This window comes from Rhinoderma darwinii, chromosome 2 (assembly GCF_050947455.1).
Source record: "Rhinoderma darwinii isolate aRhiDar2 chromosome 2, aRhiDar2.hap1, whole genome shotgun sequence".
Taxonomy (NCBI): Eukaryota; Metazoa; Chordata; class Amphibia; order Anura; family Rhinodermatidae; genus Rhinoderma; species Rhinoderma darwinii.
In genome coordinates this window covers 263,206,774-263,350,952 of record NC_134688.1, presented here as the reverse complement: position 1 = coordinate 263,350,952, position 144,179 = coordinate 263,206,774, and the positions used below count along the sequence as shown (strand labels likewise).

General features: G+C 42.5%; 1 protein-coding gene across 1 annotated transcript; it reads right to left on the bottom strand.

The window, feature by feature from the left end:
* Positions 1–31,812: 31,812 nt before the first annotated feature.
* On the bottom strand, positions 31,813–129,144 carry LOC142742956 (mannosyl-oligosaccharide 1,2-alpha-mannosidase IA-like). The gene is made up of 13 exons (XM_075853232.1): positions 128,629–129,144; positions 93,252–93,942; positions 90,351–90,447; positions 75,362–75,477; positions 73,951–74,031; positions 71,041–71,135; positions 59,095–59,218; positions 58,829–58,922; positions 52,770–52,885; positions 46,856–47,075; positions 40,335–40,507; positions 37,756–37,871; positions 31,813–32,771 (listed from the first exon to the last, which is right to left on the bottom strand). Exons 2-13 carry the CDS (start codon positions 93,816–93,818, stop codon positions 32,666–32,668), a joined length of 1,905 nt encoding a protein of 634 aa, XP_075709347.1. The 5' UTR covers positions 93,819–93,942; positions 128,629–129,144; the 3' UTR covers positions 31,813–32,665.
* Between the last annotated feature and the right edge of the window lie 15,035 nt (positions 129,145–144,179).

Genomic DNA, 144,179 nt, shown 5'->3' with positions numbered 1-144,179 from the left:
CTACATGCAATCCCAGACCCCAGGCCTACAGTAGAAAATATCTACACAAGCTAAGATATACTCAAATACACCACATTTAGGTAGCTGAATATAGGCTATCTGAAGTCCTTAAAGGGAACCTGTCACCAGAATTTCACCAATTAAACCAGCAATACCTGGTGGAAGTCGGTGAAAAATCATTTCAATGTAACCTATAATCATCTTCTGAGCTGGCTCTGTACATTTAGTATTCAGTTTTTTGTCATATCTTCATTCCTCAAGCCTTTCGGAGTTAACCCCGCCTCCTTACTTTTGATTGACAGCTTCTCACCTCCCCCCAGCACACACGAAATCCCGCGCTTGCGCATCAATGTCCCATTGTGGTGCGTGCGCACAACGAGACACCATAGCGGCACATCTGCAGTAACTAGCATTGAGGCCCTGACATAGCAGGGAAGGGTGTTGGACCATACATGACATGCGCGCTATCTCAGGTGAGATTTTGGCATTCAGGGCGGACCAGTTTTCAGCGGTGAACGGGAATATGAAGAGGAACGAACAAGACCGACAGATTATTACCATAAAAGGCGCAAAATGTTTGCACACCGTTATTTACGGCCGAAGGAGAAGTTTAGAAGATGGGATAACGGTAATGAACTATTGATAGCACCGGCCAACAAAGGGTGAGTAGAGTTCAATAGGTGAAATTCTGGTGACAGGTTCCCTTTAAACGTGTAGTACAGTGTCTCATCTGTACCTTATTAATTTTGCATGAATTGTGTTTGACATAGATATTGCCTTTCTTGCACCAATCTGTTGCAAATTGTAGAAAACCTGATGCAAACCAAAATTTATTAACAATAGCAACCATCTCTCCTTTTGAAAACATGAGATGGGAGATGAGATACATTTGCTAAAAGAGGATATAGAGCCAGGGAGCACACAATCAACCAGCATTATGTTTCCAAACCCCATTTTCTGGTTTGCAACCTGTGTTCCTCCATTTGCTGTGTGTTTGGGGACCGCCATGTTTCTGCAAGGATATTAGAGTGCCAATTGTCGGGTTTTGCTGTAGCCGGCCTTCTCTGACGCCACTTTCTTCCTGTCCCTCTTGCTGCTGCCTCTTTCTCTTCTGAAAGGGCCAGCACGTGCCAAATTCCACCCTGCTTTCCTAAGTATAAAAAGGTACGTCTCACTTTGCTCCATACCTGAGCAATTAGATTATATACTTTAGCTTGCTATTTGTATTCTCCTAATATTTGTATTTGGATTATCTGTTACCAACCCTGCCTGAACTTGACCTCATTTACCTGCTTCTTGTCTTGACCATTTGCCTGTTTACCATGTCGAACGTCTGCCGTGGGCCCTGACCCCTGGATTTGCTAACTGTGAGTAAAAGCCTGCCACCTGCCGTGACCTACGCTATGCCGGACCCGGCATCTTGCCTGCTATTATTGTACCACGCCTGTCCACGGCAGCCATGGCCAACGTAGACTACTCTGGGCTTTACCGACCTGGGGATTGTAGCAGCCAATTCCACATCTTCGTACAGAATTTAACCGGTTCCCGACCGCTGGCTGTGTATTTAAAGAGGCTCTGTCACCACATTATAAGTGGCCTATTTTGTACATGATGTGATCGGCACTCTAACGTAGATTACAGCAGTGTTTTTTATTTAGAAAAATGATAATTTTTGACGGAGTTATGACCTATATTAGCTTTATGCTAATGAGTTTCTCAATGGACAAGTGGGCGTATTTTACTATATGACCAAGTGGGTGTTGCACAGAGGAGTGTATGATGCTGACCAATCAGAGTCATACACTTCTCTCCATTCATTTACACTGCAGATCGCGATATAGCTATATCGCTATGTGCAGTCACATAAACACACTATAACGCTGCTCATGTGTCATGACAATGAATGTATTCATTCTCCAGACCACTTCTGTAGCGTCTCTGTGATTTACAGCACAGCGAGATCTCGCTGTGAATGACAGTTTACAGCGTAATCTCGTGAGACTACGCCTGCTATGCTGTAACTCACAGACGCTACAGAAGTGGTCAGGATTCTGAATACACATCACGTCCTGGCTGGAGGTAATGTATATTCAATGTCATGACACATGAGTAGCGTTATAGTGTGTTCATGTGACTGTTGGAGTGCTGCAGGATTTCTTCGTAAATATTTTATAATCCTTGGATCAGGATTACCTGCTGTGCACCTGTTACTACGCTTTGAATCCTTTTTGAGCACCGCTATTCTCTGCTTGTGTGTGTGTGTGTGTGTGTGTGTATATATATATATATATATATATATATATATATATATATATATATTCATATCCAGGAGGAATAACAGAGGAACGTCACAACACAGAGTTCTAAGTAAGAATGCTCCTGATTTGCTATCTCATGGGTAATACCAGGATATACCATAACAGACATGATATAAGTTATATAAATAAATAAATAAATAAGAGTGCACATGTAATGACGGGGGGTAGGGAAACGGACAAGCGAGCCATAGTCTACCCGCCACTCTGTCCCTGCCTACTTGCAACGACCCGCCCTAGGCGACGGGGTACAACTGGGCGGCGGTCCCTGCGCTCAGTAAGTGCACGACAAACACGACAAACATACAAGAGAATACAAGCAAGGGAAAGGGGCAGTTGCCCACGGCAACACCGTGAGCAACCAGAGTGGTGAACGAGCCGAGTCAAGCCAGGAGTGTGCGAGGTACCAAACGAAGAGCAGAAGAGTAGTCAGTAAGCCAGGGTCTGTATGGAGCAGGATCAAAATAGAAGGAGCTGTAGCTGGGCCAGGAAACCACACGAAAAGAATCACAAGCACCGAGGGACAGGAAGGGCAGGCTTAAATAGACCGAGGGCGGGAGCTAGCTGAGTCTGGCCAGGTTGCGATAAGATCTCCCACTCCTAAGTCTGCCAGCCTGAGTGGTGGAAGCTGGAGTCAGTCTCAGGGATGTAGATTCAGGTGTTGACTGATTAATTATGGGAGTTAACCCCGAAGCTGTGCCTGGCAGATCCTTTACAGTACCCCCCCCTTTTATGAGGGGCCACCGGACCCTTTCCAAGTGGACCTGGCTTACTGGGGAAACGCAGGTGGAACCTCCTGACCAATACCCCAGCGTGAACATCCCGGGCGGGTACCCAAGTCCTCTCCTCGGGCCCGTATCCTCTCCAATGGACCAGGTACTGGAGGGAGCCTTGGACCATCTTGCTGTCCACAATCTTGGCTACCTCGAATTCCACCCCCTCAGGGGTGAGGACGGGAACAGGAGGTCTCCTCGAGGGAGCCAAGGACGGGGAGCAGCGTTTAAGGAGAGAGGCATGAAACACGTCGTGTATACGAAAAGACGGGGGTAACTCCAGCCGGAAGGAGACAGGATTGAGGACCTCAATGACCTTATACGGCCCAATAAACCGGGGAGCAAACTTCTTGGACGGAACCTTGAGACGCAAGTTCCTAGACGACAACCACACCAGATCCCCGACCATAAACAGGGGGTTAGCAGAACGTTTTCTATCAGCCTGAGTTTTTTGTACGCTCTGGGACGCCTCTAGGTTCTTCTGAACCTGGGCCCAGACTGTGCACAGTTCCCAATGAACGACCTCTACCTCGGGATTGTTGGAACTACCAGGTGAAACGGAGGAGAACCGTGGATTAAACCCAAAATTACAGAAAAAGGGGGAGACCCCTGACGAGTTACTGACCCGGTTATTAAGGGAAAATTCGGCGAGGGGAATGAATGAGACCCAATCATATTGACAGTCCGAGACAAAACACCTTAAATATTGTTCTAGAGATTGATTAGTCCTCTCAGTTTGGCCATTGGTTTCAGGATGGAAGGCAGAGGAGAAGAACAGATCAATCTCCAACTTCATACAGAAGGCTCTCCAAAACAATGAAACAAATTGTACCCCTCTGTCCGAAACAATATTAACAGGGACCCCATGGAGACGCAGGATGTGTTTGACAAACAAGGTAGCCAACGTCTTGGCGTTGGGTAGTTTCTTGAGGGGCACAAAGTGGCACATCTTACTGAAGCGGTCTATTACCACCCACACCACCGACTTGCCTTGGGATGGAGGCAAATCGGTGATAAAATCCATGGAGATATGTGTCCAAGGTCTCTGGGGAATGGGCAACGAACGCAGTAAGCCCGCTGGTCGGGACCTGGGAGTCTTGGACCTAGCACAAACCTCACAAGCGGCAACGTAGGCCTTAACGTCTTTAGGCAACCCAGGCCACCAATAGTTTCTAGTAATGAGGTGTTTGGTACCCAGGATGCCTGGATGAGCAGATAGTGCAGAGTCATGATTTTCCCTAAGTACCCTTAGCCGGAATTGCAGGGGAACAAACAGCTTGTTCTCAGGAAGGTTCCTGGGAGCTGAACCTTGATCAGCAGCAATTTCAGAGACTAAATCAGAATCGATCGAGGAAATGATTATACCTGGAGGCAAAATACAAGCAGGATCTTCCTCCGAAGGAGGGCTGGCCATGAAGCTACGCGACAGTGCATCAGCCTTAATATTTTTAGACCCAGCTGTAAAGGATCTGCCAGGCACAGCTTCGGGGTTAACTCCCTTAATTAATCAGTCAGCACCTGAATCTACATCCCTGAGACTGACTCCAGCTTCCACCACTCAGGCTGGCAGGCTTAGGAGTGGGAGAGCCTATCGCTGCCTGGCCAGACTCAGCTAGCTCCCGCCCTCTGTCTATTTATACCTGCATTTCCTGTTCCTCCTTGCTTGTTATTCTTTTTCGTGTGGTTTCCTGGCCCAGCTACAGCTCCTTCTATTTTGTTCCTGCTCCATACAGACCCTGGCTTACTGACTACTCTTCTGCTCTTCGTTTGGTACCTCGCACACTCCCGGCTTGACTCGGCTCGTTCACCACTCTGGTTGCTCACGGTGTTGCCGTGGGCAACTGCCCCTTTCCCTTGCTTGTATTGCCTTGTATGTTTGTCGTGTTTGTCGTGCACTTACTGAGTGCAGGGACCGCCGCCCAGTTGTACCCCGTCGCCTAGGGCGGGTCGTTGCAAGTAGGCAGGGACAGAGTGGCGGGTAGATTAGGGCTCACTTGTCCGTTTCCCTACCCCCCGGTCATTACATAATAACAAGCCCATACCTAGTCTACCCTGGTCCCTGACACCACTATGGACCCCCGTGAGACCCTGGCTCAGCAAATGCAGGGTCTCTCCCTACAGGTCCAGGCCCTGGCTCAGAGGGTCAACCAGCCTGATGCTACCTTGGTAGTTCCCCTCACCGCACCTCTTGAACCCCACCTCAAGTTGCCCGACCGGTTCTCAGGGGACCGGAGGGCTTTTCTCTCCTTTCGGGAGAGTTGTAGGCTTTACTTTCGTTTAAAGCCTCATTCCTCAGGTTCTGAGAGCCAGCGGGTGGGTATAATTATGTCCCGGCTCCAGGAAGGGCCCCAAGAGTGGGCCTTCTCCTTGGCTCCTGACGCCCCTGAACTTTCCTCCGTTGATTGTTTCTTTTCTGCTCTCGGACTTATTTATGACGAGACTGACAGGACTACCTTTGCCGAGAGTCAGCTGGTGACCTTACGTCAGGGTAAGAGACCTGTTGAGGAGTATTGCTCTGACTTTAGGAAGTGGTGCGTAGCTTCTCGGTGGAATGACCCTGCCTTAAGGTGCCAGTTTAGGTTGGGTCTGTCGAATGCCCTGAAAGACCTGCTAGTTAGCTATCCCTCTTCTGACTCCCTAGACCAGGCTATGGCTTTAGCGGTACGACTTGACCGACGTCTCAGGGAACGACAACATGAACGTTTATGTGTTTTCTCCTCCGACTCCCCCATGATGCCTCCCGAAGTTCCGTTGCTTCGTTCCTCCCCGAAAGACTCAGAGATACCTATGCAACTCGGGGCCTCCGTGTCCCCCCAACAACGTAGAGAATTCCGCAGGAAGAATGGTTTCTGCTTCTACTGTGGGGATGACAAGCATCAAGTGAACAACTGTCCTAAGCGTAAGAATGCAGCCAGAGAACTTCCGCGCCTAAGTGATCATCGGGGAGGTCACTTGGGCGCACAGGTATTTCCAGTAAATAGGAAACGTACTAAGATCTTGCTTCCCTTTCAGGTCTCTTTTGGTGGTAGGTCTGCTACCGGCAGTGCCTTCGTGGATTCAGGGTCCTCTACTAATATTATGTCTGTGGAATTTGCTATGTCTCTTGCTATGCCTCTGATTGATTTGCCTAAACTTGTCCCGGTAGTGGGTATCGACTCCACTCCTCTTGCTAATGGTTATTTTACACAGCATACCCCTGTTTTTGAACTCCTTGTTGGCTCCATGCATTTGGAGCAATGCTCTGTACTGTTGATGCAGGGATTATCGTACGATTTGGTTCTAGGCCTTCCCTGGTTGCAGTTGCATAATCCCACGTTTGACTGGAATACTGGGGAGCTAACCAAATGGGGTAATGAATGTTGTACGTCATGTTTTTCTGTTAATTCTATTTCTCCCCCTGAGGAGGTGAATACGCTACCCGAGTTTGTTCAGGACTTCGCTGATGTTTTCTCTAGGGAGGCCTCCGAAGTGTTACCTCCTCATAGAGAATACGATTGCGCTATCGAATTGGTACCAGGAGCTAAGCTTCCTAAGGGTAGGATATTTAATCTTTCTTGTCCCGAACGTGAAGCCATGAGAGAGTATATCCAGGAATCCCTGGCCAAGGGTTACATTCGTCCCTCTTCTTCTCCGGTAGGTGCTGGCTTCTTCTTCGTGGGGAAGAAGGATGGTGGTCTTAGGCCATGCATTGACTACCGTAGCCTGAATAAGGTCACGGTAAGGAACCAGTATCCCCTTCCTTTGATTCCTGATCTCTTTAATCAGGTTCAGGGGGCCCAATGGTTCTCTAAATTGGATCTACGGGGGGCGTATAACCTTATTCGCATCAAAGAGGGGGATGAGTGGAAGACTGTGTTTAACACGTCCGAAGGCCATTTCGAATACCTCGTCATGCCCTTTGGGTTGTGTAATGCCCCTGCGGTCTTCCAGAATTTCATAAATGAGATTTTGAGAAATTACCTGGGGATATTTCTTGTAGTGTACCTTGATGACATACTGGTGTTTTCCAAGGACTGGTCCTCCCACATTGAGCATGTCAGGAAGGTGCTCCAGGTCCTTCGGGAAAACAAACTGTTTGCGAAGACCGAAAAATGTGTGTTTGGGGTACAGGAGATACCATTTTTGGGTCAAATCCTCACTCCTCATGAATTCCGCATGGACCCCGCCAAGGTTCAGGCTGTGGCGGAATGGGTCCAACCTGCCTCCCTGAAGGCGTTACAGTGTTTTTTGTGGTTCGCAAATTATTACAGGAGATTTATTGCTAACTTCTCGGTCATCGCTAAGCCTCTTACGGACCTCACTCGCAAAGGTGCTGATCTCCTCCACTGGCCTCCTGAGGCTGTCCAGGCTTTTGAGGTCCTTAAGAAGTGCTTTATCTCGGCCCCGGTGCTGGTTCAGCCCAACCAAATGGAGCCATTTATCGTGGAAGTTGACGCATCTGAGGTGGGAGTGGGGGCTGTCTTGTCCCAGGGTACCAAGTCCCTCACCCATCTCCGCCCCTGTGCCTACTTCTCCAGGAAGTTTTCGTCAACTGAGAGTAACTATGATATTGGCAACCGCGAACTCTTAGCCATTAAATGGGCATTTGAAGAGTGGCGCCACTTCCTGGAGGGGGCTAGACACCAGGTAACGGTCCTTACCGACCACAAGAATCTGGTTTTCCTAGAATCTGCCCAGAGGCTAAACCAGAGACAAGCTCGATGGGCGTTATATTTTACCAGATTCAATTTTTTGGTTACCTATAGGGCTGGGTCTAAAAATATTAAGGCTGATGCACTGTCGCGTAGCTTCATGGCCAGCCCTCCTTCGGAGGAAGATCCTGCTTGTATTTTGCCTCCAGGTATAATCATTTCCTCGATCGATTCTGATTTAGTCTCTGAAATTGCTGCTGATCAAGGTTCAGCTCCCGGGAACCTTCCTGAGAACAAGCTGTTTGTTCCCCTGCAATTCTGGCTAAGGGTACTTAGGGAAAATCATGACTCCGCACTATCTGGTCATCCAGGCATCCTGGGTACCAAACACCTCATTACCAGAAATTATTGGTGGCCTGGGTTGCCTAAAGACGTTAAGGCCTACGTCGCCGCTTGTGAGGTTTGTGCTAGGTCCAAGACTCCCAGGTCCCGACCAGCGGGCTTACTGCGTTCGTTGCCCATTCCCCAGAGACCTTGGACACATATCTCCATGGATTTTATCACCGATTTGCCTCCATCCCAAGGCAAGTCGGTGGTGTGGGTGGTGGTAGACCGCTTCAGTAAGATGTGCCAATTTGTGCCCCTCAAGAAACTACCCAACGCCAAGACGTTGGCTACCTTGTTTGTCAAACACATCCTGCGTCTCCATGGGGTCCCTGTCAATATTGTTTCGGACAGAGGGGTACAATTTGTTTCATTGTTTTGCAGAGCCTTCTGTATGAAGTTGGGGATTGATCTGTCCTTCTCCTCTGCCTTCCATCCTGAAACCAATGGTCAAACGGAGAGGACTAATCAATCTCTAGAACAATACTTAAGGTGTTTTGTCTCTGACTGTCAATATGATTGGGTCTCATTCATTCCCCTCGCCGAATTTTCCCTTAATAACCGGGTCAGTAACTCGTCAGGGGTCTCTCCCTTTTTCTGTAATTTTGGGTTTAATCCACGGTTCTCCTCCGTTTCACCTGGTAGTTCCAACAATCCCGAGGTAGAGGTCGTTCATCGGGAACTGTGCACAGTCTGGGCCCAGATTCAGAAGAACCTAGAGGCGTCCCAGAGCGTACAAAAAACTCAGGCTGATAGAAAACGTTCTGCTAACCCCCTGTTTATGGTCGGGGATCTGGTGTGGTTGTCGTCTAGGAACTTGCGTCTCAAGGTCCCGTCCAAGAAGTTTGCTCCCCGGTTTATTGGGCCGTATAAGGTCATTGAGGTCCTCAATCCTGTCTCCTTCCGGCTGGAGTTACCCCCGTCTTTTCGTATACACGACGTGTTTCATGCCTCCCTCCTTAAACGCTGCTCCCCGTCCTTGGCTCCCTCGAGGAGACCTCCTGTTCCCGTCCTCACCCCTGAGGGGGTGGAATTCGAGGTGGCCAGGATTGTGGACAGCAAGATGGTCCAAGGCTCCCTCCAGTACCTGGTCCATTGGAGAGGTTACGGGCCCGAGGAGAGGACTTGGGTACCCGCCCGGGATGTTCGCGCTGGGGTATTGGTCAGGAGGTTCCACCTGCGTTTCCCCAGTAAGCCAGGTCCACTTAGAAAGGGTCCGGTGGCCCCTCATAAAAGGGGGGGTACTGTAAAGGATCTGCCAGGCACAGCTTCGGGGTTAACTCCCTTAATTAATCAGTCAGCACCTGAATCTACATCCCTGAGACTGACTCCAGCTTCCACCACTCAGGCTGGCAGGCTTAGGAGTGGGAGAGCCTATCGCAGCCTGGCCAGACTCAGCTAGCTTCCGCCCTCTGTCTATTTATACCTGCATTTCCTGTTCCTCCTTGCTTGTTGTTCTTTTTCGTGTGGTTTCCTGGCCCAGCTACAGCTCCTTCTATTTTGTTCCTGCTCCATACAGACCCTGGCTTACTGACTACTCTTCTGCTCTTCGTTTGGTACCTCGCACACTCCCGGCTTGACTCGGCTCGTTCACCACTCTGGTTGCTCACGGTGTTGCCGTGGGCAACTGCCCCTTTCCCTTGCTTGTATTCCCTTGTATGTTTGTCGTGTTTGTCGTGCACTTACTGAGTGCAGGGACCGCCGCCCAGTTGTACCCCGTCGCCTAGGACGGGTCATTGCAAGTAGGCAGGGACAGAGTGGCGGGTAGATTAGGGCTCACTTGTCCGTTTCCCTACCCCCCGGTCACTACACCAGCCCTATAGGTAACCAAAAAATTGAATCTGGTAAAAAATAACGCCCATCGAGCTTGTCTCGGGCTTAGCCTCCGGGAAGATTCTAGGAAAACCAGATTCTTGTGGTCGGTAAGGACCGTTACCTGGTGCCTAGCCCCCTCCAGGAAGTGGCGCCACTCTTCAAATGCCCATTTAATGGCTAAGAGTTCGCGGTTGCCAATATCATAGTTACTCTCAGTTGGCGAAAACTTCCTGGAGAAGTAGGCACAGGGGCGGAGATGGGTGAGGGACCTGGTACCCTGGGAAAAGACAGCCCCCACTCCCACCTCAGATGCGTCAACTTCCACGATAAATGGCTCCATTTGGTTGGGCTGAACCAGCACCGGGGCCGAGATAAAGCACTTCTTAAGGACCTCAAAAGCCTGGACAGCCTCAGGAGGCCAGTGGAGGAGATCAGCTCCTTTGCGAGTGAGGTCCGTAAGAGGCTTAGCGATGACCGAGAAGTTAGCAATAAATCTCCTGTAATAATTAGCGAACTCCAAAAAACACTGTAACGCCTTCAGGGAGGCAGGTTGGACCCATTCCGCCACAGCCTGAACCTTGGCGGGGTCCATGCGGAATTCATGAGGAGTGAGGATTTGACCCAAAAATGGTATTTCCTGTACCCCAAACACACATTTTTCGGTTTTGGCACACAGTTTGTTTTCCCGAAGGACCTGGAGCACCTTCCTGACATGCTCAATGTGGGAGGACCAGTCCTTGGAAAACACAAGTGTGTCATCAAGGTACACTACAAGAAATATCCCCAGATAATTTCTCAAAATCTCATTTATGAAATTCTGGAAGACCGCAGGGGCATTACAGAACCCAAAGGGCATGACGAGGTATTCGAAATGGCCTTCGGGCGTGTTAAACGCAGTCTTCCACTCATCCCCCTCTTTGATGCGGATAAGGTTATACGCCCCCCGTAGGTCCAACTTAGAGAACCATTGGGCCCCCTGAACCTGATTGAAGAGATCAGGAATCAAAGGAAGGGGATACTGGTTCCTTACCGTGACCTTATTAAGGCTACGGTAGTCAATGCATGGCCTAAGACCACCATCCTTCTTCCCTACGAAGAAGAAGCCAGCACCTACCGGAGAAGTAGAGGGACGAATGTAACCCTTGGCCAGGCATTCCTGGATATACTCTCTCATGGCTTCACGTTCGGGACAAGAAAGATTAAATATCCTACCCTTAGGAAGCTTAGCTCCTGGTACCAATTCGATAGCACAATCGTATTCTCTATGAGGAGGTAACACTTCGGAGGCCTCCTTAGAGAAAACATCAGCGAAGTCCTGAACAAACTCGGGTAGCGTGTTCGCCTCCTCAGGGGTTGAAATAGAATTAACAGAAAAACATGACGTAAAACATTCATTACCCCATTTGGTTAGCTCCCCAGTATTCCAGTCAAACGTGGGATTATGCAACTGCAACCAGGGAAGGCCTAGAACCAAATCGTACGATAATCACTGCATCAACAGTACAGAGCACTGCTCCAAATGCATGGAGCCAACAAGGAGTTCAAAAACAGGGGTATGCTGTGTAAAATAACCATTAGCAAGAGGAGTGGAGTCGATACCCACTACCGGGACAGGTTTAGGCAAATCAATCAGAGGCATAGCAAGAGACATAGCAAATTCCACAGACATGATATTAGTAGAGGACCCTGAATCCACGTAGGCACTGCCGGGAGCAGACCTACCACCAAAAGAGACCTGAAAGGGAAGCAAGATCTTAGTACGTTTCCTATTTACGGGAAATACCTGTGCGCCCAAGTGACCTCCCCGATGATCACTTAGGCGCGGAAGTTCTCTGGCTGCATTCTTACGCTTAGGACAGTTGTTCACTTGATGCTTGTCATCCCCACAGTAGAAGCAGAGACCATTCTTCCTGCGGAATTCTCTACGTTGTTGGGGGGACACGGAGGCCCCGAGTTGCATAGGTATCTCTGAGTCTTTCGGGGAGGAACGAAGCAACGGAACTTCGGGAGGCATCATGGGGGAGTCGGAGGAGAAAACACATAAACGTTCACGTTGTCGTTCCCTGAGACGTCGGTCAAGTCGTACCGCTAAAGCCATAACCTGGTCTAGGGAGTCAGAAGAGGGATAGCTAACTAGCAGGTCTTTCAGGGCATTCGACAGACCCAACCTAAACTGGCACCTTAAGGCAGGGTCATTCCACCGAGAAGCTACGCACCACTTCCTAAAGTCAGAACAATACTCCTCAACAGGTCTCTTACCCTGACGTAAGGTCACCAGCTGACTCTCGGCAAAGGCAGTCCTGTCAGTCTCGTCATAAATAAGTCCGAGAGCAGAAAAGAAACAATCAACGGAGGAAAGTTCAGGGGCGTCCGGAGCCAAGGAGAAGGCCCACTCTTGGGGCCCTTCCTGGAGCCGGGACATAATTATACCCACCCGCTGGCTCTCAGAACCTGATGAATGAGGCTTTAAACGAAAGTAAAGCCTACAACTCTCCTGAAAGGAGAGAAAAGCCCTCCGGTCCCCTGAGAACCGGTCGGGCAACTTGAGGTGGGGTTCAAGAGGTGAGGTGAGGGGAACTACCAAGGTAGCATCAGGCTGGTTGACCCTCTGAGCCAGGGCCTGGACCTGTAGGGAGAGACCCTGCATTTGCTGAGCCAGGGTCTCACGGGGGTCCATAGTGGTGTCAGGGACCAGGGTAGACTAGGTATGGGCTTGTGATTATGTAATGACGGGGGGTAGGGAAACGGACAAGTGAGCCCTAGTCTACCCGCCACTCTGTCCCTGCCTACTTGCAACGACCCGCCCTAGGCGACGGGGTACAACTGGGCGGCGGTCCCTGCGCTCAGTAAGTGCACGACAAACACGACAAACATACAAGGGAATACAAGCAAGGGAAAGGGGCAGCTGCCCACGGCAACACCGTGAGCAACCAGAGTGGTGAACGATCCGAGTCAAGCCAGGAGTGTGCGAGGTACCAAACGAAGAGCAGAAGAGTAGTCAGTAAGCCAGGGTCTGTATGGAGCAGGATCAAAATAGAAGGAGCTGTAGCTGGGCCAGGAAACCACACGAAAAGAATCACAAGCACCGAGGGACAGGAAGGGCAGGCTTAAATAGACCGAGGGCGGGAGCTAGCTGAGTCTGGCCAGGTTGTGATAGGCTCTCCCACTCCTAAGCCTGCCAGCCTGAGTGGGGGAAGCTGGAGTCAGTCTCAGGGATGTAGATTCAGGTGCTGACTGATTAATTATGGGAGTTAACCGCGAAGCTGTGCCTGGCAGATCCTTTACAGCACAGCACAGTAAAAGTGTCATCCTTTATAGCCCACACAGTAATCAAGATTTTCTCAGTGCCCCCAGGCAGTAATAGTGCCCTATTTGGGCACCAAACAGTCATAGTGCTCATTTTAGTGCCACTTTCTTCTCCCACGCAGCAATAATAACCCTTTGTTTACCGTTGTGCCCTCAAGAAAGTAATGATGCCCCTTTGTGCCTTCTAGACAGTAATAACGACCCCTTTCTGCCACAACACAGTAAAAATATACACGTATAAAGTAATAATGTCACATGTGCCCTCTAGAAATGAATGTACCCTAGAATGTAATAATGCCCCCTAAAAGGTAATAATGCCCCCGGTGTTCCTTTTGTGCCTTTCTAAAAAGTAATGACCCCTGCGCCCCTAAAAAGTAATGTGTGCCCCACCCCCAACTAACCGGCCAACCTGGAATCTGGGCAGATTTCCAGTATGGACCTGAGTGCAAGGAGGCCAGACACGCTGAAGGTTCTGCTCTGATTTCCACTATAAAGATATCTTGGGCAATTTGTTGCTTATTAAAATATGCAACAATCCATCTACTTTCTCATTTTTGGCTTACCATCTTTATGGAAACAAGCATAATGGGCCAGCTCAATTATTTCTTCCTTGACCCAGATCCATTCCCCTAGTCAGCTTACTCCATTTTTAACAAGTGCTTGCTGACTCATATGTCATACCTCAAATTCATCTCCTCCTGCTCGTAGAGGAGCCTGGAGATGTCCACTACTCTAATCTGATCATCAGCCAGATCACCATTTGCCGTAATAGCTTCAACTATAATTGGCGACACTACTACCCACAGTGATGGAGGGGACTCGTATTCTTCTCATGCAGGCTCCCACAGCACTAATCTATAGCTCTTGGTTGTTAGGGAAGGTCCCACTCTAGGTATCCTTGCCTTTTGATCCTTCTAAATTTTTCAAATGATAGACAGCAAAGAGAGAATCCCAAAAACAAATTTACCTTCTTGTATTCTACACTTGCAGTATGATTTTTCATGTAGGGAGAGAGACAAGCCTGCTGCAGCTGCGGGACGCGTCCTTCAGTGTACAATGTTTAACTGATAAACTTTCACTTTTATCTTTCACCATGCAGGCTGCTTAAACGGAATGTGTCGCTAGAAATAATTATTTTTTTTTTAGTTAAACAATCATTATTTGAGTGATTACACATTGTCTTAATTTTTAATCGACACATACAGAGATGAAAAAAAAATGGCAGCCCCCATAGAGAAATAAAAGTAAGGGGGGATTCACACGAGCGTGTATTCGGTCCGTGCGGGCCGCGTGGTTTTCACGCGGCACGCATGGACCAATACAAGTCTATGGGGCAGTACAGACAGTCCGTGCTTTTTGCGCAGCGTTTGTCTGCTGCGCAAAAAGCGCGACAGGTTCAATAACTCTGCGTATTTCGCGCATCACGCACCCATTGCAGTTAATCGGTGCGTGAAAACCACGCAGGTTGCATGGAAGCACTTCCGTGTGAACCGACTTAAACAGCGCACCAGCTGTCAAAAGGATGAATGTAAACAGAAAAGCACCACGTGCTTTTCTGTTTCCGAACATCCAAACGGAGTGTCTTTGCGATGAGCGAAGCCGGACAAGCGAACCGAACTTCACCCAAAAAATTATCGGTACGCGACGTCAGGAGATAGTCACTGTCCATGGTGCTGAAAGAGTTAAACTGTTTCAGCACCATGGACAGTGACTTCCGATCCCAATATACATGAACCTGTAGGAAAAAAAACGAAGTTCTGACTTACCGAGAACTCCCTGCTTCTTCCTCCAGTCTGACCTCCCGGGATGACAATTCAGTCCAAGTGACAGCTCCAGCCAATCACAGGCCAAGCACAGGCTGCAGCGGTCACATGGACTGGCGCGTCATCCAGGGAGGTGGGGCCCGATGTCGAGAAGCGCGTCACCAAGGACGCGTCACCAAGGCAACGGCCGGGAAGTTCTCGGTAAGTACGAACTGTTTCTTTTTTTTCAACAGGGTTTTCGATATTGTGTTTGGCATTCACTGTCGAGGGTGCTGAAAGAGTTAGCTCTTTCAGCACCTTGGACAGTGACGGGCATCGACTAGCCTCATCTCTATGATGGCGGCTGCGTGAAAATCACGCAGCCGCGCATCATACACGGATGACACACGCAGCTGTCAAATGGTTTTTGCGCGCGCAAAACGCCGCGTTGTTTGCGCGCGCAAAAACGCAACGTCCGTCTGTATCTCCCCTAAGAAAAAAGTAAAAAGTAGAACACAAGAACACAAATAAATAAAATTTATTTTAATATCACACTAAAAGCAATATTATAAAAAAAAAATTAAAAAAAATCATCACACCTTCTCTTTAAGACAAGACAAACTTGGACAATAGAGGCACTCGTTTCTGAGGATAGGGTCCCGTTTACTTATTAATACACTGCCCCCACTGTGCTTTCTTCATGGAAGCGCATATTGAGGCAGTACAATCACTCAGCCATAAAGGACCTCTTCCTCCCTGATGTGGTGGTTTATGCACAAACATCCCCATTCACTCACACACACATACATGATATTATATTAGTAACATAGTTGCCAACAGTCCCGAATTTTGCCGGGACTGTCCTGAATTTACAGAGACAGCCCCGGCAAATTACTGTCCCGGACATGTCCTGGCAACTGCCTTATTCAGTTGCATCTGCGTCCTCAGAGCAGAGCAGAAAGCTATCCGCTCCCTGCTCTGTCATTCACCCCTCCAGGAGTTGAATCCCTGTCCAGAGAGTTGCCTACGCTCTGGCCCGGGGATTCTGCTCCTAGAGGTAGGCCTTGACGTCACTGTCCATATATGGACAGTGACATCAGGGGCAGTGGCGGATTAAGTAGACCATAGGCCCTGGGCTGCTCCACAAACTTGCACTTGTCGTGTCTATATTGAACACCCCCTTTTTGTGCGAGCATTGACAAATGGGTGTTACGAATCCTTTTGTCAAAGGGCTGTGTCCCTACATACTGACAATCTCCAACCATCACTGACAGTATGACACTGTTTAGGGACACATCCTCTTGACAATGGGAATGGTAACACGCATTGGTGTATTAGTCCTGGGTACACAAAGACATTATGTGGAATACAAGGATCTCCTACAATAGACAGGTCAGAAGAAGGACACATCCTCTATAGATTCAGTGACTCACAAGTGACGTCTTCTCTGATGGGAGTCGTTCTCGTTTCTTCTCCATCTGACACAGACCGGTATGGCGACTTCTCCTGATGAGACTTCTTTGATCCTCACTTCTGCAGCCATTTCCAGCCTCTATAGAAACACAAAAATTCAGACACCAAGGCCCAGGACCATACATTAAAAAGGGGTTGTCCGGGCACGGACCGGTTTTTCATACTGATGTCCTATCGATGTTCCCGGACAACCCCTTTTACTCAGTCTTATAAATTAGAATGCATACGTACCCCAGACTTCTAAACTATTGCCATCCCCAGACCAGACCCCCCCCCCAAAGCAAATACAGACCACAGAAGAAGCACTCTAAACAAATACAGACCCCAGAATAAGCACCCTAAATACAGACCTCGGAGCAGACCCCTAAATACAGACCCCAGACCTGACCCCCTAAACTAATATTGACCCCAGACAGACCCCAGACCAGGCCCCCTAAATACAAACCCCATACCAGACCCCTAAATACAGACCCCATAAACTAATATAGACCCCAGACCTGACCCCATAAACTAATACAGACCCCAGACCAGCCTCCCTAAACTAATACATACCCCAGACCATACCCCCTAAACTAATACAGACCCCATAAACAAATACAGACCACATACCTGACTCTCTAAATTAATACAGAACCCAGACCCCCTAAATACAGACCCTATAAACTAATACAGAGCCCAGACCAGACCCCCTAAATATACAGACCTCAGACCAGACCTCGTAAATATACAGAAACCAGACCTCCTAAATACAGACCCCAGACCAGACCACCTAAATACAGACCCCAGACCACCTAAATGCAGACCCACTAAACACAGACCCAGATACCTTAAACAAATCCATGATCCCCTTATACTTACCTAGCAGCTCACCTCACCTAACGGTCTTCTCTCTTGCTGCTGTTGTAGGACCTGCTGTCATGTGACCAGCAGGTCTCTAATCAGTAACAAGTACTGCAGATATATGGCCATGTGACCTTTATGTCTGTAGGTCCTTTACAGGAAATACACAATGCCGTTTTACCGCAGTTTCTGCAGCAATTCGTGGCAAAATCGAGGCAAAAACGCATTGTACTTGGGGTGGCCATGGGTCCCCGGGAGTCTCAGGCCCCGGGCGGCCACCCAAAATGCCCAATTATGATCCGCCATTGTTCAGGGGTTCCTCCAGAAGAGGAATCCCCAGCCAGTTTATCAGCAATGCTCTGGCTGGGGATTCCACTCCTAGAGGAGCTCCTGTCTAGGAGCAGAATCCCCGGCCAGAGCGTTGCCGATGCACTGGCCAGGGATTCCTCTTCTGGAGGAGCCCCTGACCTCACTGTCCATATATGGAGGGAGTGTGGCGCTATCTACAGGGGGAGGGTTATAGCGCTATATACAGGGGGGGTGCTATCTACAGGGTGTGTGTGTGGTGATATCGACAGGTGTGTGTGGCACTATCTACAGGAGTGTGTGTTTGGCACTATCTACATGGGGGGGGTGTGGCACTATCTACAAAACACAAATTTTATTTTTAACAATCAGTTTCTTCCTTGTAACAGTAGACAAACATTGTTTCCCAATACATTATATGGTCCAATAAATGGTGTTGTGAAAAACTTCTACTCGTGCCGCAAAAAACAAGCTCTCCTATGGCTTTATCGACGGAAAAATAAGAGCTCAAGGCTTTCGGAAGTTGGGGAGGAAAAAATTTAAATGAAAATCCAAAAATGGCTGGGACGGGAACAGGCACAGTCCGGTCTCCTGTCTTCAGTTCTCATCCTGGTTCCGTTCCAGCGGGTTTTAGCACCAAATTGTTGTGGATAAAATAACAGTGAAACATTTGTTATAAATTTATATTATTTGAATATTTATTGCTTAGGCAAGAAAAAAGCTGCACTATGGTGACATGAATTGTATCACTTGCATGTAGCATATATGAAGCACTTCTAAATAATCCGATAACAAGGAGTATTTATAGAGAATAAGGCTGGGTTCACACGAGCACATTACGTCCGTAATGGACGGAACGTATTTTGGCCGCAAGTCCCGGACCAAACACACTGCAGGGAGCCGGGCTCCTAGGATCATAGTTATGTACGACGCTAGGAGTCCCTGTCTCGCTGCAGGACAACTGTCCCGTACTGTAATCATGTTTTCCGTACGGGACAGTAGTTCCACGGAGAGGCAGGGACTCCTAGCGTCGTACAGAACTATGATCCTAGGAGCCCGGCTCCCTGCAGTGTGTTCGGTCCGGGACTTGCGGCCAAAATACGTTCCGTCCATTACGGACGTAATGTGCTCGTGTGAACCCAGCCTAAGACTGAACTCCTGTAACAAACAATTCTGTATGTAGAACTCCTTTCCCAGCTGAAGCCAGTGCATGGACATTGTAGTCAGTATCAGTTCTCATGGCCTTGGTGCAGCTGGGCGTGAAGGGGGAGATCTTGAGGCGCTGCTTTAAAGTTTCTTTTTCAAGGCGGAATAGAATACCATAGAATGATGTAACAGGCCCTATTTGTGGTGATAGAAAAGTATTTCTTTAAACACAAGAAAATATGTTTCTTTAAGCATCTAAATGATGTTGAAGACAAAATGAAGTATAGGGTAAGATAGTGGAATTAATTTCATAAATATGGGGCATCTTGGTGTATAGTGTGACATGCTTCAGGGGTGAAAAATTTGACTCTATTTATACTTTATATGTTTATGTACAGTGCAAACATGCATCAATTATTTTGGTTGTTCAAACTTGTAGTGCAATGTTGTGCATTGAATTTTTTTTTGCATTTCATTTTTCCTCCACTAGATGGCGATTTTATCTTATCATCTTGAGTTAGGTGAAGTTATGTTGTTGTTGTTGTTAAAATAAATACAGTAACTAACCATACTATAATTTTTTTAGAATTTTTATGGTCCTGTATTTAGTGCCAATATATTCTGCAGAGCTTTGCAATCAGGTAACACAAGGTGCGTTCAAAATGTCACACTATGAGAAACTAGGGAAAGAACCCCAATCAGAAATTAGGGTTGTTATACAATAGATAGAAGTGCTTGTTTGTACAGTGGACAAGTCCCATATAAATACAACAAGGATTACAAATAGTTCTAAATGTGCCAGTAGCCCCTACTGACCTAACATGAGTGCACTGAGGAGAGGAATATGGGTTTTACATTGTAATTGGCATTTAATAGGTAGACGGTACAGTAACTAAGATAGAATAGATTAATTAGTGTATTAGACGGAATTATCAATATGGCTGCTGGATTCAAGATGAGGAGGAATCAGTGTAATGGACAGCGTCAGTACAGCACGCTAATAAACTGTGTCACTATTGGAGTTGACTTAGGGCCGAGTCTAAGGTATTGTTTTATCTTTAGCTTAAAGGGGTTTTCCAGCCAGTAAAAATTTCTGGCCTATCCTCAGGATAGGCCATCAGTAGCTGATGGCTCGGTGTCCGACTCCTTGGACCCCCGCTTATCAACTGTTTTGAAGGGGGTATTGCGCACGCCTGAGTGCTGCTTCCCCTTCATTTCTACTTGCTCAGCGAATCACAGGTAACGCAGCCTTTTCTCCTACTCACTTCAATGGAAAAAGAAGGCTGCAGTACCTGTGAATCTCCGCTACATTTGTGTCGACTATTCAAAGTGAGCAGGAAGAAATGAAGGGGAAGCAGCGCTTGTACGAGTGCTGCGGCCCCTTCACAATAACTCCTCAGCAGGGGTCCAGGGAGTCGCACCCTGACCCATCAGCTATTGAGGACCTATCCTGAGGATAGGCCAAAAATTTTTACTGGTTGGAAAACCCCTTTAAAACGCTGCTTATTAAGGTAGAGTAGTGTCCAATAGCAACAGCTGACAGATGGTTTTCCATAGCGTGACAAAATCGTAAGGCAGTAGCGTTGTCCAACAAATCCCAGGTCAAAGCTGGCAGAATATTCTTGCAAAATGGAAACACAGATAGGGGTCAAGGCAGGCAGCGGTCATGAAGTGTAGTCAGAAAACAGTCTGGGTCAATTAAAAAAAATAATAAATGCAATAACAGCTTTACACACGAACAAGAACCAAAGGACCTTGTGGCTCAGGCAAAGTATGGACCCCCTGAGCACGTTTAAATAATAAGAGGTACTCGGCCATACCCTTTAAGTAGACGCATGTTGCTGTGATGCAGAAAGCAGAGGGACATCAACCATACAGGTAAGTGCAGCAGCAGGCGAAGTATTAGAACCAAAGTTACGCAAAGGACATATACAGGGGATATATGGAATGTTCTGTTTGAATCCCCCTCTATTACCCAGAACAGAGTACCACAAAATGAAATGCTCCCCACTTTGGTGAACCAGGTTCTTGTGTGACTTACACAGACACCAATAACTTCAATAAGCAATGTGGATGCTTATTAAAATAAACTTTCTCTCTGAAAACAGAGAATGCTGGTCCCAGCCGCGGAACCAACAGAACTCTTACTCCTATAGTTAATGGACAATCCACATATGTACATTTGAGACTTTTTATGTTGGGAAAGGACAATTTTTATTTTTTAATAAAGGAGTAACTTATCTGAACCTTTATCCTATTTCATTACTAAAGACCACCTAGAACTATCATTTGAATATGGTTCCTTATTTGGGCACTATATGGCAGCATTATTGTAGTGACCATAGCCGCGGACTGTCAGGATTACTCACCCCCCCGGCGGCCGCAGCCATGGATCTGTGAGCGCTGGCTCGCATCTCCTTCCCATGAGACACCAGCGCTCACTTCTGCTTCGGTCCGCTGTGTTCCGTAGGGTGCGCGCGAATGCTCATGCCCAGCCTTAAAGGGCCAGCGTGCGCACATGGGAATCATCATCAATTAGCCCATGATTCCCCTGGACTATAAGAAGGGCCCTGCCCCTTTTGCTCATAGCCTGAGCGTTGTTAGTATTCCCATGTCAGTCTTGCAAATGGTCCCTTAGTGTTATCCTGTTCCCATTGATTCCCGTGCCTGCTACCTGTATTCCGTACTGTGTCCTTGTTCCTGAGCCATTTAGTGTTGGAGTTGTGTCCTACTGCACCTGCTGTCTTCTGCCATGTCCTGTGTCACCTGCCTCGTCCTGTGTCATCTGCCACGTCCAGTGTCATCAGCCACGTCTGGCGCAACCTGCTGCACCCACCTCGATCCGTGCTAAACCCTCAGCCACTGTCTGGACTATTCAGGTACCCTAGTGCGGGACTTTGTGTTGCTTGGGTGCTCTGTTCTTGGGCCAGATGCCTCCCCGCTACAGCGGTGTGGCCTAGTGGGTCCACATACCCACAGACCGTGACAATTATGTGTGTATTGCATGGGAATTAGTTTTGGGCACTATATGGTACTATTATTTTGACCCTTTATGGACACTGTGAGAGCATTATTTCATATTGTAAGTAGTATAGAGACACATGTAACAGGTAACAAGTGCATGTGTGGTTAGATAGATCGATAGATAGATAGATAGATAGATAGATAGATAGATAGATAGATAGATAGATAGATAGATAGATAGATAGATAGATAGATAGATAGATAGATAATAATATAAAGTAAACAATTATGCTTGCAGTGATTAAGATGCATGTAGAACTTTCTCCTGGAGTATGTCTTTTAACGTTGTCATATTAGCTCTCTACCTTCACAGTCAGCATTGCTTTACACCTCTGCTCTGCCCACTGGCTTGAGAATTTCAGTCTAGGTCTTTTTGCTACTTTTGTGTACTTAAAATCCATATATAATTTCCATAAATGCGTTAAATTATTCTTGGTGGTAAACAAACAATTATAGTCCAATTCTAGACTACAGCGGTAATTCCCTGATGGGCAGCTGGCAGGTGCATGTACAGCAAGCATATTAATTCTTGGCATATTACAAAAAATAACTAGGGATTCTTACATTGCTTTGTAATTTGTTAGAGTTAAGAATTAGCTATAATCCACATTATGGCCCGGTTACTATGAGCAATTGTTCCCTAGTATTGCCAGCTGATAGTTTTTTGCACTAATGCCCAGTTCACATTACCACTAAAATGGCTTATGTTAGGGCATATCTGATTAATTGTATGCATCAGTGATGCTGTCTATAGAAAGAAATGAAAAAAAATAAGAGAACTGCTAGCATCCATTATTTTAACAGTAAAGATTAACTCATGAATAGGGATTTTTCCTCTTCCAGACACATTTTCTTTTAATGTTTTGGAGGCAGGTTTTGTTGCACGGTCTAATGTAAGAGCTTCTTGCATCTCATGAAATGACAATGAACATAGATATAGGTGGTGCTGAGTTTCTATATGGGATGTGCTCATGAAGACAGTTATGTCTGCAGAATTTCAATACATTCCCATCTGTCCTAAAAGAGCCACAGCCATCAATGAGAGTGTAAGAGTGTGTGAGAGAATTCCTAACTCGATAGGGGACTTTGTATTGCCTAAATGTATAATTTGTCCACTTTGTATATTTGCCAGTGTGATATAATTTATTATGCACTGTCGCTTTAACATGTGCGCCCCCCCCCAAGTGGCGTTCCAGAGGCGGAGCGGCCGGTCCGGCCTTTTGTATACTAACAGTAGGATGTGCTGCTGTTATGTTAATGCACTGTAATGTTGTGGCTGCTAATTTGTGGTGCAAATTGTGGTTTGCTTGATGGCAATCTAAATTGTAGGTTCTGGGATGTACGGCCCGGACGGCATTTTGACTGGATTGCCTCGCCATAACAGTACCAGACGATGCAGCGTGAGTACACCGCATCCTGACTATAGGGGTGGCGGTTGTGCTATAAAACAGTGGCGTTCCCAGCAGTGCGTGTTCCGTGTTTGGATGTATGAGGTGGAGCCCGGACTCCATCACAGAAAGAATAAGAGCTGCTGAAGGGCTGTGAGGAGTGTGGAGCAGCACGTGAAATAAGGCACTTACCTTGGTACTGAGTCTGTGGTCTTGGAGCGTGTTGCAGGTGATGGGCAGAAGTCTCCCTGTGATTGTGTGTGAGGGTTGTGTGAACGGTGGTGGGTACAGACAGGAGCCTACCCACAAGCAAACATCTAGCCAGTTGTGGCCTACTAGGCCTTATATTGGCAAACCCTGTATCAAGGCAGGGCACCCTTTGCCCTGTCCGCAACAAGTTGAGTGAGCCAGCCAGCCATCCTCTACCAGCCTGAGCCTTGTCTTGGAACTGTGCCTCTCATATTGAGAAGTGTTATTTGTTTTTCCTGATGTGGCCGGTTGTGCCAAAAAAACAGTCACAGTAAAGTTGAGTTGCAACAAATTTACTGCTTCATATCATCTTTTCCACGACACACACACAGGGGGTCATACACCACTTAGGCCCACCTTACATTACGCCCATGTACATCTTGATCGGAGACCACAAAGTTCGCTTGCAGTTCAACAAAGCATGTATTGTAATCTTTTTTTTATATTTTGGAATCATTGATGTCAATTTGTCAAACTCCAGAAAAAAAAGCATTTATGCCTAAATGGTGGGCATTAGGGTGCTGGGCACGACTTCTCTATTTGTTCTATAAATGTTTGAGTCTCCTCCACCCCCTCCTCCTCAAGTCCTGCGCTAAGCATTACACAGTACATCTGTTTTACCTAGGGTGTTATTTTAAGTTTAGCACTTTGCAATTACAAATGATCACAAACAGGCCAGCGGACAGAGAGTGGACCATTGCTATCAGATTTGCCGGAGTCTAAGGGATTGTTCGTTCTTCACCTATAAACCCCCCACACATGGGAATCCTTAGGCTGCGTCCCCTGAGTAGTTTCCAATAGTATCTGCTGATTCATAGTGGATAAGTATTTCCAAAGTGTGGTACCAAATAGAAAATTAAACATCATCACATAACACCACAGGAACCAAAGAATCTTGTTGCACTGCAAAGAATAAATGTATAGAGAAGGTTTAAATAATCAGAAGTTCTTAACTATAGGCTTAACATCAATCATCTGGTGTGCACTGGTCCCTTAAGAAGTCTCGATCGGCTATGGAGCAGCAGTAGAGGGATTCAAGGGGGGGGCCTCACAATGGTCATAACAGTTTATAACAGTGGCGTAGCAATAGCAGGGGGTCACACACCCTAGGACTGCACCCGTAGGGGAAGGGTGGTCATCCTGCATCCCTGGGCCAGTGCCGCTTTCAACTGTACTCCCATCCTCATCACATCATGCAGACCTTACATAGGTCATTCCCTGTCATTCTGTGCTTGATCTGTGCTGTGTCACATACAATGTGCTGGGGCTGCCCAGCATCAGGATCTTGTATGTGCCACAGCACAGACAGTGTGTGCCAAGGCCGCATGTGGCAGGGGGGCCTTTTGTACTGAAGACAAGACAAGCCAGGATCGGGGAGTGTTGAGTAAATGCCTGTTTTTTTTTATGTCTGATCTCGGACCTCATTCTAAAGTGTGGCATGGGGCCCAGCAGGCTCTAGTTAAGCCACCTTTGAATAGAATTTCTGGTTGCCCATTATACAAACTCGACATTAATAAAATGCAACTCTGGTAGTTAATAATGCCACATTTCCATAAAATTTATTTTATCACAATACATTACAATGTTCAATTTTGTCATGAAATAAATAACATATGCCAACAAATGAAAATATTTTCAATTCTGCATAGAATCAATATACATTTAAAAGTACACTCATGTCATTATGGCACTTTTTAAGATGCACATGAAAATTATGGAGTTCTCAGTGGAACATGGAACATGGAACATGGACAGGTATTCTAACATTACATTTAGTTGAAAAGATTTTCACAAGAACATACTAACCAACAGACACTTGCTTTCTTTGTCCAAGGATGCATCCATGGCCATATTTGTAGTACATGTTACTTCCATACATATTTCACTTTCGCAAAGGTTTTCCTACTGTCATTTACGGAGGGAAATGGGCTGCAAATATGGCTATACATATAAAAGCTCATTGGCTGATAACTGCCTGCTGGATTTACATTTTTTTTTAATGTATTGTATTCTCCATGAAGTCTTCTATATGTGCTGTAAAGTCAGCAAACAGATCGGATAAATCTGTTCCTATATTTGGGATACATATATGAATATATCAATATATAGTATTCAGTTAAAAAGTAATATGTAAAAATAAAAAAATTGAAATAAAAAAAATTGCAACCGAAAGCAAAACCCTCAAATTTTCAATTGACTATAGAGAAAACTGGGAATAATGGTTGGATACAAACGATAGTGATCTCCATTGAGTCATCTACAAGAAAGTAATGTTGACAACACAAATATTGTCATAATAATGCAAAAATATTTTCAGGCCTCATGCAGATTTCAGACCAATTGATTTGTGTATTAAATATGTTTTCTTATAGTTCGAAGATTCTACAGAATCATTGAGGCCAAAAGTTTATGTCACTCTTGATTTTTATGTATTATAGATCTGTGTTGCATGAATCCGTAACATGGAACCCATAACATTTTAGTAGTATCCTAGGGGCACCAAATGGCAGAACGAAAGGTGCCTACAGGTCCATAAATAGTAACTCCAGTAGGGACACCATGTGCCGCTGTACATGAGCCCTTAGTGTTTCCACTAAAACACATTTCCTGTTTTTTTTGTTATTATATGGGGACATGGAGTGAAAATTGATAAATTTTTTGAATTTTGTGCATCAAGTGTCAAAACCATTGTATTTTAATTTAAAAAAATTATTAGGATCTCGGTATTTTGATCTGGTAAAACAATGGCTCCTAATTCAAACATACAGATAAATGAGATATGTTAATGGATCGGTTCCTTCTCTCTTGTAAAAAAAAATTATAATCTGTGAAACATAATTGTTCATGGAAGAGGGTAGTGCAAGGGTCCTCTTATACGGCCTGACGTGGGCCGTGTAAACGGGCCGATCAACGAGACTGCTCATTGATCGGCGCTCGTTTGCTTCTTTCACAAGAAGCTACGTATGGGGACTTGCGCTCGTTACTACATTTCTATCATGTCGGCAGCACAGGATAGAATATTTTAGGTTATAGGCATAAATTATACAATCAGCTGATGAACGATCAAATTTACACAGGAGCGAGCGTTCTGTGGACGCTCGTTTTCCCGATAATTAGCCTGTGTAAAAGGAACTTAAGCTGTATTATCTGTGAATGCTTAGGATAATACCAATCATACTGCATATTTGTCTTATTGCTTTCTCATTTTACTCTTGCAATGGGTTTAATAACTATTAGGGTATGTTCACACGCACTGTTTTCAGACGTAATTCGAGCGTTTTACGCCTCGAATTACATCTAAAAAATGGCTCAATTACGCCTACAAACATCTGCCGATTGCTTTCAATGGGTTTTACGGTGTTCTGTTCCCACGAGGTGTTATTTTACGCGTCGCTGTCAAAATATGGCGCGTAAAAAGACGCCCGCGAAAAAGAAGTGCATGTCACTTCTTGGGACGATTTTGGAGCCGTTTTTCATTGACTCCATTGAAAAACAGCTTTAATAACATCCGTAAAATACGCCGCAAAAAACGCGAGTTGCTACAAAAACGTCTGAAAATCAGGAGCTGTTTTCGCCTGAAAACAGCTCCGTATTTTCAGATGTTTTTGGTCACTGCGTGTGAACATACCCTCAATGTAGTGCAATGGTAAGGTGTTGGGCATCTGAGCATCTTTATTTCATTATACTTATTTAGCTACACCCAAACGCCATTTTTTTTTTTTTATAAGGGTATGATATCCCCCATATCTCAGTAGTAATTGGCTTATTTTTATCTGCCAATAAAGCTCTCCAAAAAAAATATTTTACTGTCAATAAAAAATAAACTGTGTAAAATATCTTTTTTCAGTTAGTAAGACCAGTCTTCTAATTTTGTTTTACGAATTTACTCCATAAATACATAAGTAAAAATATCCAGCTGTTATGCTTTTAGCACACCCTTTATGCTTTTGTCATGGGGCGTCATGTATAGAAGCATATCTTTACAATTTGTGCAAGAATAATCTAACAAAAGATGCCGTGCGTGTCATGTTCCAATAAAACTGCAGGTAGCTTTAAATGAATGAACGATACAGAGTCAATACATTTAGGCATTCAAAATGAACTACACTTTAGAATCCTAAAATTACATCTATGGTGAACTGGGATGATCTATTATGCTAACTAAAACGGCCAGCCATGCTTAACACAAAAACATGCAAAATTATGGCCTCTTATGAGTAAATGAAAAATACATTTTAATTCCCAGAACTCAGTTCTACAAGGCCAAGTATATGTTTTTGTAGTCATGTATGTTGTGGGTGATACAACCTTTGTTTTTAAACCAGAAACTGTAAGAGAAAAGGCAAGAAGGTTCCAGCATCAATATCTTGAACAAAATGCGGCTTTTATTGAGGTTCCATAAAATCAGGGACAACACATGTGTTGTCCCTGATTTTATGGAACCTCAATAAAAGCTGCATTTTGTTTAAAGAGGCTCTGTCACCACGTTATAAGTGCCCTATCTCCTATATAAGGAGATCGGCGCTATAATGTAGATGACAGCGGTGCTGTTTATTTAGAAAAATGATCTATTTTAAACCACTTTATGAGCGATTTTTAGCTTTATGCTAATGAGTTTCTTAATGCCCAAGTGGGCGTGTTTTACTATATGACGAAGTGGGCATTGTACAGAGGAGTGTATGATGCTGACCAATCAACGTCATACACTTCTCTCATTTACACTGCACTAGCGATATAGTTATACAGAGGAGTGTATGACGCTGACCAATCAGCGTCATGCACTTCTATCCATTCATGATAATGAATATACATCACTACCAGCCTGGACGTGATGTTTATTCAGAATCCTGAACACTTCTGAATCTTTTCTGTGAGATTCCAGCAAGGCAAACGTAATCTTGCGAGATTACGATGTAACCTGTCCTTTCAAACGAGATTACGCTTGCCTTGCTGGAATCTCACAGAAAAGATTCAGAAGTGTCAGGATTCTGAATAAACATCACGTCCAGGCTGGTAGTGATGTATATTCATTATCATGAATGGATAGAAGTGCATGACGCTGATTGGTCAGCGTCATACACTCCTCTGTACAACGCCCACTTGGTCTAAAGTAAAAACACGCCCACTTGGGCATTAAGAAACTCATTAGCATAAAGCTAAAAATCGCTCATAAAGTGGTTTAAAATAGATCATTTTTCGAAATAAAAAGCATTACTGTCACCTACATTACAGCGCCGATCTCCTTATATAGGAGATAGGGCACTTATAATGTGGTGACAGAGCCTCTTTAAAATATTGATGCTGGAACCTTCTTGCCTTTTCTGCTACAATTTGCACCCTCCGCGCATCTGCTTGGTTGGTGAGCTGGATAAAAATTAACTGTTTCTGTTCAGAAACTGTGTAAGGCACCTTGCACATCACTTATGGAAAACCATTCTCACTTATGACTTTTCAGATCAAAAGGAAGATTGGATTGCAGAAGGTGGAGTTAGAAAATAATAGGGAATATTTCCCTTCCTTGTGCCAAGATCCTCCTTTTGATCTAAAAAGACATAAGGGAGAACGGATAAGTGATGTGCAAGGGGCCTTAGTAATGTTGTTCAAATATCTCACACTTTGAAAGATTACTTTTAAACACTCTAGAGCTGGATTAAAGTGTATTCCACCTTTAGGCGGGATTCACACGACCGGGTCGTTCCCGAGCCCGAGTGTCGGCCGGTAAAATCGGCCATTTTGCCCGGCCGGTTTGCATTCAGTTTTGCATCCGTGCCGGGCCGGGCAGATCCGGACAGTGACATCAGCGGCAACTCCTGAAGGGGAATCCCCATGTGTTAGGGGATTCCGCTTCAGGAGTTTCCCCTGATGTCACTGCCCAGATATGGACAGAGACATCAAGCGCTCTGTCCAGGAGCGAATCCCCGAAAACACGGGGATTCCGCTCCTTCAAGGAGCTAAAGTGCGGCTAGCACATAGCAGAGCGGGGAGATACCTCCCTGCTCTGCTATAGTGGCGTCGCTGCAGTAGTAGCAGCCGCAGCAGCTGCAGCTGCTAGCGGCGCCATCGAAGGTGTCGCCGGGCCAGGCTGCTTTTCAAGCAGGGGAAGGGAGCCAGCGCAGCGCTCCCTTCCACCTGCTGCACACCCCGGCCCTGCCACACCGTGTACAGCGATGCCATTCGTCAGAATGGCATCAACTCCCCCTCCTCACATGCACTCTGCGCTGTGAGGAGGAGGAGATAGAGCGCAGGCTCCGGAAAACCCGGCCATCACTCGGGACACATCCCGGTGATGGCCGTGTATTACCCGGCCCCATAGACTTCTATGGGAGCCGGGCGGCCGGGTACCCGGCCGAAAATAGAGCATGTCCTATTTTTTGATGCCCGGTTTTTCCGGCCGTCAAAAAATCGGTCGTGTGAATAGCCCCATTAGGGGTCTATTATTCCTAATGCAGCCGGGTGCCGGCCGATTTATGAACGGCCGGCACCCGGCCGGGAAACCCTGCCGTGTGAATGAGGCCTCAGAGCTACTTTAATTTAGAAACACATGATTAGAATTTCCATAACATTTCTTTAATGTAATGTAATGAATGGAACTGCTCCGTTTATAAACTAGAATCATCTAATCATTACCTGTAGTTGCTGAGTAGCAGAATACTGGCTGTTATTTACGGCAGTCTGTATTGCACACACATGATGTATGTTAGCACATCATGATAGCCTATATTAGTATAGCACTGAGATATTAAAAGCTGCAATGTAATGTGCTTTCCTGTAGAACAATGGTGTGGAATTTTAAAACATTATTATTACCTTATGTAATCTAGCGCCTCCAAATGTGGTGTTTCACTTTGAAGAATTTGTACCATTAGGACAACCTCTGTCCTTATGCCTTATTATGGCACATTGATATCAAAGAGGGCCCCTCTATTAGACAAAGATGAGCCTTGAAGACTGCATGTTGGATGTTTGTTTATTTTATGGGTTTTTTTCACTATTTATACAATAAATTATTTTATCATTTAAAATCATGATTGATTTTGGTTTCCTTATTCTTCAGTTTAGGTGCTTCTAGGCATACGAATGTTTTTTTCTGATTTTATGTAGATCTTTTATCTCTCTGATTTATATTATTGTATGAATAGTCACATTGACCTCTGAACTCCATAGACATGAGACAAACATAGTCCAAAATAGCGGACTTCGATTCCCCCCCCCCATAATGTTGTATTAGTTGGCCATGTTTTTTAATGCAAGTGACCGTTCAACAATCTGTCTAAATTTTGATCCATCGTATTGGATTTGTTTCTGAAGACCATGGTAAGATTAAACAATTGAAAGCATGGCCTGGACGAAAGGCAGGTGGTGTAGGTAGCCAGCTAGGATGCCATTGGTGAGGTGGAGTACAATTTGAGGATACTGTGTTTATGTTGCTTATAATGCTGTAGGTGCCAGCACTTCCCTTTAGTGCATTGATGAGGGAACTAATAGACTTTCAATGTATGACCGGGTACTTCTGGCAGCAGTGTATGTAGATACACTATATGGAAAAAGTATTGGGACACATCTCTCAATCATTGAATTCAGGTGTTTCATTCAGCCCCATTGCCACATGTGTATAAAATTCAGCACCTAGCCATGCAGTCTGTCTTTACAAACATTTGTGGTAGAATGGGTCATTCTAAAGAGATCACTGAATTCCAGTGCGGTACTTTAATAGGATGCCACCGTTGCAAGTCAGTTCAGTATATTTCTTCACTCCTAGATATTCCACAATTAAGTGTGAGAGATATTAATGCAAAGTGGAAGTGTTTAGAAACCACAGCAACTCAGCCAGAAAGTGGCAGACCACTTAAAGTTACAGAGCGGGGTCACCGAGTGCTGAGGCGCATAGTGCATAAAAGTCGCCAACGCTGTGCTGACTCAATAACTGCAGGGTTCCAAACCTCCTCTGGTATTAACATCCACACAAAAACTGTGCGCCAGCAGCTTCATGACATAGGTTTTCATTGCCAAGCAGCTGTATGAAAGCCTTACATCACGAAGCACAATGCCAAGCGTCGGATGAAGTGATGTAAAGCACGCCGCCACTGGACTCTAGGGTTGGCCTAGGCCCCTTAGTTCCAGTGGAGGGAAATCTTAATGCTTCAGCATACCAAGACATTTTGGACAATTGCATGCTTCTAACTTTGTGGGAACAGTTTGGGGAAAGCCCTTTTCTGTTCCAGCAGGACTGTGCCACAGTGCACAAAGCAAGGTACATAAAGACGTGGTTGGGTAAGTTTGGTGTGAACTTGACTGGTCCACACAGAGCCCTGACCTCAACCCCATTGAACACTTTTAGGAGAACTAGAATGGAGATTGTGAGTGAGGCCCTCTAGTCCAACATCAGTGTCTTACCTCACAAATACTCTTCTGGATGAATGGGTAAAAATTCCCACAGACGCAATCCAAAATCTTGTAGAAAGCATTCCCAGAAGAGTGAAAGCTGTTTTAGCTGCAAAGAGGAGACCAACTCCATATTAATACCTATAGATTTAGAATGGGATGTCATAAAAGCTCCTGTAGGTGTAATGTGTAGCTGTCCCAATACTTCTGTCCATATAATGTATATAATATATGAGAGGTAAAAGCTAGAACAGGGTATTGTCCACCCAACTGCTAAGTATGGGGGGCGCATTCTGGAACTCTTGCCTCAGGCACCAATCAGACATTATGAAGAGGTTTCTTTATGTTTTTCCTCACCGTATCTAGTGTTTTTTTCTCTGTGCATGTCTATAAATGTTTGTATTGGCCAAGGGCACAGTCAGAAGATCAATCGGTCATGTGTCTCATGGCCAGTTTAAATCTCATGTCTATGGCTAATTTTAGGTACATTTGAAAATCTTTAGCTCAGCGGTCGGTATTATTTTGCTTCTCTTTGCCTAGAGCATTATTGATAGTGATATTGTAAACCGGGGTTACCTTTTAATATGAGTGAAATCTCAGTACAACGGTTACAAAACCTTCTGAACAGATATATAACATATATCCAAATAGATTTTCTTCTAAACCATAGATCTCTGCTTGTAAAAATAATAATAACATAAGTAAGAAAAAGCAGAAATTTCTGCAAAAGGCCACCATTTCTTTTAGTGCTTAAATGGAACAAGGAACAGGTTCTTGTATTTTATGCAACTCTTGGTATCTCAAATTAGCTCACAAAATAGAATTTCCTTTGTATGAAAATTTACATTTCAGATAAAAACACTGAATAGATATGTATTGGTTTCTTGTGCTTCAAATGGGTTTCAGTTTATTTATTGGCAATGGATGTGCTTCAGTATTAAAAACCCAGTCTTCTAATGACAACAGGTCATCTTCCGAAAAAAGTAGGTAGAGGTATCTATAGAACACACATAAAGATATATAATGCAGTTATACAATTAGTCATATTGTAACAAAGTATAGTATATGTATTTCTTCATTGAAATCACTTCGTATAAATTACTACCACGATTAGAAAAGAAAGATCTGCTTTAATTTTCTAGAAACAGCGCCGCTCTTGATGCTCATGGGGCCCATGAGCTTCAAGTTTCACCTCTGATAATGTATCTTTCATAGCTGAGTTAAACGGGTTATGTGGGGACCAAAAATGATTAGCAGTGTACTCACTTTAGCATGTGAGTACACTCGCTAATATACAATATCCCATCACGATGATTCAGAGATTTTCATAGCACTGCTGGGGGATCGAAAGTCTAGTTGCACAGTCTTCTTTGATGACGATACGACTCTTTGTCATATGACCGGCCCCGCTGAACTCTATGTACAAGCAGTGCAGTAGTACAGCGATTACATAGAGTACAGTGAAGAGTTGTATGATGAAGAGTCGTACAGTCATCAAAGAAGGCTGTGCAACCAGACTTCCGGTCCCCCGGCAGCGCTATACAAATCCATGAAAATCTCAGAATCAGTGCGACGGGGGACCGGAATGTATATTAGCGAGTGTACTCACATACTGCAGTGAGTACACTGCTAATAATTTTTGGTCCCCCGATAACCTCTTTAAGGCCCTTTTACACGGGCCAATGATCGGGCAAACAAGCGTTCATATGAATTGCTCTGTGTAACAGGGCAATGATCAGCCTATGATTTAACAAACACTCGTTCATTAGCTGATGTGCTCGTTTATGCGGCCAAATAAATGGTCGCTAGTTGGCAGCAAGTCTCCCTGTGTAAACAGGGAGATGTGCTGTTGATGAGGGGTATCGATCATTCATCCCTGTACATTACTGATCACAGCTTCTTTTGAAAGGAGCAAACGAACGCTGATCGACGAGCTGTCTGGTTGATCAGTGCTTGTTTTTACAGCCCATATCGGGCCATGTAGAAGGACCTTTACACTTAGGGCAGCATTAATTTCATCTGTGCTGTTTTGCTTCAGTACTTAAAGAAATCCGGCTATTTATGCAAACAGATTCATTAGCAGTAAGTTCATAGAATCACCTGCTTTACTGCATTTGGCAGCCAAAAAGCACAGAGATCATTTTTCTAGATAAACGTATTGGCCATGTGTCTCCTGACTAATAAAATGAGATGGGATGAGAATTAATTAATAGAAATCCAGTGTTGATGTCTACAGCACGTAAAAGATAACATATAGCTGAGTGTCTATTTGTCTTAATGGTAATTTATATCAATACTGCTTAGCTTACCAAATGCATTACAAATCACCTATTACTTCATCCATTAATTCCAATGCGCCAGTTTAACAAAAAATATCTACATTTAGCTTACCACAACAGTTTTGTTTTTAAGGCATAAAAGATAGAGTGGCATACACACAAAGGGGGAATTTATTAAGCCATTTGTGACAGTTTTGCGGCGTAAAAAAGTTGAAAATTATGGCACACCGCATCACTTTCAACTTTCATCTTGCCATTTTTCAAAAGTGGGCATGGTTAACCAGGAGCGGGGAGGGGGGCAGCAAGTTTCCAACAGATTAGTAATTTTAAAGACAGAACATGGTGCAAATGGTAGCGCAAATCTACTCCTGCTCATAGCAGACATAGATTTTATTTTCTGTCTTTAGGACTATCCGAGATGTGGCAAATTTATTAGGAGGCATCCATCTCTTAATAAATTTGGCGCATGTCACTTTATTTTAAGACTGCCATATAAATAAAACCCCCAGTCTTAATAGATCTCCCTCAAAGTATTTAGTAATTCCTGCAGAGCCTCCACAAGAATCGTCCACCTTCCCAATGTCACAAAGTATAATCTGCAGGAGGCATTACTTACATTCTTGACATTCAAAGTTATGTTTATCCACCCAGCTTGGCAGCGTTTAGACACCAAAAAACATTGGCAAGGACTCTTTTTGGTGCAAAACTTCATCAAACTGGATAAATAAACAGAACTTTTGGCTGCCAAGAATGTGAGTGATGCCTCCTATACTAGATTACCTGTTTTTACTAAAAGATTGACTAGTGACATCCACAAATATACGGTATGCGTAACACTTTTAGGAAAAAAAACATTGAAAAAAAAATTATTTTGATTTACACCATTAAGGTGATTGTATTAATGCATGTACTCTAATATTATGCTTGATAATTCTATTCTTGGCTTTGATAATATTTACTAAGATTGTAAGCCAGTTGGAATATACTGACAGCTCGTATTGTGGCTGTATATTTGGTCATCTTCTAACAACATACTAAAAGCATGAAAACAGCCCAAGTAGTATGACTACACTAGACATTTATATAGTCTCTGGGCTGTCAGATGAAATGTTAGGATTTGGCCATATATATCCAGCCTCAATCTTACTGGTGGAAAACCATTTTCTCCAATCCTTCAATGAATCGTACCCAGGGTTGAACTGGAAGTCATCAGGCCTCTGAGCAATAAGGGTAATGGCCCTTTAACCACCTATCCAAACATGATACCTTGAGGCAAGGTCATTTACAATGTGCCGCATAGCCAACATACCAGATAGCTTGTCCACTGCTTGATAGTGGCGAAGAAAGCAATACCCGAATGCTGGAACGGTCACTCCAAGTCTGTTTGCACTTTAACCCCTTAAGGACACAGCCTAGTTTTGGCCTTAATGCTCAAAGCCCATTTTTCAAATCTGACATATTTCACTTTATGTGGTAATAACGTCGGAATGCTTAAACCTACCCAAGCGATTCTGAGATTGTTTTCTCGTGACACATTGGGCTTCATGTTCGTGGTAAAATTTGGTCGATATATTCAGTGTTTATTGGTGAAAAATTGCAAAATGTAGAGAAAATTTTGAAAAAATTGCATTTTTCAGAATTTAAATGCATCTGCTTGTAAAACAGACGGTTATACCACCCAAAATAGTTACTAGTTCACATTTCCCATATGTCTACTTTAGATTGGCATCGTTTTTTGAACATCCTTTTATTTTTCTTGGACGTTACAAGGCTTAGAACATAAACAGCAATTTCTCATATTTTTAAGAAAATTTCAAAAGCTTTTTTTTTAAGGTACCTCTTGAGTTCTGAAGTGGCTTTGAGGGGCCTATGTATTAGAAACCCTGATAAAACACCCCATTTTAAAAACTAGACTCGTCAAAGTATTCAAAACAGCATTTAGAAAGTTTTTTTTTAACCCTTCAGGCATTTCACAGGAATTAAAGCAAAGTGGAGGTGAAATTTGCAAATTTCATTTTTCTTGCTGAATTTCAATTTTATTCATTTTTTTTCTGTAACACAGAAGGTTTTACCAGAGAAACACTATTAAATATGTATTGTCCAGATTCTGCAGTTTTTAGAAATGTCCCACATGTGGCCCTAGTGCGGTAATGGACTGAAGCACCGGCCTCCGAAGCAAAGGCGCACCTAGTGGATTTTGAGGCCTCTTTTTTATTAGGCACCATGTCCGGTTTGAAGAGGTCTTGTGGTGCCAAAACATTGGGAACCCCCCAAAAGTGACCCCAATTTGGAAACTAGACCCCTTGAGGAATCCATTGCAGTTTTCATGTCATGCATGCGGCTTTTTGATCAGTTTTTATTCTATTTTTAGGTGGCGTGGTGACTAAAAAACAGCAATTCTACTATTGTTGTTTTATTGTTTTTTTTTTACAGCGTTCACCGTGCGCTATAAATGACACATTCACTTTATTCTGCGGGGCGATACGATTACGGCGATACCAGATGTTTATAGTTTTTTTTATGTCTTATGGCGTTTGCACAATAAAATACGTTTTGTAAAAAATCATTTACTTTTTGTGTTACCTTATTCTAAGAGCCATAACTTTTTTATTTTTCAATCAATAAAGCCGTGAGAGGACTTATTTTTTGCTTCACGAACTGTAGTTTCGATCAGTACCATTTTTCGGTACATGCGACTTTTTGATCTCTTTTTATTCCATTTTTTGGGAGGTGAAGTGACCAAACAATTTTGATTGTGGTACGGTTTATTATTATTTTCTTTTACGGCATTCACCGTGCGGGATAAATAACGAAATAATTTTGGAGTTCAGGCCGTTACGGACGCGGCGATACCAATTATGTATAGTTTATTTGTTTGTTTATATATTTTTATTAATAATAAAGGACTGATAAGGGAAAAGGGGATTTTTACTTTTAATACTTTTAAATCTTTTATTTTCTTATTTTTACACATCTTTTTTTAACTTTTTTTTAACTTTATTACTTTGTCCCACTAGGGGACTTGAGGGCAGGAGGCCCTGATCGCTATTCTAATACACTGCACTACATGCGTAGTGCAGTGTATTAGAACTGTCAGCTACTCACTGACAGCAAGCATAGTGGGTCCTGACGTTGTCAGGACCCACTAGGCTTCCGTCTATGGCATAGCCGGACGCCATTGTTTGGTGTCCGGTTGCCATAGTCCCCATCGCCGGCCGCTATCGCGTAGCAGGCCGGCGATTGCAGCTTAACCCCTAAAAAGCCGCGATCTCTATAGAACGCGGCTTTTAAGGGGTTAATCAGCGATCGGTCCCCGCTGTAGGAGCTGTGACAGCTGCTGTACGAGACAGCAGCTGTCACAGCTCCTGTATGTGTCGGGAGGACGGCCGAAACGGCCGTTACTCCCGAGACGTACTATTAGGTCATGGAGCGCGAACGATACAGCTGCCATGACCTAATAGTACGTCCAGGAGCGGGAAGGGGTTAAGCCAGCAATCCAATATCAAATAACTAAAGCTGTCTCAAAGCTGTCTCAAAGCTGTCTCAAAGCTTGATTGATCTATAGTATATATTTGTGAATCTCATATATATATATATATATATATAGAAAATAAATTACTTAAAATATACACATATATAATAACAGTGAGAAAATCTTAATATGTAATGCTAAGCAAAGCTGAATAAACATATTCTACTCACTTTAATGTTTCTGACATGAAAAAACTTTGTTGAACATTATCGTGGTTGGGATTTGTGGTGTACACGTCTCTTATGCCTGAAAATCCGCTTTCTATTCTGCAATATGTGTCCAAGGCCTGAATGGAGGGGAACAGTAAGTTATACAAAATTAAAAATCAAAAGGTTTTGTGATAACAAAGCAAAATATTATATATGTTCTTCTCATAAAAATTACTGAAGCAAGTGACAGCAATCTTTTTTTCTTCTACTGACGTCAGCCATGCAATAGTCAGGGTGAGAACGAGAACATACCATTAGAAAACAATCCTGCCAATCAAAAGCTTTTTAGTATTACAATGACATTTCTCAGCATGTTGGAAAAATATCTGCTATTAACCAATTGTTGACTATTCTCATACACTAGGAAAAGATCAGACCCAGCACTATGGAGGGGTCTGAGTGCTGGAAGTGGAAGGAGCTCTACCAACCCTAGGGTCAGTAAAAGATCTATTACCGTAGACATCGATTTTTGACTGCAGATCCAAGTGGTTTTGTCAGGAAATGTCAACAACCTCATGTCTTTGGTACCTAGTCAATGGTCCCCTTATATTTACTGAAGGGGAAAATAAGAATGACATGTTGGTTATCACTCTCTCTCTCTCTCTGTTGACATAAACATGCATGCTCAGCCAATTTGAGCATGCATGTTTATGGAAAAGTCAGGCAGTTGTTTAATAGACAGTTATCGCAAATCTATGGCCAACATTAGTATCAGTTCTAGTATATATCAAATTATATTAACGGTATCCACAATTGATAATCATTGTCTCAGAAAGATGAGCATGAGATAGGTAGGGTGAGATTGTTTGCTGGCTGCAGTGGAGATGGCCTTCAAAGGCTCATCCAATTGGACTAAATATACTCTATGTACAAAAACATATGGAATGAGTTCTACATGTTGACAGATGTTCTGTCAGGGCATGATTACAAAATGGGGGCAACTGGAATTATGTTAACTCACTCACATCAGCAGATTGGGGAGGTCCTGCTCAGTGTGGTACAGTACCATAAAAGTAGACAATCAGCATTGCCCTTCCGTTGAGGGGCTCCGTCAGAGGTTTTGGTCGGGTTAACCCCTCAAAGGAAAAGCAAACGGAAACCTTAGCTTCTGTTTGTATCACCATTGATCTCAATTGTGACAGAAACATTGCTAAAGTTTTCTGTTTGTCACTGCTGTGACAGGGTTCCGTTGTTTTTGACAGAATCAATAGCGCAGTCGACCAAAATTGTGCATAATATTCTCAGCAAAAGAAGCTAGTTAATTACACTTGCAGACTGACTTTATTCAACATGACATTCTCCTTGCGGCCATTTCTGATGTTCTTAGTAATGATTTCTGATTTCCTGTTAATATGAATAACATCAAGGCATAGCCTTTTTTTGTAACTTGAGGCCTTTCTTCAGGCCGGTTTTTGACAAATGTGATACAGACCGATAACTGCGGTTTGTTTGAGTTTAAAGTAATATTTTCATTTAAATTCAACAAGAGGATGAGTGCAACAAAGATATGAGCGAAGGAAAATTTATATTTGTAATAGCCGGGAATGAAGAAAGAGTATGCAGTGTGTTACAAGAGATTATGTCACATACAGTAAAGAATCATTATCTGTGTTTCATGATGCAGTATTACTATGTTCCAGAGATACACATCATACAGATACCGATAAGCCTTCCCCAGCCAGTCCCAATATGAATGATCAAAGCTCTACCTGTGACTTACACTGTTGCTATTTTCCTCTATTCTTCACATTATACACATATATTCTTCAGTTTGTATATACACTGCAGCTGATGCTATTACATAAAGTAGGTACTGTATGTGCAGGCTATTTGGTAAGGTTGTGCCTCATGGAAATGGGGGGATAGAGTGCTGTACGCGCACATTTTCTGTCCTTCAGCAACAACGTTTTTGATACTTAGGTTAAGTGTGTGAATATGATAAGTGTAGTGGGTAGAAGAGCTTCTTCATAGATATGGTACCAAATCCAAGCCAAGCAGAGGCATAGTTATAGGGGGTGCAGAGGTGGCAGTTTGCACCCAGGCCTTGGTGATTGAGGGGGCTCAAAAGTCCCTCTGCCACATAACATACCACCAGTATTAAAAATTCCACATGGTAGGCTGGGGGCCCTGTTACAGATTTTGTATTGAGATCCAGGAGCTTCAAGTTATGACTTTGTTAGGCCCCCGGCTGCCATGGCAACCCATTAGCGGCCGGCCATCACGTTCAAGGGCCGCCGATGGGCAACAGAGGGTGATCCCTCACTCTGTCAAACCACTTCTGTGCCTGCACAATTACAATCACCTACATGCACAGCAGAATGTGCGAATGGTTGCCTTTCCATGCAGTGCATGTATGTGAATATGCGTTAAGGTGTTAATATCTTTCGATTTTGCATGTCTATATTAGACATTCTCATCTCATTTTGGAAATTAAAGAAGCAAGCTAACATAATGTAATCCAGAACTTATTACATGCCTTATGTTGCATTATTTTGACATATTTTTGCCATGGAAATAGAACTATTGTCATCATTCCTTACCTGTACGATCTCCCAGCCCCATTCTCTATACTTGGGGTTGTGCGTCAACCTCCACAAATACAAGTAACTTTCCACCACTTCTGGACGTAATAAGTAATATCTTTCACTCAGTCTGGTCGATGTGGCTTCAGCCCCAGTATCAAACCTGAAAACTTCAGGCCCAAGCTTAGTATCTGAAAAGTAGGAGTTAGTAGTACATTATTTGGGATTTAATAAAATGCTTTACCTATAATGCACTCCCCTCCTCAGTCTCACTGGTCCGAATATAATGCACCCACATTCCAAAATGTAAAAAACCCTTACGGTAGTTCAGTCCAGACTGTTTGCTTTTACTTATGAATCTCCAGATCAGTGCTCCTATTACATTGCTGAGAACAGTTTTTTAATATATCTTCCTTAATATTACCCTGTTACATCACATAAATTTTTTTTAGCTTTTTAGCTTAATGGCTAAAAAAAAGTCACAAAGAGCCCATATCATCATAACCCATATCACTACGTGCAAGAAGACCCTAGCCTAATGCCAATTATTGCCCATATGACTGAATACCAGTGATATGGGCAATAATATCGTATACCAGAATACAGAATATGCCCACTGTATTTCAGCACAACTTTTAAAATTATTTATTGTAACCGATCCAAATCAATATAGTCTCTTGTGGAACTCTAGCTAGGTCGCCTTGTTAGGACTCTGGCCATGACTGTCAAACTATCATTGCTTTTGTAAAGCTTAGGCACCAATAAATAAAAAAAACTGTAAAGAGGGCTGTGCAGAGGTTAAAGGGGTTGTCTCACTTTTCAAAATGCAGCTGCCAATGCGGCTACCGGCACCCCTAGCAAACAGCTGATTTTTCTGGGGAAAGCCTTGTCTAGCCAGACATTTTCTCTACAGCAATGGTTGTAGGGGGGAATGTTGTGTTACATGGCGGCCACGGCCGCATCAAGTCCGCTCTTATAGAGCAGCTTTCCGTTCTGACTCATACAGGGGGGTTCTGAGCAGGGTTCAAGGTACAGTTTTGGCTCCATTTCTTTTTGCAATGTACACCTCTGATTTTCAATATAATTCAGCTACTTGTCATATGCAGAAATATTCGGATGATTTGGTGGTGGTGGTGGTGGGGTTTATTGTCGATGATGATGATAAAGAGTACAGGGAACAGGTTGTGGAGTTTTGTGTATGATCAAAGAATAATTGTTCGGTGTTAAACATCACTAAAACACAAGAAATGATAATTGACTTAAAGAGAACCTTTCGCCTGCCCATACATGTGCAGCTGAGTGCACCATGTAAAAGGCAGGGCTGCACAAATCCTGGGGCACTTTAAATATTTTACCTATCTTCCTCCGTTATTTAGATATCGGTGCCGTTATATTTGGCGCCCGATATTTAAATAAACCCCTGAACTGTCAATGGGGCGTGTAATTGGCAAGGGGGCGTGTAACATGGCTGTGACACTGTGCAATCAGCTACGGACAGTGTCACAGCAAGAGCTGGAGAGAGGAGAGCGAGTGCGAGTATTGTCAGCCGCGCCGTAGGAGCTGTGCACACATGCGCGCACACTCTCACTCCTCAGCTCTCGGCAGACAAGGATGACAAGACTGTGTGATCTCTTGCGAGAGATCACACACTCTTGTCGTTCTTGTCTGCCGAGAGCTGAGGAGTGAGAGCGTGTGCGCGCACAGCTCCGACGCCACTGCTGACGATACTCCCGCTGCCACGGAACAGAAGAAGATTTCACATTCTTCTTCTCTTCTTTTGTTCAATGGTGGCAGCGGAGTACACAGTCTCCTCTCCATCTCATGCTGTGACACTGTTCGTAGCGGATTGGACAGTGTCACAGAGATAGTAACACGCCCCCTTGCCAATTACACGCCCCATTGACAATTCAGGGGTTTATTTAAATATCGGGCGCCAAATATAACGGCACCGATATCTAAATAACGGAGGATAGGAAGAAAATGTAAAGTGCCCCACGGTTTGTGCAGCCCTGCCTATTACATGTATACTCTGCTGCACATGTATGGGCAGGTGAAAGGTTCTCTTTAAGTAGGATGAAGAAAGATATTACTCCATTGTCAATTGCGGGGCAGGCAGTCTTGGTAGTGGATAATTACAAGTACCTTGGAGTGTACATCGATAATAAACTTGACTGGAAGCTGAACTGTGAAAGGTTGTATCGGTAATAGTCGCCTTTAGTTTTTGTGCCAACTAAGATCTTTTAATGTTTGTACAAAGATGCTAGAAATGTTTGATGTTTCAGTGGTAGCGAGTGAAATACCATTTGCTGTGGTGTGCTGGTATGGCAACGCAAGAGTAATGGATATAAATAAGGTAAATAAATTTGTTAATTAGGCGAGCAGTATTGTTGCACGCACGATTGATCCTATCAGTTTTGTGGCAAATAAACGTATTTTAAGGAAGTTTCAACTAATTGTTGTGTCCGCAGCATCCTCTATTTAATTATGCGGAATGTCGCCATTGTTCTTCTAGTAGTCGCTATATTCTGTTTAAGTGCTCATAAGACAGGTATAGGAGGTCTTTCCTGCCACCAGCTATTTCTTTGTTTAATGGTTCGGTTACTTAATTTATTATCTAATTATTTGAATGAACTTTTACTACTTGCATGCTGCTAATTAATATGTTGTTACTATGTATTTATACTATACTTGTTATGTGTATGTATTATTTGTTTAAGGAGTGTCTTGTATACATGTTGTTGGTTTTTTGTGGAGCATACTGTATGACTACTATTAATTTCCCTCTGGGGATCAATAAAGTCGTTCTTATCTTCTTCTTATCTTATCTTATATGTCCTCATTGGGCATATGTACTAGGATTGTCTTTATGATACAACTGCTTTAAAGTAAGGAGAATTTGACATGAAAAGTTTTTTTTTAGGTTGATCATATGTATATCACATACACTACAATTGTGGTCTCTTCTAATGCAAGTCATGTAAATACAGAATAGAATAGAATATGGGTCTGTAAATGTGAGGCAACTGTGCATAAACAATGTGCTGTACCAGTGCGTCCTGCAGGGCATTAATTAATGACAGATGCCACAAAGCAGGAATGCTTTAATACGTAAGCAGATAGATGGCCCAGGGCAAGGATCCTTTTAACATGCTCTAATACCCTTCATAAAAATACAATAGGAAACTGTATTTCAAAATAACGATGACCACTTTTTCCAATGACAGGAGTAAAGTACAAACAACATTATTTTTTTCAATGGATACAAATTATGTAGTGTTAAAGTTTCTTATGTTTTCTCAAAATGAAGAAGAAAATTGCACATCAATGATAGATGTTTAGGTTAATTGCCATGACAGATTCTATTACTATTAAATTTTTAATCTGGCCATAGATAATTTTTTTTTTTTATAAATCTTTATTCAAAGTTTATTACATGGTAGGAGAAGGAACACAAGTGAAGTAACAATCACATAGAAGCAGAGTAATGACAAAAGTGTCTCCCCTCTCACAGCAGTCACAGCAGTACTCTTCTTCCCTCAGTAGTCAAATAATTCTTCTAATCCCCCAGAAAAACATCAGCCCCCCTTCCCACAGCAGAGCTCCCTTCACTTGCGATAAAATAAAAAAAAGTAGCAAATTTTTGCGCAAAAAAAGAAAGAAGGTGTGCGCCAAACTTTTGGACTTTTTTTTCCACCAGGAAACTGGTGCAAATAGCATAGTTTATCTCTCCCAATATTTACAGTACTGATGTTCTAAATCGTAGACTAAGTTGACTATGTCTGCCCTACTTCCAGCAAGAGAGATTAAACAAATGACAATGTATTAAGAGATTGCACACAATACTATTCCCGATAAACCAAGTATGGTCTCTTGACAGTCTGGTTAGATTTGTGGTTTGTAAATAAATATTTTCCATGGAATCATAACCTCCAAGTGTACTAGTGGTCTATCTCTACTGGTAGACTTATGATCACATTACTAAAACAATTCCCAGAAAAATAATCATAGTCCTAAAATATATAAGAAATAAAAGAAAACAGGAGATAATTTTCCAAAACTCTATTACTGGAAGATATATACGTCCATTTTCCATGTGAAATAGAGAGCCATCCATTCAACCAGTGAATTGTACACTCCTAAGAAGCTGACAAAGAACATTTGAGATTTCAGGGATGTTTATTTTCCTTCTAAGGTTATAGAAGAATAAAAAGTAAAAAAATTCATAAAAAAACAAGACAGGAGAACATAATGCTATATACAGTCTCCTTAATATAAGTGAAGGTAAAGGACATTGTGTTGTTTTCCAGTAGAGTGTAGGGCTGTATTTAGAATAAGTCCTGCCCTGGGCTCTGTATTTGATTACATTGTAAAATAGCGAGCATGCCTCCAACCTGCTTATGCCCTGATCTCCAACACTCCTCATACATTCCAACGAAAGACATTTATGGCATATACATAGGTCCCCTATAGTTGGTTTGAAACAATGGAAAGAAGGCAGAGAGGCTATAGAGAGTTAAGGAAACCTTCAGCTGTCTACAAAAAAGAAAACATATAAGCCTAGACAGCGGGGCAGCTGCGGATATAGTGTTTTTGGACTTTGCAAAGGCATTTCACACTGTCCCTCATAGACGTCTAATGGGTAAATTAAGGACTATAGGTTTAGAAAATATAGTTTGTAATTGGATTGAGAATTGGCTGATGCTATGTAGCATTGTTCAGTCTGTGGAAGATGTTTGTAAATTGCAAGCTGATTTGAACACACTAAGTGTTTGGGCATCCACTTGGCAAATGAAGTTTAATGTAGATAAATGTAAAGTTATGCATCTGGGTACCAACAACCTGCATGCATCATATGTCCTAGGGGAGCTACACTGGGCGAGTCACTTGTTGAGAAGGATCTGGGTGTACTTGTAAATTATAAACTAAATAACAGCATGCAGTGTCAATCAGCTGCTTCTAAGGCCAGCAAGATATTGTTGTGTATTAAAAGAGGCATGGACTCGCCGGACAGGGATATAATATTTCCACTTTACAAAGCATTAGTGAGGCCTCATCTAGAATATGCAGTCCAGTTCTGGGCTCCAGTTCATAGAAAGGATGCCCTGGAGTTGGAAAAAATACAATAAAGAGCAACGAAGCTAATAAGGGGCTTGGAGAATCTAAGTTCTGAGGAAAGAATTAAACCTATTTAGCCTTGAAAAGAGACAACTAAGGGGGGACATGATTAACTTCTATAAATGTATGAATGGCACATGCAGAAAATATGGTGAAATCCTGTTTCATGTAAAACACCCTCAAAAAAGAAGGGGGCACTCCCTCCGCCTGGAGAAAAAAAGTTTCAACCTGCAGAGGCGCCAAAGCCGGGCTCCTAGCATCATAGTTATGTACGACGCTAGGAGTCCCTGCCTCGCTGCGGGACAACTGTCCCGTACTGTAATCATGTTTTCAGTAGTGTGTTCGGTCCGTGACTTGAGACCGAAATACGTTCCGTCCTTTACGGACCGAACATGCTCGTGTGAATCCAGCCAATCTCTTTTTGTAAATGTGCCATGGGCTGACTACATGGACTTTCCAGCCAATTAGCCATGGGGGCCATGCTTTTTTACATACATTGTATGCTCTCTTCTAGACCCCACAATCAGAAGTTTAGGGGCAGTGCAATTGTTGTGATTGCACCCACTAGCTTACTTTTATTAATGAATGTTAAGGGTTATTCCCACAATCTTACTCATTACTCAATGTTCCACACTCATAAATAAAGTTTTTAAATATAAACTATTGTCCATGATGCATGCTGTTCGAGATATAACCCCCCAAAGCCCCATCTTAAAAGTTTGTGTATAGCGCATTGCCCAGGGTTTTGTCCTCCTGTAGTTCCTTTTGACCCGCTTGAGCATGCGCGATACCTGCTTTTCTTCTATAGTTGGTATCCTTTTCTATTTGTGCAGTGAGACGGCACATGCCCATTGCACCGTCCTCACTGCACAGGGTGGCCATAGGCATTGTGCACCAACTGCTGTCCAGGAAGCAGCAACTCCTCTTTGTCTGCTCTGTTCGGTTGTGTGTTAGGCCAAGCAAGCGCAGAAATATCATAAAACCACTAATGATAATTTGTCTATAAAAAGCCCACAGAAATATGCAATTTTATGCCTGTACCCAGGAGAGTGCAGGGACCCTAGAGGAGGAGCAAGGTGCTTGTGGGAAATGTAGTTTTTCACACTCAAACCGCGGTCACTTTGGCAGCGCTGAAGGACCGCCCACTTCACACTGAGTCAAGGAGAAATGGGAGCCAGAACAAGAAGCAAGCAAATAGCTAGTGAGTATCTGAAAGCATGGTTGGGTTACTTTAGATAGGCTAATAGGCTACAGTTTTTAAAAAAACAAACTATTAGATTATGGGACAACCCCCTTTAATAGATGTCCAATTTTCAAGAAATCAATGTTTTCTTTAAGCTATTAATGTAGCAGGATAGATTAAAAAATATAGTTTGACATTGTTTCATTCAACCATTAATGGACGTGATAAGGATAATTCATACCTGTACGTACATAAGATTCATGGCATGTGTTGGCAATCTCTGCTGCTAATTCAATATAATGATCTTTTTTCTTGTCTAGTGCATCATTTGCTCCAAGTGCCAACATCCCTGCAGCAAAGCAAGTCAGATGTCCCATTTTATGGTCCAGGACGCCACCTCTCCACTCAGCAATGTATGTGAGACCTCCAGCAGATCTTTTGATTAGATGTGCTTCAATTGCCTGAAACAGCGTAGGAGAAAAAGAAATTCACAGGGAGCGAGAACACTTCTAGTAAGGAAAAAAATGTTGTATGGATAAAATAAAGTAACAAGGATATAATGATAACATGTTCTGTTTTTATTGATTTACGTTAGTAATAGGTTGCTAATAAATATACCATTTAATTGATTTCAGAGGCATGTTTCATTCTTTAATAGAATTATTAAGGGGTTATCTAGGATTATTTATTTTTTTCGTGGCCATTAATGTCCATTTCACTAGACAAACAAGTTTCATTTTTATTAAAATTTACATCCACTTGACATCCCCCCGGTTGATTGTGGCGACATGAAAAAAATGCGTCCACAATTCAGTCCATACAAGGTGCTTCTCTATCTCCTCTATTTACAAACATCCAAACGGAGTGTCATAATGATGGCGGCTGGGTGAAAATCACGCAGCCGCACATCCTATCTAATGACACACGGAGCTATTCAGTGCCTTTTGCGCACGCAAAACGCCGTGTTTTTTTGCGTGCGCAAAAACGCACACGCTCGTGTAAATCCCCCCTAAAACATATTTTGGGAACTCTGCTACAGAACCATGTTAAAGTACATCTGTCAGCTTGATCTGCTGCTCTAGATAAGGGCAGCAAATGACAGAAACAAAACCATTTTGTGCTGTTTGACTAACAGGAGCTCTGAAAGAATACAGCGGACTCCTAGTTATAGTCCGCTGTATTACTGAGGGAAGTGCTTTCCCTGCCGCTCTCCGCCTCACCCTCTCTGCGGTGACTGACAGGCTGCTGCGTATGCATGTATACACAGCAACCTGTCATTCACCGGCCTGACGGGTGGGGGAGTGCGCCCCTTATGAATATAGCGGACTCGTATTCTTTCAGCGTTCCTATTAGCTATGGGGTGCAACTTTTTTGTTGGTCCATTTTGGCTAATAGGAGTAAGGACCTGTAGCTGTAAAATTGTTTTCTATAAGAAATAGGCTATGAAAATTAATGATGTTCTTATAAATCCCTCTATGTTTATTACTTTGAGAAACTTTTGTGTTCTTCAATTGTTGTCTTTTATAGATTACTGAGCTAATAGTGGGTGTCCATGATAGGAATATTCTTGAATTAGCTAGAACTGAGATATTTCCGCTCTCAACGACTGCAGACATCTGTGGACAGAAATCAATGTCCATTGATTTAAAAGAATGCCCTGCAATACTTAATTCGTTTTGCAAATGTCTATAGCTCAATGTACCGACATGAACTCATTAGCAGCATTTAATGTGAACTATAAACTGATGATAATTACAATCACAATAACCTACACAAGCTCCTTCAGTATTTGTATGGACACTGGGGAAAAAAAAAGTCCCCTATTTATACGGACTGTCCAGGAATTTACAAATGGTTGGCAACCCTTGCTGACTCCAGGGCACCGGTAAACTCCAAATTAAAACACCCTTTTAGATGACTGTTGCATTACCCTGTAGAGACCATGAAGCACATAATAAGCATATTCAGAATACTAAGAAAACAAAAGTGTAAATGAATGGTCCTCTTTAACTGATTCTTGAACTTATCTCTATAAACTAATGATGTCTACTGCATTCTCCGAGCTGTTGTTGAGCTGGTATTTTTTGTAAAAAAAATGCGGATGTTGATAACCAGCACCAATACAGGCAGGAGGGAACAGGGTTCAGCATTGGCATGCTTTGAGGTGAAGTTCTCGTTTGAAGCTACTTAAAAAATTTGTTTGTGAATTGCATTCCTACCAACCTCCTAATTTGACATGATTACTGGAATCTCTGCTCTTAACCCCTGCAGCATTACGATAATATTTGGAAGGCTGAGCTTTCTCCTGCAGTCCTGTGTGCAATATACTGGCTGCCTGCATTCACTTTAAACGGACAATAACTTTTTTAACTATATATAAATAATCGAATAGTATACCTGATATATATCAACTTTATAATTTACTTGCTGTTAAAATTTCGTTTTATTCATGCAAATTTTGTTGGAAGTTACTGTTACTAGGTGTCTCCCTTCCCCGAATCTGCTGTCCACCCCACGTTGTCAAGCAACATTCGGCTCTAGCTATAAGGCAGAGTAGACGGACTGTAGGAAGTGGGGGTGTGACTCTGCCAAAGCACACGCCAGTGTCTTCACAGCCTCTTTCTCACGGCTTAGATGCGTGGTTAAACGTCCAGGATCAGAGTTATCTCCGATCCTGGCCATTACAGTAAAGTGTCAGCTGTAACATGGAGCTGACACCTGCTGGGTATAGAGGGGGCTCAGCCTGTGAGCATGCTCCATTCCCCCCCAACCCTTCCCGACCATGACGTACTGTTATATCAAATGTCAGGAAGGGGTTTTTCAAATATATAACTAAAAAAATTAAAGGGGCAGTCAAGGGATTGTCAGGGGTTTAACATATGAAAGCAATATTCAGCATTATTATAGTCCTACTACTCTCAAGTGATAATCCAATAAATTCTTTGCACCCAATAGTAAAACAAGCAAGCCAAGGTGACTCCTCAATTTTACCTTTGCACTAGTTTTGAACAATTTCCCCCATTATGTTTTTTGGCTAGCTACAAATGACCATAATAAAGACTATTATCAGATTTGGTGAAGACGTGTACTACCATAAAAATAATTCACAAAGAAGCATTTCTAGCACTATTCTTAAATAGTACCGATTTTGCTTTGGCATGTATACTTTAGACGCTTCCTATATTTAGTTACTATGGTAATAGTGTCCAAACAAAATTAAATTTACTCAAATGTAGAATATTGAATATAAATAGTGAATGCAATGTTCAGCATCCACTAGTTTGCAAACTGTAGACTCAGCTTTTTAGCATCACAAAGTATAATCCATTAGCTGTAATCACATTTTATACACAGCAATAAAAACACTGTATCTTTAGCATGAACTCTTATGGGTCATAAATAAAGCTAAATGCTAGCTAGTAGTTTTATTCTTTCTACTACTTGTTACCGCCAATGCTCATCAAATATGTCAACACAATCCGCCATGTAACTTGGAGAATGGAGCTTCCTTACTTCCATATGCATCAATTTATCAGAATGTACATCATCCATTTGGTCATTACTGAAAGCTGAAATATGTATACACCGTGTGTAACTATACATACATACATACATATATATACTGTACATACACACAATGCAGAGATTTATGATAAATCTGTCGTCCCAGCTGAGGCCCTACCCCTTTTGATAAGCCTTGGCCTTTTTTCTTGCAACTTTGGGAAAGTCCCAAAAAAATTAAAACGTTTTAAATTTGTGTCTTTTTTACGCCACTGTCTTTCGTTGGTTATCAAACTGCTATTGTTAAATGAAAGGACTTTTGGGGGACTAATAATCACTCAGCTAAATATGAACTCAATAGATGATTTTCCAAGAATATCATGGCCATTTATATTATAACTTAAAAGCAAAAGAGTATTTCTTTATTTGTTTATCAAACTAAAACAAAGGAATCATTAAACTGAAATAGCATATTAGTATTTGGTCAGATATCCACTTATTTATACGGTGTGGTCGTGTGCTACCGAAATGCCGTTTTTGGCTGCACTGTTTTTGCAAGTGAAAATACGTGTTTTTAACACGTTTCACCTGTAAAAAACACACAGCCACAAATGCATATTAAAACCAAAGAAATTGTGGTAAAATGCATGCAGTTATGTATAACGAGTTATGCTATTGCCGATACTGCTACGCTGTTTTTGTAACTCCTATCCTGTTCAATGCTATGGGAGTTATGGAAACAGCCTAGCACAGCTAAATCTGGCAACTGGTGTTAAGGGGACTATCGCTTTCGAGGTAGGTGCGGGTCCCAGATCTGGGATCTGCATCTATCAGATATTTATGGCATATGCTGTGGAAATTCCATAAATGTCTAAGATAAGAATACCCCACTAATAATGGCACCTGTGCAGCGTGCGCTACATTTATCATCAAGGTGCATGCCCTGTGAATCAGCCATAGGCTAAAAACAACCTCCTGCTTCCCACCACTGGTTTTCTTCCTCCTCCATGCTTGGTTGCCATGGCAACAGTCGACTTATTTAACGTGAAATGTCGCCTTCAGATCTCGTCGTCTGAACCCAAGGTTAGTAATTGCTGGCTGCTTTGCTGACTTTCCTGACTTCACATAGCTTTGCATTTTCTGATTCTGACTACGAACTTTGCTCCATCCTAACTTTAGCTCTTGCCTGGTCCCTTTACCTTTATGCCTGGTACCTTCCCTTTAGGACCTTAACCTTGCCCCCAATCCCCTGGCTACATCTCTGACCGTCCCTGTTAATTTTGTCCATCTCTGTCTGACTTTCTGTTGACCCTCGGCCCTCCTGACCTACACATCTGTATACATCTCCACGTACCTGTCTGACATCCCCATCAGTCCATTTGGTGACTTCCCTGCGTGGTGTGACCTTCCCAAACCTCCATTAAGGGGATAAGGGTGCAGACAGTTAGTGTCTCATAGACTCTCTGATCTGGTTAGTCAGTGACAAACCAGTTGCAGCATAAGATGTTTTGCTATATTATGAGTTCTGTAACACATTGTTTGAACAGCAATGCATTTGTAAAGGCAGCAAATAATGTAAAATGTTTTGTTGTCAAGATTGAAGTGTGAATTCACCTATTACACAATATGTGTATAAATTCCTCAGTTTGCTACTCGCCTTGTTGACAGGGCAAGCCTTATAATGGATTGTGCACTTTGTGGTACCTTCTATTATTGCACCACCCATAGCAGTGTACAAATAACCATATCAAACAGTGCCTAATTATTGTCATACACTAGACTGCCAAAATATATACCCCTAAGGCCAGCCCTGCATTGTTGATACCACTGTTTTAAGTGATAATAAATTGTTTTTAAATACTGAGGTCAGCTAAGTACAAAGATATACAGAAAAGGAGTTTACTATCGGTGAATGGCCCAAGTACATTTGCCATTATTCCTGAACACCCAGACATGTTAAACATTACAATAATAAGGCTTTGCTAATTTACTTATGATGGTACAGTTATACAGTATGTCTTACTAGTCAAATAAAGATAAGAAGAGGGAGATTAAATAATGGAGGTTCAGAAATGTAGATTATGAGCTTGAGTTTAAAGGGCTTGTCCAAAAATGTACTTTTATGTTGTATAGTCTGAATGGTTTGGTTTTGGCCAGTGGGACCTTCACCAAACCCAAGAATGAGCCACTCTCCACTAAAATTACAGAAACCTCCAAGTGAGTAGGCTTGAAATTACTGTCTGGAAAAATAACTGGTGTTCTCAGCCAGTGGAATCCTATCCATTGGACTTTTATGGTATGCCTAATGAAGTCATTAAGGACAATAATGTTAAGCCTACTCATTTATTTGTGATTCCTGGTTTCTGTCTTATTTTCCTTGCTTGCTTATATGCATGTTTCCATGTGATCTAATCTGATGACACAATGTTATAAAATAGTTTCCACCTACACTGTGTTATGTGTTTGTAATCTTGGAAATTTTCCACAAACTATTTCTGTCCCTTATTTCATTGCCTTTAAATTCATATGGTAATCGCGATGAGTGGATGAAGCCTAATGGTTACATAGATAAACCTCAGATCTGTCTTCTGCATTCATCTAAATATTAAAATTTACATTGCTAAAAAAAACAAGACAAAACATGTGTTTGATACCTCAACAGCTTCGTAGTACATGCCCTTTGCTTCATTATCTTGTTTAGCTGACATCAGCCAAGACTTGATTAAGTATTCATAGAAGCTGTCACCAAGTCCTCCAAGAGACACATGATCTATAGAAGGAGAAGCGACACGCAATTTGTACAGGAAGGATGATAAGGAAATTAATCCGACATTTCATTTGTGCACATGCAAATCTTGCCGTTAAGAACCCATGCCAAGTGGCTGGTAAATTCCGGTTTGCACTCAGTATTGTCATTTGATTGATTCATAATTAAATGGTTTTTACAATCTTTAGTTGCCCCAGCACACAGTAAATTATATTCGGTCATGTAACAAGTCAACACTTGCATGTGAAAACTGATATTTTTCTTTTTTTGTCCTTTTATATAAAAAACGATTATTTTCTGAGGATGTTGTTACTAGACGTAATATCCAAAATGAAAAAGATGTTTCATAGCTTAATTTACTAACATTGAAAGTAAATATTTGGTTAAACCGCATTTTGTTTTATATATTTTTTTCCAAAACATAGAAGAAAAGATAATCCATATAATCTTGAGCTTGTCAGATCTGTTTAGTAGGCATCATGCGAAATTGTAAAAGAAACAAAGTCTGGAATGCTATGCAAAATAGCATTTCTGACTCCTACCTGCAGAAAGGGGGTCATGTATTATCTGTGCTGCTTGTACAAAACTATGTTTTGTTGTGATGTTGCCATAAAAGTTGACATCTGTGGCATATGTTTTTTTCAATTTCAGTTCAAGAGGCAGCCTGTAGAGGTCTAGCTTTTGTTCATGTGCTTAAAGGGTTATTCCCACAATACATAGTTTTTCTACAAAGCCCAGTACCATCCTAACATGTGTAACTACACTGGCCCATGCTAAAATAAACGTACTTTGTTTCGCCTTTGTATGTATTTTACTCCACTTTCTCCTGTGTGTGCTGCCTTCTTCATATAGCAGAATGGGCGGTCCAGTTTTTATTACCACGTAAGCGCTACCAAACTACATTTCCCAGTAGCACACTGCATCTCCTCTGTGCTGCAAGCACCTCCCTCTCCGCTCCTGTGCGCTCCTGAGTTGCCACTCCCCCTAAAACTTCCTCTTCAGTATAGTGAAAATGTGAGGAGCGCACAGAGGACCATCTATGGTGGCCACATTGATATTTATTTGTATGCTTTCAAGTAAAGAATGATGTATAGATATGTCAAAAGTGTTTTCAGCATTCAGTAAAATGCATACTTGGTCCAAGGCTTCTGCAAGTCCTCTGTACACCTCCACATCACGTCTCTCCCCCTTTGAAGGAAACTGTATCACCAAGAAGTTTTGACCATCTGCTTACTTGCATTAAAGTCATGCAACAATTTAAACTGGAGGAGCTGTCAGAGCTCTTACCGATGGCTTCCCCTGCTCCTGTGCTCTGTAACATGGAAGAGTATCTTCTCTTTTGTTTAAAGGGAAGGTGTCACGAAAACATTTTTTTTTATATAATATTGCTTTTAGTATGATATTAAAATAAATTTTATTTATTTGTGTTCTTGTGTTGTACTTTTTACTTACTTTTACTTCTCTATGGGGGCTGCCATTTTTTTTCCATCTCTGTAGGTGTCGATTAACGACACATACGGAGATGGAATACGGCACATCCATCCGCATAGAGAATGCGAACGGGAGCCGTTCCATTCACTGCAGCGTACGCCGTCTGTGTGGGAACGGCGCATGCGCCGCTCCCACACAGACCAAAACTAAGCTCGTTAGCAGAGTGAAATCCGGCGCCATTTTCATGTGGACCGGAAACCGCTGCCGGACAGTCAGATGACGACTTCCGGCCTCGGCTTCCGGCAATATGTTTAAGGAAGCGAAGACGCAAGGAATAGGAGAGGAGGCGGCAGGAGCAGGTAAGTTATGTTTGTGTATGTGATGTGTGTGTATGTTCGTGTTATACTGTGTGATTACCACTGTATCTAATCTTCCTACACTGTGCATTCGCTCAGAAAATGGCGGCACACATTGTAGGAGGTTTGAAGATTCAACCCCCTCCTTCTCCTGGCACTAGCCAGAATAAGGGAGGGGGGATTGCGTGAGGACACTAGAGCGAGGGTGTCAACCCCAAATTTGCAGCATAAAGCAATGAGGTTGCTTTACCACATTGACCATTCTGCAATTTTGGGAATTGCTCCCTCTAGTGACCAGCACATGGAAATGTTATAAATTAGAATCTAATTTATAATATTTCCTGACTTGTGAAAAAATTAAAACAATGTGTAATCACTTAAATAATAATTGTTTAACTAAAAAAAATTCTAGCGACACATTCCCTTTAAAGAGCACAGGAGCAGGGGGAGACCTCTGTAGGAGTGCCTGTTAGCTCCTCCAGCTTCAACTATTACGTGACTCTAATGCAAGTTTATATTGTGCAGATGGTCAAAACGTCTTAGGGTATGTTCACACGGTTCATTTTAGGCGTATTTCGGAGTGTAAAAAGCTTGTATTATGCTCCAAAAAACACTTGATATTGACATTTTTTTTCAATGGGAAATACACTGTGTAGTTCATATTTTTACTGAATATAAAAAAGGCTGGTAAAAATACGCCTCGTAAAAAGAAGTGACATGTCACTTCTTGAAACGTTTTACAAGCTGATTTTCCATTGACACGCTTAGAAAAAAACGCCTCAAAAGGCTTCAAAATACGCTTGAAAAATGCTTCAAAAACTTTTTGAAAATCAGCTCGGAAGAACTCCTGGATTCAGAGGATGTTTTCTCTTGAAGTCAGCCTTATATTTTTCTGCCTCAAACATATGACGTGTTAACATATCCTAACTGATACAGTTTCCTTCCATGTGTAAGAGATGATAGTGAGTGGGGAGATCCTACTAAGTGGCTAAGGCAGACTGGGGAGGATTCATTGGTGTTTGAAGTGTATCTTCAGCGGTGCACATTTGGTGGCATCTGTCAGACAGCCGAGTGTCGCTTATTGGTGGCAGCAAATAGAATAAGAACTGAGAGACACTGAAGTTCGCCTGTGCTGAAGATGGGGTAGCCATGCATGCGCAGTTTCCCTGTATAGGGAAGCGACCGTGATCCCATAGATAGCATAGGAGGAGTAAGGGCTTGTCCACACACAACGGGATTGCTGCCGAAAATTTCTGCAGCAATTCGTTGAAAGTCAAATGCTTTCCGCCGCGGCAAAAACACACAATTTCCTGCGTTTTTTGCGGCAGAAAATGGTGTCTAAATTGCTGCGTTTTTCCCAATGTTAGGAGATGGAGACATCTCCTACAAAAATCGCACCGCAGGTCAATTTCAGCTCAGAAATTTTACGCAAGTGTGGATGAGATTTACTGCATTCTGCTGCGTCTTTTTCGGCTGAAATTCCGTCCGGAAAAAAAACGGCAATTCTGGAGCGTATGGATGAGCGCTTACTGTGCCATAAATTATAAACTACATGTATTAAAACACTATGACTATTTATTTGTACGCCCTTGAAATGCAAGCAACAGATAGATACATCAGTCTGCTTCAAGTTTAGTGGATTGGAAAAATACAAATTAGAAATGCCGAAACATAATTTTAAAATGTTACACAGGCAAAATAAATCTTACAGTATATAAATTTAGGTTTTTAGCCTTTAAATTTGTCCTGTGTGTATGTTTTGCACATTATTTTAAACAATATGAAGTAAAAGTTATATTTTATAAAGCTCTATCATTATTCCAGTGATTCTTTACTAATTCTAAATAGAGTATTTATGCTATAAAAAACCTTTGGTGGAAGGAATAAAAATACCACCTGACATCAATATAAATTTAGGTTGACAGGTTTTAGACATCCAGCTAGAATGGCATTATATATATTTCCATCAGCAAACACATATACGCCAGGCGGTCATGGCCAGGCTATAAATACATATATGAAACACATCACGCAAGGCACCAGGATGAAGCATCGTGTGACGGGAAACGGCTGCCGTGCCTATGTTTGGAGTACTGCGTTTCGCTCCTGCAGTCCATGTGGTTTTCATGGACAGAAAATAATGTGAAGAAACAATGAATCGGTGAGTACCGTATCTATTTTCTGTCTATTTTTGCCATATTATATGATCTTTCAATTAACATGTGTATGACACTGAGCACCATCGCAAATCTTTTGACAATTTTTTTTTCATCGACACATGGATAACGCTACACTTACCATATTGAAGTGTATGGTATATGTGCCAATTGAACTCTTTGTGTGAATACCTATACGCCAGGTTCTCCTCTTCATCATTTCAGTGTTTAAATCTTAGTTGGACATGGCTCTCATAAAATTGGTCTTTATAATGATGATAATTCTGACTGTTATTACTACTGTCCAGTCTTTGTCAAATGGAAATATATTTTGAGTATAGTAGAGTATCATATTAAGTAAATTTCCCTAAATATTTCCTGCTGCCCATAATCATTCCACAAACTCTTCAATCACCTCTTTCTATGGTAGTCTCTTGTAAGTGGGAAAAGGCCCCTACCTAGACTTTATTCACACCTTTAGGCTAGATTCACACGAATGTGTCCGTTTTGCGCACGTAAAAAATGCAGCCTTTTTCTTGCGTTGCAGTTCCGTGTGCCATCAGTGTGTGTTCCGTGTGGCATCGGTTTTTGATGTCAGTGTTGGTGCACATTTTTTTTTTCTCTGCATTTCTTTCGCAACTGGTGCGTGAATCACGGACAGCACACAGATGACGTCCATGTGCTGTCTGTGAATTTCACGCACCAGAATAGGACATGCAGTGAGTTTCACACAACGGACACACGCTGCGTGAAAAATGACACATGGAATAGCCCCATTAAGTTGCATAGGTCCGTGTGCCATCCATTGTTTTCACGCACAGCACACGGACGTATACAACGTTAGTCTGAATAAGGCCGTAAGATGATACATTAGTTCACTTAACTTTTTTTTAAAAAAAGCGCCTGTCCAAAATGGAACAATTGACAGAGATCTTTTCCATTCAACCCTCCACTGAAATCAATGGCCATAGACCTGTCAAACTGAAACACTGTATGCAAAAAGACATCTGTCATAAAAATAGACATTATTGCTCTGTATTTGTTCAATACTATTCCTACTAAAAACAATGAGATTCTTTTCAATGTTAAATTCCTTGCAACTTTTTAAAGCCAAAGTTGAAGGGCATTTACAGTAGCGGCATATAGGTGTGAACTAGCCTTTACGGGTCAAGAATAAATGTCTCTCCTTAGCACTTTACTAAAAACTTTATCTTCTTATGGGATGGATCTACAGGGGGCTGGCGGTACACGTGCTCCAGTACTTGCAGGCCAGGGGAGGCACCAACAAACCACTCTTCCCAGTCCTGGGAAATTATATAGAGGGCTAGAGCAGCACCGTAATATTTGTGCTAGGCGAAGAAAAGCCTAGCTACAACTGTACAGAGCAGTACTACATGGTTCCCATTCATATAAATGGGTGAACAAGTGATGCATGGTTGCACCGAGTCCAACAGAGTGGAAGCTGCTCATTAAATGCATTAGAAAAGTATAACTACACTGGTTGTTTTTTTATGTTTTTTATGTGTCTGAACCAATAACAAGATTGATAACTTAGCACCGTAGCTACAACTCAAGATCAACTACTTTTCTGAACACAGACCTCAGTCTTGACATAGAGAGTATGCCTATGGTTGTTTTTTTTGTACCCACGTTATTATTATTTTTTTAAAGATTTTACAACCAACCCTCCTAAGGCAGGTCCCCCACCACAGAGCTCATTGCTGAGATATTCTCTATGCTGAGAGCACCCCTCCTTTCAATCACTTTTTTTGTGGCTTGGCAGGGGCAATGGGTAATCTTGTTGAAGCATGTCAAGTCACTCATTGAAATCAATAGACATCTACATAAAATGCTTCGCTTAAAATTATACAAAACCTTTAATGGTATTTTTTTACTACCTCTTTTTACGCTTCTTTTATTTTTGGCAACGTACAATTATGTCTTTTAGAAAGAGTAAATGAACCTGTTCGATACAATAGCTGGACTTGTATTTCTATACGTACGTTGGACCCAGCTTCCACTGACAGGGCTAAAATAATTAGGATACAATCCATGAGGTTTTTCAATTTTTTTCAATATTCTCCGGATGGTGTTCACCTACAGGAAAATAAATGAACAATGTTTAATCATGGTTTTTTTTTCACTTCCTGTTGCCACTAAGTAATAAAAATGTGTTTTGAAATTATCTGAATGTACGTTGCTGCTGGCTAAGGTTATAATTCTAGAACATATTTCTTTAGACAAAATATGAAATTTTGTAAATTTTTACCTTCTCAATAAATACTGAGTCTCCAGATAGTTCACTCAGCTTCAAAAACTCCAAGTGCAAGGTTCCAAATTCTGCCAAAATGCTGCTCCCAGCAGATGCCCATCCCCAGCTCCAGTTCAAACCACTGAAAAAATGGTTTTAAAATATATTTGTTAGTTACAATGTAACAGAAGATACAAATAGTGTAGATGAAAAATGCTGTTAAAACTTATGCTCATGTACAGGCATAATGTAAACGCTGCGTAACTTTATAAATACACAATATGTCTTATCTTGTCCTGGTCCAGAGTTAAAGCCTGTATTAGGGTATGTTCACATGGCTTAGCAAAATACGTCTGAAAATACGGAGCTGTTTTCAGGCGAGAACAGCTCCTGATTTTCAGAAGTTTTTGTAGCTACTCGCGTTTTTCGCGGCGAATTTTACGGACGTTATTAGAGCTGTTTTTCAATGGAGTCAATGAAAAACGGCTCCAAAAACGTCCTAAGAAGTGACATGCACTTTTTTTTCGCGGGCGTCTTTTTACGCGCCGTATTTTGACAGCTGCACGTAAAATAACACCTCGTGGGAATAGAACTCCGTAAAACGCATTGAAAGCAATGGGCAGATGTTTGTAGGCGTAATGGAGCCGTTTTTTTCAGGTGTAATTAGAGGCGTAAAACGCCCGAATTACGTCTGAAAACAGTGCGTGTGAACATACCCTTATACTCCAGAGCTGAATTCACAGTTCTACGGGTTGTTACTGGATTCAGACAATAATCTTGTTAATTGACACATTTCTAAGGGTATGTTCACACGCACTAATTACGGATGTAATTCGGGCGTTTTTGCCCCGAAATACATCCACGAAATAGCGCCTCAATAGCGCTGACAAACATCTGCCCATTGAAAACAATGGGCAGACGTTTGTCTGTTCACACGAGGCGTAATTTACGCGCCGCTGTCAAATGACGGCGCGTAAATAGACGCCCGCGTCAAAGAAGTGACCTGTCACTTCTTTGGCCGTAATTGGAGCCGTTATTCATTGACTCCAATGAATAGCAGCGCCAATTACGTCCGTAATGGACAATCCAAGGCCTATTTAGGCCTGAACAATATGGAGCCTCAGTCTCCAGCATCTCCTTCCAAAATGGAAATGCCAGGAGAAGCAACAGGACACGCTGACCGCTCGGATGCCACAAGATCCTCCAGTCTGGTACTTGAAGAGAAGGCAGTACTATAGGGTATGACAAAAAAACCCTCTTTCTTGCTAATACTGTTCTCTTCTCTTGTACATGTGTTTAGGTCAGGGAAGGTCCTAGAAAAAAAAACTGGATAAAACCCGTAACAAAGAGTGCGCAGTTTGTAATAAGAAACTAGCAGCCTCTTATAATAAAAGACTTTCCAAGAATTGTTTCGATAAAATCATCACGGAAGAATCTACAAGTCTGGCCTCAAGCATTAAAGAGATTGTGAGGGCAGAAGTTAGGAACTCCCTAACGTCCCTAAAGAAAAAGAAGGATCTTCCATCCACCTCTTCTAGTCGAGTAGATTTATCCGATTCCTCTGCTGAAGAGGATTTTCAGCTAGAAGAAGAAGGCGAGCTGGGCTCCTCAGATAATTCCTCAGACGAGGACGGGGGGAAGAGTTTGTTCTTAGCAGAAGACATAGACCAGCTTCTTAAAACCGTAAGCGCAACTATGAACATCGATGACCCCAAGGAACCTCGTTCCGTCCAGGAAATAATGTTTGAAGGCCTAGGGCCTAGAAAACAGAGAACCTTCCCTATTCATAAGAATGTCTTAAGCCTCATTAAAAGGGAATGGAAAAATCCAGATAGGAAAGCTGGTATTCCCAACATTTTTAAGAGGAAATATCCCTTTGAAGAAGAGGTCTGCAAGGACTGGGATAATACCCCTAGACTTGACGCCCCAGTGGCAAAAATATCAAGGAAGAATGCTCTTCCATTTGAGGATCTAGGCTCTTTATCTGATCCCATGGATAGAAAAGCCGATTATTACCTCAAGAGAACCTGGGAAGCTTCTACGGGGGCTTTTAAGCCAGGAATTGCAGCCACTTGTGTGGCCAGGTCTCTAAAGATATGGCTAGCGCAATTAGAGCTCCACCTTAGAGATAAAACTTGTAGGGATCAGATCCTCTCCTCCATTCCAATGTTATCTAAGTCAGCAGATTTTTTTTGGCCGACGCCTCGGTAGATTCTGTGCGCCTCTCTGCCAGATCAGTGGCTCTCTCAAACTCTGCCAGGAGGGCTATCTGGCTAAAAACCTGGAAGGGTGACACTGGGTCCAATGGGAAGCTATATGCTATTCCCTGCTCTGGTGACTATTTGTTTGGGCCCCCGCTAGATGACCTGTTAGAAAAAGCGTCTGATAGGAAGAAGGGGTTCCCTACACAAGGGAAACCAATGGATTCCTTTCATCCCAGGAGGTTTAATAAAAGACCTAACCCTAGGGGACAGGAGTCTAGGCCCTCAAAATTTCCTAAGAAATATAAGGGCTTCTTTTTCAGGCCTCAAAACGACCCCAAAAACAGAGAACACCAGCAATGACACCAGAAGGCCCATGGTGGGGGAGGTCGTCTATCCAGGTATTACAGAAATTGGGAAGAAATAACATAAAAACAGGGTACGTCCTGGAATTCAGATCTCCTCCCCCAAACAGATTCTTTCCCACAAAGACCCTAAAAAATTTAGAGAAACAAGAAGTATTAGAGGCAGAAATTCTGTCACATATAAGAAAAGGGATTCTAATTCAAGTCCCAGGTGCAGAGGCAGACCAGGGCTTTTATTTCCCTATCTTCCTGGTGAAGAAACTAGAAGGGAAATACGGGGTCATAATAAATCTAAAGGATTTGAACTCTTATCTAACATACAAAAAATGTTGTATGGAGAGCATTCCTTCTACCATAAGATTGTGTGATGGCATTACTAGACCTGGAGGATGCATATTATCATGTACCAATATGCAGTCCTCACCAGAAATATCTAAGGGTAGCAGTGCCCCTCAACAAGTCTTTGTTTCACCTTCAGTACAGAGTCCTCCCCTTTGGCATTTCACAAGCCCCAAGGGTCTCAGGGCTTTATTTAGGCCATATGACCTCTTTCAGGAAAGCTATGTCTGTACTCGGCCTCATCACGTCATGCATCCCAGCAGTATTATGGGCTCACTTCAGATCCAGGGCTCTACAATGGGACATTCTAAATTAGTGGGACAAGAACAGTCTCTCCCTAGATCAATCCCTCCGCATATCATCAGCAGCCAGGCTGTCTCTCAGATGGTGGTTGAACAGGGAAAACCTCAGGCGGGGCATTCCATGGATAACAACCCCTACTCTAAATATAACCACGGATGCGAGTCCTTGGGGGATGGGGAGCCCACTATGACTCCTCTTTTCTTCAGGGTCAGTGGGATCACCACAAGTCCTCCAAATTCAAGGAACTGGCAGCGGTTTTTCAAACTATGAAAAACTCTATACCAGCAATTTCAGGTCAGAATATAAAGATATATTCGGACAACACGACAACAGTGGCTTATATAAATCATCAAGGGGGGACGAGATCCATACCACTGATGGATTTATCTTCCAAGGTATTTTCTCTGGCAGAGCACCATCTATTGACTCTCTCAGCTGTCCACGTGAAGGGAAGGGACAACCAGGTGGCAGACATCTTAAGCCGAGAAAGGTTACGCCAGTCAGAATGGTCTCTGAATACAGAAATATGTCAGAAGATTGTTTACAGATGGGGGAATCCTTCAATAGACCTGTTTGCGGCCAGAGGAAACAGGAAGGTCAAGAGATTCTTCTCCCTGGATCCATCAGAACACCCGATAGCAATAGATGCATTCTCCCAGTGTTGGAGTCAAGAGAGGGGTTATGCCTTTCCCCCCCTATGTCTTCTCCCAAGGGTGATGAGAAAGATCAGGGAAGAGAAAGCTTCAATAATCCTGATAGTCCCCTTCTGGCCAAAAAGACCATGGTTCACATGGTTAAGGAAAATGTCCTCAGACTAACATTGGATTCTTCCGACCATACCAGATCTCCTATACCAGGGCCCAGTCATGCACCCAGAAATGCAAAAACTTCATCTGACAGCCTGAGACTGAAAGGGTAATCTTTAGACAGAGAGGATTCTCAGAGTCTGTCATTTCTACTCTGCTAGCGAGTAGGAAAAAGGTTACCTTTGAAATATATCTAAGGGCCTGGAAAGCATTCACAAATTTTGCAGGGTTGAGCATAAATCCTCTAAACAAACCAGATATCCCTTTGATATGAGGTTTTCTCCAGGCAGAATTAAATAAAAACCTCAAGCACAGCACCTTAAGGCTGGGTTCACACGTGGCGGAATTTCACTTGAATTCCGCTGCGGACACTCCGCAGCGTTAATCCGCAGCGGAGCCGTTTCTCCATTGACTTCCACTTAAATTTAGAAGTGTTCGTTTAGACGATGCGTAAAATTCCGCTGCGGAGCATAGGCTGCGGAGCGGAATTTGGTGTCCGCAGCATGCTCTGTCTGTTGCGGAGCAGTGGCGGACTGGTTGCGGACTCATGGCGGAATTTCTCCATTGACTTCAATGGAGATTCTAAATTCCGCAATGAAGTCCGCAGCTGTCATGCACATGTTATGTGTGCTGCGGATGCGTCTTGCTTTTTTAACATGACATTTCTTCATTCTGGCTGGACCTATGTATTTCTAGGTCTACAGCCAGACTGAGGAAGTCAATGGGGCTCCCGGAATTACAGGAGCGTTGCTAGGAGACGTCAGTAAATAGTCACTGTCCAGGGTGCTGAAAGAGTTAAGCGATCGGCAGTAACTGTTTCTGCACCCTGGATAGTGACTACCGATCCCAATATACAGCAACCTGTAAAAAAATAGAAGTTCATACTTACCGAGAACTCCCTGCTTCTGTCTCCAGTCCAGCTTCCCAGGATGACGTTTCAGTCTAAGTGACAGCTGCAGCCAATCACAGGCTGCAGCGGTCACATGGAATGCCGCGTCATCCAGGGAGGTAGGGCTGGATGCCGAAAGAGGGACGCGTCACCAAGACAACGGCCGGTAAGTATGAAATTCGTTTACTTTCACTAGGGAAAGTGCTGTCCCTTCTCTCTATCCTGCACTGATAGAGAGAAGGGAAGCACTTTTCCCGCAGTCCGCAGCAGCTAGTCCGCATCAATTTACTGCACATTTTGGGCAGATCCGCAGCCGTAATCCGCAACCCGGATTAGGTGCGGCATTGATGCGGACAGTTGCGGAGGAAATCCGCCACGTGGGGGCATGCCCTAAAGGTTCAGATATCCGCACTAAATTCCTTCTTTGATTTCAGATTGGCAGAACACCCCTGGGTTAGGAGATTCCTGACGGCCTCCTCTAGACTTAAGCCCCAGATTAGATCCTCAGTTCCTCCTTGGGACTTAAATATTGTTCTCCAGGCCATGACAAATCCACCGTTCGAACCACTAGACTTTATAACCATAGAAATGCTGACGCTCCTGTTAGCCATTACATCGGCTTGTAGAGTAAATGAGATTCAGGCCCTTTCTGCCTTTCCTCCATATACTCTACAATTAGATGAGGGGGTCATCTTAAAAACCATAACGGGATTTCTTCCTAAAATAGTCTCCCCGTTTCATCTAGACCAAGAAATTGTTCTTCCCCACTTTTTGTAATTCCACGAAAAATCCAAGGGAACAGCAGTTTAACTGCCTTTACGTAAGAAGGTGCCCAGTCCAATACCTAGAGATCACTAAAGATTTAAGAACCTCAGAAAATCTGTTTGTCCAGTTCCAGGGTCTCAACAAGGGTTCGGCAGCCAGTAGATCCACTATAGCGAGATGGATTAAACAGACAATACATTTAGCCTATGTAAGTCAGAATCTCCAGCCTGCAGAGTTCTTCGGAGCCCACTCCACCAGGGCTGTGTCCACTTCCTGGGCTGAGAGAGCAGAAGCATCCTTAGATCAGATATGCAAGGCTGCTTTCCTCACACCTTCCTCAGGCATTACCAATTACAACTGCATACAGCCTCTGACTTGGCCTTTCGTAGAAAGGTACTACAAGCTGTGGTCCCACCCTAAATTTTGACTTATATTGTACATCTCCAGGGGTGCTGTCATAGGTGAAAAGGTAAAAGATTGATTACTTACCGGTAATCGGTTTTTCATGAACCTATGACAGCATCCCTCTGTTACCCTCCCTAATTCTTGTAGCGTATATAGTCCTCATAAGGTTGAGTGCCAACATAAATACAAAGGGATTCCTTGTAAATACTGTATATATGAAAGCGTGAGGTATTTCCACTTGAGTGGCGCAAAAAAAATATAAAAATGTAAAAATAAATAAATAAATAAATAAATAAATATATATATATATATATATATATATATATATATATATATATATATATATATATATATACACTACCGTTCAAAAGTTTGGGGTCACCAAGACAATTTTGTGTTTTCCATGAAAACTCACACTTATATTTATCAAATGAGTTGCAAAATGACTAGAAAATATAGTCAAGACATTGACAAGGTTAGAAATAATGATTTTTATTTGAAATAATAATTTTCTCCTTCGAACTATGCTTTCGTCAAAGAATGCTCCATTTGCAGCAATTACAGCATTGCAGACCTTTGGCATTCTAGCTGTTAATTTGCTGAGGTAATCGGGAGAAATTTCACCCCATGCTCCCAGAAGCCCCTCCCACAAGTTGGATTGGCTTGATGGGCACTTCTTGCGTACCATACTGTCAAGCTGCTCCCACAACAGCTCTATGGGGTTGAGATCTGGTGACTGCGCTGGCCACTCCATTACAGATAGAATACCAGCTGCCTGCTTCTTCCCTAAATAGTTCTTGCATAATTTGGAGGTGTGCTTTGGGTCATTGTCCTGTTGTAGGATGAAATTGGCTCCAATCAAGCGCTGTCCACAGGGTATGACATGGCGTTGCAAAATGGAGTGATAGCCTTCCTTATTCAAAATCCCTTTTACCTTGTACAAATCTCCCACTTTACCAGCACCAAATCAACCCCAGACCATCACATTACCTCCACCATGCTTGACAGATGGCGTCAGGCACTCTTCCAGCATCTTTTCAGTTGTTCTGCATCTCACAAATGTTCTTCTATGTGATCCAAACACCTCAAACTTCGATTCGTCTGTCCATAACACTTTTTTCCAATCTACCTCTGTCCAATGTCTGTGTGCTTTTGCCCATATTAATCTTTTCCTTTTATTAGCCAGTCTCAGATATGGCTTTTTCTTTGCCACTCTGCCCTGAAGGCCAGCATCCCGGAGTCGCCTCTTCACTGTAGATGTTGACACTGGCGTTTTGTGGGTACTATTTAATGAAGCTGCCAGTTGAGGACCTGTGAGGCGTCTATTTCTCAAACTAGAGACTCTAATTTACTTGTCTTGTTGCTCAGTTGTGCAGCAGGGCCTCCCACTTCTCTTTCTACTCTGGTTAGAGCCTGTGTGTGCTGTCCTCTGAAGGGAGTAGTACACACCATTGTAGGAAATCTTCAGTTTCTTGGCAATTTCTCGCATGGAATAGCCTTCATTTCTAAGAACAAGAATAGACTGTCGAGTTTCACATGAAAGCGCTCTTTTTCTAGCCATTTTGAGAGTTTAATCGAACCCACAAATGTAATGCTCCAGATTCTCAACTAGCTCAAAGGAAGGTCAGTTTTATAGCTCTTCTAAACAGCAAAACTGTTTACAGTGGTGCTAACATAATTGCACAAGGGTTTTCAAGTGTTTTCTAATCATCCATTAGCCTTCTAACACAGTTAGCAAACACAATGTACCATTAGAACACTGGAGTGATGGTTGCTGGAAATGTGCCTCTATACACCTATGTAGATATTGCATTAAAAACCAGACGTTTGCAGATAGAATAGTCATTTAGCACATTAACAATATATAGAGTGTATTTCTGATTAATTTAATGTTATCTTCATTGAAAAAAACTGTGCTTTTCTTTCAAAAATAAGGAAATTTCTAAGTGACCCTAAACTTTTGAACGGTAGTGTATATATATATATATATCACCCTGAGTTCTTCCTAAGACTGGGTGTGTGGAGAGGTGTGTCCTTTTTTGTATCCTCAGGCTTCCTGTCCAGCAAATGGGATGTGTCATGCCCATGGCCGCGGGCCATCAGGTTCACTCACCTCCTGATGCCCGCAGCCATGGAACTGTGAGCGCTGGCCCCATCTCCTCAAGAGATGCCTGCGCTCACTTCCGCTTCTCCCAGCCGAGTCCCGTAGGGTGCGCGCGCACTCTCATGCCCGCTCTTAAAGGGCCAGCGCTAGCACCTGAAATTAAGTCAAAATTAGCCCATAAGCACCCTGGACTTTAAAGGAACAGTGTCATCACAATTTTTTTTTTAATATGTTAAAGATGTTAGTGCTTTATTAAAAACGTTTATATTTATTTGTGTGTTTGTGTTTTACTTTTTCTTATTTTTACACTTTTTCTTCCCTATGGGGGCTGCCATTTTTTTTTCCATTTCTGTATGTGTCGATTAACGACACATACAGACATGGAATACGGCAGCCCCAGTCCCATAGGGACTGCGAACGGGGCCCGTTCCATCCACTAACATGTACGCCGTCTGTGTGGGAACTGCGCATGCGCCGCTCCCACACAGTCCAATTTGAAATGCGCGCCGTCCGGCGCCATTTTCCTGTGGACCGGAAGTCGCGGCCGGACAGTAAGATTACTACTTCCGGTCGCGGCTTCCGGACTTGTGCACTTGGACCAGCGGCAGCAGACGGAGCGGACGGGCCGGAGGGAGCCGCGGCGGCAGGAGCAGGTAAGAGATTTCTATGTATGTTCGTGTTTGTGTACGTTTACTACTGTATGTAAACCTACTACACTGTGTGTTAGCTCAAAAAATGGCGACACACAGTGTAGGAGGTTAGACCGTTCAAACCCCTCGTTTATCCCGGCACTAGCCAGGATAAAGGAGGGGGGGGGATGCTGAGAGCTCACTAGAGCGAGGGCTTTTTACCCAATTTTGCAATGCTGCAATTTTGGGAATAGCTCCATCTAGTGACCAGCAATGGGAAATATTATAAATTAGAATTAATTTATAATATTTCCTGACTCGTGAAAAAAATAAAAAAAATTTGAACAATGTTTAATCACCTATACACTAACTGTTTAATTAAAAAAAAACAAACATGTTTTTCTGGCAACACATTCCCTTTAAGAGGGGCCCAGCCCCTTCCTGCCTTGCCTGAGCCTTGTTGTCGTTTCCCTAGTCTGTCTATGCAAATGGTCTCCTAAGTGTTTTCCAGTTCCCAGTGTTTCCCGTTCCTGCTACCTTTATCCTGTGCTATCCTGATCAAGTGCCGTGTTGAGCTGAAGTCCTGCTGTGCTATATACCACGCCTGTCCTGCTACACCACGCCTGGCACCTGCCTACTGCCTAGTCCCAGCTGAGCCTGTCTTGCTACTGTCTGAGGTACCACAGGTACACTATACGTACTATAGACTGTGACCTGTGTCCTGTTGGCCAGCTGCCATACCATCAAGACAGTACAGTCCAGTGGGTCCACGTACCCAACGTTACAGGATGTCTCTCCAGGGGTGCTGTCATAGGTTCATGAAAAATCGATTACCGGTAAGTAATCAATCTTTTTCCTATATCAGATTAGTCTACAGAATGTGAATTACCAGAGCAAGCTCTGGGCAGACAGTGAGTCACATAGGAATGCCGGGAGCTTTCAGCTCTGAGACCTGCAGAATTGTGAATACAGCTCTGAACTATAATACAGGCTGCAACTCAGGATCAGTACAATATAGATAATGCAATTTATATACAAAATCACTCAACTTTCTATGTAGATACATTTTTAATTGGGAACTACAATCAACGCACATTTTAAGTAAATGTTAATCTTCAATATAACTTTAGAAAAAATCTAATTCTAAAATAAACATTAAAGGAGTATTGCAGTTTCAGCAAACAAATGTTATTCTTTGTATAATAAAAAAAACCTCTGTATATCAATTCCTCAAAGAGGAATTGATTGATTGATTACTTTCATTGCATATAAATCTGTCCTGGTCATGTGATGAACACACAGGTGCAGGGCTCGTTACATTACAGTTATTAGACCTGAGTCGAATGACAGCAAACAGAGATCTTGAAAAAATGTGAGGGTGTGATACAGAAAGTAGGTTGCGAATTTGTATAACTTTTCATTATGCAAAGAATTACATTTACTTGCTAAAAATCAGAATACCCCTTTAAAAGTTTTGTGTAATTTATAAAATGGAGTTATTTATGAAGTCCTAAGTCTAAATTAGTTTTTCTTACTTTGGTTTATAAGAGAATAAAGACATTCGGAGAGATACAGATGGCGGCAACACATTAAGTAGTTATTAGATCTCTCATTGATTAAATGTTTCAATAATGTTTTAGCCGAAATTATCTTGTCAAGGAAAGGATACTAGGAGTGACAGCAAATGACGCATTTGTGCATTGGGTCATAATCAGGATCATTGTTTTTTCTTCTTAGAGTACTTTAGGAAAGATATCTTGCGGACTACAAACTGTTTTTAATTTTTTAATATGAGCTTTCTCAGTTACACTCTGCAAGTACCTCAACAATTTCTCAAAAAACATTTTAAGAATTTCTCAGATAGGAATTGTGAACGTGGAATTGCCCTCTCAGCTACAGCAATGTTCAAAATGGTGTTACTTAAACAAATGGGTAATGCTCTTAATACTAAAGCAGCAGAGATGGTGTAAAGTCCTGTTTGACTGGGTTTTTGTATGGGTCCATGCACCCAGCATTGCTATATGCCCAGACCCTGTATGGCAGAACACATGTAGTCTCTATGGGTCAGTGTGCTGCTGAATGGTGCCTGCATAAAGCGAATATTCTCCTCTGGAAGCAATGCTTCTAGGGGACAATACGGTAAGTGTTGTCGGATGTTGACGTACATATACGAGCTCGAACATGTTGAGTACAACATTACTGACTAGATTTAGTAAGGAAAGACCATGCAAACATAAACTATACCAGAAATGACCAAATTCTGTATATTACTCTAAGTGACTGTCTAATTTTACCACGAGATAGAAATAGCTGCAGATTAATTCAATACATATGTTAAATTAAAAAACACAGTAAACTCTGTAAAGGGTGAATGTTAACTATACTTCTAACCTGTTTTGGCATACAACACATACCAATGCGCTGTCTTTATGTGGAAATCTCTGGAATAATCTGAGCTGTCATAAATGGCGTGTAGTCATCATTGTCCTTGTGTCGTGCTTAGTTGCTATCCAGTGCCTAAGCACTATATAATACCTTTTTTTTTCTTCCAATATTGGCACGTGAATGAAGTTATTGGCCCTCCTGTGGATCTATTTAACTTTTTCTGTGCACTAATTTCCAAGAGTAAGATAGTTACCGATATCCTACTTCGTTATTAATAATGATTTGCTTGTCTTTATGACCTTGACCCACGGCAAAACTCTTGAAATAGAAACTAGAGACCCTGACCTTATCTTTTCCCAATTTTTCTTGGCTGTAGCTGTCACCCAGAGAGACACCTGCCACTCTCCAGTGAAGTCTATTCCTTCAACAGACTCAATTCAGCCAGCACAAATCAATGATAAGAAAAATCAAAGATGACAGCCCAGTAATAACAGTCCCCAGTTATCTTCAGGGTATACTGAATGTATAAAAATGTATTTTCACAATATATCATTAGTAATATGAGAATGATTACCAGCATGGCTACGTTTAGAGAAGAAGGCCACCAAATTGTAAAGTAGATTTGTTTCTAATTTGCACATAAATTAACAGATGCCTCCATTCAGATCTATTTATTTTACTATCATCTAAATAAATAAAAGGGACAAGTTTGTTTAGCATCAGACTATTTATAAGGAAGATACACAAAAATACATGAAGAAAATCGTCCTTACTTTCCAAGGTTGATAATACCACGAGGGATTCCAGTAGGCGTACTAAATGCTGGTAATAGTTTCTTCCCAAGAACAACTGCTTTTTCCCGGAAAACCTGTAACCAATGCATTATTTGGTTTGTTTCAAATCAGGCATTGCTTAAATTCACATTATCGTATTATATATTCTAATTAATTATTACATTTATATATAAAAATGTCTCTCATTAAAAAAATTAACTACACAGCACAGTTTAAAGGAGACCTGGCGTCATAGTTTCCCCAATGAAAAGAACATAGGGCAATGTACAGATCTTCTTAACAGTGCTAGAGATAACCTCTTACTCTATAGGGAGGATTAGCGCCTCCAAATCTTTACTGAGACTAATGCAAATGATAGAAGAACCATTGTTGGTATTGGCAGCAGGAACATTTTTGGGGCTACAATCTTCCCTTTGCAACGATTATTGAAAATAAAAAGAGGTCATCCTTGGCACTGTTTAGAGAACTCACATACCCTACTATGGCTGGGGTACTGCAGAGACACAGGTTTTTTGTAGAACAGTGACTATGAAATATATTTATTAAAAGGTGAAGCTATACTTTAATAGGTTAGCATTAGATGGAAAATATCTGGCAGTTACTGTTGTTTTTTTTCCTAATAAAGGAAAGTATTTCTTATTATAATTTGAATCATTCTTTCAGTCTTCTAAAGGTATCATTTTTCAGTGTAAAAATAGAGAATGCAACATTTGGGTAAGGATCAGGCTAATACATTGTGCAAAAAGGAAGCTGGCGCACATTCATATTTCTGGTCCTTGCTGCCAGGGTATGGCAGCCAGGGCCTAGCACTCATGTATTCTGGGTGAATATGTGTTGTTTTTTTTGTGTTATTTTGGAGGGGCCAGAGGGGGAACAAGCAGTCAGGGGATTTTTTGCCTCTCTGCCGGAGTTATCCTTTAGGGTAAGAACACACACAACATATACACTCTGGATCTTCCGCAACGGATTTCATTGAGGAAAATCTGCAGAGTAGTACAGTAGCAGAAAGGGTGGATGAGTTTTGACCAAATCTCATTCACACACAGTGGAAAAAAATGTATGTTTTCTTAATCTGCAGCATGTCAATTTATTCAGCGGAGTCGCTGCTCTTCTGTTGCGAGTTTTCCCCATTGAATTTAATAGGGAGGTAAAACCCACAACAAATAGCCATGTGGTGCAACTTTTGAAGTAAAAACGCTGCGATTCCGCTGCAAAAATTGCCAATGAGAAAAAAAAACACTTTTTTAAAATTTAAAATTAATAAGAAATCTTATACTTACCACCGGGCGTTGTAATAGTGATGCAATCCACTGTTCTGTACCGGGCTGTACTCAGACCAGAAGGACGCATCTCCATGACAACGCCCGGGTGGTAAGTATAAACTTTCCCTGCAGTATTTTCACAGGGGATATTCCGCCCAAAAAACTGCGCCACCATTTGGTGCAGTTTTTCGGGCAGAATTCCCTGTGGTTTCCAGGACGGATACGCTGTGTGCTTTTATGCATCCTATCCTCCCTTAGGATAGGCCTTCAATATCAGATCGTGTGTGTCTGTCTACCGGCACTCCATCATCTGCATGTAGAGTGCTTCACTTTATGCAGCTAGTCGGAAAGGGGTGTCGGGAGTTGGACCCTAACAATCAGATATTTGAACCTGTCCTAAGGATATGCCATCAATATTACAGTCCTGGAAAACCCGTTTAATACCTTTAATAGAGATTGCCCAGATGGATATGCATATACCTTTAAATGGCTATAGGGCTTATAGAGGTAGCAGTCGGAATAGCCTTCTGCCACATAACATTTTTAACAAATATGGTATTATCTTTCTTGAAATAGTATTAAATAAGTCTTTACCATCATGGATCAGAGGCAAATCATTACAACAGCTTCTTCATAGTTCCTTCAGCATATAAAACACAAACATGTTTTACATGATTGAGACTTTGATGATTGTAATCTGCACTTTGTGAGATGGAATCAGCTGAGACAATACCCCTGAGATGTTTAATTAATATTTCATGATCGTATGTATGCGTTGTAATCAGCTGCGTGTGGAAAATCGAAGGAAGTAACGAAAATAGCACTAAAACGGCAGAACATTGTGAATAAACAGCTGATTTCTAAAGCAAATATAGAAAACGGTACCAATGAAGAGCACAGGGCTCTGATTTATCGACATAGGACACCATTGTACCAGATTATATTTTAGTTTAGCTTTGTAAACCTAAATAGGAATGATATGTGCACAATTTTGTTAGGCATATTTATGCCAAAAACAGTCTGAAGAAAATAGACTATCTACTATGACCTTTAGGATTTATATTATACTGTATATTGTTTAAAGACATTTTTATTTTTTATGGCAATATGGTGGCTCAAATGTTACTGGTTAGTACTTCTGGGGCCATGGGTAGGTCAATATATCTGCGTGTCCTATCTGTGTTCATGTAGGTTTTTCCCCAGTATTATAGTTTCCTCCCACACTTCACAGATATGCTTAAAGGGGTTGTATGAATTTAAAGAGAAATTTTTTAGAAACAGCGCCACTCTTGTTCATGGGCTGTATCTGGTATTGAAGGTCGGCCCCATTCTCTTGAATGGGGCTGAACAGCAATACGGACAAAGCCCATAATCAAGACTGACGCCGTTTCTGGAAAAAAAAGTACAGTTTTTTGTTTTTTTTAAATCTCATACAACAGTTGATTCCTATGCAACTGGCCCTAATATGTTTGTGATATAAAGACTTATGTGAGTGCATTCAATGTACCAGGCTGAAGAATATGTCAGTACTATATAAATGCATAAGGGGAATTCTGCCCTTCTGAAGTATGTTTCATACTGTCAATACTTATTACAGAGATGTATATTAAATGGAATTTTCTCTCACCTCTTTTCCTGACAGGTAGTAAGCAGAGAGCAACCCTCCTATGTAACGGATGTTAACTTCAAACAATGAAGCCTCTCCATTCTAATAAAAAAAGATATATAATGCAATATGAAGGATAGATGCGTTTACAATTTCTGTACCTAGAAATCCGTCAAACATCTTTATCTATCATTCTCACAGTACTGTATAATCACAAAAGTTGATCAGAGTAGTTGAATCCAGGGGGAGACACTTCTTCAGCTTGTAGGGTAGTCAACAGGACAATTCATTAAAGCATGAAATAGATGTCTGAGTGGGTTATAAATTACATTTCAGGAAAGCTCTACAAAACTAACAGGCTTAACCAAGTGGAAAATATGCTTCCATTGTGTTACCAAACGGTTTTCAAGAATAGGCTATATTAATTTTTTATTTTTTATTTTTTTTTGAAACATTCGTTTTTATTACATTTTTTAGATAAACAATATACAATTCAGTAATTGAATACAACATTCAAAATGTAAGTAGAAATACATAGGTAAATTATTAAAAATAAAGTATAATATAATAGTATATTCATTTAAATTACTGTTAAGTATTAATCTAAATATATAAATAAATATATAATAATCTATAACATAAATCCTAATTTATGAGAAAGAATAGGCTATATTTTTCATAGAGATTTTCTGGGCTGGGCAACGGCATGACGTGATCCAGATTGTTAGGAAAACGCCTGTTCCCTTAAGATCACCATGACTACTGTTCTAGCTTCTGCTCGGTTCTGTTTTAATTTGAGCCTATCTCTTTTCTCTGTCTTTCTGCCAATTAGGTGTGGGGTTATATTTATATCTGGCCTCCTCCACCTGTGCTTTGCTTGTGATTTTCCTAGTCTTCTGGTGTTCTGATCAAGCTCTGACACTCCTTGTACTTCTGAATTCTGGACTTCTTGGAAACTGACCTCGGCTTGTCTCTCGTTAACCCCTTGTTTACCAATCTTCATTATCTTCTCCTGGCCGGCTCTGACCTGATTTCCTCTCTGTTTTGGACTTACTGTTTACCCTCTGGCTGTCTGGTTATCCTGTTCAGGTTTGCCTGCATTGCACCTCTTATCCAACACTGAACTCTGCTAAGACAACCTAGGTTCTATGCAGCAAAACCATCCCACCTTGCGGTCGGCTCTGGCGAAAACCTTAGAGTAGCCTTAGACTCTGTCAATTAGAGTTGTGACGGATTTGAGGTTGCGGTTTTATTTGCACGCTCTCTCCCAGCAGTCTCCAGCAGCCTTTGGGGAATCGCTCAACTTGCAATTCCATAACACAGATATGGAGGGGCCAGCACATTGCTTATGATATCTAATATGTGTAATGTGTGTATCCTATGGCCATTAATGTGTTACATTATACTGGCTTTTGATGGGAATTATTCTTACCACATTCAGATCTAGGCTATTCTCTACCCACTTTGCCGCATCTTCAAACTCTTCCTCTAAATCCATTATGAAAAGAGTGTCCAGAGCATCCACAATTGTAGCTCCTTTTAATCCCCCTGTATGAAAGAAAGAAAAAAATAACTGCAGTCTAATCCCATTAGTTTATGATGATTTATGATGATGACAAATCCAGACCAAACAAAGCGTTCAAGCCTATTACAGTCATCATAGCGTCTGCGAGTGTATAAAGAAAGGGCTTAATATATGATAAAACGCTGCTACAATTGGAAAGACACGGAGGTCACCAAACCTATTGAAGCACTGATCTTAGCTAAGTTCTAGAATAATATTTTACATTGATGCAATCCGAATCTTTATATTAGAGGTATAAAAATGTCCATAAGGCCAGTTTCACACAGCACACAGTTTAGTGTAGTATTGTTTTGCCCGACCCCAATTTTACAGGGCATTAACCCCTTAATGACCGGGCCTGAAAAGACCTTAATGACCAGCTCAATTTTTCTGTTTTTGCCTCTCTGCCTTTCAGCAGCCATAACTTTTTTATTTTTTCACTGACGCAGCTGTATGAGGCCTTGTTTTGTGTGAGAGAAATAGTATTTTTTTCCCTACAGTTTGGGGGTAAAAAATTATTTTTTTACGGCGTGAATATAGGAAAAAGCGATTCTCAGCATAGTTTTTCTTGTTTATTTTTTATCCCGTTCACGTTAAATAACCCGTTAGATTAATTCTTCAGGTCATTACGGTCGTGTAGATACCTAATATGTGTAGGTTTTTTGTTTTTATTTAGTGTAGGGGCAATAAAATGTATTTTATGCAAAATAAAGACTCTTTTTGGGACTTTTTTTTATTTATTTATTTTTTTTGTTACTTTTTTTTTAAAATCCCATCAAGGGATAACTCTATTTATAACTTTTTTTTTTTTACTTGTAATGTATTAGCATACTCCTGTATGCTAATACATTACACTGTGTCACTATGACACAGGCTGCTGATCGGGCAGCACATAGTGTGCCCGAACAGCAGGCAAACGGAACAGACAGCCCTGGGGTCCTTTGTAGGTCCCCAGGGCTGACTGCAGAGGGATTCCCTGGTGTTTGATCTCATCACCGGAATCCCGGTGATGCAATCAAAGAGGGGAATTCCCTTTGATCATGCCACGGTCATGGACCGCGGTAATCAAAGGGTTAAACAGCTGGGGTCCGAATGTTTTCCGACCCCAGCTGTGTTCAGGAGGCTGCTCTAAGATCAGGAGCTGTTAGTTACAGCTCCTGCTTAGAGGACGAGCGCTCACACGAGCGCTCATCAGCCTCTCCTACAGCGACACCAAAAGACGTCGTTGTAGGCTCGGGACCTGCACCGACTGACTCAAAAGACAGTGGGCGGTCAGGAAGGAGTTAAAGACCCTTGACATAGGTTGCGAGTTTGCCAAAATATCAACTAATATTATTGCTCCATAACGCAAGTGGTAAGAACGCTACATGGTCATGTTAGAAGTGAATGTAAGGCCTGTAGTATGTCCACACTCCGGTGTGCCTATGTTGGCTAGTAGAGACAGTACATGTCGCTCTGACACTTTTTTGGGGGGGGGGGGTGCACGGCATAGCATCTCTGTTAAAGTGGTTGGAACCAGTGGAAGATATCTTTATGTTCTGATGCATGATGGGGTCGGTTAGCTGCATGTCCTGGAATGTCAGGGCACTGAGGGAATCAAGGAAACGCCAGGCGATTTTTGATTGTATTAAACAGCAAAACGCTCTGATAGTGGGGATGCAAGAGACGCATTTGACCAGGCATTCGGTGTCATTAATACATAGAGTATGGATTGCTCATGGGTTTCACTCCATTCATACGACTTATTCCAGAGGGGTGAGCTTGCTGATACATAGGAGTCTTCCTTTTGTTTGTCACTCCTCCTTTGTTGACAGTGAGGGACGGTATGTGGGAGTGCACTGCTCCATATATCATTTGGAGGGTGTTTTGGTTGTATTATATATTCCTCCTTTTTATTCCAGCACTGTACTTAAGATTTGGTTGAAATTGATGGATGGCAAAGAGTTACAAGACCTGATAGGGGAATACTTCACTTTTAATGTTGACTCGGTACCACAGGGGGTTTTATGGGATGCCATGAAGGCTTGGTTGAGAGGAGTGTTCATCCAAAATATTAACCTAAAAAATATCTCTATATGGTGACGATATTTTGATATATCTGACAGACACTGAGAATACTCTTGCTTTAGTACTAGACACGATCACTAGATTTGGAGTCTTTTCTGGTTTGAAAATTAACTGGAACAAGTCAGCCCTCATGACGATTGACCCGGTTAATGGTACGGACACTGAAGTAGGGCCCCGTATTCTGGTAGTTTCAGAATTTACCTACTTAGGGGTTAAGGTGACGTCTAAGGCTGGGTTCACACGACCTATTTTCAGGCGTAAACGAGGCGTATTATGCCTCGTTTTACGCCTGAAAATAGTGCTACAATACGTCGGCAAACATATGCCCATTCATTTGAATGGGTTTGCCGACGTATTGTGCAGACGACCTGTAATTTACGCGTCGTCGTTTGACAGCTGTCAAACGACGACGCGTAAATTGACTGCCTCGGCAAAGAAGTGCAGGGCACTTCTTTGCCTCGTAATTTGAGCTGTTCTTCATTGAACTCAATGAAGCACAGCTCAAGATTTACGAGCGTCACAGACGCCTCCTAAATTACGAGGAGCATTTACGTGTGAAACGAGGCAGCTGTAAACAGTCTGTCTTTTCACACGTAAATGCCTCTCAGCGTGTGAACATACCCTTAGGTTAACGATTATATGTCTTTAAATGTATTGCCACTGTTGCCCAAGGTTAAAGGTGAAGACTTTGAATAGACTTCCTCTCTCTGCTTTGGGGAGGACTAACCTAATTAAAATTATTCTTATGCCCCAGGTACTGTACATTCTTCACAATTCCCCGGTATGGATACCCAAACACTGGTTTAGAAGATTGCATAATCTCTTTCGGGATCTGGTCTGGAAACGAGAGGTGCCTAGAATAAAATTGGAGAAACTACAATTGCCAAAAGATGACTTTAGGTAAAGGTGGCTTTACCGAATGCTTGGATATACTACTTGGCAGCCCAGAGCCAACATTTTAAAGGATGGGAGGACAAAGAGAAATGGGGATCCAGTGCCCACCTACTGTCATATTTGAGGGGGGGGATTAATCCGCTGGAGGGGTTGGAAGCGCATACTTACAAGAGACTAGCATGTACTAAACCGACATTACTTCTGATACATAAAGTATGGTGCCAATGTAAACAAATATTGGCCATAGGGATGTGTACTAAATATACTCCCATTTGGTATAATCCAGTTCTGTGGGAATTGTATCAATTAGAGGGCATGCAAAAATTGGAAATGGCAGGGGTTATAAGATTGAGTCACTTGTATGATGATACTATGCTGAAGTCCTTTCAGCAATTAAAAGACCAGTTTCAATTGGAGCACAGTATGTTCTACCAATATCTGCAGATACGACATGCTCTGCTAGCGCAGGTAGATTCGGTGGATCTGACTGTTTGTGCACTGGGAGTATTGGAATATACGGTTAAGGCGGACACATCTAAAGGGCTGATTTCGATGGCTTATAAGAACTTGCTATCAAAGCCCTTGGGAGATCCTATGGAGCTAGTGAAAGTGAAATGGGAGCGGGATATGGGTCCTTTGCCCAAGGAGGATTGGGAGGAGATCTTAGCGTCATCTTACCATCTATCTCTCATTATGGCGCAGAGGAGGTCGCAACTTTTCTTGATACATCGAGTTTACCGGACCCCTTGGGTGCTGAAACAGATGGGGCTCAGATCGGATGCTAAGTGTCCCAGGTGTACGGAGGAGAAAGCAGACATATATCATATGTTCTGGGTATGTGGGGCTTTGAGGAACCTATGGGTGTGATATCAGAATTGATAAAAAAGGTATATGGTGTGGAATTGGCAGTGGATCCAAAGGTGCTGGGGTTTGTGGGAGAACTGGAGGGTGACAAGCTTGAATGTTTGGCAATTGCAAAAATGTTATACCTGACCAGAAAGTGTATAGCTAAACACTGGTTGGATGTGGAGCCTCCCGTGCAGAGGTAAATTGTGGGACTGCTGAATCACACTATTTTGATGGAATATAAAATATTTTCGAAAAGGGGTAACGTGAAGAAATTTGATAAGCAGTGTGGAAAATGGTTGGATTGCTCGGGGGTGGTGTCACCTGAATTGAGCAGAATACAGACACAAATGTAGGAGATCATTTCTAGCAACGTTGAGAACAGACCTGAGGTGTTTATTCTGTATAAGGGCAAGGTGGCCAAGGGAGAAACATTCAGGCAGGGGGTGGCAAGGAGAGGGGTAGGACATGGTAATAAGGTTGCTTGCATATATGGAGAATCGATAGGGATTTGTGGGGTCTTCTGATAATCGGTATAATAACAGAGATACTGATAGGCGGCTGTGCAGGAGTTAAGGAGGGGGGATGGGATGCAATGTTGAGGTATTTCTGTATGATGTTATATTGGAAATGCTGTATATACTGCTGTTAGAGTTGATACATGACTGCTAATGTATTACTATTCTTGTTAATAAAAATTTAACTGATTTTAAAAAATATTATTGCTCCATGAGTCTGGCCTTGTGATGTTGGGTGTCAGCACTTTGTGTGATATACTAAGAAGGTGCTGGGCAGCCCACTTGACCTAATAATATGGGCGTAACTAATAGGCTGTAACGGTGTGACTGGCACCTAATCTGTGTGCAATGAAACCCCTTTGATAATGTGTGAGTATTTTACACCAGTGCTTACTCCTCCATATAAAATTGTGACTTGTCTGCATCCTTCTGTGAACTGGTATTTTAACTTGCCCTTGTATCAGTAAGTATGGCCTTTTTCTTTAACCCCTTCCCGCTCCTTGACGTACTATTACGTCATGGCAGCTGTATCGTTCGCGCTCCATGCCGTAATAGTACATCTCGGGAGTAACGGCCTTTTCGGCCGTCCTCCCGACACATACAGGAGCTGTGACGCTGCTGTCTTGTTCAGCAGCTGTCACAGCTCCTACAGCGGGGACCGATCGCTGTGTCCCCGCTGATTAACCCCTTAAAAGCCGCGTTCTATAGAGATCGCGGCTTTTTAGGGGTTAAGCTGCCATCGCCGGCCTGCTACGCGATAGCGGCCGGCGATGGTGACTATGGCAACCGGACACCAAAGCAACGTCAGGACCCACTATGCTTGCTGTCAGTGAGTAGCTGACAGTTCTAATACACTGCACTACGCATGTAGTGCAGTGTATTAGAATAGCGATCAGGGCCTCCTGCCCTCATGTCCCCTAGTGGGACAAAGTAATAAAGTAAAAAAAAAGTTTAAAAAAGATGTGTAAAAATAAGAAAATAAAAGATTTAAAAGTATTAAAAGTAAAAATCCCCCTTTTTCCCTTATCAGTCCTTTATTATTAATAAAAATATATAAACAAACAAATAAACTATACATAATTGGTATCGCCGCGTCCGTAACGGCCTGAACTACAAAATTATTTCATTATTTATCCCGCACGGTGAACGCCGTAAAATAAAATAATAATAAACCGAACCACAATCACAATTCTTTGGTCACTTCACCTCCCAAAAAATGGAATAAAAAGAGATCAAAAAGTCGCCTGTACCTAAAAATGGTGCTGATTGAAACTACAGTTCGTTACGCAAAAAATAAGTCCTCGCACGGCTTTATTGATTGAAAAATAAAAAAGTTCTGGCTCTTAGAATAAGGTAACACAAAAAGTGAATGATTGTTTACAAAACGTATTTTATTGTTCAAACGCCATAAGACATAAAAAAAAACTATAAACATCTGGTATTGCCGTAATCGTATCGCCACGCAGAATAAAGTGAATATGTCATTTATAGCGCACGGTGAACGCTGTAAAAAAAAACGAAAAAAAAACCAATCGTACAATTGCTGTTTTTTAGTCACCACGCCACCTAAAAATAGAATAAAAACTGATCAAAAAGCCGCATGCACCCCAAGAAAACTACAATGGATTCCTCAAGGGGTCTAGTTTCCAAATTGGGGTCACTTTTGGGGGGTTCCCAATGTTTTGGCACCACAAGACCTCTTTAAACCGGACATGGTGCCTAATAAAAAAGAGGCTTCATAATCCACTAGGTGCTCCTTTGCTGCGGAGGCCGGTGCTTCAGTCCATTACTGCACTAGGGCCACATGTGGGATATTTCTCAAAACTGCAGAATCTGGGCAATAAGTATTGAGTTGCGTTTCACTGATAAATCCTTTTGTGTTATAAAAAAAATGGTATAAAGTGGATTTTCTGACCAAAAAAAAATGAAAATTTCACCTCTACTTTGCTCTAAATTTTTGTGAAACACCTAAAGGGTTCATAAACTTTCTAAATGCTGTTGTGAATACTTTGAGGGGTCTAGTTTCTAAAATGGGGTATTTGATAGGGGTTTCTAATATATGGGCCCCTCAAAGCAACTTCAGAACTGAACTGGAACCTAAAAAAATAAATAAATGAGGCAATACTTCGCTTCTTACATTATACTGATAATAAGCCGTGCCCACGCCGAGATTACCCCAGTTTTGACCGTTTGTATAAATGGAGACCCCTATTAGACCGTTCCAGTGCCCGGTTTTCCCAAGCATACACCCCCAAGAAGTGTATTTCTATTGATGAGTCCCTGGTACATTTTAAAGGGAGGGTTCAATTCCGCGAGTACCTGCCGGGTAAGAGGGCAAGGTATGGCGTGAAGATGTATAAGCTGTGAGAGTGCATCAGGGTATACCTACAGGTTTAGGATATATGAAGGAAAGGCCACCCCCAAACCAGACTGCATCCTGGACTACAATAGGTACATGGGAGGGATGGACTTGTAAGATCAAGCCCTGAAGCCCTACAGCGCCATGCGGTGTGGTATAAGAAGCTGGCCGGGCACATCATACAGATGGCATTGTACAATGCGTACATGCTACGTCGATGTGCAGGCCAGACGGGAACTTTCCTGGAATTTCAAGAGGTGATTATCAAGAACCTAATCTTTAGGGACCAAGAAGGGGGGGCACCCAGTACTTCTGGAAGTGAGCCCACACGCATCGTACCAGGGCAACACTTTCCAGGAGAAGTTCCCCAAACTGGCAAGAAGGGAAAAAGTCAAAAGAGGTGCAAAGTCTGCTATAAGAGGGCGATAATGGATGACACAATATATCAATGTGACACGTGTCCCGAATAACCAGAGCTCTGTATGAAAGTGTTTTAAAATTTATCATACATCCCTTGGTTTATAATTTACCCCAATTTTACTTACCCTGATGCACTCCACACAGCTTATCCCCACTCGTCTTTCCCCTCTGGGCCCTGCTGTGTGTCCAGGCAGCTGATAACAGCCACATGTAGGGTATTGCCATACCCGGGAGAACCCACATTACAGTTTATGGGGTGTAGGTCTCCGGTCAAAATGCTCACTACACCTCTAGATGAATGACTTAAGGGTGTAGTTTTTAAAACGGGGTCACTTCTTGCGGGTTTCAACTGTACTGGTACCTCAGGGGCTTCTGCATACATGACTTCGCACTAGAAAATCCCCAGTAGGCCAAATGGTGGTCCTTTCCTTCTGAGCCCTACCATGGGCCCAAACGGCAGTTTATCACCACAAATGGGGTATTGCGGCACTCAGAACAAATTGCGCAACAGAATGGGGTATTTTGTTTCTTGTGAAAATAACAAATTTTCAGCCAAAACTACATATTATTTGAAAAAAATAATTTTGTTTTCATTCCCAGCCCAATTCAAATAAGTTCTGTGAAAAAACTATGGGGTCAAAATGGTCACAACACCCATAAATGAATTCCTTGAGGGGTGTAGTTTCCAAAATGGGGTCATTTGTGGTGGGTTTCTATTGCTTTGATACCTCTGGGGCTCTGCAAATGCGACATGGCACCCGAAAACCAAACCAGCAAAATCTGTACTCCAAAGAACACACAGCGCTCCTTCCCTTCTGAGGCCTCCCATGGGCCCAAACGGCAGTTTATTGCCACAAATGGGGTATTGATGCACTCAGGAGAAATTGGGCAACAAAATGGGGTATTTTGTTCCCTGTGAATATAAGAAATTTTGGTAAAAAATTACATCTTATTGGAAAAAATGTCATTTTTTTAATGTCACAGCCCAATTGAAATAGGTGCTGTGAAAAAACTGTGTGGTCAAAATGCTAACAACAACCATAAATGAATTCCTTGAGGGGTGTAGTTTCCAAAATGGGGTCACTTTTGGTGGGTTTCCATTGCTTTGATACCTCTGAGGCTCTGCAAATGTGACATGGCACCCGAAAACCAATCCAACAAAATCTGGACTCCAACAAACATATAGCGCTCCTTTCCTTCTGAGCCCTCCCATGGGCCCAAACGGCAGTTTATCACCACAAATGGGGTATTGCCACACTAAGGACAAATTGGGCAACAAAATTGGGTATTTTGTTCCCTGTGAAAATAAGAAATTTTGATCACAAATGACATTTTATTGGAAAAAATGACATTTTTTTCATTTCAGAGCCCAATTAAAATACGTGCTGTGAAAAAACTGTGCGGTCAAAATGGTAACAACAACCCTAAATGAATTCCTTGAGGGGTGTAGTTTCCAAAATGGGGTCACTATTGGGGGATTCCTACTGTTTTGACACCTCAACACCTCTTCAAACCTGGCATGCTGCCTAAAATATATTCTAATAAAAAAGAGGACTCAAAATGCACTAGGTGCTTCTTTGCTTCTAGGGCTTGTGTTTTAGTCCACGAGCGCAGTAGGGCCACATGTGGGACATTTCTAAAAACTGCAGAATCTGGACAATACATATTTAGTAGTGTTTCTCTGGTAAAACCTTCTGTGTTACAGAAAAAAAAAATGAATAAAATTGAAATTCAGCAAGAAAAATTAAATTTGCAAATTTCACCTCCACTTTGCTTTAATTCCTGTGAAATGCCTGAAGGGTTAAAAAACTTTCTAACTGCTGTTTTGAATACTTTGAGGGGTCTAGTTTTTAAAATGGGGTGTTTTATCAGGGTTTCTAATACATAGGCCCCACAAAGCCACTTCAGAACTCAAGAGGTACCTTAAAAAAAAGGCTTTTGAAATTTTCTTAAAAATATGAGAAATTGCTGTTTATGTTCTAAGCCTTGTAACGTCCAAGAAAAATAAAAGAATGTTCAAAAAATGATGCCAATCTAAAGTAGACATATGGGAAATGTGAACTAGTAACTATTTTGGGTGGTATAACCGTCTGTTTTACAAGCAGATGCATTTAAATTCTGAAAAATGCAATTTTTTCAAAATTTTCTCTACATTTTGCATTTTTTCACCAATAAACACTGAATATATCGACCAAATTTTACCACGAACATGAAGCCCAATGTGTCACGAGAAAACAATCTCAGAATCGCTTGGGTAGGTTTAAGCATTCCGACATTATTACCACATAAAGTGAAATATGTCAGATTTGAAAAATGGGCTCTGAGCCTTAAGGCCAAAACTAGGCTGCGTCCTTAAGGGGTTAAAGGAAATCAGGCACATTTATGACATATCCACAGGAAGTGAATGGCAGTAATGAATGGCAGTTATGGAAGCAGCGTACCATGCGAGCTACGCTGTTTCCATAACTACCATTCAGTTCAATGGGACTACGCTGTTTTCTTCTTCATGGTTAGAAATCACATGCTTCAGCCGCAACACAAAGCGGCTGAATGGGGTTAGGGGGCCCCGTTCTAGAGATAGCTGCGGGTCCCAGAGGTGGGAACCGCATCTATCTGACAGTTATGACATATCCTGTGGATATGTCATAAATGTCCCTGATGGGAAAACACATTTAAGTTGTGTTGATCTCACAATCCCAATTCTTGCTAAAAAGAAAAATTTATTAAAACTGCAGTGTTAACCTGGTCTAAATGTCACTTCTATGCTGCAAGGCGGCTTTCAGGCGCCATCTAGTTAGGAGCTCTGCTCTTACATAGACCACTATGGCAGACCCAACCTTATTGTGGCACACATAGCGTTGTCACCTACTAAGGTAGAATGCACAGTGTAGATTTATATAATATTGTACAACTTCTTAAAGTGCATTACATTTATTAAGAAATTGTATCAGCAATTCTAATAATTATATATATATATATATATATATATATATATATATATATATATATATATATATATACACATACATACATACACACACAGACACACTGTAAATAAACATATATTAGTTGCACAGACACAGCAATTTCTGTTGCGTTGTCACAGATTCAAAAGCTCCTCTCACATCAGGCCTGTTAAAAATATATTCATTTTTTTCTTCTTCACATTTATAAAACATACTAAATAGATTTAATATTATTAATATTAATATTATGGACAATTTCCATTTAAGTGTGTATATACCCTCATGGAAATTCTTGATCATGGTTGTGTCAGCTTAGTGTAGACATTCTTACATACATAATAAATGTCAAGCACATTTTAGAGCTGTATGTGAATTCATGACACGTAAATGTTAAAGAGGCTCTGTCACCAGATTTTGCAACCCCTATCTGCTATTGCAGCAGATAGGCGCTGAAATGTAGATTACAGTAACGTTTTTATTTTTTTAAAACGAGCATTTTTGGCCAAGTTATGACCATTTTTGTATTTATGCAAATGAGGCTTGCAAATGTACAACTGGGCGTGTTGAAAAGTAAAAGTCCAAGTGGGCGTGTATTATGTGCGTACATCGGGGCGTTTTTACTACTTTTACTAGCTGGGCGTTCTGATGAGAAGTATCATCCACTTCTCTTCAGAACGCCCAGCTTCTGCCAGATCACGCTGTCACAGCGTGATCTGGCAGAAGCTGGGCGTTCTGAAGAGAAATGGATGATACTTCTCTTCAGAACGCCCAGCTAGTAAAAGTAGTAAAAACGCCCCGATGTACGCACATAATACACGCCCACTTGGACTTTTACTTTTAAACACACCCACTTGGACTTTTGCAAGCCTCATTTGCATAACGACAAAAATGGTCATAACTTGGCCAAAAATGCTCGTTTTAAAAAAATAAAAACGTTACTGTAATCTACATTTCAGCGCCTATCTGCTGCAATAGCAGATAGGGGTTGCAAAATCTGGTGACAGGGAGGGATTCATACTGGTGATGGTCCCTCCCAGATTATACATGGTGGGGGATCTGGTTTATATGGGCTCCTGCTGGGTGGGGTCCCGGGGAGCAAAATAGAAATGCTTTAGCCATCTGCGGTTCGCATGGTGCCCCTGAGCCTGGTGAAGGACGGCTGGGGGTAAAATAATACAGATATGGGTAGAATGGCGCCAGATCCTTCTTATTAGCTCCAAGGACCTCTCCAATTTTCCGTATGGTATGGTTTCACGTGAACGATGTTTGGATGGGGGGTTTGCGTGAAAAGGTGATTAAATTATGGTTATTTATTTGGTATTTGTGTTGATGGTATTTATTAATGCATTGTTTTTTCTGTTGTGTTTAATAAAATGGCTGCTGTGGCCAATTCATTCCAGCTCTAAGTCTCAGTGTCATCATTGGGTGCAAAAAGGTAAAGGGGTGGATTAAAGGAGTTGGGAATGGCACATGCAGTATGTTTAAGGGGTACGATCCGTACTCTGTTTATCCCACGGTCATGAACACTGTCCTGTAATGCCACACTTCTGACCAATCATAAATCTTTTCTGCCTGAGGAAATTTGCCTACACTGATTTCTTATTTTAGAGTGTTACTACTGTAATACCGCACCATATAAAGAAGAAAACAGACTCTCAACTAACTAGAATTGCTGCTATGTAAATCTTTAATTTTATTTTTATTTTTTTATAAAAATGTTATTCAGCCGAGGCGTCAGTCCAGCTTACTGACAGATTCGGCTGACTGCGATGTTCTACAGCTTCTATGTACAGTGGATGCATAAAAGCTGCAGAAATGTTTTTTTATAAAAGTGTATTAGAAAAGTGATTATTTTCACTTCATTACATAAGAAAATGGCATCAATGGTTTTCAGAACCTTAAAGAGGCTCTGTCACCAGATTTTGCAACCCCTATCTGCTATTGCAGCAGATCGGCGCTGCAATGTAGATTACAGTAACGTTTTTATTTTTAAAAAACGAGCATTTTTGGCCAAGTTATGACCATTTTCGTATTTATGCAAATGAGGCTTGCAAAAGTACAACTGGGCGTGTTGAAAAGTAAAAGTACAACTGGGCGTGTATTATGTGCGTACATCGGGGCGTGTTTACTACTTTTACTAGCTGGGCATTCTGATGAGAAGTATCATCCACTTCTCTTCAGAACGCCCAGCTTCTGGCAGTGCAGATCTGTGACGTCACTCACAGGTCCTGCATCGTGTCGACACCAGAGGCTACAGTTGATTCTGCAGCAGCATCAGCGTTTGCAGGTAAGTAGCTACATCGACTTACCTGCAAACACCGATGCTGCTGCAGAATCATCTGTAGCCTCTGGTGTCGACACGATGCAGGACCTGTGAGTGACGTCACAGATCTGCACTGCCAGAAGCTGGGCGTTCTGAAGAGAAGTGGATGATACTTCTCTTCAGAACGCGCAGCTATTAAAAGTAGTAAACACGCCCCGATGTACGCACATAATACACGCCCAGTTGTACTTTTACTTTTAAACACGCCCAGTTGTACTTTTGCAAGCCTCATTTGCATAAATACGAAAATGGTCATAACTTGGCCAAAAATGCTCGTTTTTTAAAAATAAAAACGTTACTGTAATCTACATTGCAGCGCCGATCTGCTGCAATAGCAGATAGGGGTTGCAAAATCTGGTGACAGAGCCTCTTTAAGGCTGGGTTCACACGACCACATTAACGTCCGTAATGGACGGACGTATTTCGGCCGCAAGTCCCGGACCGAACTCAGTGCAGGGAGCCGGGCTCCTAGCATCATAGTTATGTACGACGCTAGGAGTCCCTGTCTCGCTGCAGGACAACTGTCCCGTACTGTAATCATGTTTTCAGTACAGGACAGTAGTTCCACGGAGAGGCAGGGACTCCTAGCGTCGTACATAACTATGATGCTAGGAGCCCGGCTCCCTGCACTGAGTTCGGTCCGGGACTTCCGGCCGAACTACGTCCGTCCATTACGGACGTTAATGTGGTCGTGTGAACCCAGCCTTAAAGTCTATACCACATTTCTATAGATAGGTAGCCGGAAGAACCGGCATGATACCCTTAAAGAGAACCTGTCACGTCGAACATGCTGTCATATCTGGAAGCAGTATGTTATAGAGAAGTAGGAGCTGAGCAGATTCATATGTAGTTTTATTGCAAAAAGAATCAACATAACTTGTAACTTATTCATTGAAATCCCTGCACACTGTGAGCTAAAGAGTGCAGTGGGCAGTCTCAACTACCACTTGACCGCTGTCCCTGTATGAGTGTGAATACAGAAATAGCTGACAATCACTGAGTGAGACCATTTTTAAGCCCAGAGTTAGGCCTTATTCACACGAAGGTGTGTCATATGGGATGTGAAAAACTGACGTTTTTCACGGTTGATTTGCATCCGTGCGGTCTATTAAGGGATCTGTGAAAACGGGCAAAAATAGGGCATGTCCTATTTTTTCACGGTCCGTTCACATGGTCCATTAAAACAATCGCTGTGTGAATAGCCCCATAGGAATACATTGCATTTTATGCAGCCATGTGACGGCTGTTAAAAAAAAAACAGCTGTCACATGGCCAATTTCACAGTTTGTGTGAATAAGGCCTTAGAAGGCATTTAATTTAATAAAAATTACAGGTTATACTATATCTTTTCTCACACAACTATGTTTTAATATCCTGCTCTATAACATGCTGTCTGCAGTTTTGAACGAGTGTTAATCTTGAAAGGTTGTCTTTATGCCCGTCATTTACAGAAAACTGAAAGCTTGCCACAGACATAAGATTTCTGCTGCATCCTGACAATTTTGTGTATTCAGAATCCTGACACTTCTGACTCTTTTCTTTGAGATTTCTAGCACGGGAAACGAAATCTCACGAGATTTCGGAGATAAACGAGATTTCGTTTCCCTTGCTGCAAATCTCACAGAAAAGATTCAGAAGTGTCAGGATTCTGAATACACATGACATCCAGGCTGGATTTCATGTGTACTCATTATCAGGACACTTGATTAACGTTAATCTCTGTTTATGTGGCTGCACATCGCTGCTGTGTAAATCAATGGAGATGAGTGTATGATGCTGACTGGTCACTGATTGGTCAGCGTCATACACGTAAACACGCCCAGTTAAAAACACAATACACGCACAGTTGGACATAACGAAAAACAAAACGGCCAGTTGTCCATTTTAAACCTCATTTGCATATATATATAAAATAGCGCATAACTTGGCCAAAAATGAAAGTTTAAAAAAAAACAAAAACTTTACTGTTATCTACATTGCAGCGCCGATCACATGCAATAGGAGATAGGGATTTGAGAATCTGGTGACACAGCCTCTTTAAATGATAAAACATTCACTGCCTGCAGCCACCACTAGAGGAAGCTTAGGAATCTGGAGGTTGTCATTTTTGGAGGACAACACCATAAGTTAAAACGACAAATCACCAATCGTTCTCTGCCTTGATCTGTCACCTGTTCTGGGCTTCTATTGATGGGATGCAGATCTGTCGTTTGGCACAACTGGCTTTCCAAGCATCATACCCGACAATGACCGAAAAAAATCTAATACGACAGATGAACTTTTCCAGTTATCTGCCTTTATCATAGTTCCCATGATATTATGCTGATGGCTGGTTACACTAAATGCTGCTTAACATGTTTTATGATTTTAGCATATTTTAATATGTTTATGACAGTTTCACTTGGAATTAGTGAAAATGGCCCACAAAGGGTTAGATGTTAGTGTTTTTTGCTAAGAACCTTACCAAATAGGCTTCCAAAATGTCCATCTTTAGTCACTGGACGCAGCTCATTCTCTCCCCATGCATATGCTTTGTAGCTGTACCATGCAAATTTCATCATCTGTTGGTAAAAATAAGGACACGCGGTGTAAACGGGATATAAACCATTGTTGTCTTGTTCAAAAAGATCCAAGAGTATAGTATTTGGACACGTAAAAGTTGCATCTATTATTTGGAACAAAAAAAATTACAATTAGTAAAATCATACCCATTATTTGTGGGTTTGTCCCGCGAACAGGTCATAAGGTGCGTGGGACTTATGTAAATTTGCATAACAGTGGGTGTCCCCAGATTGCATTGTGGGTGTCCTTGGTTTGATCTGGGCGGGGCTTAAATGTGTCTCACAAATGGGGGTTCAAATGTTGGGAGGTCTGTAAAATGTTTAATATTTTAGGAATGTTGGGAAAAATGAATTTACTTGTCACCTTTTTGAATGGAGAGATATTAAAATAAATCTGACCGTATTGATAAATTCTCCACACTGTGGTTTTTATGAGGGACATCCATGTCCCATTGATGCATCACATTATTATATTTGCCTTGGTAGCAGCTGTCTGGCATTAGTAGCTACAGTTTATATAGAAACACAAAACAAACCACTCTCATTTTCAATTTTTCCAATCCTTTCTAAAAAAAATTATAGTCCAGCCAGCTCCCATAATCATCTCTCATGATAACCCTTTGCCATAATTTTTCTTCAACATTATCAGTTTAGGAGAGTACATTTAATGGGTTTTGGGGTAGGAAATGGTGAAGCTCAAATATGACATTTCTAAATATTTTCCCAAGACGTTTTTCAAGCTTCGTGAGAGGAAAATGCAAAATAGTTGTTGAAGAATTACGTTATAGGTTTTATAAATATTTATGTCCTGCCTTTTGTCAGGATTTTAGTTTTATAAAAAGTAAAAAAAAAAGCACATAGATGGATAGATATATAAGCAGAGATAGCAGTACTTCAAAATAAATATGCATATAGGGTGCCAGGCGAACTTATCCTTGAGCCAGGGTCCAGACATACAAATAGAAGAAATCACAGCCCTCCAGAACCCGTTTCAATTTAAATTGGTGATTTATTCATCCATGTCAATACAACGTTTCATCCCTAACGCTTGAGAAAGGCCCTGCATTAGTGCTGAAATATTGAATTGACGCGGATGAGTAAATCACCGATTTAAATTGAAACGGGTTCAGGAGTGCTGTGATTTCTTTTATTTGTAGATAAATGATAGATAGATAGATAGATAGATAGATAGATAGATAGATAGATAGATAGATAGATAGATAGATAGATAGATAGATAGATAGATAGATAGATTAGATATATTAGATTACAATGAAACATCTAAAAATCTATTGAATAAAGCAAAAATTTTTGGTTTTTTTATTCATGTAAAAGTTTAACTTTTTCTCACACTTATACTTTATCTTAACTCTGAAATATTATTGGGAATTATTTCAATAAGAAAAGTGAAACATAGACTATCTTATTGTTAAATTATATACGTATTCCCCCTGTACATGTAAATCTTCCTTACATAGTAATAACTATAATCCTGTTCTAGAGACTGATCTTGGAAACATCTGACCTTAATAATTTAATCTTACTAGAGGAGGGATCTATTCCAGAGGCTTCAGTTTTTGGTGCAGTTTGGGTATGTTCACACGGCCTATTTACGGACGTAATTCGGGCGTTTTGGCCCCGAATTACGTCTGAAAATAGCGCCTCAATAGCGCTGACAAACATCTGCCCATTGAAAGCAATGGGCAGACGTTTGTCTGTTCACACGAGGCGTATATTTACGCGCCGCTGTCAAATGACGGCGCGTAACTAGACGCCCGCGTCAAAGAAGTGACCTGTCACTTCTTTGGCCGTAATTGGAGCCGCTATTCATTGACTCCAATGAATAGCAGCGCTAATTACGGCCGTAATTGACGCGGCGTTCAAGCGCCTGCACATGCCGGTACGGCTGAAATTACGGGGATGTTTTCAGGCTGAAACATCCCCGTAATTTCAGCCGTTACGGACCCCCGCCGTGTGAACATACCCTTAATGTTAACCAAACACAGGAATGGATATAAGAAGTATAAATCCTTTCTTTTATAGGTTTCTCTATTCTTGTAACTGCTCCTAGCTTTGGCTAGAAAGTAACCTGCTTGTGTGATTTTGGTCTTAGGCTGATTTGACATGCTGCACAGTGAAACCTCTCCAAAAGACCACCTCTTTGAGAAGACCACCCTTTCATCTAGACCAGATTTCCGGTGACAGATTTCAGTCCCATCATATAAAATGCATACTGGCCATCTTCTTTCAGGGGACCACCCCTCTAGAAGACCAGTTTTCAAAGCAATGTTGGGTGGTCGTCACAAAGACTGTTGCAGTTTTTGATACAGTTTTCAGGGCAGTTTTTTAGTCAAAGCCCTTGGATACAAGAACGAAGAGACATGCAAGTCCTTTTGGATCCACTCCTGGCTTTTAGCTAAACAAAACTGCACCAAGAACATGTATGAATACAGTCCAGTGTTTTTTTTTGTAGCTCATCCATTGTGAATTATTTGTAAGACTATAAAAACAACAAAAATCTATTGGCATTACAGTATCTGCCGTTGAGCAAGCGGTATACCATTCTTCAATCTGCTACTTCCATTTATCAATCTGTCTTCCTGTCCTATCTATGATACATGTATTAAAGTGGTGTAACTTTGGATGAAAGAACAAAGAAATAAAATCAATCCATATATTATAAATATAGAAGTCAAACAAATTACACTGGACAGGAAGATACGGCCTTGTATACTGTCAGATCAAAGACGTCTAGGTTCATTCACTACTTTTTTGAAGAAATAGTAAAGTAATGGCACAGTTACCTCCTTTATCTTGTTTCTTTTTTCTCGTATTTCTGAATCTTTTGATTCAGGTTGATTTCCCAGTGGTGGATATTTAAGGGATTTTTGGAAAGCCTTGTAATCGAAAACAAAGTCAGCGTGGTTCTTCTGAGCTGCAGATGTCTCACTCTCTTTATTTTTGGCTTTAGCAGCTACTCTGTGTTCTCTGTTCAGTAAAACATCTTCTTTTTGTGTTTCATAGTTGCTGGCTAGGAATCCCAGTGGTTTGACATCCACATCAAACTTGTCTTTGGATCTCCACTTTTCTTGATTTGTATTTCTTAGCAGTGACTTTTGATCTTCAACAGTTTTTTTGTTCATTTTCTTACTAGCATAGTTATGTAATCTTTCCCCATTCTGGCCCTGTGTACTAGATAAAAATATTCTCCTAAATTTTGATGTATCTGGTAAGAGAAACAGTGTCCCAAAGCATAGCGTAATAAATCCGGACAAAAACAATAAAAATAAAAATTTTTGTGACAGACGAAGTCCAAATCCAGCTGGAAATATCCCAGAAATTTTCCGAAGAAACATTTTTTTAATTTGCATGTATTCCTATGTCACTGGTTGTTACATGCTCATCATGACATTGCATAGACATTGTGTTTCAAATTTTGCAACTCTTCAAAATTACTGTGATAGTTGATCCGTGAAGATGCTGAAGTGTTGACACCTATAATAGAAAATTATAAAAAGACAACAAAATGATAAATTGAAAAAGGCTTATAGCCCTGTACACACTAGTAGATTACTCCTCCAACTCATCTATATTTTCAGCACGATACAAAAGAAAAATGTAAAATGAAAATAAAATTTGTGCTCCACAGAGAACAAGTTATCATTGGTAGCCATGAAAAAGGTAATACAGAAGGAAGACAATTCTACCAATACAGGTTATGACCCTTAGTTAGAGGCACATGGTATCTAAACATAAGCAGTGATCAATCATCCTTTTTTCTGAGCCTAAAGAGGTTGTCTCATCACAGACAACCTTATTCCTATAGGAACCGCCATGGGTCTGGGCTCCCAACATCCTTGGCAAACTGCTGATCTTGCCGGAGGAAGCCACGGCCAGTCAGACATTTCTGCTTCAGGGATAAATGACGGGGGACTCCCATATATGACATTCATATGTCCTAATAGGGCCAGGAGGATATATAGAAATCATAGGGCCCCATAGCAAAATTTAGAATGGGCCTGACTGAAAGCAGAAATGTAGAGACATATGTAGGTTAATGTGGAGTGGGGTAAGACCAAAGCCATGATAGACCTGACATTGTTTTCCGTCACTTATTTAAGAAAGGTGGCAGAGATTGTTTACAAATGAGTCGCATTATGTGCTACTCTGTAGCCTGGCTTGCTTTTTATGACACAATTGCACAAGTTAGAAAAAGTGGCACAGGGGCTTTATGAATATGGTATTCAGCGCAAATGGCATGTTTTTTAGTGTATCTATGCCATAAAGGTGATAAATCTCCCCAGTGAGTTCCAAATCCCCTTCATCCCTTTACACTTAAAATTATAAAACTGTGGCTGACTTAAGCCACCACTAGGGTGAGCTCAGTGCATGTGCATTTATACAGCTACTATTAAAAATGAGAGCTGCACAAATCTCTATGAAGCGAGCACCCCCTAGTGGTGGGTGCTAGAAAACGCTGAAACTTTGTGTCTGGAAGCACAAGAATTAGTGCAGTGCTGGGCCCCATTTCACAATGGGCTCCATAAAGGTTTCGTTGTTTGTCTCCATTGAAGGTACGCCACAGAATAGGGCATTTTGTCAGGTGTTGTCTTCATAAGACAACCCTTTTAAGCCAGGGGTACACCATCCATGATTGAAGGCTGAGAACTGCACTACAAACAGCACCCTTTTCTGACTGCAGGGAGGCAAAATTTTGGCAGATTATATAGTCCATCCTGGAATTTTTCCATCTCCAATTTGGAGAGACGGCATTTCATTTTCAACTTTGGAATTAAAAAGCCTAATAACACCCCCACCTACTGTCAAAATAGGGGTCCATTGTACTCTAGAAAACTTATTGTGATCATCCCTCTCCGTTATAGCACATGGGAGTTACGGAAACAGCCGAACAGGCGTAGCTGGCTCTCCCAGGTTCTTCTAGTTACGTATGCCACCAGCGGAAAATGTGGGTCATGGGATAGCTATCATCTAAAAGGTGGAGCTTTCAGCGGTGTGACCCTCACCTTTAAGAGATTTATGGCATATCATGGATATGCCATAAATGTTTATGGACAGAATACTCCAAGACTTTTTTTATGGTGTCAATATGTGCCATTTGAAAGGGCAATGGGCTTTGTACATTAGAAAAAGTGCATGGTCATAAACATGAAGATAATGTTGCCGCTTCATCATGATTTATTGGTGATAACAATGGAAATCTGTTCCAATGATCTGAAAAATCATTGGATATGCTTTAAAATCATTCTCAGATGGCAAGAATTTCCCATGTTGGTAAATGCAAAAATTCAACGTAATAATTTTTCCAATGTTCCCAATAATTTTCTGACTGATCATAATAAAATATCAAATCATAGAAAAATATCTTTTTATCAGATTAATATTCGAATACCGAATATGTATTCAATTCTTCTCCGGATTAAAAATCTTTATATCTATGCCAACCTTAAATAGCAGATCTGTTACCTGAATATGTTGCCATATTCAAGGGTAGATTATTACAGGGACAGATCCGCTCTACTTCAGTCCAAGTGGCACAGAATAATATTGTGATGTTTGGCTAATAGATCCTAACAAACAATACAGAAGACATAAAGTTATGAGTCCTCTGTATTCATGACGGGAGCACTCCCCTCCCTTCTTTTGGACTAATAGTAGAGCGGACCTGTTCCTGTAATGATGCACTATAAGGAGTTAGTTGTTGGGCTTGTTGCACAAACTTTACTTCACATATGACATTGACATATTTTCTCTGTTATACTTTATACATTAAAATTTATTTTTGTACCGATACATTTGTGTTATTGATCAGTCTAAGGCAGCCATGTCATTCATTCTTTAAGGCAGGAAATTGAGAGGGGGCACTCTAGAAGAAATTTTAGACAGTTACAGATTACAATTAACAATTGACGTGACAATCATAGTTTGCAGATGGGGAAATAGGAAAAAATAGCCATGGTCATCAGCATGTCTATGTGGCAGACCCTTAAACAGATTATGAAGAGGCACAGCAGACATAATGCATGAGAACATGAAAAAGTAAAAACATTGGTTTACATAGAAGCTGTATACATAAAACTGCAGTTTATTTTTAGTACAGACTATTGCAAAGTTACGTCATTTTTTATTTTAGATACATTGGCGGAACAAAAGAAAGGTGGCAATGCTCTAAAGGCTATGTACACATTTGAAGCTAACATTTTTTTAATTCTCTAGATCGTGCATGTCAAAGATATACAGGACCAGCTTTCAGCCGAACCGTCAGTTCAGCTGACATGACCAATTCGGCATTGATGGAGCGATACAGCTTCTATGTATACAGGATACATAGAAGCTGTATCTTAAAAAGTTAAACTATTTTTTTTTTTTTAAATAAAAATCCATTTAAAAGTTTTTCAAAATCAGATAAAACATTGTTTTATTAAAGAAAAAAAAATGTTTGCTTCTAAAGTGTACATAGCCTTTAAGCTACTCTAAATTATATGAATATATTTCTGTTATAAATATTTTTTGGCGCTATTATCAAACTACAATCCAATATAACTGTGCTAGAATTTGTATTTACATTGTAACATTCTTCCACTGCCTTCTGCCTTGCTCTATTCTTTCTTGAGATCTCTTCTGATTGGATGTCACCGGCATTGCTTTTAGGCCTGCTACAAACAATAGGAGACTAATGAGTACTAATTAGCTGAAGCCCCATGAATACTGTACTGTGTTGCAGATCAATTGTAACAGCAAGGAATGTCTTCCTAATATAATATGAAATATACTTTGACATAAATACATTTAATTGTATTTGAAATTCACAACAGCACCATCTAATAATAAATTGTGATATTCAATATGAACACAGTTACCATTTACATATTGTTTTTATTAAAGAAAGTGTCGAAAGTTTTTAAAGGGAATGTATCATTAGAAAATGACATATTGCGATGCATTTTTTATAATGTTTTTTTTTTATGTGAATGTCAATATAGAGTAAAATAGATCTTGAAATGTTTCGGTTTTCACACTCGCCACTAGAGCAAATATAATAAGCTGATATTTCTAATTTACTGTAGCTCACTTGTCAGCTTTGCTGCGCAGACTGGGACAGAGTCAGCAGACTCTGTATGCATTAATCCTATTACTTCCTGGTCTTTGAGGTGGAAGCAGTAGTCCCTCCCTTCCTGGAGAATGCAATAGTCTATGACTAACACCATTCATTTCATCTGCCATAACTGCACACCCTGCTGCGCTGTCTATATAGGCAATACAGGAAGAAAGTGTGTATATCTACAGGGAAGGTTTAATACATAAAAAATAAATAGCTACAGCATTCAAAAAAGACCAAACATTGTTTATTATCTACATACTTACATCTAATAAATTAAACTAAACTAAAATACATGACACTTTCCCTGGAACAAAGATAAGGCTACTATACAAAATAGGGCAGCTTCACATGAACGTAAACAAATGATAGAGATAGGAATTTTGTTTCACACTTACATACAGTTACTATTTGTCATTGCACTTAGAACTGGGTCAAGCTCAAGCTTTTTCTTTCTTCATCCTAAATATAATCTAATCCCCTTTACTACATTAGAATTTCCTGCCTCCGCTGGGAACCATTTCAATCAAACCCCATTCCAGCCACAATGAAATACTGGCATAAGTCAAAAATATTAAGCCAGTGTCTATATGATTGAGTGTTATACTCTGGTACACCCTAAGGCAGAATTTATATAACTTAGAGGAAACTGAAGAAAGAAGGTCAAGACGTAAATATCTCACAGAACTTCTTTGACGGGTCAGTCAATTCAGAAGATTTACATTTAGATCTTAGAAACTATGTGAGAATAGAGAATAACATGCTTAACCACAGTTATTGTAAGACCCGTTCCCTCAATAAAAGAGCAACTCCCCTGTGGCCCATTTATAGCATTCGGGTATCAGCTGTCCCTGGGATTTCGGATGTCAATTCTTTGTATATATTAATTGGATCGGTCCCTAGGACAAGTCACTTTAACTGTTGCCATCAGTCAAAAGATAACAAATAGGGGCCTCTAATTTCCCCGTAAAATTGCAGGTTCTAAGACTGCAACCTACAGTACATAGTAACATTAAAGGATATGTATACTTTTGCAACAAATCTATATTTATTGCTTCAATGCATCTAAAATACTAAATGAAGTAACTGTGCAAATAGTCTTAATTTAAAAATAGCCTACTGGTTTGCGTACATAGTGCTTATGCAGACCTATGTGTCTCCATGGTTACACACTACAAACCCGGTATGTAGAATGATCCTTTAGTCATGTGTTACTCCACTTCCTATGCTCTTCTTGCAAACCTACAGACAGTAGTATTGGAAGTAGACAGAAATTGCTTGAAATAGCCAATTTGACTAGTTTGGCCAATGGTTTTTGCCCGTTCATCATCTGGAATTGTATATGTATTTGGTATTATCATGAAGACATCTAAGTGTCATGATATCTAAGAGCACTGAAACTGAAAATGAGTTTGTAACTTTTTGCTGAATTTCAAGTGGAGTGAAAACCTGGAATTGGTGGACTTGTCAGAAAATCTTGTGAAAATGTGAGTCGGCATACTTTAGTATCATTTTATATCAAACCACCCAAAAAAAACAAGATAATTCAGATTATGTGTGGAATTTCCCCCTGACTAGTTTTTGTCCTCTCTTATTCAAGATGTATTTTTATTTACTATTTATTTCCTGTTGCTTATATAACGCCAACATATTCCGCAGATCTGTACAGAGATCATCAAATTCCCCAATGGTGTTCACAATTTAATTTCTCTATCTCAAACAAACATATACATTAGGCCCCATGTACCCGACCATGCAGTATTTACGGTCAGTAAATACTGCATGGACAAGCCGCGGAGTGTCAGCCACATTTGCGGACCAAGCTCACATTAATACGTATAGGAGCATGGTCTGTAAATGTGAAAAATAGAACACGTCCTATTTTTTGCGGGTCATTTCAACGGCCCGGACAAACACCCGTAAATATATGGGAAGGTGTCCATGGTCAATAGAAATTAATGTGTCAGTATTTTATCCACAATTCCAAATGCGTAATTGCAGATAAAAACTACTGTGTGTGTGTGTATATATATATATATATATATATATATATATATATATATATATATATGTGTGTGTGTGTAAATATAACATGTATGAATATATCTGTAGAGTCAGTAATTAAGAGCTACATGTTTCAGTTCATTTTTTATTGCCTTTTTGCTGAGAAATATAAAAAAAATTAGTTTTACAGCAGGCAGCCGGAAGACCTTGAGGAGCAATTGTTCATACAGTCTGTCATACTTTATATCAACAGAATTCTTCAAATTCCCAGAAAATGCACGTGAATATCCTTACAAGAAACCAAAGGCTCACAGCTACAAGGAAAAGCAGACGGAGCCTTGAGACCAGCATTGATCGTTCATTTTGAGATTAGAGAATCTGGACTAAACTATGATACTTAAAATTCAAGGCAACATTGTAAATGAGTGTTCCAAAGTCGACACAGACCATTTATTCGGAAGATTTAAAATAGTCAATCTATGTTGATATTGTTTTCAGCCTTGGCTTTCCAACTCATTACATTTAACTTATGTGTAAATGTAAATGTGTAGGAGAGGTTGCCATAGGAATCCATGATTGTTCTATTTTTGCAAACAATGGGCAGAAGGTGGGGCAGTCAAACTGAGGCAGCTCTCTTAGGCAACAGGTATTGGGGGACTGCAATAAGTATAGGAAACACAAAATCCTGGTTAATCGCACTATTAAAATTGCAAAAAATATTGCTCAATTGCATGGTAACAATCAATAGCAATATGTCCCAAAATGATCAATTGGCATTTTTTTGGAATATGGGCAAAACAATTCATTTTTAATAGTAACTAGTGATTTTGTAACATAAAATAGCATTTTTTTATTTATCGTAAATGCTATAAAGACATGATAAATAACAGATGAGTGAATTGTTTCACATGCTTTGTCGACTCTCTAGTCCAGGGGTCTCAAACACGCAGCCCACGGGCCGCATGCAGCCCTTGAGGCTGTCATCTGCGGCTTGTGGGGCACCGTAGTTCCCTCGGGAGAGGAGAGAGCAGGCCAAAAGAGGAATGCACCGGCGCTCCTTCATGACGTCATTAAGATGCGCAGTCTGTTGGTGATAGGTGAGCAATGGCCACACAGCCCCCTGTAGATAGTGCACCCCCACTGTAGATATTGCCCCACACACAACCTAAATTCCCCCCGGGCCATACCTCCCAACCGTCCCGGATTCAGCGGGACAGTCCCGAATTCTGGGCGGTGTCCCGGGTAGCCGGGGGTATGTCCCGCTGTCAACTGTATCTGCGCCCTCAGGACGCAAATGCAGTTGAAACCAATGCTGAAGCAAGGAACTGTCAGCTCCCTGCTTCAGCATTAGTTCAGTGTGGAGAAGCAGAGGGAGCTCCTCCGTTTGCCGAAGACTCCCCGGGCACAACGCTACTTTATGCGTTGGCGACGCTCTGGCAGGGGATTCCGCTCCAGGAGAAGCCCCTGTCGTCACTGTCCATATATGGACAGTGACATAAGGGGTTCCCTCTAGGGGCGGAATCCCTGGCCTATGCTCTGGCTGGGGATTCCACTCCTAGAGGGAGTCCCAATGGCGCTATCTACGGAGGGCACTATCTACTAAGGGGGGGTGCTATCTTCAAGGGGGTGTGGCGCTATCTACAGAGGGCACTGTGGCAATATCTACAGAGGGCACTGTGGCAGTAAAATAAGTTGTTAAAATAAGTATGTGGAGTAAACTCTCAAATTTCTGGTAAGTTTAAACCTAGCGGTATTATTATAGTACTTTAGTATTATTATAGTAATGTAGTATTATAGTAATGCAGTATTATTATAGTAGTTCAAATAACTATTGATACAATACAAAATTATTGTTAATCAATTAGTTATTTGAACTACTATAACAATACTACATTACTATAAAAATAAGTTGAATTGAAAGTAATGCGGCCCGTCAACTTCACATTTTTTTCTATGTGCGGCCCACTTACCTGGCCAAGTTTGAGACATCTGCACTAGTCCAAAGTATACAATGAGAGAATTTATTTGCCTGTTATTCTCAATGCATCCTAATGCAATTCACAAACCAATTAGAGATTGGCAAAATCAAGATAGGTGAAAAACCCCTTCTACATTAACTAGTTGCCGACACAGGATGAGAATGCTCGCCCTGAGCATTCTCGTCCCGTGTGACAGCCGTGTCCGTGTGCGATTGGGAGCGGGGCAACGACTTTAATAAACAGCCACAGCCCCGCTCTAATGGTGGAGAGAAGAGAAGCCTCTTCTCTCTGCCGTTAACCCCTTGAATGCCGCAATCAAAGCTGATCGTGGCATTCAAAGTAAATAAGAGGAGGGGAGATGCCCTTTGTTCACGTCACAGAAAATCCAAGTGACGCGATCAAAGGCCATAACTTGTATGGCCAGACAGCCCAGGGTCCATTGAAGGACCCCAGGGCTGTCTGACCATATTTCCTGTTGTTAAGGCATACTGAGGTATGCCCTAACAACTGCCTGTGTACAATCAGTACACAGGCTAATGTACTGGCATATAGATATATGCCAGTTCATTACAGTTAAAAAATCAAAATCAAAATGAAAAATCCCTCTATGGGATTAAAAAAAAAAGTTAAATTCATTTTTTTTTTAAATAATGTTAACTAAAAAAAAAATAGTAAAAAAATACACAGAAATACAAATTTTTTACAATAAATAATTTTTTTTAAATATAAGTCCCAAAATGTAAAATAATATAGACATATGTGGTATCGCCACAACCGTAACAACAAATGTATAACTTATGATGATCAGTGTATGGTGTAAAAAACAAATACAAAAAATGCAGCGAAACTGCTTTTATTCTGCATTTTTGCCAAAATAAAAATTTATATAAATTAAACGATAATGTATTTGTACCAAACAATGGTATCTACATAAGGGCAGCACGGTGGCTAAGTGGGTAGCACTGTTGCCTTGCATCACTGGGGTCCTGGGTTTAAATCCAACCAAGGACAACATCTGCATGGAGTTTGTATGTTCTCCCTGTGTTTGCGTGGGTTTCCTCCGGGTACTCCAGTTTCCTCCCACACCCCAAAAACATACAAATAGGGAATTTAGATTGTGAGCCCCAATGGGGACAGTAAAATAAAAAAAAAGAGGATCTCTGTACAGCACTGCGTAATATGTTGGCACTATATAAGTAACTGAAATAAATAAATAATAAAGTACAACTAGTTCCGCAAAAAACAAAGTCTCATACAACTACATCGTACAAAAAATAAAAAAAGTTGTGAGTGTCGGGATGCAAAGAGGGAAATATAGAAAAATTGTTCTGACCTCAACTCCAAAATTGGCCGTGTCCTTAAAGGAACAGTGTCATCACAAATTATTTTTTTATATGTTAAAGATGTTAGTGCTTTATTAAAAACGTTTATATTCATTTGTGTGTTTGTGTTTTACTTTTTCTTATTTTTACACTTTTTCTTCCCTATGGGGGCTGCCATTTTTTGTTCCATTTCTGTCTGTGTCGATTAACGACACATACAGACATGGAATACGGCAGCCACAGTCCCATAGGGACTGCGAACGGCTCCCGTCCCATTGACTTCCGTGTACGGCGTCTGTGTGGGAACTGCGCATGCGCCGCTCCCACACAGTCCAATTCGAAATTGGCGCCGTCCGGCGCCATTTTCCTGTGGACCGGAAGTCGCGGCCGGACAGTAATATTACTACTTCCGGTCGCGGCTTCCGGATTTGTGCACTTGGACCAGCGGCAGCAAACGGAGCGGACGGGCCGGAGGGAGCCGCGGCGGCAGGAGCAGGTAAGAGATTTCAATGTATGTTCGTGTTTGTGTGTGTTTACTACTGTATGTAAACCTACTACACTGTGTGTTAGCTCAAAAAATGGCTACACACAGTGTAGGAGGTTACACCGTTCAAACCCCTCGTTTATCCCGGCACTAGCCAGGATAAAGGAGGGGGGGATGCTGAGAGCTCACTAGAGCGAGGGCTTTTAACCCAATGTTGCAATGCTGCAATTTTGGGAATAGCTCCATCTAGTGACCAAAAATGGGTAGTATTATAAATTAGAATTAATTTATAATATTTCCTGACTCGTGAAAAAAATAAAAAAAATTTGAACAATGTTTAATCACCCACACACTAAATGTTTAATTAAAAAAAACAAAACATGTTTTTCTGGCAACACAATGCCTTTAAAGAGGCTCTGTCACCAGATTTTAAGTGCCCTATCTCCTAAATAATCTAATCGTCGCTGTAATGTATATAACAGCAGTGGTTTTTATTTTTAAAAACTATCATTTTTCACCAAGTTATAAACTATTTTAGATTTATGCAAATTACTTTGTTAATAGACAACTTGGCGTGTTTTTACTTTTGACCAACTGGGCGTTGTACAGAGAAGTGTATGATGCTGACCAATCAGTGACCAATCAGCGTCATACACTTCTCATTGTTCCAGCCCGGCTTCTTTCACTGCACAATCACACAGGAACAATGGGCTGGAACAATGAGAAGTGTATGACGCTGATTGGTCACTGATTGGTCAGCTTCATACACTCCTCTGTACAACGCCCAGTTGGTCAAAAGTAAAAACGCGCCCAGTTGTCTATTAAGAAACAAATTAGCATAAATCTAAAATTGTTCATAACTTGCTCAAAAATGATCGTTTTTCAAAATAAAAACCACTGCTGTTATCTACATTACAGCGCCGATCTGGTGACAGAGTCTCTTTAAGGGGTTAAAAAGGATGAGATCCGTAGTAAACATCCAGAACAGAATGAGCATGGTGTGGATTCGAAAATCTGCAGAATGCTCTGATTTCCATTCGGAAAATGTTTGGCAGCTTGTGGATGTGGTGAATTCACTGCAGGTTTTCAGCAACAGAAATTCCACACAGAAAATCCACAGAATTTCCATCCAGTGTGACTTCATCCTTAGGGTATGTGCACACACAAAATCGAAAACGTCTGAAAATACGGAGCTGTTTTCAGAAGTTTTTTTAAGCAAACTCGTGTTTTCCACTGCGTTTTTTACGGCTGTTTTTGGAGCTGTTCTTCTATGGAGTCAATGAAAAACTGCTCAAGAAGTGACATGCACTTCTTTTTCGCAGCCGTTTTAAAACGGCTGCGTAAAAAAACAGCCCGTCGGAAAAGAACGCCGTTTTTGCCATTAAAATTAATTGGCAGATGCTTGGAGGCGTTCTGCTTCCGAATTTTCAGCCATTTACGGCCCGAAAAACTTACGAAAACAGGTCGTGTGAACAAACCCTTATACCTCCTGCAAATGCTGCAGATTTTGATGCAGAAATGTTCTGCGACTGAAAATTAGATCCATTTATTTGAATGCTGCTTCTGCAGGCAGCACAAAATGTGCAACAAAATCTGCAGCCTGTGTAGGTGGACTACCCACCAAGGAGAAAAATGTCAACACTCAATGGGTCAGAATAAACTATAATTTTTATAAAATATTAATCTCATGAATAGGGGCTATTAGCCTGTTTACAGCATAGAACCCTCATGGTTAACACGGTGACCAGTTCTTTTTATGCTCATTGGTTAAAGGTGATTTGCTTTAACCCCCCTTTTTTTCCCCCTATTTCATTTGGTACTTACCTGTATAAGGTCAAGTTCAGGTCAGCGGTGCCCCCCCCGCCCCCACTTGGTCTTGGCATGCACAGGTTCTGGAAAATTCCTTATGTGGCGAGAAAATCCGGTGTTTTCCTTGGATCCCTTTGGTAAAAAGGCGGGAATTTTGAATATATATTCCCAGGTTTTTGAGTGGTCCGGTGCCCGTCCGAGTTGGATGAAGAAGAGGATCACCATCCCCCCCCTTCCTCCCTTGATTGTCGCAGTATCCTGTTAATGGGGGTTTATTCGCCCAGTTTATGGGTGGACAAGTTCATGATTTATTGGTATATTATTTATTGGTTTTTAATATTTATTTAAATATTTGGTATTTATTACAAGTTTAATATTTATTTATTCTATTTATTATGTAACCCCTTAATAAATACCGCAGCCATTTTATTCCATTTGAATTGTCTTTTGGTCTTTATTTATTAGTTACGTTTTTAGTATCTGTGTTTTGTATGTTGGGTGGCGCTTGTGTTACCATGTTTAAAACACTGGCATGAAATTACTTAACATGTTTGCACATGGTTTAGATTGGCACAACCGTGTCATTTTATTTTGTCAGGGTACGTTTACAGGTAGCGGAAGTGCTGCAGATTTTAACAAATCTCATCCATGTGCTGCAGGAATTTTGCACGAGGAAGTTGACTTGCGGCGCGGATTTTTAAAACAGCGGATTGTCAATTTCTACTGCGGAAAAAGTAAGGGTTTTTTTGCGGATTATTCCCATTGCTTTCAATGTGTAAGTAAAAATTTGCAGATTTCCAACAGATCTGCAGCAAAATACGCACGACCAGAATAAAAAAATAAAAAAAATATTCTAAAAGTTTACAATAAGAAAACACATATACTCACCTCCCCTGGCACTGCTGTAACAATGCATCAGCGGTCCCCCACAGTGATGACGCGTAGTGTTGACACGTGACCACTGCAGCCAATCACAGGCAGCAGTGGTCCCATTTGACGAAACGTCATCGCAGGAGGCTAAGTGTACAGAAACCAGCTGGCGAACCAGAAATGTGTTGCCACGGGAGCGCCAGGGAAGTTGAGTTTTTAGGCATGGCTGTTTTCCGCAGCGAAAAATTCACTACATTCACTAGGTAAGATTTGCTGCCGAATTTTCCACAGCAAATCCAACCTGTGTGCCTTTAAAGAGGTTGTCCCATCAGAACAGCCCCTGTCCATATGCTGTAAAAGGACATCATAGAGGGAGGTTCCCTGCTCAGGTCAATTTATCCCATCTATGACCCAGATTAGAGAACCACTAACAAGCATCTAAATTGCCGCCATGTATTACTATGGCCCCTGCAGGGGAAATTATTAGCCAGTAGCAAAGTACCACTGAGGGGGTCTAACATTCTAACCTATCTTGTGCGTAGGCTGGAAAAACACCCCGATGACCCTCAATCGCAGCCAGGTTTCCCGCCCAGTCTGAATATTGAAGATGTTTTTGTAAGCACTTTAAGGTCCCCTTTTAAAAACGTCTGCACTTTGCCCCATAACAGTTTTGATAGATAATGCAGGGGGTGACAATCTTTCCATTTTATTTCCTCTTAATAAAAATCCCCAAAGGTTTTTCATTATGCTGCTTGCAGGAAATCAAACTGGCTTTTTGCTTCCATCTTGTCCATATTTTCATTACCATCCTCTGAGATTCTGCAATTACTCCTTTATTAGAGGAGTGATCAATAGAAAGGCATCATGCATTGTAAACATGTTCCAGTCTGTAAAGTGTGCTTAATGTTTAGGGATTGGAATCTTTTTTTCTCTATAGTAAATCTTAAAATATGAAGAGAATTTTAAATAAAAATATACATCTTTCTTTCAATACCACTGCTACCAGGATTGCCTGGATTTACCAAGATCAATATGTCATGTATATTTGAAACCTATTTGGCTGTGACTAGCCACTGATAAATGATTTGTGTACTCGTGTTAATACCAAGTGCAAAGGATTAAACATCCCAGGCAAATGAGCAAAGAGATGTATAATAGTGTCTGTCATTTACAGAATGCATTGTGCATACAAAAACATTTTAAGGCTGGACTCATACTCCACAATGTGGTGCGGTTTTTCAGACGGATTGTGCTGCAGGTTCTAGTTTAGATACGCTCAGGGCCACACCATCCCTTAGGCGAGATGAGGATCTCGCCTCAGGCAGCGGCCTGCTGCCTCCCTGAGGGGCTGGCGTCACCACTGAAACCAGGCTGCCACCCCCTCCTGCACTAATTGTACCTGCGTATATAGGACGCAGATACAATTGCATGCATAAGCGCTGAATGGTCGGGCACGTTCTGTGCCCGACCATTCAGCACCTTACAATGATGCTGTTTGGCAGGGCAGAATAACTTGCCCCGCCAATCAGTGCCTTTCAACAACGCTAGTGGGGGGCGTGGTCTCGGCATGTGAGGAAGAAGGTCGCATTTTCAGGAGCTCCCGCCGACCGTGATTTAACCTGTGACATTAACGCTTTCAGCGACTTACCATCATCCCGGCACCTCGCGTTATGCCCCGAGGGAAACCTCTGAAGACCGTGGACAAAAATATTCCGGCATCCTCACTGTCTCGCTTCCTACGGCCACGTATATCTCAGAAGCAGGAGGAAGCCAACATGGCGGCCGCAGCTGCATGTGGAACGCCTCAACGACCGGGTAAGACGACATCAGCCCGCTCCCACGAGCTACCAGGTGTGTCAACCTCTTATAAACCCCTGGAGAGTGCCCCGGTCACCAGCCCTAGTCCGGAGAGATCCCATGAGGGAAGTTCTTGGTCGCCGGGCCCGGTCTCCCCATGCGTGGAGACGCCATTAACGCCACTAACACGATCAGAGCTGGAGGAGGCCCTTAAACATCTCCCATCCCAGAGCTTTTTTGACACCATGCTGGAAAGAATGGAGAAAATGCAACGTACGTGTTTAGAGGAGGTGAACCGTACTGTTGAGCAAATGTGCTCTAGGGTCTCAGCCATTGAGCAACAGACATCTTCTCATGGCGACAGATTGGATAGGATGGAGGACCAACTGCGCTCACAACAGGCATTAATCCAAGCTATGACCCTGGACCATGATGATCTGGAGAACCGCTACAGGCGCAATAATGTCCGTATTAGGGGACTACCGGAGGATAAGGAAGGTCATAATCTACGCGCAATAGTGGTAGAACTGTTTAACGGTATCCTGGGAGAGCTGCCGAACAATCACATAGAATTGGATCGGGTACACAGAGCGTTGGGCCCGGTGTCAGTAGATCCAGATCGTCCACGGGACATTGTATGTAGGATTCACTACTTTACAGTGAAGGAAAATTTAATGCGTAAAATGCGCACCATGGGCCAAGTGAAATTTAGGGGGGCTGAAATTCATATTTTGCCTGACCTATCAGCTCGTACACTGCATATGAGACGGGTTATGAGACCACTGCTGGATATCATCAGAGAGGCTGAAGTGACATATATGTGGGGTTTTCCGTTCCACCTCATTGTCAAGAAACAAGGCTTGGTGATAGCTATCCATTCACCACAAGATCTACCCGCCCTTTTTGTCTTCCTGGAAGTCCCACCGAGAGCCATTCCGGACTGGATTGCGGCATCCTTGAATTATCGTCCTACAAGACACAGCAGAAACCGCCCTATCGACCCTCTTCAACCCAGACCGCAGCGCATCAGACCGGCGAGGCAACAACTGCCATAGAAGGGAATCCAGGATCTGGGACTGTTTTGCCGTACTGTGAGGCAGGATTACACATGACACGGGACTCCTTGTTCATCCTGGTGCAAATGTTCGGTTTCCTGATTTTGTGCCTAGCTGGTCAGATAATGTATCCTTATAAATGGAGTCATGCTTAAAGGAATAGTTACCTAAAAATGTTTATCTAGTAACTAGATATTTCTCTCAGAACAAATCACGGAGCGGTCTGTACGTGGTTAGGGGGAAAGAGATAGAGTCACTCACGCAGCTGGTTAATGTGGGCCTCAGGGTTCATGATACGTCATATGATGGGATATGCATAGGATTATGCCACATAGTTGAGTTAGGTTTTATTAGTTGGGACTTAATGTGTAGGGAGACGTCGGTTATGGGTAATGGAGTATGTTTCATAAACACCCTCTGCGGGCAAGAGATATTTAAGGATTCCATTGCACAAGGTGAAGGAGACTTATGTGGTCATGAGTGTCGTTGCAGGAGCTGGTACCTGGGGTTAGGCTCCTTATGGAGTTTGTGAGCTTATGGGCGGGAGCGAGGTAGTCAGGGCGGAGAAGGGGTTTGAGATTCCTACGGAGTAGGGCTATATCTTTATTGTTACAAGTTTTGAAGTTGCTTCACGCCATTGATCTCTCTGGTGAATTACTAATAGAGGTTGGAAGTAGATGTTTGTGTTCGCTGAAAGTGTACTATTTACAGACAATTACACGGGAGGTGGTCTCCACTTCCTTAGATTCCTTACCAACTCTCCCCTATAGGTATTCCCTCCGAGGTGTCTCGCTGGCTGAGTACCCTCGGTTTCTTTAACCTTCCTTAGAGAATTCCCTGATTATCCTTACTTACTTATCTGTTTTTTCCTATTGTTGTTTCTTTTCTTTTCTTCCCTTTTTCTCCTTCCCTCCCTTCGGTTTCTTCCCTCGCAGCACCTGGGAACTATGAACACAGATACGAAATTGCTCTCCTACAATGTCCGAGGCCTGAGGACTCCAGAGAAGCGCTCCATGATTCTTGCTGAACTGTGGAGACTTAAAACTCAGGTGGCGTTTCTTCAAGAAACACATTTCCGGAAAGATAAGGTACCACGGTTCTCCAATAGACGCTTTCCATATTGCTATCATGGTTGCTCAGAGGATGCCAGATCTAGGGGTGTGAGTATTCTCATTGCACAACATGTACCTTGGATCTTCACTGATTCATTGGCAGACCCTCAGGGTAGATTTCTGTTTGTCAAGGGCACTCTATTCTCACAAGCAGTTACACTAGCTAACCTGTACTTACCAAACACGGGACAATCAGCGGCTCTAGCGACATATTTGGAACAGCTACAGACTTTTGGGGACGGTATAATTATAGTTGGAGGGGATTTTAATGTAGCAATGGAACCTCACCTTGACGTCTCAAGGGGCGCCTCCCATCTTCCTTACTCTCAACTTAGCTCCATTAGGAAAACTATTCATGATCACCAACTAGTGGATGTCTGGAGGACTCTGTACCCGGAAGCTAGAGATTACTCATATTACTCAGCAACTCATGATATGTTTTCCAGAATAGACTATTTTTTCATCAGTCATTTCCATCTGGATAGAGTAGTGGGGGCAGACATTCACACATCACCTTTGTTGGACCATTCGCCAATTGCGCTCTCTCTCTCTTTCGCCCCGCCCTCACAGGCACAGGGTCGGTGGAAACTCAATGAGTTTTTACTTCAACATCCTGAGGCTCAATCTGAAATTAGTCGTGAGCTGGAGCTCTACTTCGCCACCAATACTGGCTCAGTGGCAAATCTGCTCATATTATGGGAGGCCCATAAATGCTACATAAGAGGTTTTTTCATCAAGTGGGGGGCGCGGCTCAAGAGAGAGAGAGTGGCAAAAACAAGTGACCTGTTGACCAAGATTAGCGAAATAGAGGTCAAACATAAACATTGTCAGACCTCAGAAACTAGGGGAGTTTTGCTGTCACTTCGGGAAGAACTTAGAGCTCTTTATGAAGTTAAGGCTAAGGCCACATTAGTTAAGTGTCGGAGAATATTTTATGAATATGGAAATAAACCGGGGAAAATTCTGGCAAATGCCTTGAGAACCCAGAGAGCCTCGGCTTATGTTCCTCATATTACCTCCCAGACAGGGGCAAAGATAACCTCCCCGAGGGAGATAGCCCGATCCTTTCGGGAATTCTACTCCTCCCTATACCAATTAACACCTCATTCTCCTCCCACGAAGGTAGCTATACTGGAATATATATCCTCCTCAGGTTTCCCACGACTACCTGAAGATGCATGTGACACCTTAGATCATCCAATCACTCATGAAGAACTTTCTGAAGCTTTGCAGGACACAAAAAAGGGTAAGGCCCCAGGCCCGGACTGACGGTGGGTTACTATAAAATGTTCCTGGATCAGTTAGCAGATGGCTTTGTGGGGGCTCTTAATGCGATATCATCAGGCAGCTCGGTACCTTCAGATTCACTGAAGGCCACCATAGTGGTTATCCCGAAGGATGGCAACGATCCCTCCTCATGTGCTAGCTATAGACCGATTTCGTTACTCAATGTAGATCTGAAATTGTTTTCTAAAATATTGGCGAATCGGATAGCCCCATTGATGACTACCGTAATTCACGGAGACCAAACAGGCTTCATCCCATCAAGGGAAGCGAGAGATAATACGACTTAGGCCCTCAACCTTGTCCATTGGGTCAACTCACAGAAGAACCCTGCTGTCATTTTATCCACAGACGCGGAAAAGGCTTTTGATCGAGTCGGGTGGCCTTTTTTATTTGGAACTCTGGAACATCTGGGTGTAGGACCTAACATGCGCTCCTGGGTGGGAGCACTGTACTCGTCGCCTTCGGCTTCTGTGAGAGTAAATGGTACTTATTCTTCCCCATTTACGATCCATAATGGGACAAGACAGGGATGCCCTCTTTCACCCCTGCTGTTCGCCTTAGCTCTGGAACCTTTTTTATGTAAGATCAGAGGCAACGTCAATGTGAGTGGCTTAAACATGAGAGGTAAAATTTTTAAGGTGGCGGCTTATGCAGATTATCTGCTATTTTTCGTGACCTCTCCTCACATTTCAATGCCCAATCTCATGAAGGAATTTCGAGAGTACGGCCTAATGTCCAACCTGAAAATCAACTTTCAGAAGTCGGAGGCGATGATGCTACATACTCCACATGATCTAGGGAACTCCCTACGGGCTAGTTTTCCCTTTAGATGGGCGAGAGAATCGATCAAATATCTGGGTATCCAACTGCCGGCCAATATAGATCAGACATTCCAGCTGAACTTTTTACCTCTGTTACAAACATTGAGAAATGATTTGGCTCGATGGACAGGGGGGACGTTCTCATGGTTTGGGAGAGTGAGCATTATTAAGATGAATGTGTTACCCAGATTCCTATACCCGATGCAGGCATTACCAATTAAATTACCTACGTCCTTTTTTAAAACTGTATATCAATACATCACTTCCTTTGTATGGGCTGATAAATCGCCGAGATTACAGAGGAGAGTCCTAGTGCTTGCCAAACGTCGTGGAGGGATTGGGCTGCCTGATGTAGAGCAATATTACCAAGCCATACACTTGACTAGGATAGTGGACTGGTGCCGCCATGCTTATCTTAAGGATTGGATAAATGTGGAACAAGGCTTTACGGACCTCCCACTAAAATGCTTGCCATGGATACCCTTGACTCATCTAAAATCCCTGAGAGATCATCCTACTATCTATTCAACACTACAGGTGTTCAGGAGAGTGAGGGGAAGGGAAGGGGTCTCATCGGCTCCTTCGCCGCTCGCGCCGGTCCTGGGGACACCAGAGTTTGAACCAGGATTATCGGAAGGGACATTTAAAAACTGGCTTCAACAGGGTCGTTTTAGGATTTGTCACTTTTGTAGACAGTCGACTTGGCTACGGGATAGGGAACTCACTGAACCTGAGGGCATGCTGGTAGCGTCACAGTGGCAGACTTTACAGCTATCTCACTACTTGGCTTATATACCTACACCTGCTGCTTACGATCGCAGACTAACCCAGTTTGAAACAATGTGTTCCCAGACGGGACATGTGAAACGAGCATTGTCTAAAATCTATGGTATACTGATTTCTCCTGTAGAAGATTTCAAGCCACCGTTTATCACGAAATGGGAGCGGGATCTCCAGATCTCTCTAACACAAGAACAAAAAGAGAAGGTCATGCTCCTCTCACATAAAGCGTCTATTAGTAATGCTTATCAAGAAACAAATTATAAAATATTATCCCGGTGGTACAGAGTCCCACATGCACTTCACAAAATGTTTCCTGAGGTTTCACATCTCTGCTCGAGATGTGGCAAGGAAGAAGGTACGCTACTACATATATTCTGGGGATGTGACAGTCTTCGACCCTTTTGGGCAGAAGTACAAGACATCATATTTGAAATCACGGGACTCACTCTGGGGGACGATCCGGCGTGGATCCTGTTGCATCACCATGACATCTCCATAGGGACGTATAAGAAATCGCTGGTGAGACACTTGTTAAATGCAGCTAAAGCATGTATTCCAGCGAAATGGCAGTCCTCTGAGCCTCCATCGATTAGACAATGGCTGAAGCGGGTACAAGATATTAGGAGAATGGAGGAGTTGCTTCATCACTCTCCTGATCAAGCAGGTAGATTCCGGAAAACATAGTTCTACTGGCTGGAATTTTGTAGCTCAGACAGGTACAAGGAAATCATGGGTGAACAAGTTGGGAATGATGCTGGGAACTCTTAGAAATATTTGGTTTGTAGAGACGTGCTGCGGGGGGGGGGGGAGAGAGCTGGGAGAGATGACTCCCCTCTTCCCTCATTTCTTTTAATCTTCTTTGTTTTTCCTTTTTTTTTTTTTTCTCTTTTCTTATTGTTTTTTTTCTCTGTCATCTGACTCTTGACTATCATCTCAGATGGTCATAGGGGGGGAGGAGGAGGGTATAGGGAAATGTCGCAAAGAGATGTTAATTTATGGTACAAGTCTATCTATATTGACAATGGTGGATGTGTGAAGTATTTCAAAATATTGACATTTCTGAAAAATCTAGCAGACTTGTAGAGTTAACTGTGTACATTTAACATTGTGTTCCGATTTTATGGATGTACCCTCGTCTACCCCTTTTTTCCTTCTGTATCCTTACTTTCTTTGTTGAAAATAAAAAATTTGAAACAACGCTAGTGGCGCGATGACGTCATCGCGACATTTCCATTGTTGAAAGGCGCTGATTGATGGCGGAAGTCATTCTGCCCCGCCAATCAGCGCCTTTTAATGATGCAAGCGGCGCGATGACGTCATCGTGCCACTTGCATCGTTCAATCCCAGCAGACCTGCTCAGAAAAGAGAAGGCCTGCATTGCCACAGGACGGTGCAGGAATGGGATCAGGTGAGCATGTAAAGTTTTTGATTTTTTCTTTAAAAAGTGTGCATCGCATTATCTACAGGAGGGCAGGGGAGGACAGGGCTATATGTTGGGTACAAGCTATAGAGGGGGCTATATGTAGGGAACTATCTACAGTGGGCGGCTATATGTAGGGAACTATATACAGGGGGGCTATATGTGGGGCACTATATAAAGGGGGGCTATATGCGGGGCACTATATAAAGGGGGGCTATATGCGAGGCACTATATACAGGGGGCTATATGTGAGGCACTATGTACAGGGGGCTATAGGTGGGGCACTAGCTACAGAGGGGTCTATATGTGGGTCACTATCTACAGGGGGTTATATGTAGGGCACTATCTACAGGGGGATCTATGTATGTCACTATCTATGGGTGCACTATCTACAGGGGATCTATGGGGGGCACTATATACAGGGGGCTCTATGGAGGCACTATCTACAGGGAGCACTATGTGTGTGGCACACAGTGTATGGTGCTATTATAATCAGGGATACAGTGTATGGTGCTATTATAATTAGAGGTGCAGTGTATGGTGCTATTATATTTATATTCAGGGCGTATTGTGTGGCTTCATGAGAATTTTATCTTCATTTATAGGAGCAGACATTTTTGAACAGTGGGAAGCTGAAGACATCTGAGCGGCAGACTGCAGATATAGGCCATGGCCAGGAGAAGTCATCATAGAGTTCTGGACCGGATGGAGAAGAAAAGAGAAAAATAACTAGAATCTGAGATCGTCACCAGTGAGTCACTTAATGCAAATGTTTATTCTGCCTCTAATCAGTACTGTAGTCACTGTATGATCTGCAGCGAGATGATGGTCATGATTTTTTTTAATGAAACAGCAACTCCCAGCATATTCTTACCATTGTTTGGGCCATGCTGGGGAGCTGTATTTTTACGCTGTACAAACCTATATGGCAGGAGTTGCACTACATTCAGCTGTATTTGTGTTGGTGTTGTATTTATGTACTATGTTTGGTTCTGGATATATGTAATGAGCTTGGTTCTGGTGTTGTATATATGTATTGAGCTTGGTTCTGATGCTGTATTTATGTACTGAGCTTGGTTGTGGTGTTGTATATGTGTACTGAGCTTGGTTCTGGTGCTGTATATATGTACTGAGCTTGGTTCTGGTGTTGTATATATGTACTGAGCTTGGTTCTGGTGTTGTATATATGTACTGAGCTTTGTTCTGGTGCTGTATTTATGTACTGATCTTAGTTCTGGTGCTGAATATATGTATTGAGCTTGGTTCTGGAGCTGTATATGTCAGAGCTTAGTTCTGGAGCTGTAATTATGTAGGAGATATTTATAATAACAAAATTGCAGGGCAGATGAAATTGTTTTCAATTCATTGTATATTTAATGGGAACATTTCAGGTAATTTTAACCCCTTGAACCGCCACCATGCGGTAATACATGACCTGACAATATTTCCAAAGATTCCCCTGTGTGTTTTTTTCAGATGCAGCAAAATCTATGAAATCAACTTTTAAAATTGTGCACGCTATATGCTAATTACTCATTAAAGGGTCATGGGGCGATGCCGCTATCCTGAAGAGTCACATAGTTCTGTCTCCAAACCCACCTTTCAATGTTTGATTGACATCCCCCTGGCTGTTATACATCACTACCAGTCTCCTCCATCTTTCTCGGAGGCGCTATTGGGCATGCACCGTGCAGCGAGGTGTATTCTGCCCAGCTGCACCGTACATGCCAGTACAAGGCAACGGAGCATCCGCAAGAGTTAGAGGAGACTGCTAGTGATGTAGAACAGCAAGGGGGATGTCAATCAAAATCTGGGAGGCGCTATTTCAAATTTCATCTTAGGCAACAGAAAAGCTAGGATCGGCCCTGGATACGCTGCATATTCTTACAAAGCGTATCCGACCCGTGGGAACTCGACCTTATACTTCTCTTTCTTACTGGATCCACTGCTGCTTAAGGTCAATAATCGACATCAAAATCTAGTTTAAAATCTGCAACAAATACATTATATGGATTACCTGTGGAAATACCTGCGTTTATCTGTGGTTTTGATGCAGATTTTCCACATTAAACTCCACAACGTGTGCATGTAGCCTAAATGTAGAAAGCATTAGGCCCCATGCACATGACCGGAAAAAAACTTTGTAATTGCGGATCTCAATACGGTCCGCAATTACGGACCCGCCTGGTTCTATTGGCCGCAGACACCTTTCCGTACCGCTACGGATAGGTGTCCGTGCCGTAGGACCATGCCGGGAATTATGGAGCATGTCCAACTTTTAGTTTTTTACGGGCCGTGGGTCCATACTTTGTATGGGAGCATGGCACAAAAATGTGGTGATTACGGGCACGGTCGTGTGCATGAGGTCTAAATCTGCAGGAAAATGTGTTTCATGTTGATTTTACTGCAGAAACGCAGCTTTAGGCCCCCTACACACACTACCGATTTAGTTGTAAAAATTTCTGCGACTGAAAAATCAGTACGGTTCATCTGAATGTGGTTGTTTCTGCAGCGAGCACAAAATCTGCAACAAAATTTGCTGCGTATGTAGGGGTCCTAAGGCCGGGTTCCCACGCAGGGCCGCCATCAGGGGGGTATTAGGGGTAGTAGTGTAGGGGGCCCGGCCAAACTTAATTGAAAGGGGGGCCCGGCAACTGCCGCGACTTGCCTTTGGTAGAAAAAAACAGGCCCCTGCAATGGGGCCTGTTTTTTTCACCAAAACAATGTCGTGAGCTGCGGGCCCCCCTCTCGTGAAACACCGCCGTGAGCTGCGGGCCCCCCTCTTATCACCGCCGCGAAATACCGCCCGCTTGCGCGCGTACGAGCGAGCGCGCGACCGCGCGCGAACGACCGCAAGCGCGCGCTCCCACGCGCGAACGACCAGGCGCGCCGCCGAGAGGGAGGCGGTGCGCCCGCAACACAACATCTAGGGGGAAGGACAGCCACACTGGACAGCGGCGCAGTCTACTTACCTGCTGGCCCGCCTCCGACTCGTCCGCCTCCGACTCCGCCTTCTCGTCCTCGTCCTCCTCGTCCGACTCCGCCTCCTCGTCCGACTCCGCCTCCTCATCCTTCAGAGCGTGGCTGCGTAAGGAGAGGGGGAGGAGTCTAGTTGTTGCGCGGCGGCAGTTCTACGATCCCCGCCATTTTCTGGAGCCTAGAGGCTGGAGGTGAAGGACGACATCTGGACCGAAGACATCGCCTGAAGAGGACTGGAGTGGGAGCATCTCTTCTGACACGGTGAGTAAAGGATCTCAAAGTGCTATTTATGTATGGCCCTGTTCACACAGAGTATTTTGCAGGCCAAAAAAATCTGCCCATACTATCTTGCCGCGTTTTTTGCAGACAAAAAACGCAGTGAAAAATGCATTTTCTGCCTCCCATTGATTTCGATGGGAGGTCAGAGGCGGAACCGCGGCAAGAAAGGATGTGCTGCTTTTCCTTTTTTCCGCGACTGGTTCCCGTTGATTTCAGATTAAATCAATGGGAGGCTGTTTTGGAAGTTTTTTGGTGCTGATTCTGACGCAGTATCCGAGTCAATATCAAGGCCCAAAAACTCTGTGAACTGGGCCTTATTGTTAGGGCTTATTCAGACGAACGTGTAATACGTCCGTGCAACGTGTGTGATTTTCACGCGCCTCGCACGGACCTATGTTACTCTATGGGGCCGTGCGGACTGTCAGTGATTTTCATGCAGCGTGAGTCCGTGTGTCCGCTGCGTAAAACTCACGACATGTCCGATATTTGTGCATTGTTCGCGCATCACGCACCCATTGAAGTCAATGGGTGCGTGAAAATCACTCCCAGCACTTCCGCAGCCGTATAAACTATGAATGAAAACAGAAAAGCACCACGTGCTACAAACAGAGTGTCATAATGATGGCGGCTGCGCGAAAATCACGCAGCCGCGCATCATACGCTGCTGACACACGGAGCTGTTATGGACCTTTTGCATGCGCAAAACGCCACGTTTTTGCGCACACAAAAAGCACACGCTCGTGTGAATCCGGCCTTAGGATAGGAACACACTAGGCATGAACACTGCGGATTTTATGCAACACATTTTATTGTGGATAATCCGCAGCGTATCACAGTCGCAGCAGAGTGGATGAGGTTTGAACAAATCTCATCCACACGCTGCAAAAATAATGGACCTGCAGTGTGGGTTTTTAAGCCGCAGCATGTCAATGTATTCTGTGGGATCGCTGCTCCTCTGTTGCGGAAATGCTGCGGTTCTGCCGAAAAATCACAAATGAGAAAAAAAAAAGGTACTTTTTTACATTTATAAAAAAGTTTAGACTTGCCCCGGCCGTAGTCCTGGTGACGCGATCCTCTATTCTTAGCGCAGCCCGGCCTCCTGTCATGGCGTTTCATCCCATGTGACTGCTGCAGCGGTCACATGGTCTACAGCGTCATCCCAGGAGGCGGGGCTACGTTCATAAGAGAGAGATGCGTCATCTAAACTACGGCCGGGGTAAGTCTAAACTTTTTTTTCCCTGCAGGATTCCCGCAGCGGACATGCCTCACGAAACCTGCGCCACTATTTGGTGCGGTTTTGCTGGCGGAATTCCCTGCAGCTACCGGGGCGGATAAGCTGTGTAGTTTTACTCAGCATATCCGCCTAGTGTGTCCCTTATGATGTCGCTCCTGGAGCTGCTGCCGGTCTCTAAATAGGCAGTTGGTTCAGTAGAATTTGGAATTATTTTTTTTTGTGAACCAGCTTAAAAAAACACAAAACTTTTGTGTTAGGGCCTGTTCACATCACCGTTCGCTTCCGTTCCGGGGTTCCGTCTGAGGTTTCTGTCGGGTGAACCCCACAACGGAAAGTGACAGCACAGCTTCAGTTTCAGTCACCATTGATCTCAATGGTGACGGAAACATCGCTAATGGTTTCCGTTCGTCACCATTCCGGAAGGTTTTCGGACGGAATCAATAGCGTAGTCGACTGCACTAATGGTGACGGAAACGGAAGCTGTCACTTTCACTTTCCGTTGCGGGGTTAACCCGACGGAAACCTCAGACGGAACGGAAGCGAACGGTGATGTGAACAGGCCCTAACACAAAAGTTTTGTATTTTTTTAAGCTGGTTCACAAAAAAAAAAAATTCCAAATTCTACTGGACCAACTGCCTATTTAGAGACCGGCAGCAGCTCCAGGAGCGACATCATAAGGGACACACTAGGCGGATATGCTGAGTAAAACTACACAGCTTATCCGCCCCGGTAGCCGCAGGGAATTCTGCCAGCAAAACTGCACCAAATAGTGGCGCAGGTTTCGTGAGGCATGTCCGCTGCGGGAATCCTGCAGGGAAAAAAAAGTTTACTTACCCCGGCTGTAGTTTAGGTGACACATCTCTCTCTTCTGAACGTAGCCCCGCCTCCTGGGATGACGCTGTAGACCATGTGACCGCTGCAGCAGTCACATGGGATGAAACGTCATGACAGGAGGCGGGGCTGCGCTAAGAATAGAGGATCGCGTCACCAGGACTACGGCCGGGGTAAGTCTAAACTTTTTTATAAATTTAAAAAAAGTGCCTTTTTTTTTTCTTCTCATGTGTGCTTTTTGCGGCAGAACCGCAGCATTTCCGCAACAGAGGAGCAGCGATTCCACAGAATACATTGACACGCTGCGGCTTAAAAAGTCACACTGCAGGTCCATTATTTTTGCAGCGTGTGGATGAGATTTGTTCAAACCTCATCCACTCTGCTGCAACTGTAATACGCTGCGGATTTTCCACAATAAAATGTGTTGCATAAAATCCGCAGTGTTCATGCCTAGTGTGTTCCTACCCTAAGGCCGGATTCACACAAGCGTGTGCTTTTTGTGTGCGCAAAAACGTGGCGTTTTGCGCATGCAAAAGGTCCATAACAGCTCCGTGTGTCAGCAGCGTATGATGCGCGGCTGCGTGATTTTTGCGCAGCCGCCATCATTATGACACTGTTTGTATGTTTGTAGCACGTGGTGCTTTTCTGTTTTCATTCATAGTTTATACTGCTGCGGAAGTGCTGGGAGTGATTTTCACGCACCCATTGACTTCAATGGGTGCGTGATGCGCGAACAATGCACAAATATCGGACATGTCGTGAGTTTTACGCAGCGGACACACGGACACACGCTGCATGAAAATCACTGACAGTCTGAACGGCCCCATAGAGTAACATAGGTCCGTGCGAGGCGCGTGAAAATCACGCGCGTTGCACGGATGTATTACACGTTCGTCTGAATAAGCCCTAACAATAAGGCCCAGTTCACAGAGTTTTTGGGCCTTGATATTGACTCGGACACTGCGTCAGAATCAGCACCAAAAAACTTCCAAAACAGCCTCCCATTGATTTAATCTGAAATCAATGGGAGCCAGTCGTGGAAAAAAGAAAAAGCAGCACGTCCTTTCTTGCCGCGGTTCCGCCTCTGACCTCCCATCGAAATCAATGGGAGGCAGAAAATGCATTTTTCCCTGCGTTTTTTGTCTGCTGTTCTCAATCGCCGCGGGCAAAAAACGCGGCAAGATAGTGTGGGCAGGTCAAAATCTGCCTCAAAATTCGGTGCGCGGTTCCAGGCGGTCGCGGGTGCGCATGCGCTGGAGTTTGCGGGTGCGCGCGATCGGTCGCACGGGCGGCAGTGTTTGACGGCCCCCATGACGACCCCCATGCTACCCAGGGCCGCGATCAGGGGGGGTATTATGGGTACTGATGTGAGAGGCCCGGCCAAACCTAATTGAAAGGGGGGCCCGCAGCTCACGACATTCTTTTGGTGAAAAAAACGGGCCCCATTGCAGGGGCCTGTTTTTTTCCTACCAAAGACAAGTCGCGGCAGTTGCCGGGCCCCCCTTTCAATTAGGTTTGGCCGGGCCTCTCACATCAGTACCCATAATACCCCCCCTGATGGCGGCCCTGGGTACCTTGATATAGTGCTGGACGGAGTACCGTTAACAGGCGGTGCCACGGTAGGGGGGCCCCGAAAATTTAGCTGTAGGGGGCCCTGAAATTCCTGATGGCGGCCCTGTTCCCACGGGTCGGATTTGCTGCGTAAAAACTATGCATATCCACGTATCTGACCTGGAACCGGCAGCACATTCTGTCCATAAAACCGCACCATATTGAAGTGCGGTTTTTCGGGTGGAAGGCAGCATTGAAAAAAAAAAGAGAAACGTTTATACTTACCTCCTCCCTCTTTTCTGTTGCGTAGTTCGGCTTCCTAAGATGACATTGCAGGCCATGTGACCGCTGCAGCCTGTGATTGGCTGCAGGCGGTCACATGGGATGAAACGTCACCCTAGGAGGCCGGACTGCAGGAAAAAGCAGGGAGTTCTGGGTAAGTATGATTTTTGTTTTTTCTGGGTTGCGATTTTTGCAGCGATTCTGCCGCAAATGTCACAACACTTGGCTTTCTGTTGCAGCTTTTGCATCCCCATTGAATTCAATGGGAAAACCTGAGAAGCAATGAAAACGCAGCATAGATTGACATGCTGCGGCTTTAAATTCTGCACCGCAGGTGAATTTATTAACGTTTACGCTGAGGTTTTTTTCCGCAGCGTGGGCATGAGATTTTCTAAATCTCACGCACTTTGCTGATACTGTGAATGCTGCGTAATTTCCGCACAGGATGCCGGAATATTTTTTCCCATTGATTACATTGTAAAGATTTCTGCAGCGTATTCTTATGCTGCGGAAATCCAAGGCACATACACCATGTGTGACTGAACCCTAACAATTCTAAAATCTCTGGAATTCCTTATTTGTGATTACCTCATGTGAATGAGAATTTATGGCAGCTCACTAGTTGAATCTGATCAGTATGGAGCCCATAGTTTGTATGTGTTTCCTCCCACAATCCAAAACATTCTTATAATACAGAAATGCCACCTTGTTTCTCATAGAGATTTATTAGTGGAAGTATAACTAAGTAGGGAATAATGTGAGAACTGTTATTAATGTTATTATTTCCAAACTCAATAGTATAGCATAGCTGAACGCCAAAAAGCACCAAACAGTGTAATTTCCTAGAGAATTACCAACATTCTTTACAAATTTTACAGCATTTATGGAAGTATAATGCATATTATTCTCACATTTATAAAGTTATGTATGAGCTATGTCAACTATTTTCAAATGTCAATGTTATTAATCCCATCATGTTTCTCAGTCATAATGGGTTAATGTGTGAGGTACATGATGGGGTTAATTACTATTAATGTGAGGAACATGGAGGTTAAATTAATCGCGCCTCACATTAATAAGTGAAAGAAAGCAGTGTTTATTTCATTTTTTTACAGCGTACACATCATAAATGATGCAAAAAAATTGTTGTGCGCGCCATTGCTGAATGTGTATATGTTATGTATTGAGACTTATTTTAATGTTTATTGTAAAAAAGGTGAATGTGTATTTTTTTTTATTTGACATTACTTTGTTTTTACTTTATTTTTAAACTTTAATGTACTGACATATATCAGATATGTGCCAGTACATTAGCCTGTGGACAGATAGCACACAGGCAGCTGTTAGGACATATCTAAGTATGCCCTAACATCAAGAAATATGGTAAGACAGCCCTGGGGTCTGTCAATAGACCCTGGGCTGTCTGCCCATATATGGTATGGCCCTCGATCGCGTCACAGGAATTACCTGTGACGCGATCCAGGGGCATCCCCCCTTCTCATTTTCTCCTGAATGCTGCAGTCAGCTGTGATCGCAGCATTCAGGAGAATAGCGGCGGAGACGAGCGGTTGCTCTGATCTCCGCCGTTATAGAGCGGGGCTGCGGCTGTGTAATACAGTCATTGCCCCGCTCCTGACAGTAAGTGGGCGCGCGGTCAGCATGAGGTGATGCGGACGGCGCTGTACTAATGAGCGGCAGTTCAGGCACTGGGGACAGAACATGGGGGTGTTTTGCAGTGCGCCCGCCATGTTCTGTCTTCAGTGTTGGCACTCATTAGTGCAGCGCCGGCCGCATCGCATCATCCTGACCCCGCGCACATGTCATGACTCAGGAGCGGGGCTGTGGCTGTATTACACATCTGAAGCCGCGCTCTCATACATTCATGTGTTACTATACTAAGCTGTGCGGCTGCGCAGCTCAGTATCGAAATACAGGAAATAGCGGTATCGAACCGTTTAGGGATGCAGAGTATCGAAACAATATCGAAGTTTCGATGCACCGTGCATCCCTAATAGGAGGTGTGTATGGCACTATCGACAAGGGGGGTGGCACTATCTACAGAGGGCTGTGTGGCACTATCTACAGGGAGTGTGTATGGCACTATCTACAAGGGGGGTATGGCACTATATACAGGGGGCTGTGTGTCACTATCTACAGGGGTGCTGTGTGTCACTATCTACAGGGGGGCTGTGTGGCACTATCAACAGGGGAGGCTGTGTGGCACTATCAACAGGGGGGCTGTGTGGCACTATCAACAGGGGGGGCTATGTGGCACTATCTTCAGGGGGTGTGTAAGGCACTATCTACAGAGGGCTGTGTGGCACTATCTACAGGGGGTGTAGGTGTGTGGCACTATCTACAGAGGGCTGTGTGTGGCACTATCTACAAGGGGGGTATGTGGCACTATCTACAGGGGACTGTCTGTGGCACTATCTACAGGGGGCTGTGTAAGGCACTATCTACAGAGGGCTGTGTGGCACTATCCACAGGGGGTGTAGGTGTGTGGCACTATCTACAGAGGGCTGTGTGGCACTATCTACAAGGGGGCATGTGGCACTATCTACAAGTGGGGATGTAGAACTATCTACAAGAGGAGGCTGTTCATTATGTCACCATATAGTCTCATTAGCCTCAGTCATACAATCTGTTTCAGTCAGAAACACTGACCTCTTTAATTTATTTTCTTTTAATTTATTGTTATGTTAGTTCCCTTATAGACTGCTTGTAAAATGTAGAAAAGGTTTTATGCTCGAGTTACATAAAAAAAACGTGGAAAAAAATATTACACCTCATTGATTGGTAGAGAAAGCAAACATGGTGAGGGGGGAGGAGATGTCGGGAAAGAAGTTGGGGGAGGAGGGGGTGCCAAACTGAATCTTTGCCACGGGTGCTGGAGAACCTAGCTACACCTCTGAGTAAGGGTCTGTTCACACTGCAGTTGGATGGATTGCCTGGATTTTGGAAAAAGACAGCATCAAATCTCCATGTCCTACATAGACTAAAACTGGTGTTTCATATGCCAGTCTTAGGCCCTGTTCACACAGAGTTTTTTTGTAGGCAGAAAAATCTTCCCCAAAATTCCTGAAGGAATTTTGAGGCAGATTTTGACCAGCCTGCAAATTCTGGCCATTGAGCGCCGCGGGCAAAAAACGCTTTCTCTGCCTCTCATTGATTTCAATGGGAGGTCAGAGGCGGAACCGTGGCAAGAAAGAGCATGCCGCTTTTTTTTTTACCGCAAGCGGCTAGAAACCACAGCAGAAAAAAAAACGTTTTCGCCTCCCATTGAAATAGTTTTCCGCGTCAAAATCACCGTATAAAACTCTGTGAAGTGGCCTTAGACTGGAGCCCACTGGCACAAGATGCAACAAATTTTTTTGTTACAACTTAGGCTGTTTGTGCGCCACAAGTTAAAATCTTCTATCATTTACTCCTGATCTGGCGTCAATTATAGTAAATCCGTTGGGAATGCCATAATTTAAAATTTTTTGATGCCAAACACCATAAGGCCTCATTTACACGAGCGTGTGCGTTTTGCGCGCGCAAAAAACGCAGCGTTTTGCGTGCGCAAAAGGCACTTGACAGCTCCGTGTGTCATCCGTGTATGATGCGCGGCTGCGTGATTTTCGCGCAGCCGCCATCATAGAGATGAGGCTAGTCGACGTCAGTCACTGTCCATGGTGCTGAAAGAGTTAACTGATCGGCAGTAACTCTTTCAGCACCCTTGACAGTGCATTCCGATCACCATATCGAGTAACCTGTTTAAAAAAAAAAGAGGTTCGTACTTACCGAGAACTTCCCGGCCGTTGCCTTGGTGACGCGTCCTTGGTGACGCGTCCTTGGTGACGCGCCTCTCTTGACATCTGGCCCCACCTCCCTGGATGACGCAGCAGTCCATGTGACCGCTGCAGCCTGTGCTTGGCTTGTGATTGGCTGCAGCTGTCACTTGGACTGAATTGTCATCCCGGGAGGTCAGACTGGAGGAAGAAGCCGGGAGTTATCGGTAAGTCAGAACTTTTTTTTTTTTTACACGTTCACGTATATTGGAATCGGAAGTCACTGTCCAGGGTGCTGAACCAGTTTAACTCTTTCAGCACCCTGCACAGTGACTGTCTCCTGCCGGGTTCGGTCAAAACGAGTTCGGCCGAACCCGGTAAAGTTCGGTTCGCTCATGTCTAAGACACTCCGTTCGGATGTTTGTAAACAGAAAAGCACGTGGTGCTTTTCTGTTTACATTCAGTTTGACAGCTCTTGCGCGAATCACGCAGTTCGCACGGAAGTGCTTCCGTGCGGCATGCGTGGTTTTCACGCACCCATTGACTTCAATGGGTGCGTGATGCGCGAAAAACGCACGATTATAGAACATGTCGTGTGTTTTACGCAACGCACTCGCGCTGCGCAAAATTCACGCATCGTCTGCACTGCCCCATAGAGTAATATAGGTGCGTACGAAACGCGTGAAAAGCACGCGCATCGCACGTGCGTATATTACGCTCGTGTAAATGAGGCCTTAAGCTGTTCATAAATTCCCCTTCATGTGTGAATCCTGTTCTACCCAGACTAGAGAAACTAAATGCAGCTCCGTTCTGCAAAGCATCATGCTACATTATGGCTTCATGGTCATGGAAGAACTATGTGCATAGAGGCTGTACAGAGGCCCACCGAGTCCCTTGGGCTCCATACTACGTAGTAATAGGCACACCATGTACCGCTATATGGAGCCTATATACAGAGAGAGGAAAATACCATCGTAACACGTCATCCAATGGAATATGACAGAAAAAGACCTTTGTATGCCTACATCTATGGGTGCCATATTACAATACAGCTTCATATAGCTCATATTATGTTCTTGATCACAAGCCCTTATTTGCATTTCTTTTAGTCTCCTCTAATGCTGTTTTCAGAGGCGTAACTTAAAGCTCCTTAGCCCCAGTGCAAAATCTGGACCCCCCACCTAGCATGTGCCATTTATAAGACTAGTGTCTTCTAATGTGGCTGAGGGACCCTTGGGCCCACTCTGGCACCGGGACCCAGGTGCGATTGCTACCTCTGCACCCCCTATAGCTATACCCCTGGTTGTTTTCATTAGGGCTGATTGATTCCATGTACTGTATGAATGTCATTTGGGTGGAAGAACCCAAGAACATTCTGTCACATTTTAGGCTCTGTGTAAAGATCATTTAGTCAGTCTCCCCTTTATTTTCAATTCTGTAGTTTCAAAACAAAACTTTTAAATGGATAATAATGGAAGCACAGGAAAAAATATTAATACTATTAATGTAGCATAAATCAGTGATACATTAGAGATGATATATCAAAACTGGAGAAAAGGAAAAGTGGAATAGTTGCCCATGGCAACCAATCAGATTTCACTTCTCATTTTTCAGTGGCCTTTTGCAAAATGAAAGCAGCAACCTGATTGGTTGCCATGGGCAATTACTCCACTATTCCTTTTCACCAGCTTTGCCATATTTCCCCACTTATGCCTTTTTTTTAAATATATTAAATTATTCTATATTTGCATAATCAAAGACAACAAAGGAAAGACTGACCAAAAAGTGCAAACGTACATGTAGCTAGTACATGTAGCTACCATAGCTAGTACATATCATATCTATAAGAGCTGCCGGGCACTCCTCACGGGTTATTCTGGGTGGAAAATTAATTGGACAAGTGTCATTTTTTTCTGTTGTTTCCCTCAAGGATAGCGGTGCCAGAGGTGCTTGGCAACTCCTCATCTCACCCGCACACAACAAGTAACATGCATGTTTGGCCAGCCTGGAGCAAATGTTAATTAAATTAGACATGATAATTGTCAGACAAAACATCTTTCCGGCCACACAAAAAAATTGCTATAGCGGAAAAGTGCCACCTCACTAGTATCTGCGGATTAAATACAGACCTGCTGAGACCCATGCAGAGTGTTTGTGTGGGGGGGGGGGGGGGCAGGAAGGGGATTTTAGAAGAGGAGAAAATGTGTTAACAGTAATTATGAATCTAGAGTTATTGTAGATTTGATGGGTTAAGATTATATTACTTTCTGCAGAGATGCTATGGAAACATATTGTGCTGTGACGGGTGCTTCGTGTAAAGCCTAAAATGGTAGCTACATTTCCGCCAGGAGCTAAAATTATGTTTGAAGCCGCTATAAATCCTGTGTTTTGTCGCTAACAATAGCACTTACAAAAAGAACAACATGTCTAGCAGGCGATTACAGCCGGCACATAAGTGATTTATCACAAGCAGTCACTATATTGATTAAGGGGGAAGAAGCGGTGGAAATAAACTGAATTCTAGTAGCCCCCTCCAACCTGACAATTAACATTTATTACACTTCTGGATCAATAAATAAATACCGTAGGTGTTTATACTTTGCCATTATTCTCTCTCCTGAAATCTTACTCATAGGACAAAACATCTAGACGATAGAAATTACCAATAACACATTCAGTGATGCTCTGAAAAACAAGACATAGACCAAGCAACTGGAAAACATTGAGTTCGATCCCAGTGCGGGTTGATTCTCCCATACAATCATCTCTTTAGCTAGGTTTACACATTAAGATTTACCCCCCAATCAGACCGTCAACCCAATAATTCATTATCAGCGCCATTGTCTGAACAGCCAACACACACACACACACACACACACACACTCTTTGCAATACAGGAGAAATTTTAGAATTTTTTTTCATTATAGCAGAATAAACCCATGCTGTTCCCAACAATGAGGTCTCGTCCGAATTCACGATAAGACACAACAGTGATTATTACAATCATTCCGCCAATTTACACACAATGAATATTGCTATTATTGGACATTTTTATTCGTATTGTGATGAAAATTGCGATACGTTTACAAACCTTGATCCGCCCTTTATAAAGCGAGTGAATTATAATGATAGTAGTATACATACTTCACTATGGAAGGTGTATGCAGCACTTAGAGACGGTAACTGTTAATCAATTTATTTTCAATTTTTTTTAAATAAATGACTATAGTATATATGTGGGTCCTTTATTGACTACTCCATTTCTAGTTTAATACAGATTGAGTACAGTATACACACAGGGGAAAGCCATGGCAAATATTGGAGAGTGTGGAATCCCGGATAACGGGGAGACATAGGAGATGCTATTATTCTACGCCATTCATTTTCTTACCTTGCATGTATTGCTTTGTGTGTCTGCGGGATCAGGAGCTGCTTCTTTCTAAACACAACAATTCCTCTGTCTCTTCAATACATCTCCATGCTCCATTTGTCGGATCAGCTGATAATTCCCAATGAAAGGATTTATCCCGGCGCTGCATAATTTTCTACATTTGGGAACTTGAGCACCGATTGCAGATAAATGCAGTTGTCCTACATGAGATGCTCTGCTTGTCTGCTGTGTGTGTATTTTTTCTACCGAACAGGTCAGATTCATTAAATAAATGATAAACTGTGGCCGCCGCTGGATGCCAGATGCAATGAGTGCAGTAAAGTGTGTTCATCTGCTTGCTGTACTAGGCATCACACTAAGGTACCACATTTAAACCCTATCGAAGCAGTTTAGTACATTGGATGTAAAGCAGGCTGTAATTGGTTAGCTGGAAGCAGGCTTGGCTTGGTCACATATAGGGCTTTCCTATAGGCTCGTCCTAATGTGATTGTTCTGATGGCCTTTACATGTCAGGGGCCGTGTGCAGCCTGAGGTTCACTCTGTCATATCCCTAGGAGCAATGACAGGTCTGCACAATTGGAACAGCAGAGCTCTACGAGTGCAGGGGACGCATGGCAACGACTATTTATTATCACTAATTAATCTAACAAATGTTTTGTTTTTGCATTTAATTTTAGCTAAGAAATTAACCCAGACATGTAATTAGAAAATTACAACCTAAGCGATGTGTAATACACTGCTATGCTTTTGACAGGGACACAAGGGAACAGCATTGCATCTAATTTACACAATGAGGAATCTAGTTAGACGAATATATGAAATCTCAGGGTGGTCTAAAATGTGCTGATAATTTGTCCATTTTGACCGATAAGGACCTATTAGGGCTAAGGACAGGACAAGTGGTCCTGGCTATTCTTCCTGTTGTACAGTTTATCCGTCCTACTTAAAAATTACTCATGGTCTCCACTTATTAGTGCTATAATATAATAATATAACCTCATGACAGAGAGCGTATTAAGCCTGCTTCAATTTTTTTCTCAGTAATAATTGCATTTGATCAACTATCATAGAAGAAAATACTTCTGCAGCAATGATAAGTAAAAAAAAACATAGGGACACTGGTCCGAGCAGGTCGTACATCTTCTAGTCTGTGGCCAGCCTAATAGGAGTGTTAAAATAAACGAATAATTGTCTAAACATGTAGCTGGATTCTGCACCACAGTCAGCTAAAGCTTGTGCTGTACATGGAAGAGACCACGGTTCTGCTGGCTGAAAGTGTTCGTTACTGCATTATTATGACATGTTGGAAACATGGACACACTCTTTATCTTGCTCATAGAAAGGCATCATGTGCATTGATGTGTTACAGATCCGTAATATGATGCTTATAGGCTGCTGTGGGCTGATACTGTATCTCCCAATGAATCTGAGGAAAAAGCCTTGTTGCATTCTCCATCACGTTAGGTATTACAGAGGTATTCTCCCCCGGAAGCAGGGTCGGCCTTAAGTTGGCTTTTGCCCTGTGCGATACCTTCTGTTGGGGCTCCACATCGCTATATGGTGTTTTGTCATACAGTGTACAACTAACCATACCAAACAGTACCTAATTTTAAGTAGCATACAGTGCCATATGTTTGCCAAATACATACAGTGGCATAGCTAGTGGGGGGCAGGGGGGTGGTGGCCCCCACCATGACCGCCACTCCCACTGTCTCCGCCATGACTGCCACCGCTCCCACCATGACCGCCGCAGCCAGGCCAAAATACTCTTCTATCTAACAGACATGCCGCACGCTAGGCACGTCTGCTAGAACACACCCCTGACGCTGCCCGCCAGAGAGGAGCAGAAGAAGTCTGCGTGTGAGGAGAGGGTGAGCAAGCAGCCCTCCTTAATAAATGGATGGATGGATACAGGGATGATGGGGTTTGTATACAGGGATAATTGGGTTAATGCAGGGATGATGGGAGCACTACCCATCATACCTGTATATAACCCCGATCATCTCTATATATAAACTCCATCATCCCTGTATAACTCAGCCAGGCTGGTATATACAGGGATCATGTGGTTATATACAGAGATGATGGCTGGTATATACGGGGATGATGGTGGTTATATACAGTGACCATGGCTGGACCAGCCATCATCCATGTCTAAAACCCCCATCATCCCTGTATACAACTACATCATCCCTGTATATAACCCCCATCATCCCTGTATATACTTGCCTGGCTGGTATATACAGGAATGATGGCTGGTATATACAGGGATGATGGAGGTTATACACAGGCGTTCTATTTAAGGGGCAGCATATTATAAATGACAAGTCCAGTGTGCTATTATCCAAATGGCAGAAAAAAATATTATGCTGCTTTATAATAACCAAAAGAAAGAATACAGACTAGTTAAGATTGTGCTGTATTTATGAGCGCGGGGCTCCCCCCCCTCCCCCACCATCAAATGATTGATGGACGCTGTAAATACAAGCTGATACATCAGCAGGCCGTGAATCATTGATGACAGGGCAGCTGAGAAATGAATACAGCGGACTCATGAATATGAGCAGGTTGATCACGCCTGTTTTTCCCATAACACTATTGAAGTTGTCCCCACTTATTATATAATTACTTTATACATGTGATACATAGTTTTTATACTACATGACAGATTTCCATATGGCATGTTATGGTACTGATGTAGGTGTAATGAGTGACCAGACCAGTACAGGTATTTTACTGGAAGCCAGAAAAAAGCTCACTTATAAAAGATGTATCTTGACTAGAGATGAGTGAATTTCCCAAAATTCATTTTCAGGTATGATTCAGTCGAACCGCCTGTCAGATTCGATTGGGTCTAAATCAATTTCCTGTGAATCGAAAGTGGCCCAATTCTCACGTAATGTTTAGGACTATATACAACCCCTTTCAAACTCTTTAACAACGAGACTGCATTAGTAATGTCAAAGTGACAGCAACATATATGGCTATACAGATGGTAGCCAGTGGTAACATTTTTAACCCCTTAAGGACGTGGACTAGTTGGCACGTTCAGGACACAGCCCCATTTTTCAAATCTGGCATGTGTCACTTTATGTGGTAATAACTTTGGAATGCTTTTACCTATCCAAGCGAGTATGAGATTGTTTTCTCGTGACACACTGGACTTTATGTTACTGGTAAAATTTGGTCGATTACATTCAGTATTTAATTGTGAAAAACACCAAAATTTAGGGAAAATATTTAAAATGTAGCATTTTTCTAAATTTAAATGTATCTGCTTATAAGACAAATGGTTATACCACACAAAATAGTTGCTAATTAACATTTCCCATATGTCTACTTTAGATTGCCATAGATTTTCAACATCCTTTTATTTTTCTAGAACGGTACAAGGCTTAGAACTTTAGCAAGAAAATTTCAAAAGGCTATTTTTTCAGGCACGAATTCAGTTGTGAAGTGGTTTTTAGGGACCCATACAACGCAAACCTCCATAAATTGCCCCATTTTAAAAACTGAACCCCTCAAAGTATTCAAAACAGCATTTACAAAGTTTATTAAACCTTTAAACTTTTTGCAAGAATTAAAGCAAAGTTGGGATGACATTTACAAATTATTATTTTTTGCATAAATTCATATTTAATCCTTTTTTTTCTGTAACACAGAAGGTTTTACCCGAGAAATGCAACTCAATATTTATTGCCCAGATTCTGCAGTTTTTATTAGAATATATTTTAGGCACCATGACCGGTTTAACCCCTTCCCGACATTTGCCGTATGGGTACGCCATGGAAAGCCATCACTTCCCGCAAATTGTCGTATCCATACGCCAAATGTTTGGCACCGGCTCGAGCCGGTGCCATCATCGCCGGATCTCAGCGGTATCTTACAGCTGACATCTGGCTGTAATGGCGGGGACCGAAATTAGCTTCGATCCCTGCCATTAAACCCTTAAGTGCAGCGCTCAAACGTGATCGCTGCACTTAAGGTGTTTGTAGCTCATCAGAACCCCAGCAATGAAATTGTCGGCGTTCCGGTGGCTGCAATGGCAACCGGAGGCCTAATACTGGCCTCCCGGTCTGACTAGCACGGAAGCCGGTCAGGATCCGCCCGGTGGCGGAGCCTAATCGGCTTCCGTAGCCGCCGGCAAGCTGTATGTTACAGCTGACATCTACCTGTAATGGCAGGAACGGGAGCTAGCTCCGATCCCTGCCATTAACCCCTTAGATGCAGCAATCGAAAGCGATCGCTGCATCTTAGCGGTTGATTGCAGATCGCCGGCCCTGACAGGCAATCAGGACTGGCGACTGCTGCTATGGCAACAGGAGACACAATGGCCTCCTGCTCTGCCATTACGGAAGCCGATTAGGCCCCGCTGGGAGGCGAAGCCTAATCAACTTGCTGTCAGTGAATAACTGACAGATCTAATACATTGCACTGTTTTGTCCCCTCAGGGGCTTTGTAAATGTGACATGGCCTCCGCAAACCATTCCTGCTAAATGTGAACTCCAAAAGCCAAATGGTGCTCCATCCCTTCTAAGCTCTGCCGTGTGTCCAAAGAGCCATTTATGACCACATGTGGGTTATTGTTTTACTCGGGAGAAAAAATATAGATTTTTATTTTCAGGGCCTATTTCCAATAATGTCTGCAAAAACCTGTAGCGTCAAAACGCTCACTATACCCCTAGATCATTTCCTCAATGGGTGTAGTTTCCAAAATAGGGTCACTTGTGGGGGGTTTCCACTGTTTTGTCCCCTCAGGGGCTTTGTAAATGTGACATGGCCTCTGCAAACCATTCCTGCTAATTTTGAGCTCCAAAAGCCAAATAGCGCTCTTTCACTTCTAAGCCCTGCCGTGTGTCCAAACCAGTGGCGTAACTACCGCGGTAGCAGCCGTAACGGCTGCTATGGGGCCCGGGCTTGAGGGGGCTCGTGCCGCCAGCCGACACGCCCCCCCATATGCCCGGTGGCGCCGCTAGCAGCCATTATGTCTGCTACATCGGTAGCGCCGCTACTATGGCGCCATCGCCGCCGAGCCTTCAAGTATAGGCTGGGCGACACAGGCCCTCTCATGCCTGTAGGTGTCGCTAGCAACGGAGGGGGCCCCGGTGCTAGCGGCAGCCAAATACATGATTTAGCACTGAATGGCCAGGCATGCTCCATGCCCGACCATCCAGTGGCTTACAATGACACTGATTGGCTAGCGGCGCGAGGACATCCATGCTTGTAAGGTGCTGATTGACGGGGCAAGTCATTCTGCCCCTCCAATCAGCGGCATTGGACGACGCTCGTTCACCTCCAGCAGACATGCTCAGAAGAGAGCATGTCTGCATCGCCAGTGAACAGCGTGGGAACGGGAGCATGTGAGTATGTCAAGTTTATTTATTTTTTTCTCATAAAAATGTGAGTGGCATTATCTATAGCGGGGGGGTCTATCTACAGGGGAGGTCGTCTTTATGTGGGCCATTATACCAGGGGGGTCTATATGTGGGCCACTATATACAGGGGGGTCTGTATGTGGGGCATTAGCTACAGGGGAGGTCTGTATGTGGGGATGTTGGGCACAATCTACAGGGGGGTCTATATGTGGGGATGTAGGCCACTATGTACAGGGGGCTCTATATGTGGGCCACTATCTACAGGGGGGTCTATATGTGGGGCACTATATGTGAGACACTATACAGGGTTGGGCTATATGTAGAGCACTATCTATAGGGGGCCACTACCAGCAGGGCGGCTATATGTAGTGCACAGTCTACAGGGGTGGGCTATATGTGGGACACTATATACAGGGGTGGGTTACCTGTGGGTCACTAGCAACAGGGTGGCTATATGTAGTGCACAGTCTACACGGGTGGGCTATATGTGGGACACTATATACGGGGAGCTATATGTGAGACACTATCTACAGAGGTGGGCTATACGTGGAGCACTATCTATAGGGGAAGCTATATGTAGGGCAGCACGGTGGCTCAGTGGTTAGCACTATTGCCTTGCAGCTCTGGAGTCCATATGTGGGCACTATCTACAGGGGCTTCTATGTAGGTCACTATCTACAGAGGCTCTATGGGGGTCACTATCTACAGGGGGCTATGGGGGCACTATCTACAGGGGGCACGGTGTGTGTGTGTGTGTGTGTGTGTGTGTGTGTGTGTGTGCGTGTGTGTGTGTGTGTGTGTGTGTGACATAGTGTATGGTACTATTATAATCAGGGACACAGTGTATGGTGCTATTATAGTTAGTGGTGCAGTGTATGGTGCTTTATTATATGTAGAGGTGTTGAGAATTTTAACTTTGTGTACACTACCGTTCAAAAGTTTAGGGTCACTTAGAAATTTCCTTATTTTTGAAAGAAAAGCACAGTTTTTTTCAATGAAGATAACATTAAATTAATCAGAAATACACTCTATACATTGTTAATGTGCTAAATGACTATTCTAGCTGCAAACGGCTGTTTTTTAATGCAATATCTACATAGGTGTATAGAGGCCCATTTCCAGCAACCATCACTCCAGTGTTCTAATGGTACATTGTGTTTGCTAACTGTGTTAGAAGGCTAATGGATGATTAGAAAACACTTGAAAACCCTTGTGCAATTATGTTAGCACCGCTGTAAACAGTTTTGCTGTTTAGAGGAGCTATAAAATTGACCTTCCTTTGAGCTAGTTGAGAATCTGGAGCATTATATTTGTGGGTTCAATTAAACTCTCAAAATGCCTAGAAAAAGAGAGCTTTCATGTGAAACTCGACAGTCTATTCTTGTTCTTAGAAATTAAGGCTATTCCATGCGAGAAATTGTCAAGTCCCCTCCGCCATGCATGTCTGTACTGGGCTTACTGTTTGATGAGATGAGATGGGATGGACGGATCTGTACCGATATAAACACCCGACAACTAAAGTGTATTCCTGTCATTCCCTAGGTAAAAACTCCCTATTCCGCATAGACTATATGGTGGGAAATTCTCTCATCGTACCGTTGGTTGAATCTGTCTCTTATAAATCTAGAGCGGCGTCTGATCATTCTCCTATGGTGACCAACTTTAGTCTCCCTGGCCCATCCTTACCTAGGAGCTGGAAAATACACCCCTTTTGGTTGACCCTGATAGGCCCTCAGGATAGGATCCCTGATCAACTGAAGGTGTTTAATATGGAGAATAGCACATTTGAAAATTCCAGCATAACATGGGACACTCTGAAGGCCTATCTTAGAGGGTGTCTCCGGTCCACTATTTCCTATTTAAAAAAAACTCTTCCAGGATTGAGTCAGAGTTGACGAAGCAATGTGCAGCTCTAGAGGGTAAATACACTGCTGATCCCACTGACATAAATAAAGAACTATGGCTGCAAATGGGGCGGAAGTACATATTGCTGCTACAAGAAAAGGCAAATAGGAAGATATTTTTTGCAAAGCAATCGTATTTTGAGCTGGGTAACCAGTCCAGCAAACTCTTGGCCCACTTAATCCACCAAAACTCTAAAAGCCCGGCTATTCTCAAAATTCACAGTAGCTCTGGGGATTGTTTGACGGACTCCCAAGGAATAGCCGAGACATTTGTGCAGTTTTATAGGGAGCTATCAATCCAGTTATGATATGTCGGAGTTTCAGTCCTATATGGATGGTATTTCGTTCCCAACACTGAGTATAGAAGGGAGAGCTGCCCTGGTAGCAGCTGTGACTGAGGAGGAGATACGGGGAGCCTTGAAAGATATGTCGAAGGGGAAAGCATCGGGTCCTAATGGGATCCCTATAGAGGTATACCACAAATACTCAGACCATCTCATCCCCTCGCTATGCGCTATGTTTTTTTATGCACTTGATATGGGTCAGTTACCAGATAGCATGTATGATGCCACTATTATTGTCCTGTTAAAACCCCATAAAGACCCTATGTAATGTGGCTCCTACTATCCGATTTCGTTGTTAAACAATGACTACAAAGTACTTACTAAAATTCTGGCAAACAGACTTAATAAAGTAATTTCCCAAGTTATTCACGATGACCAGTCCGTCTTTATGCCAGGGAAGTCTACCTCCGATAACATCCGGAGGGTGCAGATTCTTGCTCAGATAGGGGGAGCTATTAAGGCTGATTGGGCAATGGCGTCTCTGGACGCTGCGAAAGCCTTTGACTCCATTGAGTTGGTATACCTGCTGGAGACCTTGGAGAGGTTTGGGTTTGGTCCACAGTTCCATAGATGGATTTCGCTCCTATACAAGGCGCCGCGGGCACAAATTCTGGTGAATGGTGAACTATCTCCATATTTCCGTTTACAGAGAGGTACTCTGCAGGGATGTCCCCTCTCCCCATTGCTCTTCGCTCTTGCTATTGAACCATTAGCTATACGTATACGACAGCACCCGAGTACAAAGGGATTTGCTTGGGGGGCAGGGAGGATAGAATTGGCTTGTATGCAGACGACATGGTTCTTTTTATGTCCCAGCCAAATGTGACGTTACCCCTGACGATTTCTACTCTGGAGATATTTGGGAGGTTCTCTGGACTCCATATCAACTGGACTAAATCTTTTTTTATGCCCTTACAGGGGGTGGGATGGCCAGACTCCATACATGGCTTGTGGGTGGTTTCCTCATTTAAATACCTAGGTATCATTATTAATCGGGATCACGGGAATGACCATGCCACTAATATATTGCCGCTACTGGAATATGTAAAGGTTACGTTTAGGATCTGGAGCACTCTTCCCCTAGCAGTGACTGGTAGAATAAACTTAATTAAAATGGTCGTTCTTCCCAAATGTCTGTATGTCCTCGAACACGCAGCGACAACAGTGTTTAAAACATTTTTCAAGCAGATACACGCCTTATTTTAAGCATTTATTTGGGGTTCCAATCTATTTAAGCTCAGTCTGACTACTTTGCAGCATCCCAAAACGTTAGGGGGAGCAGCCTTGCCAGATCTCTACCTCTATTATTTGGCGGGGCAATTAAGATATTTGAAAGCATGGGTCACCAACATGACATTGTCAAATAGGGAACATCATCTGGCATTTCATCTGCAAATGACCACTCTCTGGCCAGTATTAGAGGGGTCCCTGAATGCAATTAAAAACCTATTGCCCATTCTTAGTTTGGCGTCTCAGGTGTGGTGGGCTGCGAAAAACATTTATGGGTACTCTCATGTACAAACTGATATGCTGTTATGGTTTAACCCACTCCTCTCCCAGATGTCAGATGCTTTGGCTCCCTCCTTTTGGATTCAGCACGGGGTATGCACTGTTGGGGATATGTATGTGGACAATATTCTTAAGTCGTTTACACAGTTGCAGTCTGATTTTGCACTACATAGGACTGCCTTTTACAGATACCTACAATTACGCCATGCTCTCGGGGCCCAGTACACTTCCTCTGACATGACATTCTCACAATTTCCTCTGATAGGAATTTTTAGATCCCAAGGTCCCAGAGGGTTGATATCTGCCATATACACATCTCTCATATCGGCCAAATTAGCCAGTTCACCACTACAGTTAAAAGACAAATGGACTACACAGATACCTAACCTGACGGAGGGGGATTGGGATGAGATCCTATCCTCTCCGCTATTTGTGTCTCCAGCCGCTAATAACAGGATGATACAAATATCCATGATACATCAAAGTTACCTTACTCTGGTTAGATTACACAAAATGGGTAGATACCCGAGCACAGAATGTCACAGGTGCCGGTTCCCTATATCAGACTTTTGGCATATGATCTGGACATGTCCATTTATTTCCTCTTTTTGGGAAGAGGTAGTTGGGGTAGCTACTGGAATTCTGCATATTCCAGTCCCAGTTAACCCACAAGTTTGTTTGTTTGGTATTCTACAGGATGAACATTGGCCTGAATTATTTGAAAATATTCCTCCGGGAAATATTGTTTATGGCAAGGAAAACTATTGCTTTAAGATGGATGGACCCACGTCCTCCCACTGCGGCTAAATGGAAATCACTAGTGAATTCTATCATTCCGTATGAACAGATAATGTATAAACAGAGAGGCTGCCTTCATAAATTCTATAAGATATGGGAAGCATGGTGTGCCTCTGCGATGACTCAGTATACCCCACACAGGTATAATGACCTCCGCAGGTCATTGACACACAATTGAGCTACTGGACTGTGGATCAAAAAAATCATAAAACAGGGTTTTATTTTGTTTTACCTTGGGATACATGTTAAATGTCTGATTACATGTATGTATTTCTCCATTATTTGAAATGTTGGTGTGTTGTGTCTCACACACATCTCTGCCTTATTTTTTGTATTATGTGTATGGTATGATTGCATTTGTACTAAAATTCTTCAATAAAACGAGTTTAAAAAAAACAAAAACCTGTAGAAAAACCTGTAGATATTAATTTTCACGGCCTATTTTCCAACAATTTCTGTAAAAAACCTGTGCGGTCAAAATGCCCACTACACCCCCAGATTATTTCCTTGAGGTGTGTAGTTTCCCAAATGGGGTCACTTTTGGGGGATTTCCACTGTTTTGGCACCGCAAGAGCCCTTCAAACCTGACATGGTTCCTAAAATATATTCAAATAAAAATAAGGCCCCAAAATCCGTTAGGTGCTCCTTTGCTTCTGAGGCCTGTGCTTCAGTCCAGTACCGCACTAGAGCCACATGTGAGATATTTCTCTAAACTGCAGAATCTGGGCAATAAATATTGAGTTGCATTTTTCTGGTAAAACTTTCTGTGTTACAAAGAAAATGTATTAAAAATGAATTTCTGCAAAAAAAACACGAAATTTGTAAATTTCACCTCTACATTGCTTTAATTCCTGTGAAACGTCTAAAGGGTTAAGAAACCTGCTAAATGCTGTTTTCAATACTTTGAGGGGTGCAGGTTTTAAAATGGGGTAGCTTATTGGGGTTTTTTAATATATAAGGCCCTCAAACAGGGGCGTAGCTAAAGGCTCACGGGCCCTGGTGCAAAAGTTCTTCTCATGGTCGACGGTCCGCAGCTTTATATATATATATATATATATATATATATATGACACAGCATATCTATAGCACTACGACCCTATAGCTATTGATAGGATTAGATACATTGGCTCAGCAGACAGTATCACACATGATAGGCTTAGATACAGGGCCCATTCGCTGACATTGCGGCTCCAGCGCTGAACCCCGGAAAGGTAAGTATAAGAATTGTTTTGCTTTTTTATGTGTTAAAAATTCTTTTTGGGTTTGTGTTTTTTTACAGGTTCGGATGTTGGACTACTTGAGATGTTGGACTACTTTGATGGCGCCGTTTTTTTATTCTCAATAAAATGGTTAATGACGGTTCTGTGTTTTTTTTTTTATTTCAATAAAATATTTTTTATGTGTATTTGTATTTTTTTTAAACGTTATTACTACCGCCTTAGTAATTGCCGCCCCCCACACAACCCTCATTAACCATTTTATTCAAAATAAGAAAAGCTGTCATCGAAGTAGTCCTCGAATCCGAAGTAGTCCAATGACCGAACCTGCAAAAAAACACAAGCAAACAAAAAAAAAACATTAGTAACACACATTGTAGGCTTAGATACAGGGCCCATGTGTGATACTGTCTGTTGGACTCTGTGTCTAAGCCTAACACGAGCTAGGCTTAGATACAGGGTCCAGCAGACAGGATCACACATGGGCCATGTATCTAAGCCTACCATGTGGTTGACTTAGATACAGTGCCTAGCAGACACCCGCCGGGACCCCCGCTAATCAGCTATTTTGAAGGGGGAGCAGTGCTCGTACAAGCATTGCTTCCCCTTCATTCTGGTCACTTCTTCACTCTGTGAATCGCCGACACACCGCGATTGGATAAGAGATAGATATGATGGATAGATAAGATAGATAGATAGATAGATAGATAGATAGATAGATAGATAGATAGATAGATAGATAGATAGATAGATAGATAGATAGATAGATAGATAGATAGATAGATAGACTTTGTCTGTTATACTAAACAGTCAGCTCTGAAGTGTGACTGCTCAGCATGACAGACTTACACACAATGAAGGTGTTACTTACATACATCTGGTGTGGGGTCAGAGAGCAGCAGCACACGATCTTCTTGCTGTAGCCATTCCTTTCCCTCTGCACAGGCCACGAGCTGATTGGGTGGACAGCACAGTGGGCGGGCAAGAGTCTTCCCCCTCCGTGCAATGACTATTTCACCGCCAAGCTGCCAGCAATGCTTTAAAATACATTACTGGGTCTCTTTTGTACCCCAGCAGGGACCCAGCAATGCAGAAGAATCATTGTAGCGCTACTGTGCTACTGTGGCGAGGGGGGCAGCTGCAACCCCTATAGCTACACCACTGCCCTCAAAGCCACTTCACAACTGAACTGGCCCCTGCAAAAATAGTCTTTTGACATTTTCTTGAAAATGTGAGAAATTGCTGCTAAAGTTCTAAGCCTTGTAACGTTATAGAAAAATAAAAGGATGTTCAAAAAACGATGCCAAACTAAAGTAGACATATGGGTGATGTTAATTAGCAACAATTTTGTGTGGTATAATTGCCTGTCTTACAAGCAGATACATTTAAATTGAGAAAAATACAAATGTTTGCAATTTTTCGATAAAATTTGGTGTTTTCGCAATTAAATACTAAACATATCGAGCAAATTTTGGCAGTAACATAAAGTCCAATGTGTCACGAGAAAACAATCTCAGAATCGCTTGGCTAGGTGAAAGCATTCCGACGTTATTACCACATAAAGTGAAACATGTCAGATTAGAGAAATGAGGCTCTGTCAGAAAGCTCAAAAGTGGCTAAAGAGGGAAGGGGTTAAAGAGGTCTTGTGGGGCCAAAACAGTTGAAACACCCCCGACAAGACACCATTTAGCAAACTACACCCCTCAAAGAATTTATCAAGGGGTATAGTGGGCATTTTAACCCCACAGTTTTTTTGTTGAATTTAGTGGAATGAAGCCGTGAAAATGAAAATCTAAATTTTTTCCAAAAAAACTTAGATATTTTCATTTCTTTCAAGACATAAAGGAGAAAAAACACCACAACATTTGTAAAGCAATTTCTCCCAATTACGACAGTACCCCATATGTGGTCATAAACTGCTGTTTGGACCCATGGCAGGAAGGAGCACCATTTAGCTTTTTGAGCTCAAGTTTTGCTGTAATGGTTTTCGGGTGCCATGTCGCATTTGCAAAGCTCCTGCGGGACCAAATCAGTGGAAACCCTACACCCCAGAAGGAATTTATCGAGGGGTATAGTGAGCATTTTGACCCCTCAAGTTTTTTGCTGAATTTAGTGGAATTAGGCCATGAAATTGAAAAGCTACACTTTTTCTGATAAAACGTGAACATTTTAAATTTTTACAAGGAATAAAGGAGAAAAAGCACATCAACATTTGAAAAGCAATTTCTCCCGATTACGGCAATACCCCATAAGTGGTCATAAACTTCTGTTTGGACACACGGCAGGCCTCAAAAGGGAATGATCACCATTTGGAGCTCAAATTTAGCTGGAATTGTTTTCGGGTGCCTTGTCACATTTCCAAAGTACCTGCGAAGCCAAAATAGTAGGAACCCCACAAAAGTGACCCCATTTGGGAAACTACACCCCTTAAGGTATCTTGCTAGGGGTATAGTGAGCATTTAGACCCCTTTTGCCGAATTTATTGGAATTTCGCCGTAATAATGAATATCAAAATTTTTTCCACTAAAAAGTTGAAGTTTTTCTGCTGTTTGGACACAGGGCAGGGCTCAGCATGGCAGGAGCGCTATTTGGCATGCAGATTTTGCTGGATTGGTTTTTGGGCGCCATGTCGCATTTGAAAAACCCTAAGGTACCAGAGTATAGTGAAAGCCCCCAAGAACTGACCCCATTTTAGAAACTACACCCCTCAAGACATTTATGATTTGCCTGCACACATGACAGGGCTCAGAAGTGAAGAAAACCATGCGCATTTGAGGTCTATTTTGGTGATTTTCACAGCATTGGCCCACAATAGTAAAACAAACCCCCAAGTAGTGATGCCTATTTTGGAAACTACACCCCTTAAGGAATTTTAATGGGTGCTGTGAGCATTTTGTATTTTCATTAGTAATTAATGCGGAGTGGATGGTGCAAAGTGAAAATTGCAATTTTCTGTTGATATGCCATTTTAGTGCACAATATGTTGTGCCCAGTTTGTGCCACCAAAGACACACGCCTCGTAAATGGCTAAGCTGATTCACCTGGGTATGGCGATGCCATATACGTGGACGTAAACTGCTGTTTTGGCAAAATGTAGGGATCAGAAGAGAGGGAGCGCCATTTGGCTTTTGGAGCGCAAATTTAGCTTGGCAGTTTTTCTGTTTGGAGTTTTACTGGTATTTCAGTTTATAATGTGGGGACATATGTAATCTGTGCAGAGTACATCATGGCATAATAAGAGGGTATAATAATGCGGTTAGTTAATAATAATTCATAGATATGTGGCCAGTGTCGCACTGATAAATGGTGCCCGATCTTATCCGCTTTTGGACACTCTGCACATTTTGTGTCGAAATATTCTGAGAGCCAGAACTTTTTTATTTTTCAGTCAATAAAGGGCTTGTTTATTGCGGGACGGGTTTTTATTGGTACTATTTTGGGGTACATGGGACTTTTTGATCACTTTTTATTCCATGTTTTGGGAGGGGTGGTGATAAAAAAAAATAGTGATTAATTATAGCTCAGCTTCTGAGCTATAATGTTACTGCGGCCGGACGCCTTTTAGGCCCGGCCTCTGGGCGGGACCTAGCAGGCATCCGTACTTGGCAGACAGGAGGCCATTGTTAGGCCTCGGTCTGCCAGAGCAGTCATCGGAACCCCGCGATTTCACTGCGGGGTTTCGATCTGCTTGTAAACACCTTAGATGCAGCGCTCGCTTTTGAGCGATGCATCTAAGGGGTTAATCGGCCGGATCGGAGGCTAGCTCGTGTCTTGGCCTTGAAGCAGTGATAGCGTTAAGTTATTACTGCTTTAAAACTGTGTCTGCAGACACCGTACCCTGTAAAAGCTATGACGTAATAGTCCGTCAGTCCGCATTAACAGGACAACACCTGTGACGTACTATTACGTCACATAGCGTTAAGGGGTTGAAAACACACTGCACTGTCGGATTTTCTATGCTTTTTAAAAATAAAAAAACGGTCAAAAAAATATTCCTTTTATCTACCACTTCCATGACTACATGTGCCAGTGACAGTGTGCCTGATCCTCCTGGAAGAAGCAATGCCTTTTTACTTTATGTATTTCAAATAAAATTGTCACTTGGACACAGAATGATGTATAACGGCACTTTATAACTGATTGACACGGAATAATACACCAATTTTGGTGAAAAATATATCAGCAGGCACGCTATCAGCACCAGGATTTAAATTAAAATCTATTTATTTGAAAAAAATTTGGCACTTGAACACCGACTGCAGTATAACAGCGCTAAATAAATGCTTTGACCCAGAACAATCAGCCAATTTTTGTTGGCATTGTTAGATATATGCAAAACAATGACGTCTATTTCATAGGGCAGTGGCACGCTATCAGCATTAGGAATAATATTATCACAGAAGA

Excerpts from the sequence above, each read along its gene's own strand:
- LOC142742956 (XM_075853232.1), bottom strand. The coding sequence starts at position 93,818 with ATGCAAATTAAAAAAATGTTTCTTCGGAAAATTTCTGGGATATTTCCA. Across the intron at positions 59,219-71,040 it reads GGTATTATCAACCTTGGAAA|TGGTTTGAACTGGAGCTGGG; the intron begins GTAAGGACGATT and ends CCATTTTTTCAG. Across the intron at positions 52,886-58,828 it reads CAGTGGAAGCTGGGTCCAAC|ATCATGTGTCTCTTGGAGGA; the intron begins GTACGTATAGAA and ends CTCCTTCTATAG.